The sequence below is a fragment of the Agelaius tricolor genome, unplaced genomic scaffold, assembly GCF_023055355.1.
Source record: "Agelaius tricolor isolate 1412-34295 unplaced genomic scaffold, bAgeTri1.0.p SCAF_12, whole genome shotgun sequence".
NCBI lineage: Eukaryota > Metazoa > Chordata > Aves > Passeriformes > Icteridae > Agelaius > Agelaius tricolor.
In genome coordinates, this window is record NW_027269272.1 from 9,368,670 (window position 1) to 9,512,491 (window position 143,822).

A 143,822-nucleotide genomic window follows, 5' to 3' on the forward strand; every position below is an offset into this window, starting at 1 on the left:
AATGACTTTGAAGTTCAACTAATTGTTTTATAACTGGAATACTGAACCCCATTTCTTGTTTCTACAAGAATCTCTTCACCTGATTTTGTTTGGTGATAGCCTGGCACTCTGAACCTTTGGGAAAAAAAACCTAACTGGTTTGGATACCTGCATGGAAATTACCAGTTCTAAAACTGTTTACTACACTATCTGTCTTAAGTCCTTCATGGTGGTAGCTGAATAATAACAATGACCTGCTTGATATTTGTATGGTGTTATTAAAGATTTTGTTTACATATGGGATGTATCCTTTTCAGTATTGGAAGGATATTTTAATATTGCTCAGCTGTATTGCTGTTTGCTGTCTAGGATTTCACAGTGCAGGATTGTAAGAGCTAGAAAATGTAGAGAAGAGCATGAAATTGATCCTTTCCCTGTGAAATTGCTAATCACATGCCATTACAGTTTTTACACAGTTCATCAAAAACATCTGATATTGCTTCCAATGAAGATTCCTATTGCAGGACCCCTGTGACCCTTTCTGATATAAATTCAACTTCTTTGCTTAAGGCAGAGTGGTATTTGTGGAAGGGTGTCCTTTTAGCTGTGTGCTGAGATTTAAGGTGCTCCTCAAAGGCCATCTTGGGTATGATGTTTTCTGCTTCATTCACATTTCCTGTTCAGCCTGCTGCCACTCCTGACGGGAGGGCTGCTCTGCCCTGTGGTGGTTCAGTCAGGCACAGCCTCCCCAGCCTGGCCTGTCTCACAAAGGGCTCTGGATTGCCCTTGCCATGTGCTGTCCTACTGGAGTCACCTGTGCTCCCAGTCAGAGAGTGGAGTGGGACTGACATCAATGGGAAGTGGTCTCAGTGAGCTCTGGAGACTGACTGGCTTTACTTAATCTGGGAGAAGGCAGAACCAGCTGTCATTGGGCAGTGCAGAGGGACAGCTGTGCTTTAATCACTTGCATTAAAAAAATATATAAAAATTAATTGGAGTATTAGTGCACAAGTGGCCCCAGCTGTGGCTCCTGGGCTCCACTGTGGCCACCTGCTGGCTTGTCCCCTCTCCAGCCCTGGCTGCAAAGGAGGATTTGATTCCTTCCCTGTTTTAAGCTATACCCTTGATTGCACATGAAAACTGCACCCTTGGCCACTGTCCAGAGTTGTAACCTTGTTGCCAGAATTTATTAAAAAGCCCCAGCCGGTCCTTTGTATCACTTAATCTTTTCTCTGATCATGAACAGTACAGAGGTGCCTTTGTAATGCACCAGCACTGTTTGATGTAATGCCAGTGCTGCTATGGGCTTTCATTATTACTTGGGATAACTTTCAATTAAATTTTCAACAGAAAAAAATAGCTTTCTGTTATGTGTTCACTGGCAATATATTTGAATTTATCAGGTATTGAAATAAACAGTATTGTTTAAAAAACAGGCTGAGCTTAGGTAAAACATGATTTCTCTACAGCAGTCAGCTACATCTCCTATTTCAATAATTTATGAACATTTGAAATACAAAGACTTAGAACATAATTCCCAGGTCCAGTTAATGTTTGAAAAGAGATGTGTAGCCACCCTAATTTTAGATTAGAGGATTGCAGCAAAGGAGCTACAATGGATGGGAGATACAAAAACTTAATCAATGAGTAAATAAGTAGCTCTACATGCATGTGTGTACATATATGTAATAAAATGGCAGAACCTTCTGTAGCTGATTACCACTCCTAATAGCTCTTAAAAATTTTGAATGATGCTTTTCATATCTTGAGTTCTCTTAATTCTCTCATGAAGCACTTAAGTCTAATTTACTGGAGTATAAAGCAATCTGAGGGCTGTGATTGCTCTACAATAGCTCAGATCAAATTAATAGTGAAGGCAAGGTTTTTCTTTTAAAATGTGCATTAGTTCCATCAGCACTCTCATCATCAGTCCCAGGCTTGTTCCATTTTTTTACATGAAGTGCATATCTGGATTCTCAAAACTATTGCACTTAGCACAACAAAATTGATAGCATTAAATGGAGCATTTAAAAATGTATATATACACAAAATTCACCTGGATTTCTGTTCTGCTCAGATACCTCAAACATTTCCTGATTTATCAGTAATTTCAAATAAATTTTTGCAACAGAAGAAATAGGCATGAAGAACTGGAAAAGGGGTCTGACAGAGGTTTTCTGATTTTAAGTTTGAAGAATGCATACCTGAAATCTGACTTGACACCTAAAACTCATGTGTAGTTAGGTGACCTGATGCCATGATTTCAGCTGCTTTCAAATGATTCCCCTCCACTAAAAGCAAGTGAATGAGGACTGAACAAATGAATTCAGTGTGACTGATTCTGGCTTTAATGACCTGTGGTGTAAGGTAATGACACTCTTGGGCTGTGACAGCAGGGTGCTGGTATTCTCACTGCTCACCTGCTGCTCATGCCTCTCCCCCAGGGAGGAAACTCCATTTTGTTTATTCCCTGAGCTGAATCATTCCAGAAGTCTGGCTGGGGAGGCAGCCATAGCCAGAGGAGCCGAGGGGGCTGAGCAGAGCTGAGGGCACAGCAGCTGAGTGGGGTCTCTCAGGAGCCCCCCACGCTGGAGGAGAAGCTTGGTGGAGCTGAGCCTCAGATGTGGGCCAGGAATGCTGCAAGGAAGCTGAGGAGCAGCATCATGGATTTCAGCAGGACAGGAGAGCCACCCTTGGATCTGCAGCCACCTCAACTCCAGAGGTATTTACTTATAGAGTGAAGTCTTTATCCAAGAGATGTTAGCAGAGGTGCTCTGACTTGTGGGGCCAGGGGGTTTGCTCATGCTGGGTTTAATGCACCAGTGGGAAAAGGAGTGCCTGGCTTCACTCTGGAGCTGGCCATCACTGCCCAGGTGTGTCTCTAATGTCTGTCAGCACCTGGCTGCTGCTTAGCCCTGCAGCCCAGAAAGAGGTTTATTGAGCTGAGTCTGGAAACCTAGGAAGGTGTTGGGATTTGGTTGTTAGTAAGTACAGTGTGTCTTTCTCTTTTGGTATGTAATCTTTTTGTTTAATAGGCAATAATATTGCATAGAGACCTAGCAATCAATTAAATAAACCCAACCTCATAAAACAGTTTCACAGGAAAAAACCCCATAGATATGTTAAGAGCATTTTTGGCTTGTTTTCCTTATGGCAAGCCCCTTCATGTTTCTAAGACCTTGTCTGCAATGGGCTTTTAGTCTCTGCTTGCATTATGGCAGTGATGCAGACTGCTGGTGCAGATGTGCTGCACCAAGCACACAATGGCTGGAGCAGCAAATACCCACTGCAAATGCAGAGCATGGAGGGAAGAAGGGAGAGGAGCATGCATGGGGCAGGCTGTGCAGTATAGTCTGGTGGTAGCTTCTGGTGGTGTGTTGGTTTAATTTTGCTCAGGAGATGGGTAAGAGAGAAGGCAAACAACCACCACTGTGGCATGGTGGTGCCAGGGAGGTGGGACAAGAAATGGTGCAGAGTCACCTGCCCTCCCACAGGCAGGGATGTCAGGCACTGGCATGCAGGGAAGTGTTTGAAATGATGCTGCTGTGCCTCTGCTGAAGCAAACAGGCACACAGGGCATGTCAGCCTCCCAGGTATTTACCCACATACCTCTGGCCAGGCTGTGAATTCTTTAGTTCAGCAGCAGCCAACACCCACTGAAGGCAAGAGCAGTCTGGCTCAAGTGAGAGGGATGTGATTTTTGCCTTTCAGTTACCAAGTATTGCATCTAATTGAACCTGCAGGGGAGAAAGGCTGATCTTAAGCTGATAATTCCTTGTTTAGATGTGACTTAAAATAACTGGCTTTGGGGAGCAGCAGTGCCTCCACTGATCCCAGTGAGAACTGTCATCCTGCCAACACTGGCTGCAGGTCCCAGAATTACCACTGCCAACTACTTCAAAGGCCCAGTGTCCTGTGTTCCTCATCACCCACCAAAGGACTGACTGAAAATCAAGAGCAAGAGCTGCTCAGGGCCACCAAACCCTGGAGAAGCTGGCTCAGTTTTAACTCCTCTCCTTGTCTCATTTGAGCAGAAGCTGCCAGCCACCTCCTGGCCAGGCTAAGGGGCCTGGAATGCAGCTGATGAGAGGTGATCACCATCCTGTCATGTAGAGAGGCTGTTACCACAAGTAGTGCTGACAAAACAGGATACACGTGCATGAACTTCCCATTTTTTATATATTTATCTGGCTTTCTGTGAATAACTTGTCAGTTCAGGACATCCATAACTAGCTTGTACTGCCACATTTTGAAATTTTAGCTCATGATAGCTAAATAAAAGCACATAGGGGGAGGTGTCACTAAAAGCAAGTGATGAATCCTGGCACTGTCAGCATTTTGGATGATGTGGACACATTTCCATGCACTCAAGAGCCAGTGATCTGTATCCTTGTTACTCATCATCACGTATCTAACCATAACTATGTTTTCTGTTACATGGCAGCAGAAGTATGCACATTGTTTTTCAAGTATGAAAAGGCCTTTTCCTCGTGACTGGAGTCCCACATGGTAATTTGCCAGCTGCTAGACTTTGATCCTAGTCTAGCACAACTGCTGTGAGATCAAGGGCTGTGTTCCATTTGGCACAACAAGCACTGGGGACATGGAGAGATGGGTTATGACAGCTGAGTTGTGTGATGTAGTGAGTTACAGCCTACTCCAGAAAAAGTTGTACTTGATGCCTACAGCTCTTGCAGAAAGGGAAGAATCAGAACTTTCAGGGGACCCAAACATTTAATTCAACAGGAGGATTACCTGTGTTTTGGCCTGCCCTTCCCCGTGCCAGTTTTGTTGAGCTCTTGCTGAAATACAATATCTTCTTGAAATACCAGTGGCAGTTCTCCTGCCTGCATTTCCAGCTGCCCACAGCTGGCACCCTGCAGATGGCACCTCAAATATGACTTTTTTGGGACTTAGGTTAGCCAATCCCCTATATATAGCCATAGCATATATTTATGTCCAAAACCAAGAACTGGGTTCTGTAGGCAATGTGTGTCTCTTGAAAGCCCCAGTGCAAGCCTCAATCTAAAAAAGAAATAAATCTTTACTTGCACTACAGAAAAAAATTGAAAAATGTTAATAGCAAATCTAAGAATCATCCTTCTAGATTCAAAGACTGTCATAATTTCAGACTTTGTTTATAAGAACATCAATGTCTTATTTGCTGGGATTTTTTAGGTGAAGATTAGTTTTTCTTTTGCACTTGTCTCTGGCAGATGAAACATAGGAAAACTGTGTTCTTCCCCAAGACAGACTGTGAGGGCTGTGGTGTTTGGGAGTGGTGTCTTCAGGAGGTTGGGAGATAATTTGATTCCTTAAAATTGAAAGTAGCTGCTTAGTATTCCTCTAGGCAAAAGCCATTACTAAATATCATATCAAACTATTAAATAAGGGTGATGGGGTGTAGATCTTTTCCACACTGCATGTTTGTGTCTGCTGCATTTTACCAATTAATTTCTAAGATCAAACTGTAAACCGGATTTTTTTGTCACTTAAAAACAACTGCTCCTTTCATGACTGTGATGACTGTGATGTTGATTGTTACCTTCAGTGCTTGGTACTGAGGAGTGATAAAAAAGTATAAAAGGCTTCACAAATTAGCATTGCAAGCTGTTAAGTATAGACATAAAGATGGAACAGTTCATCATGTTTTTTCCAGGAGTTTTGTCCTGTCAGTCAGAGGAAAGTTAACGTTGCTATAAAATCTGATATCCCTTGCACAAGTCAAATAAGGAAGTAGTAAGGAGAGTTGAAAGCATTTTAAAGTAAGTTTCTTAATAAGTACTAGTTCTTAATGGTTTGTACCATGGTTGGTTTTTTTTTTGCCTCAGATAGAACAAAGCAAATAACATCTACTGGCAGTTCTTCTGGCTGATCCTATCCTGAAGGTATCCAGATTTCACACACTGATTTGTAATTCCACAATATACTTTCAGCAGCAACACTCATTATTCACCACTATCTTTATATCACAGTAATTGCAGTGTCAGCTGAGTAGTCTACTTGTCTATTGCAGACTTAATATCTTGAAAAAAATCTGCTCTAATATATTCTAAGAATACTGGACAATAAACTAGGCCTATAGTTTGCAGGCATTTCTAACACATCCACATAATAAACCCCTATTGCTTTATTCTTTCAACATAAGAGACGAAACAGAACTTTAAGTGTATAATGACTCAATATTTATCAGACCTGAGATTTTACATCCATACATCTTTGCAAACACTTAACAAGACTTTTATTTAGGTCTCCAGAAAATATCATTCATTTCTGCTTGTTTACATAAGAAGCAATTATTGCCAAACCCTCCCCTGGTGAACAGCAATACCTTACTTCAAGCAAAAACAATGCTGCTGCTGTGTTAACATCCTATTCTGGAAGGAAAGGGAGCCAACTCAGTGCATGCAGTTGAGCCCTCAGAGTTGTCTTCCAGGAGCAAAACAGGTTATGTGAGATTATGACCTTGGTGAGCTGTGCTAATGACTGTGATTTAGAATTCCAGGCCTTTGTCTCAAGTAGAGAATTAGATGAGACAAAATGCTTTTAAAGCAACTCAAATTGCACTAAACAAAGTGCAGATACAATTTAAAAAATTTACAGTAAGTAACTGGGTGATCTCCAGCTAAAGGATGCTCAGTTTTCCCCGAGCTGGTGTGTGTGGGAACTTAGTGTACTGAAGCACAGAATGTGTGTTTGCAGGAGGCCCCTTGAGTACCTGTGCTGTGGGGGTGCTGGCTGACAGCACAGGAGCACAATGCTCACAGCCCAGTAACTACACTGGCTGGCAAACACCAGCCCCAAGTGTATTTTGTGAGGGATTTGTAGTTGTGAGGAGAAATTCATGTTCATTGTCTTCCTGCCAAAGGTAACAGCTATTTAGATTGGTGTTAGAACTTCTTGGCGTGGGTGTCTCCAGAAAGGTTCAGCATCAGCATTCAGGAGCAAATGCTGCTTGTGCTCAAGCTGGACCACATTCAGAATAAAAGACTTCTTTGAATTGTGGTGTTCTCCTGTGAATGTAGCAGGGCTTTGATCTCATATGTGAAACATTTAGGAGATAGCCCTTAAAAAACGTTCACAGCACATACAAAGCATTTGTTGTTTCCAATTTTTACACATTTGTATATAGTTTAGGTTCATTTTTTGGGAAAGTTTATGTCTTTGAAATGTCAGAGGAGTGAAGAGGTACATTATGCAGTGTCTTGAGGGACCCACATATGTTCCATTACCTGAGAAGTGAGCATTTTGCAACAATGCAGATCATGGTCTGTATGTTGTTTAGCAAGCATGGTTGTAGTCTTCCTCACACATAAACTGTCTGCCTTAATCTTAATCCTTCAATCCTTAGACCTTTCCTGTGTCAGGTGAGGATGAATGCTCCATGTGCTCCCAGCTACCACTGGCCTAGTTTCCCTAAACCCAGACCACCCTACATCTGAACTCAGGGTTGGATCACTTTAATCAGCAAAGAGATCACACTGCCTTCACTTACTTATGCCTTCATAGATTTACTTCAGAATAATGCCAAGGTGTAGGAGGATTATAATATCATACTTTCATTATTGCACCTTCAGCTCTGAAATCTTGAATGAGACCTCGCTCTTAAATGCTCCTGCCTTTATCCTATCCATATTCTTTTTTTATTTTCTGTGTATTTTCTGATTGTACTTGTTACTGTGAGTTCTCAGTTCTATATGTTTCTAATAGGTTTTAATATGTTTTCATGGTATGGAATGGAATTTTAGTGTATGAAAGTATATTAGTATTCAATTTTAGTTTTTTTTTTAAATCAGTGATCCCTTTCTCTAGTATTTCAGTGGGATAGCCTTAAAATGTATTGAATTTTGCAAGTACTATTACTGAATTACTGAATTAGGCTATTTATTTAACATACAATTATTTTCTTATGCATATAAAACTTATCTGCTAGGGAAGCTCTGTTTCATAGTCTGTTGTTTCTGATACCAGATTTTGAATCACTAAGGAATTGTAATGAAGCAAAGGAGTATGTCCATCAGTCAAAACTTAAATAAGCCTCATTTTATCATTACTGAGGAGTGATTTGGAGAGTGAAGGTTCCCTTAAGCACTAGGTTGTGTGCACTGTCTGGTACAATCAGTAAGGAACACTGAAAATATAAAATTGAGCAGATCTGACATTCAGCTCAGCATTTCCCAGAAGAACCCATGGGCTTGTAAGCCCCTAAATAATCCCTGATTTAACACATGTACAAATGTCCTAAGTGAGGCTTTAAGGAAATAGTTCACTTTTTTCTCCACTCTGCTTGGCACATGTCTGGTACTCCACTCCTGCATAGCTGCAGTATCTCCAAAGTGCTCTACAGAAGGGTGATGGACAAATGGCACTAAACAGAACAAGTTAAAGCAATGCCTTGCAGGGGCCAAGCAGGAGACAGCCTGGCCCTGATCAGCTCAGCCTGCCAAATCAGACACCCCTGCTACAGTCCTGATTGTTTGAATTCCCTAGTTAAGCTTACTGAAACTGGGATTGGCTTTGGCTTCCTTTCCATATCTCTGCCAGAAGAAAGATGTCTCCTCCTTTATAAAACACACTGAAAGCCATTCTTTTGACAATTTTATGGAAGCATTGCTGTACTACAAAGGAAATCCAAGTGTGTTCAGTGAACTTAAGTTTTGTTGACTAAATTTCAGGTGACGGATTTGTTATCCCAAAGTGAGATCAGATGCAACTATTAGGATGTAAGCAACCCCAAATTCAAAATCAGCTTTATGTATGAATCATAATGCAGTTTGAATAGTCATTCCTGCTAACAGCACCTTAGAGCTGTGAGTCACAAAACATTAACAGCTGGTTTTTGCACAACAGATCTGGAACTTACTGCAATATCTTTATAGTTTTGGCTTTTACACGCCCAGCTGTGAGGGGCAGTTTCAGCATGAATGTGGTTTGCACAGAAGACAGGATAATTGGAGGATGTTCTCCCAGAACGTGGCCTGGGTACATTTGGGCACCCACCTAAGCCATGGCATTTCTCAAGCTGCCAAAGATGTGGTAGTTTACCTCAATTTTCTCAAATAACCCCAAACATCTTTTCTTTATAAGAACCCAAATTTCAGCTTCTGTTTTGGAAACCCTTGGCCACATTTGTTTTCTGGTTGAAGCCTTAGACAGCAAAGTGGTTTTATTTTATGAAAACATTGTACAGTAGTTGACTAAACAAAGCCCATTGAATAAAAGCAAACTATTGGAAGCCTTCTCAGCCTTCACCTGGTAGACCAGGAAAGCACTCTTGGATTGTTTTGGCCACTTACTGTCACGTTACAGAGTTTATAATGTGCCATCTGTATCTGTAACAGTGCTTGTTTACCATGTTTATTGATTCAACATTTCAGAGGAAAGCAGATCTGTCCTGAGAAGGGGCTTTTCTCCACCCTTCTCAAAGACCAGATACACACAGGGTAATCCAGACAAGCCTACTGAGTCTTACTAGGGTGGTCTAAAAAGCAAAAGGGCTCTGTGCCAGTGCTGCTTGAATGAAGAAACACTCAAACCTGTGCTGCACCAAGGTGGGAGGGTGGTGGGCTGGGCTGCAGCATGTCCAGTGCATCCATGGGGAAGCCCAGTCTGGGCAGCTGCTGGAGTACAGTGTGGAAGGCTCAGACATGGACTTAGGCCTGGGCTTGGATATTTTTATGGTCTAATTGATGATTAAATTGTGAGATTCTCAGGATACCACTGTCTTTGGAGTCCATAGGGATGTATGTTTTTCTGCAGGTTTGTGACACCATTTGATGATTTGATCCCTCTTGGCTGCCTTTGACACTCAGCTCCTCTGTAAGGTTTCACTGGCCTAGAAAATGACAGGCAGCTTTTGAGCAAGAAAGTTCAGGAGCAGAAACAAATTCTATTTTTAATCCTTCCCCCGATTTTCCGTGGGTGACACAGTTTCTCATGGCATGGCAGTTCCAGGGTGTGGCAGTGTTGCCGAGTGTGCCTTGCAGCTTGTTTTACAGATTTAACCCGTTTACATGCTTTCCCTTAATTAGAAATTTCAGGTTTGTGAGGTTATCCTACTATTAATATCTGAATGACACTCTGATTTATCACAGTGGGTTGGTAACAGAGCTGGAGGATGAGAACATACAAGCTAGGAATTTAAAGAAGTACTTTAAGCATTAACAAAGCTGAGCCTGTGTCAAGTGGTGATAAATTTTCCACTATACCCTCAATCACCTTATTATTAATGTCATCAATCTCTCTGTGAAAAGTGGCTCTGGGCATGCCCATATGACCAAGTGTTCTGCTAAATAATTAATCATTGGGGCACACTGCCAGAGTTTGCTGCTTTCCAATTTAATCTTAGCAATTTACTCATTTGTTTCTTTATTTGGAAACAAAAAGCTTCACAGATAAAAATGAGTCAAATGCACTGATATGTACATGAGGACTATTTAGCATTGAAACCTCATGTTGCTTGGTCTAGAAATGTTTTTCCATCTTTTAAAGCAACACCCCAAAATTAACAGCTGTGAGAATGCTCACCTCAGGAACAGAAGCTATTTTTTCTGCCAGAACCTGCATCCCAGCTGGCTCTACCTGCCCCTTCAGTTGTAGCTCAGCCCTCTCTATGAATGCCCTTAAAATGGCATTCAAAATGCCACACTAAAAGGATATCTTTGAATATAAATTATTACAACAGCAGTTTGAGTCTTTAATTAAACATGGTCATGGATATGAATCCCGTTGTTGAACAGGTAACTGTTTGTAACTAAACCAAAATAAGTTCTAAGCAAACTGTTTAAAAATGTTATCTTTAGTTACAATTAATTTTAGACTAACACTGATACAAAGTTGTAGCATTCATTTAATGAGTCATGAAGACAATTTTGTAATTTTAGAGTAATTAATTTTCACAGTTTTGAAGGCATACACTGAAATACATTCTGTTGAGAGCATGAGCTTTGTCCCACTCAAGCCCTTCTTTAATGGTTCCTGTAATTTCACATAAGCAGTTTGATTTTACTTTAAACATATGTACTGTCCTGTACTCCTAAATTTTGTGTCCCTCCAAGGATTTTTAGTTAAAGGCTCCCACATCTGTTAGATCTGTTGGGTTTTCCCCCTCTAGCTTCTTCCCAAGAATAGGTGGGCAGCAGCCTGTTCATGAAAGATCAACACCAACCTTCCACACATTTACCCATTCATAGACTCTCCTCTTTCAGTGTGCCTCGTGGTTTTGTTTTTATTAATTCCCCCTGGATATTAGCTCGAATTGGCCAAATATAACATTGGCTTGCTGTTCTCTTTCCTGATGAGTCAGTTGACTGTACTTCCCAATCAGTATTTTCATAAGACCACTTGCAATCTTCCCTGCTATTTACCACTTGCTATTCATTCTCTGTTGTTGAACAAAACATATGGCAATGTTTTTTTCTCCTTGACTGCATGCCTGAAACTCTTTAAAAGGGAATGTGAGAATAATTAATGAGCTTCTCCTTCTGGAAATCAAAAAGAACCAAGCCAAACAAGAATTTGTGAATACATGAATGTGGTTAGGAACAGCCATGCATGTTTTCCCAGATACTCCTTCCCTGCCTGAATGCTCTTGGGTGATACAACTACTTCTTTCCTGCCTTTAATTGTGCTGTTGTGCCTTTTAATGAAAATATAAATAAGCTACTATTCAATTTCCTATCATTATGCACAACTTGTGTAGGAAAGGCCAGGGTTCCCCCCAGTCACTAGTGTAGTGTCTTCTGCAGGTTAAATTTCCAATTATAAACATGTTATTCCCTCATTTTATTGGTGACTCTTATGTGTACTATCTATCCCCACATTCTTTGGTTTCCCCATGGAATACTCAGCATGGGCTTATGCAAGAAAAGTGCTAAAGTAACACATGACACCAGTATCTTTCAAAGCCCTGCCCTGTAAAATCCACATTTAAGCAAAAGGTGTGGTATCATAAAAAATGATCTGCTATCATAAAAAAATGATCTGCTATCATAAAAAGCTTCACTTCTGCTGTATGTAAACATCAGAAATCTATAAAGAACCTTGTGAAAATACTGCATGCATGTAGGAATCTTTAAATCAGCATGCTGTTGTTTGTGTATATATGTATAATTTCTTAAGCCTTAGGTGTTGTTAAAGTTGAAGTTGCTTTATCACTGTAGGTTGCAGTTATTGTTTCTCTTCTGATGCTGAGCTGAATCAGGAGCCATCAACTCCTCATTTACCCTGAGAACTGTTAGGGATACAGCCAATAGCGGTATCTATTTGGAATAAATATAGCCAGTTACAAAGTTAGTGTTTGGATTGCAAATGACTGAAAAGTTCAGGCAAACTTAAATTGATGCACCCTGTAATAAAGGTGAGGCTGAAGTACAAAGTTTACAACAAATCTGTATTTGAAGTTAAAGTTTATTTGAAAACTCCTTCTGATAAAACTTGATAGTATTCAGATCCTGTAGTTTAATAAGGATAATATTTAATTTCAAGTCACAGATTCCAAGCATTTCTCAAAGTGAGGCTTTTGACAAGGTGTTTTATGGCTGAGTTGCTGGTGCTAACCCAGAAATAAATAAGAGCAGAGGGTTCAGCATGAGATTTGATGCTGAGCAGATGAGCTCTGTGCCGTCCAGTGCTTTATCTCCCATCTTCCTTTACATCAAATAACTTTTGTAGTTTTATCCTGAGCCTTCCTTGCCTTGAAAGAAATGTGAAAGATGGTGTAACACAAATCTAGGACTTTTCCCCGTGCTAACGTTCACAACGAATTTATTAACTTTACTCTGTCTGCACCAACATTAGTAAATCTTTTGGCAGAGAACGCCTGAATTCCCTTCTGTTGCACAAATGTCTGCGTTTTTATCTTTCAAAACTGAGTTTCTTCTCCTTCCATGTCTGCTTATCCTTTTTCACTTTTTTCCAGTGAGTGTGCAACTGTTTTCAGTATGTCTCCACACTCCTACCCATAATTCAGGTAGCATCCCTTTTGCTCAAGCTCATGACCTTTATAGCTCATTATCCTCTGGATAATGTTCTCCTGCCTTTCAGAACAGTCAGCAGCCATCTCCTGTGTTCCAGTGCTAAACACTTGGAAGTGTTTTTTCCAGTAACTGAGGTGACTGACTTAGTTGGTTTTTGGATTACAAGTATATATCCTGTTAATCTGCTTTTAGCAAGAGCACATTCTCTGCCACTCGAGTAACTCTGCAGATGACTGAAGATGCAAACAGTGTTTCTGCTCTGAAAGGTGGTGTCTGTGAGGGGCAGGAGGAACAGGATCCAGCCACGGGCGGTGGCACCTGCACAGCTCATAACTGGCTCAATGTAACTCACAGCTGCTGGGCTGTGGCTACGGCAGCGTCCCGGCTCATGCCCTCAGCTCTGCAGTCCTGCTCTCCCCTTGCCACGTGCTGTGCCCTCACATCCCCGGGCTGCCGTGCCAGGGGCTTGACCTGCCCCAGCTGAGCCAAACAAACCTAGCCTTGTGACAATGGTGGCTGTCACCGCCGCGGAGCCACCCCGGCACCCGCAGGAACTAAAGCTTTCCCCTGGGCTTTGAAACCTTCTTCACATTGGTTGTTTTTGTTTCGCTGCTCTTTGGCAGGTGCTCGTTTGTTTTGTTTCAGTATTGTATTACACCGGTTAAATGAAAGCCTCTAATTCTGCAGGAACATTTGCAGGGCCTGGATGAGGCAATATTGACAAAAGATCCTCAGGAACTGTTAAGGAGGAGCCCAGCCTTGGGCAGCACCGACCAAAACCGTTCCAGGTGAGGCCACCTCTGGTCGGGGGATGCGCCATGAGCGATCTCTGCCAGCAGAGATGCAGCCCAGGAGCCCCTGCAGCAGCTGCCGCGGGTGACTCGCTCCGGTAAACCCTCAGAGCCGGCAAAGCCCGAACAGCGAACTCAGGCCTTGCCGCGGCCCCGGCTCTTACAGCGACCCGCGCCGGGGGCTCCGGGGCACGCTCATGCCGCCGCCGCGGTCACTCGCTCTGACCGGGACACTTGGCAGAAAGCATTCTTTACCGCGCCCCGGCCAGCGCGGTCAGCGACGGGCCCAGGGCCACGAGGAGGTTCCGTGAGGGGGACACCGGTACCGGTACCGGCACCGGCACGGGCCACTCACCGCCGAGCGCGGAACGACGCGCTGCTGACGCGGCCCCGCCCCTCGCCAGCCATTGGCCCCGGCCGCCGGCCCCGCCCCCGGGCGCGGTGACCTGTAGTAACCCCGTTCCGCGGGAGCCCGGCCCCGCGCGCCACCCGGCGCGGGCCAACCAGGAGGCGCCGTGGCGCATACGGAATGAGCGCGCGCGGCGGCGGCGGGCGGCCCGGCCGCGGGTGAGCGCGGGCGCGCACTCGGGCGGTGCGTGGAGCGGGCGGTGCCGCCGCGGCGTCCCCGGGCCGGGGCCGGTGAGTGCGGGGCCGCGGGCCGGGGCGGGCTGCGGGGCCCTGCGCCGCCACGAGCGCGCCCGCCCGGCCGTGCGGTGCCGCGGGGCTCCGCCGGGCGTCCCGCCGCCTCCGCGGGGGCGAGTGCGGCGGCCATCCGGGCCGCGGGGGTGCTGAAGCCGCCCGGCGGGGCCACCATGGGCCCGGCTGCCGGCGCGGCCGGCGGCTGCGCACCGGCGCCGCCCCCGCGGGAGCGGCGCTCCGGATAATTAGCGAGATAATAGCCGGTAACAGGCGCGGGTTTGCTCTCTGCTCTGCTTTGTGTTCGGGCTCCGGCGTCCGAGGCGGTGGCGGGAGCGCGGCGTGAGGCAGGTGCCCGGTTCCCGGCGGTAGTGACACGCCGTGTGCCCGCAGCGGGCTCCGGGAGCCACGGCGGCCCCGCGGTCCCGGCGTGCGGCTGCCGGTCGGTGGGCGCGGGTGATGCGAACGCGGCAGGGCCGCGGCAGGAGCGGGCCGGGATTTGCGGTCTCGGTTCAGCTTTGCCTCTCTGTTTGCCGGGGTTGATGCGGGATTTAAGGCTGAGGTGCGTTCCCTTCCAGGACTCGCCCGGGAAGGATAGCACAGGAACACCTTTCACTCGTAGGGACAGCAGTACGCCTTAAAATACTTCTGCAGATAGTGCCATAAATAGCACGAAGTTCAGTGTTTGGGACTCCTACAGAATCTCTGGGAAATGAGAAAACAGTAACCTCCGGAAAAATGAGGGCAGTAACAGAGTAAAAATATTTGTAAGATAGTTTATGACCACTACATTTTTTTACCTTACTGAAGAAACAAGCCCCCCCCTCCTAATATTTAATTATGTACAGCAGCTGGTATGTAATCTTTTATTTATTGTAAAAGATTACTGCATTTTGTTTTGGAGTATCAGATTCCGTAGTTTAGCACTTTTTTTGGCCTATGAAATGGGTTGGATAACACCAGACATGAAATTCCTGTTTTTGAGTAGCCTTAGTTTTCAAGTGTTGTTATCAGTACAGCATTAATGAAAAAGAGTAATACCAATGATAAAAGATTTTGGTTACTTTAAAAAGTCTGTTAAGGGTAAGGACAGTCATTTTTACTCAAAATACAAAAATTTGAGTTCACATGAAATTTTTTGGGGTTTTTTTTTGTCTTGTTATTGTTTTAAGCATCATGTAAAGAACAACATAGAATGAAACCTACAGCCTTAATGTGATTTTTGACTGGTTACATTCTGCTCTTGATACAGTCATTCTCCAGAGTGGATTGCTATCTCATTGTGCAAAAATTCACCGTGGCTTATGATTTTTACTTCCTGGGGCTAAAAAACCAGAAGCATGAAATAATAGATGTGTTATCAGGTCTGTATCCTAAGAGGAAGGTAATCATCTGAGTGCATTCATAAGACTTTGTATTCATTACTATCTGCAGCACTTCTCATACCATTTGTTCTGCGTGCTTTAAAAAGTTAAGGAAAGACGTTTTTAAGCTTGGTAATTCTTCCCTGACCTGTAGATTTTATGCCTCAGGAATGGCTGAAACGAAGCATTGTGACTTACAGATCTGTTTTTGTTTGTAGTTGTTCAGTGTGTTTATTATTGTTGGTCCCTAGGAACGGGAGGTAGGTTCAGGTTTAACATTTGTTTGTTCAGTGTTGATGGCTGGCTGACAAACTTCAGTCAGTCTGAGGGAGCTGCTGCTCTGTGTGGTGAAAAATTTTGAAACTCATAATGAAGTCAGTCTGTGGTATGGATCTGGTCCCTTTTGGCTCACTGACTTAGTTCCACAGTAGTCTCTGACCTGCAATAAGCTGGCACTTGGTTCTGAATGTTTGTGCTATCTTCAAGTGTCCTATTCCACTCAAGTAAGGATGCAGGTAATAAATTCCAGCCTCGGTTTTATTCTTTATATTTCACAGAGGTGGGATGTGTTGAGAGAGCTCTGGCTTACAGCTGTGGACAAGGGGTAGACTCTGCATAGCTGTGCACCTGAGTGCTGTGAGGCTTTGATAACAGCACTATTAATGGCCTAAAAAGAGGTGTGAGGACTGTGGTGTGTAGAATCTGAAGGTTCCCCTCTTCAGAAGTGTTTATGAGTGGTTCCCATCTTCCCTGCTCCATCTCTTTTGCTTGGAGAATCCTGAGTATGTAAGAACACTGAGTAGGGCTTGTTGAGCTGACTGTGCTGGTGTGAGTAATTTCTCACTTTTGACACTTCTCAAAACCCAAGATGTGGTTTAGCCAGAAACCTCAGAAAATCAGAATGGTGTTAATTGTAAAACTGTGAATCTCTGAAGAACTAGCGGAGTTGTCTTCATGTTTGACTTAAAGCATGGTGTGCTTTTGCTGAACTGGTGAGCATTTAGGCTGCTGTTTTCCCCAGCCCCCATTCAGTGCTGATTGTAGGGCTTTTATTCTTCCTTTCTGTAGACCAGTGAATGGTTTGAGCCATTGAGTCATACTAAAGACCCAATTTTTTTGAATGGATTGTCAAGACTTCTGGAACAAACATAGCACATGGCTCAGGACAAAATTCAAAAGAACTATGGATAAAGTGTTCTTTAAAGGAGATCCAGCTATGGATTAGATTCCCAGAAAGTAGCAGGAAGAACTGAGTCCTGAATTGTTTAGCAGTCTAATTTTCTTTTAAAATACTTGTTCCAGTGGGAGAGTAACTAAACCCGTCCTGACAGCCAACTGCTACTTACTGCCATGGTGGCAAATCCAAAAAATCATGCAGTCTGATGCTGCAGTGTTACTTGGACCTTAAAAACTAGGCTCAGGTGGCCTGAATTCCACTGAAGGCCCTTTTCCCAGTCAATGGAGAATTCTAGGTGCTTCTGAAAAGCAATTCAGAGAATTTACATAAGACACTGAGTGGGGAGCTGCCTGAAAGCCAGCTAATAAGAAATAGGAGGCAGAAGGATTTATGTGGAATTTAGGCCATCTGAATATGGCCCTAAGAGGCGACTTAGTCCTACTAAGTAAGGTGCATTAACACTAAGAGGACTTGGCTTCAGTTTGGATCCGTTTCATCTGCTGCCGATTACTAAGCAAATTTACCATTTAAGCAGCTCCTTAGGGGTGGGTGGGGGCTTCCTGGCTCTGTCCCTGTCAGGAGTGACCCCTGCACCAGCACAGCCTGTTCTGGGGCCAGCCCAGCTGAGAAGGCTCTGGGGCCATGGTGGCCAGTGAGCTGAACACAGCCAGTAGGTCAGGTGGGACAATTATCCCATTCCATTTGGCACTTGTTAGACCCTGTCCAGAATACAGCATCCAGGTGTGCTCCCCTCCCTGGGACGGGGGAAATGTCAATAAACTGGAGTGAGTTCAGGGGACAGCTGCCAAGATTGGCTGGAGTTGTGAGGAGAAGTAGAGGAACTGTGCCTGTTGTTGAGCCTGGAGAAGAAAAGGCTTGGGGGACCTTTCTAGCACCTGTGTGAAGGTTTTCAAGAGAGTGAAGCTAAGTTCTTCACAGTGGTGCACAGTGGGAAGAGCAGAGACAGCAGGTGTGAATTGAAGTCACAGAGGTCTGTGTCCATAAGGCATTTTTCACCCTGAGGTGTGTCAGGTGGTGGGACTTGGTAGCCCAGAGAGCTTCTGCAGACTCCTTCTGTGGAAGCTTTCAAAATCCAGCTGGATAAAGCCCTGAGAAAGCAGGTGTGATTTCACAGCTGACTCTGCTTTGAGCTTGAACCAGAGTCCCCCCAATGTCCTTTTCCACCTGAATTATCCCATGGCTCTATCTAGTGTCTGCCAACAGAGCAGTTGCAGTAGAAGGTTGTGAGCCAGCTTATTTAGGGCTGCATGGTCTGGCAGTGCAGGTTTACATGTCAGGTTTGGAGCAGTATAGCAAGCACTCAAGCCAGTCCTAGGCAGCTCTCAAATGGCAGGACTTTATTTGTTTAATTATGCAGTTAGGGTTGGAAGAACCTGCTCTTCATCCTGAGGGACTGGTCCACATCAGGGCTTGCCATGTAGTAAAGCCTGAGGGGCTCTCAGGATTCAGTACTCAGATACAGTTTGGGATCTAATGGTTTGAGTCTGTTGAAGGAAATCATGTGGACAAGGCTATATCCTAAACACAACTCCTGAATGGCTATTCTAAAATGGGGGGAGAGTGTGACTCTGAAGGAAACTCAAATCTTATTCTGTATTACCTTCTGAATCAATTAGAGAAAAGTTGTTCACAATTTAAAATGGTTGGAATCAACTCAGTTCAAAACTTGCAAGAGTGTTTTACTGATTCCTGGGGAGGAATCCTCACCCACGTGTCCTCTGCTTCCTTAAGTGAGCCTGCAGCTCATGGGAAGTCAAGGTGCTGACTTCAGGTGTCTGTAATCCCCGAGGAGGAGGTAGCAATTTGTCACCCCCTGTGCATTGGGACAGTGTCTTTCCCTCAGTGTTCAAGAGCCTTGTTAATTACAAAAATGTGCTAGTTAATTACCATATCTGAAACGGGACAAGCTAGCTTCTCAGTCGGGTGAGTTTCCTGAAAAGCAGGGAAGATAAGATTATTGAAGTTACTGGCTTATGGATTTTCACTGTTGATAGTGAAAACAGCAAGAACAAACTGCAAATCTTCTCCCATTGCACTATAAAACTGGAAATCCAGTGCTTTGTTTTTTAGAGCTGTGTAAATATCCTTACCTTGAATGCTTGTATCTATTAGATGAAACCAGTATGAGCCCTGGAAGGGGAAAATGGATAGTTTATGACTAGATTAAGATTAGAAGTGACTTGCTGAAGCAGCAGAGTGGCACTAGTACAGTACTGCCGCATTCAGTCCCCATCTATTTGCTGTGTGACATTCCTGTGTGTGTAGAACATTCTCTCCTGAGATAACTTCATAAGGATACTGCAAACTGAATACTGTGTAAAAACAATTTTTCTGCATCTTTGGAGGCAAGACTTCTGCCTTTGCCTTACTGCTCTCCAGGACAGGGTGTGGAACATCCCTCATTTTGTTCAGGGTGGCTGCTCAGACATGTGGGAAGCCTTGGCCATCCTCAGGAATGTTTTCCATGGGTGCTGTGCTGCTTGAGCAATTGGTGCAGTGCCATACATCAATGTGCATGCTGATGTAAGGTCTGTTAATCAGACATGCAGTAAAATTTCTACCAACCAAAGTTAAGATGGTATGAGAAGACAGTCTGTGAAGCTGAGTGTGGTCTGCAGTTGTTTCACCAAGCCATTATTAAAATCAATGTTTATGAGCTCATTCTGTGAGAACCCATGAAGAACTGGAAAGTGGAGCATCTGTGGTTAACTTAGAATTTAGATGAGTTGGTAATTTGTGTTTGGTAAAGAAGTACCTGTAGTTGGTTTTGAGTGTACGGGTATGGAGAAAGGCAGAAGGGAATAGAAGAAGCAGGAGGTGATGGCTTGCAGGAGGATTTAAGTGGGTATGTAGAGAAACATCTGCTTTTTTGTGTCTGCAGATTCTGTCAGGATTTTTGTTTGTGAGTGCTGAAGAGAGGTGGAGACAGCTGTCCCAGGAGTGCTCAGGCAGGGAGCTTGGTGATCTTTGTGGCAAACTGGGTTTGGTCTGTCCCATTATAAGTCCACAAATGACTTGTAGAGCTCTGGTAACAGAACTTTCCAGGCATTTACAGCTGCAGTTTAATTGTCCTGATGAAGTATTGCTGCTCTGTATTGTTCTAGAGAAACTGTGAATAGAGAAATGCTTTTCCTAATGGTTAACTTTGAGATGCATAGAAAACATTTTCCAATTCTGCAATGCTGAAAACTGTGTAGATTTTATTTTTTCACCTTTCTTGAGGGTTCTTGTGGAGATTCTTACCTGCTTTTCTTACAATCTGCACAAAAGGCTTAACGTGGTAACATCCAGTACTTTCAAGAACAAGGTACAAATCCACTTCCCAGCAGGGCTGTGTGCTCATGTGTGAATGTCCAGGTCACCAAGGCTGTTAGTGGGTGTTGGAAGGGGGGGTGAGGGTTTTTGATCAGGAAAGCTATGTAAGACAGGCACTCAAAAAAAATTAAATCTTTAATTTACTAATAAAATCAGTTATAGTTAAGAAAAAAAATAGTCTTCTGCCCAAATCCTGTGTTACACAGTCACAAATGCAGTTGTGGACAGGTCAGCTTGTGAAAGGGCTGACACAGCTGCTACCCTGACTTGTTTTTTTGTGCATCTGTAACATCTTAGATGTATACATCTAAGATAACAGATTCTAAGAGTACAGTGGTTGAAACTGCATATATTTTAATTACATCATTAGCTTAATATTTCCTGATTCTTTGGGTTTTTTTTTTTTAAAAGCAAGATGTATTTCTCTTGTTTGAAATGCTAGTGGCTCATGAAACATTGAAATATTTATATTCTTCTTCTAGAAATATTTAATAGTCTATTCTGGACTTCCAGCTTGTCAGATTGTATTAATGTAATGCTGACATCTGTATAAGACAGACAAAATAATTTTTCCTGAGAATATTCACTAAATTCCTACAAATGGTGTTGCTACTGTGGCACCTTTCTTTTTAAAAAAGGTCAGTGCTTTTGAAAGTTAGCAGTGAAGGCTCTACCCAGCCATGTAGCTCCATTTTGGTCATGTTTACATAATGAGAGTCTAAGGGTGTGTTTGATTTCCCTGAAGAGAAAAACAGGATTCTCTTCTACCCAAACCTCCCTCTACCTACACAGTATTTGTGTACTGATTCTGAACCACTGACTTGAGTGGTCTCCTGGGAGGATGAGGAGTTCCTTCCTCACCTTCATCCCATTCTGAACAGATCTGTGGGCACTGGATATTGTCCTCTGATTGTCACCACCTGTGTTTGTAAGTTTTGTTTTTAAGGGTGACGCATAAGGGCTTGGAGCTGAGAACCACACTTGTGTAATGCTTCTTCTCAGAGAATAAAATGGCTTCTAATTTAATGAGACCTTGTTCCCTGTTTGCTTTGAGTTATGCAATTTTTGAGCATGTTCATGACTGATCCTGCCTTGCTTTGCTTGCAAAAGGAAGAGTGATAAAAAGAGAGAAAAGGATATTTGTTCCAGTGTGATGGAGAGAGGTTGTCCTGATACTCTGTTATTTCTAAAGCTAGAAAATAGAATGATGACTCAAATAAGCAGGGTAGACTTCTTTATGCCATGTTTAAATAAATTATAGTGCTGGCTTTTGAACAAGAGTAATTTTTCTCCAAGCAGTATAGATAAAAAAATCTAGATCAAGTAGCACTTTAGGAAAACACTGAATTTGAAGTATTTTCTTTTCCTTGGCTGTTTCTTTATTTTGTAGTACCATAGTCCCCACTGTCCCTGGAACTTTGGAGCAGCCAAGGGAAATAAAAACCATACAAAGCAGTTAGCAGAGAAACAGCCTACTTGTCTTTCTGTAGCTCAGCCTTTTGTGACTTCCCATCAGTCACCCCACAACTTGTTGAATGCAAAATGTGCTGTCTGTCCATGAATAGATGGAGGAGTGAGGCCAAAGCATTAGCAGCCAAAATCATCTTCTCTGGTAGTTTTCCCCAGATTTCATCAAGTACTTGGTTGGTCAATGGTTTGGCCATGGTTTCCAGGCTTTCCAGTTCTTTTTGGCAATTTGGTGTTTATGGTGCTATGCTTGTATCCATAGGAATTATTTGTTGAAGTCCCATTTCTACCGATTGTGTGTGCAGCATTTCTGGTGTCTTATAAATTGGTTTGGTTTAGTTGGAGTTTTTTGAAATCTGAAGTTAAATAAGTGAAGTAATTTTTTAGCATTAGGTCCTAAATAATACTAGGAGGGAGGCAGTTTGTGGCCATTGCAGGACAATAGTTGCATTTGGACATATACCCCAATCTTAAGCAAAGTATTTCTGTTAAACCAGTTTAAGAGTCAGGCTTAGTAATCTGTAAACCTGGGTGTTTAGGATGTGGGGTTTCACAGACACCACTGTAAGCAATCTAAGAAACAGATAACTCTGGTTTTGAGAATAGGTTTATAACCTGTGGCAGAGGTAAAGTTACCAGAAGTGAAAATTACATATTCCCAGAAGTTAGGGAAATTTCATTTCTCTCTTGTATTTGTGCTCAGGAAAAGCTCCATAGGTTGTTTTTTGCATTTATATTGCTGCTGGAGTGAAGCACTGCTTTTGAGATGTCTTGCTTAGTCCTTACAGAGAGATTCAGTCTACAAACTCTGAAACCCCCAGTGAATCTTGTGTTAGTATTGGTTTGAGATAAGATTTGCTAGGGCTGTGATTTTTATAAATTGCACTCCTGTTGTTTTTCTGCTGTGTGGCTTGAGGGGGATCTCTTCATTGTACCAAGATGAATATTGGATAACACAATCTGAACCATGCACATGGGTTAGGAGCAGCAGCCTTGCCTTAATAAGGTGGTGATCCTTTCTGAAGGACTTGTGACTTCCATTGCAGGCCAGAGGAGAGGGGTTGTTCCTGTTCTGGAGTTTGGGGCACTACAGTGGAAAGTGTGGGGTGTGAGAAAAGCAGATATTTTTGTGGGATCTACTTAATTCCATTTATTTTGGTAGTAAATCACTGTGGATGACTGGACACAATGATGATGTTTAAAAAAAATAACAAACCAAACCAAATCTAACAAAGCCCCAAGTAATTGGAACCTGAGGATATATTTATCCTTCAAAAGAGGAAGTGTATTAAAAATGTCACCAGCTAATGTCATTTAGCCTTTCAAATTAAATGGTGAAATGTCCCACTTTATCACTTTGATAACTTAGATCATGCTGTGGATATCCTTCTTGCTTTGAAATGTATTGTAAAATTCTCTTATTGTATTGTTCATTGATATTTTTCTTGTGAGAAGTTTGCCTAAAGACTTGGAATTTTCACACTTTTTCCTGTGAAGTTGATATCTTCTGTTTTGCTCTCTCAGATTTGTTTTGTGACCTGAGTATTCATCTACTACTTGTTTTTCAGGAGCTTCTGGTGTAAGGTTATCAAGCCCCTCAAGATTTGAACCAAACTGTGCAGTTGTTTTGATGTTAATTAGTAGCTATAGGTAAGGCAGTTCTGATGAAGCAATTGCATTGTGAAACCTGTAGGGACTTGTAGGCTTGGCTCATCTTCTGTTTGGAGGGAAGGGGAACACAGTCCAAGATGAGAGGGCTGTCTGGACAAGAGCCACCAGGAGTGAAGTCAGCAGGACTGAGCAGTAACTGGGCAAAGGGGATTCTGGAAGGGGGTTCATGGCCACCCACCCATGCCCACCTACTGAAATCAGACCCTGACTCCAGTGCAGAGAAGGGCTGGGCATGTGCACTAATGAGCAAGGAGTGGTGAGAGAGATAACTACTGAATAGGGGTTTGAGTACTAGGTAGTGAGAGGGCTGTGTGTTTGTAACACTGATTCCCTTGGTTTAACTAGTGTCAAGTTTTGCTGACTTTGTGGGGTTTACACCTAGATCCCTACTTTGTGCAAACGAGAATAAAGAAATTAAATATCTCATCTTGGTGTGTGAATTGACACTGCACACCAGGGAATGAGCCAGCATCAGGGTCAACAGTTATCCCTAACAAAATCCCATCAAATAGAGAAGAAATGTTAAAGAAAGAAGGCAAAGACAACATAAATATACAGGCTTACGAGATTTTGGACCTGGCCAAAGTTAATTGAAAATATAGGATAATGGGTTATAATTTTTACTGTGGCACTACATGAAATCAAATTCATCTAAAAGTAAATAAGAACAATTTTCTGCATGTATAGCTTCTGCTGGAGAAAAAAATCCCAAAGCACCTTTACAGTTAAAAATATGTGGGATTGTTTTGTTAAATTTTTTTTGGTTCTGATCTAATGAATACATGACTAGGATGCAGTACACACCACATTGAATGTATGGCAGTAGACCATCTATTTTTGTTCTGTTTTCTAAGACCCAAACAAGCCAGAACTGTTCATGCCTTAGCATTTCAGATTTCCCGGAAATTGGAGAGCTGATCTTAGGCTGTGTTTTGTAGTAGAAAACAGCACATGAAGCCCTTCTGGTGAGTCCCTTGGATCGGGATGGAGAGCAGAGTCTGCCTCCCAGTGGAAGCACTTAGGGCAATTGACCTAAACGAGCTGGGAAACGACTGTAGGAATTTGGAGTGATAAGCTGGCAGTGATAACTCGGCTGTTACACCACTTCTTCAGTAGGCAAAGGTTACTGCTGAAGCTTCTGGCTTATTTTTATGCAGACTTTTTTCATTCTGTATGTGCCGTGGTCTTGATGTTCTTGTTGATGTACTCTTCCACGTTTAATTTGTGTCTGTGGTTTGAAAATCCAGCAGTATGCTGGGGAAATTGGTGGTTTCATCTCTCTTTAACAGTGAATTGGCAGATACCAAAGTTCCTCTGAGGCCTTCTCCACTAGCAAGGTACTTTATCCATTAGTTTGTTTTTTTCTCTGTCACAAACATGAAAACATTTAATTTAGTTAGACATTAAATGCATTTCTTAAATGCTCTAATAATTGCTTGTGAAGAGGAATGGAAGCAGTGTATTGACAGTGTCTGGTAAAGTGCCTGAAATGAGTTAAGCCACTTGTTTGCCCTGAAGTGTCATGTATGTAGTGGGAGGGGAAGGAGATGAAAGATGGAGCAGCGCTGGATTGTGTTCTGGCATAGCTGTTACTTTGTAACATGATTTTAAGGATGTGTTTTCAGCAAAATTCTTTCTGGGAAGTGCTTTCAGGTTTGCTGATGAAGTTGTCACATTAGAGCTATATTTTATTGTTTTTATTAATAAAGATGTGTTTGTCAATCCACTAAATATCTAAACTGTCTTGGATAAGTTAAAAAAACCCCTTATTTAAGGAAAATAAGTTTTAAAATGTTTTAAATAGATAAAATCTAAGATGTTGTTTTACAATGAGGTTTTGCATTTTTAGTTGATTTTATTGGAAGGGTGTTCATGTTGTGGGTCAAGGTAGCTTTAGGAGTGTTTAATTATCGTTCCTGGAGCTTGTTAGTGTTGAACTCACTTTGATTTAGTTTTATTTTTCACCTGGAACAAAGGTTTAAACTTAAGTTTGTAGCCCATGCAGTCAGACTGTGCGTTGGAGTCCTGTGGTTTTTTTGTGGGGGAAATAAATCTGTTTGTCTGTTTTGTTTGTCTGCTTTGTGATGTCACTTTAGCTTTCAGTCTCTTGTAAATGTCACCCTGTTTTGTTAGGAAGCAGAGGAGAAATGTACAGAGGTGGGCCCTTGCTGTCCTGCAGTGTGCAGTGATATTGCAGACAGTGAGGCTTGGGTGTACCTAAAAGAGGCTGATGTCAAATAGAAGTTTTTCATACCCACTTACCATTAACTTTTTAGAATAACTGGATATGCTAGGGCTTTGTTTTAGAGAAAGCACAGTTCTGTGCCCTCAAGAAGCATCAGTTCCTTCTATCTAGTTTAGTTCTGTGTTTCTGCATTTGTCTCCCTGGTGTCTGCCAACACTAGGTGTGATTTTTTTTTCCCACTTGATGTCAATTAATCTACTAAGAGGAAAAGGAATCTTTTCTAGATAATAAAACTTCTTCCTTTGTATCAAAATTTACTTAATACATAGAGAGTGTCTCTCTAGGGTAGAAGGACTTCTTTGGTTTAAGTGATTCCTACCTTTGTAGTATCTTGGTGTTTAACAAGGACATAATAATTTATTAATCCTAATAATGTACCTTCTGGCTCTTCCTAAGGAAACAGGTGTATAATTTTACAAACGTAGCATTGACATGTGAAGGACATAAATTAAACCCCTTTGTATTTATAGGATGTATATTAGCCCATACCCAAAGTTTAAAGGTATTTAAGCTTGTAGCACTTGAAGCCCCCAGGGCTGAGCTCCTGTAGAAGTAAGCAGTGAGATCATGAGTAGGAGAGCAGCAGGTTAATCCCTGTGCTGTGACTCCCGTGTCACAGGGTGTCCTGCTGGCCCTGTGCTGAGCCTGCTTCATCCACAGCCCAGTGGGATTTCATGTGCAGCTCCCCTGCCAGGCTCCTTCCCTCTCTCTCCTCTCAGGTTTTGCCTTGTCAGTAACTCCTGTCAGTTCATGGTTACTCAGTTTGCCATAGCAGAAGAATAACATCTTTTGTAGTGCTAATTTTCTGTTGATTTAGGTGATTGCAGTGACTCATGGTAGGTTCAAACCGAAGTTGATACAAAGGAAAATCCACCATCCACCCTGAGAAGGAGAGGGTTTAAACTGGATCAACAAGCTAATCTGACTCACTCCTAGCCACACAGGCAGCTGTGTGTTGGTACAATGGAGGGCAAGAGTGGAATTACCTTTTGGAGATGAACAGTCTGTTTTTATTAGCAGCCCAGCGTTAAATCTGCCTGAGCCACGCTGAAATCACAGCCTCGGGCTGTGCAGTTCATGCACACCCTTTGCTGCCCCAGCAGTCTGTTAAATCCTACCTGGGAGCTGGTTTGTTCCAGGTCATGGTGCCTGTTCCCTGCTGCTCTGTGTGCCCCCTGGGCTGTTCAGAGCTGCTCTCCTGCAGAGCAGTGCCTGAGGTTCCCTCGGGACTGGAGCTGAGTTGTGGATGTGCTTATGCTGAAGCCTTGAGTGGGTTGAGTTGTGGAAGCAGGAGTGGGAGTGCTGTGCTGGCTCTGGCCATCTGCCAGCCTTGTGCTCCCTGGCAGAGTGAGGGGAGGCATTTCAAGAGCCTTAGGGTTCACCCAGGCTTGTGCTAGAGGTGGCTCACAGCTGGAGCCTACAGATGATCTGAATAAGGTAGCTCAGAGTTGCCTGACGTGTCCTTTCAGAGAGTGTTCTTCAGTCAATGTCCTGAAGATCTGCTTCCTTTTGAGAGCAGAGACATAATCAATAGCAATTCTGGTCTCCCACCATCCCTCTTTCTGTGTGAGACCACAGCAGTTCACAGAATGTGGAGCAGCAGGGAGGGCAGAGTCCATGAGAGACAGGTTGTCTCCTGTCCAGGACTGGGAGTGAGACATCAGGGACTGCAGCTGATGTGGGAATCAGTTTCATTCTTGTGTGCTTGAAAGAGTTTCAGGAGAACCTCTGGCTGAGTGCTCACCTGTGTTACAGCCATGCAATCCTCTTCTAGATCTTTCTGTAGCAGAGGCTGTTCCATGCCTGTGACAAGCCCTGTGTGGTGATGTGGAGCTGTTGAGGAAGGTCCTGCTGGCTGTGTTCCCAGGGGATGGGGGCTCCTGGGGGTCAGTGCTGAGCAGTGCTGTTCCTCCCTGTTGAAAGCAGATGTCCTTTGGGACAGAGCCATGGACCTGTTCCCAGCCTGACTGCAGAGAGGCACTCCTGTTTGTAGCAGGGTCCAGATCTGCCTGGAGAAGGGTTTTGGGGATGTTTGGGAGGCTCATGGAAGGTCTCCCTTGTGCTAGAAGTGATGCTGGGACCCAGGTAGCAGCCAGGAAAAGGTAACTGGGAGGGGTCAGAGGCTGGAAAATCGGCAAGCAGGGGACAAGGGCAGTGTGTGCACTTGTGTGGAAAGCACAGGGCCTGGGAGAGAGGGGTGTGCCAGGATGGCCTGGAGAGCAGCACAGCTCCCACAGGCAGTGCCAGGGCAGCAGAGCTCAGGGAATGCAGAAGGTGGTGGGAGGAGAGGCTTGTGGGAAGCAGTGAAGGGTCAGCTGGGGAGGTGAGGTGTGTCCTTGTGCCCACATTGCTGTTGCTTCCAGTTTGGGAGGATGTGCTGAGGACCAGCTCCTCTTCAGGGACCCAAAGCATCCATTTCCAGCATTCAGTAGGGCTTGCTGGGATTTCTATCCTCTCTGTTCCAAGAAATATCTGAAAACACCTGTGCTGTACCTGTGAAGAGCATCTGTTTTCAAACAGAACTGTCCCTTAAACCCATATTGCAAAAGAGACCTTCCCCTTAGATAGGTGCATGTTTGGGATTCTCCTGTGCCCTGTTCTTTGCCTCAGGCCCTCCTTGCTTCACAGTCCAGGGAGTTGCCTTGTGAAGCATTGGCTGTTGTGCACATTTGGTTTGCCTTCTTATTTTTATATAGATGACTGCATGAGCATTTTTAAATCAGTGATGGGGATTTCTTTCTTTTTGGTCTCTTTTTTGTAAAAGAAAGGCTTACTTGCTGAGTGCTAGCAAATACTGACATTCAAATTCTTGAGTGAATTCCAGATGTAGTAAAAGCTTGCCTCTTCAGGGTTAGTGTTACTTTTGAAGTCCAGATGTAAACTAATATAGGCTATTTTTTGGTGCAGTTAGAAGTATTAAGGGCTTTGTTACATTGTCTTGAGAACTCCTATTGTTATATTCTGTAATGAAGATATTGGGCAGTACATGAAGCTACTCTGTTATTTTGTCTGTTAAAGCCTAACCCAGTGAATAACCTTTTTATCCTTTCAGTGAATGTTAATAAATCAGGTTTGTTTTTTTTTTTTTTTGCAAGATTCACTGATAAGAGAAATTTAATATGTATTTCTAATACTAGAAATTGTTGACAAAAATGGGGTTTTTTTGAAAGAGTATATTGGAGCCTCTGGGTTGGAGTGTGTGAAGCCATGGAAGTCAAAAACCAGGGCAGTGAGCACCCTGGGTGCTCACCTCAGGCAGCAAATAGTTAATCCACTGAAACTGGAAAAGATTATCTTTAAGAACTGTGTAAATAGTAATGTTTGCAGAAAAGTAATAGGTACAAAATGTTTACATTTGCCTATTTTAAATGTGATTTGCTGGCACAGGTTTTCAAGACTTCTTTCTGCAAAGGACAATAAATAATACTTTAATGTATAGTAGAGCAAAATCAATAAATACAATGATTACTATTTTATTAAGTCTTTTTATAAAGTGTTCAAGAATATTTTATTACTCAGGCTGAAGTGCATTCTCTGTGTGGGTGGATACACAAAGATAGGTCAGTTTTTTTCCTGCCCCAGATGGCAGATTGTACAGAATGGTTCAGTGTACACTGAAAGGCACTGGGGAGTTAGAATTTCTCAGGGAGACAAGTCCCATGAGCTCCTGAGTTCACCCAAAGCTGCTGCAGCCACCTTGACTGTACAGGACTCAGGTCTGAGCAGTGGCTGTGCTGGGTGTCACATCTGGCTTTGTGTTAACTTGCAGTGGGCCTGGGCTCTCTGAGGTGATACAGTGCAGTATCAGATGAGAAAAAGGTTTTTATTTATTATAAAATACGAGTGGAAAAAAATGGAGGATGCGTTTTATAATTGCCATATTTAATGGGAATTTTCCATTTTTAGATTTCATGCAGTTGCCTGTGACAGCTCCTGTTGAGTAAACTGAGACTGGAACATCTTGTATCAGCTCTTGTACCTGTACCTGCCACGATGAGAAGTTGCATAAGGTTCCTTTTTTTCTTGTTAATTCATGCTTTTATTGTCGTGTAATTGTTATAAGCAGGTCAATTAGTAAACACATTCCTTGAAGGATTTTTTCTTTGTCATCTAACAAAAGTTTTCTTCTGAAACTAAAGGGTATAACAGTATTAGTATAAGTAGTATATCAGGCCAAATCACTGATTATGTATTAAGAAGGATCAGTCCTGAAAAGTACTGGTTTATTTCTCCAGACTCATGAATGAGTGTGCTGGTTGCTGCTTCTTTCTGCTATTGAAAAAGTGTGTCAAACTTAATTTATGGTCTTGCTCTTTCCCATTTGCTGACTACCAGACTAAACATGAATTACATGTAAGTGAACATCTCTTATGCATGTCCAGAGCCCTTTGCTTGAGTGGATTTTCTCTAAGTTATATTCTTGTATAAATTAGCAGTCCTTTCATCCAGGATTTCACCTCCCAGCCTTTCCTGCATCACTAGTCAGAGTCTGAGCACTGAATCCTCAAAAACCCCAGCAGGATTATGTGAAACCAGGATGGACTCATGTTCTGTAAGAACCTGAGTGTTTACAGCTAATCTGCAGACCAAACCACTGAGTTAGAATATTACCCATGTCATGTGTTTTTATTTGTCAGTGATTAGGCAGGAGCTCCCTAAGAACAAAATTCCAGTGCTGAAAATGCAGTGAACTTTCTCACTGTGCCATAGTTTCATACTTGCAAAAACTGCTTAGGATCATGTCCTCTGCTTTCTGTTCCCTGCCCCAAAATGATGGGTTTGCTTACACTCTTTTTATGGTCAGAGGCAGTCATCTGCTTCCAAAATTAAAAAGTAGAACATATTGTACTTCAATTACATGTTAAAACCATGTATAGTATTTCACTAAATCTTTCAAAGTTTTGTTTTTGTTGGGTACTATTTTTTTTTAAGGCAGAATATTAAACAGCAAATATTGCTTCCCTTTTACATCTTCCAGATTTGATATAACCTTGAAAATTTCACTAAAACTTCTAATTTTTAGAGTAGTTCTGCAGGTTGATTTTTAATGCTGTATTTTCATTTTGAGTTTTAAAAATAGCATACATTTTGAAATAATAATTGTTACAGAGAAGAATGCATGAGCAACCATTGTATCTTAATATAAACAGTGTTGTTCTTTTACATTGTCATTAAAGTAGTTTTCTTAATGGAGGTTAAATGACCTTTTGTATAAGGAAGAAAAGCCAAGACAAAATGTACTGTCATGTTCAGCTGCATTGGTTTTGCTTGCTGTAAAACATAATTGCCTTACATCTAGCACTCCAGCCTCAAGTCAGGGTAGAGTTTTGCTTCTACACTGTCATCAAAATGGTTTTTTAATTGAATGTTTAGTGATCCACCTAGCTGACTTTGATGTTCTTCTGGGAATGGCAGTTATAAATCTGTGGGGCACAAAGGCATTTTAAACTGCATCTCCTTTTCTTACCTGGTGTTTTCCTCTTCAACAACATAGCAAACAAATAAAATGATGAGTTAAAATGCAGCTTCTGTTCTTCAGTTACACAAGGAAAGAGGGGGAGCCTTTATAGTGCCACCCAGGAACTTGGTGTCATGGCTCAGCTCTCCTTAGAACCATCACCCTACAAAGATCCTGGAGCTCATTCTTCTAATGAAAGGACTGGAATATATTTTTCTTTCTTGTTCCAAAAGGCATTGCACTTTTCCAGTGTCCAATTACAATGGTAATTACAATTAGTTACAAGCACAGATTCTCTGTAAATATCACAGTCTTCAATCCATTGCCAAATTCTTAAGACATTGGCACCTGAGCTCTCTCTCTTGCTAAAGTTTGCTATCTCATAATTATAAGATTTTTTGAAGGAAAAAAATTGACTCTTACTCGGTCTGTAAGACAAAAAACTTCACTTGAAAAAGATAATTTTGAATTGTAAAAACATTACATTTTGAGTGAAAAAAAATTCTTAATTTTTAAAATAAACTGTTTTCAATAGATGACTGGTAATAGCCTCACTTTTGTGAAGGACCAACTGAAATAGTTAGCAATTTAAGAGATGTACATCAGAGCAGAGTTCTAGAACAGGATGCTTGCTTTTCTGAGCCAAGGGGCAGTCCAAGACTTTAGTCTGTGCTGTTGGAGTGTTCCTTAGACCCTTCCTTGCAATGCAGCTTTTTATAAAATGATGAGCAAAGCACAATTTATGTTTGCAATTCAAAGCAAAGATTTCCAGGTTTGGGGGTTATTATGCAAGGATGAGCCAGAAGAGGAACTTGACATGGCACTTTGGCATGGTTAGCATAGAAATAGTGAAAAAGGTTCCTCTCTCCTTCTGAGGAGAGAATAAAGCTGTTGGGATAACTGACTGCAAAATGAAATGGGAGGCTGCTGTTCTGGAAGGGTTCAGTGCCTCTCTAACCAAGGAAAGTTATGAAACCTAGAGAAAATATTATTTGAACAGCTTTGACTGTGTGTCAGATAGGGAGTTTCTTTGAAGAACAGTTTGCCTAAAGGTATTAAATGAGTTGCTTTAATTTTCATATGTAGCAGTGTTTGGTTAAATTCTGTTTCTACTTTTTAGGCAGAGAGAAGTTCTCCAGCTTTATAAGGAGAAAAAAGATGTTCATCTCCTGAACTGTGCCAGGCGAAATAATAGTACAACATAAAAATTTTTTAAAAATGGGCAAATTCTTGCTGTGTGTACTCTGGATTCAGCTTTTAAACATCTTGTTCTGTGCTGCTATCAACAACAGTATAATTTTTCTGGCCTGCAGTAGCTGCTTGGCTGGCTCATGGTTATTTTCATTAAGTATCCTTCAGTGGCACCCTAAGAACATAAATCTCTTCAAGAGATTACTGAATTTGCCCTTTAGCCTATTTAAGTTTGTTTTCTATTTGTCATTGCTTTTTGCCTTTGATCTGAAAATTAAAATATATGCACTTCCATTTAATTTTTTAAATATTTTAAGTCTTTCCTCCACTGCTGCTTGTTGCAGTGATTTCCTACTGTGAAGAGCTCCTGTGGTTTATTTGAGTTTGTGTCTCAGGGTGCTCTGCAGAACAGACTTTGATGTTGTTTGGTTCCTTCACTGCATCATTACAGGCAGTTTGTTAACAGTGAGATTACAGCAGCTTGTTAGGGAAAAATATGATCATGAAATATTTTTGCTTGGAGTTTTAAGAAGTTTTGTGTTTCAGGGAAAGATGGAATGAATCTCATCCTAGAAGTGAAGGATGCTGGGTTGATCCAGTCCCAAAAGGACTGCAGATTTAGGATTAATGAAGCAAGGCTTCTTTCCATTGCTACTGAAAGATCTTATATGATTTAAAAATTACTTTTTTCAACTCAAATTTCTGTTTATTAGGGATTTCAGAGAGTTAATGGAGGAAAAGTCTAAGAGTGTAAGACATCAGCACAGAGTAATGCATCTCATGAATAAAAATTAATTTAGAATTGTGAAAAGCTGTGCAGCTTATGTATACATTATTATTAGTTGCTTGATTTATGACACTGCTTTTAATAAGTTGTATCAATATGTTTGAAAGGTTAACTGAATGAAGTGCATTTGTAGTTTATTATGTACAAAACACTGTTTTTCAGCTAGTGGCTCGTGGACTGTTGCAGAAATTCATCTTTAGCCATTATGGCAACCATCCCTGATTTCCATAAGGATTTCAGTTATTTTGTTGATTTACCTTTTTAATCTTTTAGACAAATTGCATAATTTCATGACTCAACAGTAGAATACATTAGAAAGTTGCATCATCATTGTAGTCATTAGATATAGTAAATTATGCTTTTAAAAAAGACAAAGTGAATATCCTGGCATCATTAAGGACTCTGGAAAAAGTTACACATCTCTGCATTCTGCTGTTGCCAGGAATTTGGGGATATTTATAAGCTCTTTTCTGGTATTTACCCAATATTACTTAGCTCATGTTTATTGGTACAAGTGGGCTCATTGGATACTGGTTCTGAGACTGAAATCATAGGACTGATGGGAAGTCCCTAGGAATGAAGCAGCAAAGTTCTGTCACATACACAGCTTTCCTTCTCTCAGGTGGCTGTCCCAGTGTGTCCAGCACTTGGGAAACATTTCAACATCTTTAATAGCTGGGGTTCCCATGTGCAGAGTGACATTGCCTGTGCTCCTAGGGCTTGATTGTTCACAGTCAGAGGTCATAGGGGTTCCTTCCTAGTGAAGGTGCACATGGAGGTGCTCTGATGTTGAAGAGGATCTTTTAAATTGTATAATCACAAAATACTTTCAGATAAATACCTGAGATGCATATGTCATTGTACTGCAGTCTGCTAAAGGGGAGTGGAACAGTTCCACCTCCTGTGTCTGCTTTCATTTTTGTGTGGGGTTTAGACTTCTAACTCCTGCATAAAGACACCTACTGGGATATGGATTGTAATATCATGTGTAAAAATACCTTCTGCCAACAGTGATAGTTTACTACTAACCCTTTCTTTTTTCTTTTCTCTTTTCAGATCTTTTTGGACCCCTGTCTAGCTGATCCATGTTTCCAAACTGTCTCTTGTAACATTCTCAAGCGGCCAAAATGAAGTTGAAGCATAACATCAACCCTATTCTTTTACAGTTTATAAACTTCATAGTCCTGGTGTACTCCCTTGTAACATACATTCCATGGTACATCCTTTCAGGATCAAAGCAGGCTATAGCAAAAGCCAAGCAGGTTAAAGCCAGGCCTGTGAATAACAAGCCTGGGGGTGCATACAGATCTGTGAACAGTCTGCATTGCTTAGCTTCAGTTTTATATCCTGGGTGTGATACACTCGACAAAGTTTTTAAATATGCTAAAACGAAATATAAGGACAAAAAACTCTTGGGAACACGTGAAATTCTGAAAGAGGAAGATGAAATCCAGCCATCAGGAAAAGTTTTTAAAAAGGTAAGTCTTCTTGCAGTCTGCCTTCAAGAGTTTTTTTCCAAAGTATGTTTACTTTTTTACACAGCACTTCTAGTCCAGTAAAGCAAAGCTGGGGAAAATAAATTTCTCCGCTTAGATTCAGTAGCTGTGAAAAGAAATTAAATTATCTAAATCCCAGTCTTTCAGTACTTGGCATTTAAGCCAAATCTAAACCTTTTTGCACTCTTGAATAGATAGCCTATTTATGGTTTCAGTCAAAGAAAAAACACAAGTATGTTTTAGGTATTTGTTTTTAATATTCAGCTGGTGATGTAAGTAGTTTTAAAGGTTTCTTTTTTAAGTGAATTTTAAAAAGTCTCCCTTTGTGTTATTCTGAACTGTCATCAGATAAATATACAGAAATACTGGATGCCAGTACTCAGATGTGCCTTTGCAACACAGCCTTAGTTGTGATTTAAGGATTTGCTGTTCTGTCCAGGGAATTCAGGACTTAAATGAATTTTTTGTTTGTAAAAAGATTGCTCGGATTTGATTGAAGAGTCTTTTTTTCTTTGAGTCTCCTTTAAGGTGAACCACTCTGCTAATCTGTAATCCTGATGTGTGTGGGAGATGTGATTTCAGTGTTTGACAGCAGCTCTGTTGTTTCAAGGGACTGACTTTTTATAGTGTATTATGTTCAAGACTATTGTCATTTGCTGCTTTGTGTTTGTTCAGACACATTGAAAAATGCACTTCTGCCTGAGGAAGGGCAGAATATTTCAACAGAATGTTCATATTTGTGCATCTCTGTTTGTTAAAGTTCTGCATTTCTGTATTAGAAGTTATTAAATCCACAATAGATAATTTTTAGTTAAGATTAGTTTCTGTGCAGATGGACAAAATTTCTCTTCATGCTGCTAGTTTTAAGTCTGATAGATATTTAAAATCAAATTTGGTTAATACCACAATATATGGCAAAGTTCAGTTCTGTTAAAATCTTTATACAAACTTCATTGTTAGTGAAACTTGCCCTTAGCTGTGGAGGTAGTTTTGCAGTATGAAGGATGTGTGCTTGATGCACATTTTGCTGCCTCATTATTCTATAAAGAAACAGAAAGTTCATGTTGAACAAAGAATGGTTTCTGAGCACAGATCAGAATTTTGGCTGCCCTGTTTTTTACATAAAAAACATGTGCCCTGTTTTTTAATCATAATTTTGAATGTAAGACTTAAGGACTTAGGAGTTTTAGCCTTTTCCATTATGCAAGCAAAGCGTTGTGAATATTGGAAATCTGAAGGATGTTTGTGTTGATCCACTTAAATTACTTGTTTGTGAGTATTTAGGCTTAGAAATTACCCAAGTTAGGTAATTTTGTCTAAGCTTGACACAAGGGTTCATTGTGGTCAATTGCCATACTTAATCTCCTGTTACTTTGTTCCAAGTTGTGGCATTATCACACAAGACCATTTAGTTTTCTTTTTTTTTTTTTTTTTTTCCTGATAGGGAATACATTGTTTCTTAAGGTCTCATGGCATGTGTTAGCAAGTGAGGAAAATCAGAACGTTTCACAAGATACCTTGTTGATTCTAAATGTCAGGGTTCTCTTCTTTTGATTTCTTTCATTCCAGGCACCTTTTATTGCCTGGTTCCCTTTAGCACAAAGCCAGCTTGCTGAGGTTTGGTGCAGTCCTTCAAAAAGGTGCACAAGTTTAATTCTTATGTATAATGCATGTTATTTCTATACCTTACAGGAGTTGCCATATATTTTTATATTTTATATATATATACAAAAAAAAGGTAAAATATTCAGCTTTTGATTATTGGGAAAAGTAAGTCTCCTTGCACTTGCAGCTAAAATTATTTAGAGCTTCTTAACATCTTTAAGATCAGATACTCCATTAATTTCTTGCAAAACAATGCTATCTCAGATAATCTATAATTTTTAAAATTTTTATGATAGTGTATTGTTGCAAAAATGTTTGTTTCTGTGCAGATTCTAAAGTAGCAAAAATTCATGGATGTGACTAAAATACAAATGCTTATGCACTTGTTACATTTCATAGTAATTCATAAATGGTTATTCTATTTCCTTCTATATTGTACTCTGCCATTTCCTTCTCCAATAACATGCATACCTAATATTAATTTCATAAACCATGCATTTAAGTCAGGATAAATAATGTTGAAAATACCTCTGAGATTAAGATGTAATTAATTGGCAAAGGGACTTAATTTAACCACAGCAGAAATTTTATAATGCCCAAAAGATGAGCCTCATTATTTTGTGTCATCTTAGTTGTAGGCTATGTCATCAGGTGCTTGCTTTGATCTATGTTGGTATGTGGATTTGGCTTTGTGCATGTGTTTTTTCATTGGTTTATTTTATGAGGAAATGTCTGTTTGTTTGTCTTGCTCAGCTTTATAAAGGGTTGGTAACCAAGAACAGAATTACTGGGAGCATAATAAATAAGACATAGTGGAGAGAAGAAAACACAGCTTTGTTGGGGAAAGTGATGCATCTAAAGCCTGAGAGACTTGGGTGCAACAGCAAGCACATGGGCAGTTCTGGGAATTCAGAATTTTACTTATTATTGCTGATACTGAAGCTTAAAGTGAAGGTTCTTGCCATGCCAAATTATTGAGCACTAAGAGAGTCACTTAAGATGTTGAAAACCATAGATTGCTATGTAAGTGGTATGTTAGGGGGGGGTTTTCAGATAAATATATCTGCAATCCATGTGTTCATGTGTAAAAGGCCAAAAGTGGGCATTTCAAATAACCTCCTTTGTATTATTTTTAATAAACTTGTACAGAAAGATGTATTTAATTCATGATCACTGGTTTCCAAATCATGGTCAATATTCTTTAAGTCTTATAAAGTACTTTTAGGAAGACCTTCAAAAGTAACCGAGATCAGGTAGTTTAATGACTCTACATGAGCCAGCAGCTTTATCAAGAAGGTTTTATTTCACCTTTGCACTAAAAATTTTAATATGTTTCTAAAATCCAGGCAAAAGAAATGCTAGCTATGTGTTTAGTCTCTGTTTCTCTGGATTTCCAAATACTAACAGAGTCTGGATAGTTCTGGTGTTTGTGTGCCAGTGTGACTCAGGCTGCAGTGGAATGCTGGAGCACGAGAGGGCAGCGTTCTCCCATGGAATGCTGTGGTTCCAGGGAAACCCCAGCACTGCAGGTCCTGCTGCCTGCTCTCGCTCTGTGGGGCTCTTCCATCTCTGCTCAAACTCACTTCTTGGGCCCTTCTGCCCAAGCTCTTGGACAGTTATTTTCTTTCCATTATTTACCAAGCAGAAATAAGCTCTGAAAGTTAAGTTAAACATGTGTGAATGTTTAAAGGATTTTGGTGCCTCATGCTAGTCTTATCTGTTGGCAGCAGAAGCAGAATCACAGAATTGTTAGGGTTGGAAGGGACCTCTGGAGATCATCCAGTCCTGCCCAGGCAGGGTGACTCAGAGCAGGTGGCACAGGAACGTGTCCTGGTGGGTTTGGGATGTCTCCAGAGGGAGACTCCACACCTTCCCTGGGCAGCTGCTCCAGGGCTCTCCACCCTCAATGTCAAGAAATTGTTCTTCGTGTTAAAGTGGAATTTCTTATGTTTTAGTTCATGGCCATTGCTCCTTGTCCCATCACTAGGAACTCTTGAGAAGAGCCTGGCACCATGCTCTTGGCACCCCTTTGAGATTTTTGTATGCATTGATGAGATCTCCTCAGTCTTCTCTTCTCCAGACTAACCAGGCCCAGCTCCTGCAGTCTCTCCTTGCAAGGGAGATGCTCCAGACCCCTCATCATCTTTGTGGCATCCACTGCACTTTCTCCAGTAGCTCCTTGTCTTTCTTGCCTGTACATTGGAAAATGTCAGCAAAAGCTACTGAGGGCAAAGCCAAGAAGGGAAATGGGTTTGGAGACACCCTCCAACATGAGGGGTGTGAGATAAACTGTAACCTGCTCTGTGTCCTGCAAACTGTAACCTGCTCTGTGTCCTGCAAACTGTAACCTGCTCTGTGTCCTGCAAACTGTAACCTGCTCTGTGTCCTGCAGAGGAAGCTGGTAGAGAAATGCAGGAGAAAGGGACTTGAAGCCAATTTAGTAATATGTATATATGAGTAGCTGTTATTCACTCATGTGTGGATAATGTAAATGTCATAGGGAGGGAATAGAGAAAAAACACTGGGCATGGGAAGGAACACTGGAATTTGAATATATGGATGGCAGTAGGAAAGTAAAACTCAAAATTGCTGCATTGAAAAAGGTCTTACCTGTTCTCACATCAGTGTTCTTCAGAAATGTATTTTTATATAAATAGCTACAGCCAATGGTGCTACACATCCTTTAACAGGATTTTTCCTTTTTAAGAAAAGAAAGCACCAATGAGTGATCTTTCACTACATATCAACAAGTTTAAGATGAATTATTTAAGAGAATAAAAAAAGGGGAAAAAAGCAGAATCACAAGTATTATTTGGAGAGATTAATTTTTGGCCAATTACTGATTTATGTTCCCCAGTTCAGTGAGAGTGATGGAAATTACTAAAACCTCTTATGGATTGGCAAGCTTACCAGAAACAGTAACAAGAATCTGCTTGTATTTCTTGGCCTAATTATTTGTGAGCAGTTTTCCTGAGGCTGCACTGTAGGCAGAGTATAATGAGGGAAAGGGTATTGCCCAAGTCACTGCTATAAATTGTTTTCTGCTGATGAGCTTGTCAAGAAATTCCCCGTCTGCCAAAAATACTGCCTTTGGGAAAAAAAAAAATGCCAAATTGGAATTTAAATTCCAAATTACCAAAATTTGGATGGACAGGAAGAGGTGCAATATTTTTTTTGGAAGCAGTGAGAGTTTTCCACACCAGAAATATCCTGGTGTGTTGAAACAAAAAGGGACTCCCAGGTTTTGGGTTTTGAAACAGCCTATTTGCCACTGAAACAGAGCTTCTGGAAACAAACCAGGAAAATCTGAGCAGATATTTGTGTGAGAAATCTGTATTTTCTGGTAGAATTGCTATATATTGCTGTTGTTGACAAATGTTGTTTGTTGGGCATGTTAAATGATATTTTCCCATAAAGACATTTGTGAAATTCCAAGCAGCTGCACATGTACCTGTTTGCCCTACTAAACAAGTAGGTTAATGAGCAGTATGCAGTGAAGCTGTAGTAGGTAAAATGCATTGTTACAACTAATTTTAACTATAAAACAGTTTGAAAAAGTGTCTTGACAAAGGAAATCTACTAAATTTTATTCTTCTATTAGAGTTTGAGAGAGATTTTTAAATATGTTTAATTAAAGAAGCAGATGTGGAAATACAAACTCATTAGAAATGTAGTTACATGTCAAAAATTGTTAGATTTGACAGCCCAAAGTTTGAAATTTAGTTCCCATTGATGAATGAAATATAGAAAAAAGAATGAAGGAGCTTTTCTAGTTTTTTGTAGTGTTTGCTTGCATTTATTACTAATGCTTTGTAAAGAACCTGTCTGAAATACTTGATTAGTAAATTGTTTTCAGAATTGTCAGTGTGCTTATATAAATAGATGGGGAGGATATAATAATTCAAAGCATAGATTTTCAGTATAAAACATCTTCATCTTCACTAATCTACATATGAAAATTTCTAGGTTGGTCTCAAAGAAATACCCTATCAATCAGTAAGGGAATAGTACTGCAAGGTGCAAGTGCACACAGAAACCTGTAAATTCAAATCCAGTTTTACTGTGCACCAGCTTTCCCATATGGAAAAGTGAGATTGCATAATATATTCTACATGACTTCTCAGAACTGAGGTTTGTCAGTCATTTCCTATCCTGTCTTCTGTCCCGCTTTTGTTTAACAGTAAAAAAAAGGCAAAAATATTACTGCTCATCCCCTTGACATTTGTTTCAGAACAAAGGGAAAGGGATTTCACAATTTCTGACTGAGGGCCCATGGATATACTGCTTTTTGGATTCCAGTTTCCCTTTTCAAGTTTTTTTTTTTCCTTAAATGAATATCTGAGTGTTGTATTTGTGTAGAATTGCTTTCCCTTCTGTGAAAAGAGAAACTGAGGTAGTAACATGCATGGAGATATTGCACTGTGATATGGTATTTATGTTGGAACTTCCACAGGCCCTGTAGCTTTTGGCAAGAAAAAGTGTCATCTTTATCTTGAATAAACTGCAGTTACAATTCAAGCATGTGTCACTCAAACATCTGTGGATTCTTCACATGGGTGAAGATGTTGTAGGACATGTCTTAAGGATTTTCATTTTCTAAATTGATTTTATTGTTCTTGTTAGGTCATCCTTGGCAAGTATACCTGGCTTTCTTATGAAGATGTGTACATTAAAGCTGTTAATTTTGGAAATGGCTTAGCAGTCTTGGGTCAGCAGCCAAAGACTAACATTGCTATCTTCTGTGAGACCAGAGCTGAGTGGATGATTGCAGCCCAGGCCTGCTTTATGTGCAACTACCAGCGTGAGTACCTGTCTTCCCTGAAGGTTTTATGGCTTTCAGCCTCACAATCTGAAAATGAAACTCTTTCTTGCTTTGCTTTATGTACTAAGAAAACTTTATTTAGGTTTTATATAGAGCAATAAAGTTTTCAAATTAAAAAATGCTGCATAATGTGGGAACTGTGCACTTTGTAGCCTTTTGCTTTGGTGACTAGGGAAACCTGTATCTGTTGGCAGATGGGAAGAATGGTTTTGGTAAGTATAGTTTGCTCAATGAATTTGTGAGAGGTTTATTTTCTTTTCATCTCAAATCAGTACAGATTCCCAAGTTTCTGAAAACAAACAAACAAAAATCACCCATGAATTCATTGACTCAGTTTCAGGAGTTGACGTCAAACCTTCATCTGTGCCTGCAAGTCTTGTTTTATCTGGATATTTTGTCAGTTCTTCAATTTTGATTTTGGTTGGGCCTTTTTTTCTTGGTCAGGAATGTACTGAATGCTGGTTTCAGTGTGCTATAGCTGTTCAAATGTCTGTTTCATCATCACTCCTTAATGTCCTTTACCTAACTAAGCCCAGCCTGGCTGTGTTCTGTGATGCTCTCAGGGGGACACATCTTGTCCCTCAGAGCATGCCAGAAACTGCTGTTCCTCACAGGCTTTGGCCTTTCCCTCCTGTGCTACATTTACCCTTTCAATAAGATGTGGTTGTGAAATCTTCATCCTTGGAGAGCCATAAAGCCCAGACTGGCCATGGCTCTGAGCACTCTGCTGCAGTGGATGGTGTGTGATCTTTGCAGGTGCCTTCCCACCCACCTAAATTGGTGATGGTTTTGGTTGCTTCCTCAGTAAGTAAATGCTACTGGCCTTCCAACCAGAGCAGAGAACAGACTCTTCTCACATAAGATGCCTGTGCTGCTTTTAAACTACATGTCTCTGTGCCAGTTCCCTTTTAACACTTTTGGGATCTGTCAGATTCCTAGTGGCTATCCTGGGAATAAAATGCAAGGGCTTGAATAATTTTTTTCCCTTGGAGCTGAAGCACATTTACAAATCCTAGGGAGATTTGTAATTTGAGGGGGGAAATCTGAGCTAGGAGCTGGATGTTGTGAGCAGAATGGTGTGTGTTTTTGGGTTTGCTGGATTAGAGGTTAAATCCCCTTGCTGCGACGTGCCTCGGCGCACACTCTGACGTGGTGTGCAGCAGCTAAGCTGTGTCATCTTCTGTGAACTTGGCTGACTTGTGCTGGCAGATGAGGAGAGAGCTGTGCAGTGTTCACAGGCAGCTTGCAGGACAAATTGGGAGATTCAGATGATGTTGAAACAGTAATAGTGGCAAGACATTGCTAAATGGCTTATGTTAGCGTTTTTCAGTGTGTAGGGTTGGTACCAGCCAGCTGCTGTGGGGGTGTTGGGACATGGTTTCCAAATGTGAGATGTGTTCAGTCTGATGGAGTGGGCCCAGAGCTGGTGTCAACAGAACAGGTTCATCTGCTTTGTACGTAGTGTTGGAGAGAATGCATTTTGCACTACAGAATTAAAATGAGGAAAATGATGTTTGTTATGGATTACTTGCACAAACAAGTTATTTTATAGTTAGAAATACGTGCTTGATTTTAAATGTGTCTTTTTCTGAAGTTCTCTAAGTCTTATATTTGCAGGAGGTGGAGTGGGATTGCTATATCAGAGACAGAAGAAGTAGTACTAGCATGAAAACAGATTTTCTTCCTGAGTACCTCTTCATGTGTGTGAACAGCTCTTCACTAGAGTAGGCAGATAAAACACAAAAGTGCATAGCCAAATGGTGGAATAAGAGAGGTTTCATTTTTCAATCATGCTTGAGCAGAAGTGGTTTTGTCAGAAGTAAATTTGGCTGAAGTTTTTAAAGGTGCATTTTGCTTTTTATTCTTGATGTATGATGGGTGCTGAAGTACTTGGTTTAACATTCCAGTTACCTTGAAATAAATTGTAAAAAGTCTGTTTCTTTAGGGTAAAATTTTGTCTTTTTCCACAAGCTGGCAAATTGAGTGTTGTTAGGGATTTTCTTTTTTCAAGTCTTTGGTCAGATAACAAAGATACACTTGCACTGTTGCATGTATAAAGGTGAATACAAAATAATCCCTTCTCAGTACATTTTCAAGAGAATGAGGAGAGAGAAAACTATCAAAACTTTCAGATTTGCCTGAAAAAGCTTTAGGTGCCAGTGTGCAGAAGGGAGAATTTCAGATTTGAGTCATTGCTCAGTTTGCTCTGTCCATGACATCAGTGCACCATCATATAAGTGGTCTCTCTTTCCCGTTGGCTCTGTCCTATGGCTCTGAGTGTCTTAATGTACTTATTTGCAGATGAGTAATTAAATACCCCGTGGTTGTTCCCCAGATGCTGCTCTGCCTTCTGGGCGCTGTTGTCAGCTCACTTCTGCTCCTTGGCTCGGGGCAGCTGAATTTCTGCTACATGTTTACATAGCAGGGGTCACTGCAGTAAGGAGAGAGAGCTCGTGGGAACGAGGAGAGGCACTCTTCTGGACTTTGCTCCCACCAAATTAAAGAAAACACAGTGCATGTGCATTTGCCCTGCAACAGTTCTGAACTATGATGGGCTGTTTTAACAAGAAAAAAATAAGTAGAGGTCAACTATTTACTTTTCTGTGGAAGACTGCTTTTGAGTTGTTTTGGGTTAGTAACTCCTTGGATTTGAAATATTAAAACAAAAACCTTAGAATACAACAGAACTTTATTTCATTTTTAATCTTTGCTGCAGTGATTACAGTCCTAATGTACAGTGGGCTCTTATTTTCATAGTTATGTTATTTAAATATTTAGCTATATACAGACCAAAAAGCAGAAGATATTCAGATACCTGATGTGACAAAACTCCCATCAAGAATACTATAATTATGGATTGTGTTGATTGACCTCAGAGCTTTTATGAGATGTCCTTGTTTAGAGTTGTGCTTGGAAAATAGATTTTTTTTTTCTGCAATACTTCTCTCCAATTTTTAGCTGCCTTTTTCTTCCTTGGTCTCTTTTGGTCTCTTGTCATTCAATTCCATTGAAAATTCCAGGAAATTTCATATTATCACCTTTAAAATAACATTTAATCATTTTGTAACCTGCTCACTAATGAGCTGACCTTACAAACAGGAAACAATTTTTCTTATAGTCAATTTTGTAAATATTTTCTTTCTTGCTATTCGGTATGATTATCATGATGTCAATTCAAGGTCTAATGACTGTGATGAGTAAACCTTTATTACATTATTTTAAATAGATGGCAGAACAAGCTAGTCACAGATTTGTTTCTGTGTGAGAATTCTCTGCTGATGACACATATTGCCATGCTGTAATAATTTGTTATTAGCAGTCAATTGTAAAAGGTTAGTAACAGAGGATGTGAATTCTGGAAGGAGGAGTCACATGGATGAAAGCTGTTTCTTTCCTGTGTGCAAGAGGAATATAACACAGTGATTATTAAACTGAGAAGGTTTGCCTATTTTTCAAATGGTAAAAGCAGTGACAGTATGAGAGTAGATTCAGAGAATTTCATAAGGTGATGTGGTTTTGGGACCTCTAATTAGACCTTGGAAAAGAGTAAACAGTCGCATAGAGAATGGTTGTTCATTATTCCTTCTGGGAGTAACTGAAGATCACACTGTATTTAAATTCAGATGTTAAGAGGCTTTTTAAATGTAAAACTGTCCCATCTTTGAGTTGACAAATATTTTTACTGTGTTGCCTAAGTTGGAGTAGATTAATCTCAGTTCTTTTTTGTAAACTACACTTGAAAATGTAACCCAGGGACTGACCATTTGCCCTGTTTTGTGTTTCAGTTGTTACTCTGTACGCCACGCTGGGAGGCCCAGCCATAGTTCACGGGCTCAATGAAACAGAGGTGACCACCATCATTACTAGTAAAGAGCTGATGCAAACAAAATTGAAGGTCAGAAAGCTGTTCCTTGACTATCTCTTTGCAGTGTGTCTGTTCACTATTGTTAAATGGTCTGGTTCCATTGTACAGAGCAATGATTTATTGCCTTTCCATAAGGCAGACACTTTTGGAAGAAGATTTATGTATCTCTGTTCATGTACAGAAAGTGGTAGTTTGCTTTTAGTGGGTTTTAGGCAGCTCAGTGACTGGAGAATGAGCAATTTGCAGTATTGCAGAGCTGGAGTGGTGCCTGGAAAAACACCTTTACAAGAAACTGCCGTGGTTTCTGGGTGGATTTAGTGCCTATAAATGTAACAATGGGAAGAGCAGAAAAATGTATCAAGAGCTAACTGTGATCATGCTCCTGGCTTATTATCAGATGTTTTCCCAGCAGAGAATGGTTTTTACATCTAAAGATGGGTGTTTAAAGAGTTAGAGCTGTTTTTCCATGCAGGGGGAGAAAAAGCTCACTAAACATTAGCACAGTGAAAGAACTTTTTTGACTTACTGACCCTGATGGAATACCCAATTGGAACAACTAATCTGCATGAGTTTCATCACTGTGTGTTTTGGGGAAACTGGACCTTTCAGTTAAGGAAATTTTTTTAATGAGAAACTGTGCTGCTGTGGAAATTTGAATGAGAATTTCCCAAACTTTAAAAAGAAGTTACTACAATGACAGTATCTATGCCATGCACATTTATTTCAGCTTGCAGTGAGAGAATGTATTTGCTCTGCTATAGGTGATGATCTCTTCTTCCATGAGAACACTGATTAATGTCTTTGAACTCCTGTTTTTCTTGAAATGCTTAGCTAGTAATTTTCAATATTTTTGCTAGCTGTTGCTTATTTTAAATATCATAGTAACCAAGGAGCAGCCTAAGAATTATTGTGAGCTCAGTATCAACAATTTTTCTGTGTTCTATGGGAAGGGAAAGTCAATAATGTCTACAAATCACTGCAGTCTTATTTGTGGGGTTCTCATGAAATAAAATACAAATCAGCAAATGTTTGGAGAAGTTTTTGGACTTAAAATTGGAAAGCTTTGAGCTTTGCAGCTATTTGAGCTTGGCAAGTTTATCCTTTAAAATTCTGAGATGTTTTACATTAATGCTTTTTAAAAAGTATACAGCAGATAGCAGGAGGTTTTTGGTTTTTTTGGTTTTTTTTTTTTTTACTTTTTGACATAAAATAATTTTTAATTTCTGAACCTATTTTTCATTTTCACAGGAAATTGTTTCTCAAGTTCCACTCCTGCGACACATAATTACAGTGGATGGCAAACCCACAACGTGGTCAGAGTTCCCCAAGGGGGTCATTGTTCACACCATGGCATCTGTGCAAGCCATGGGGGCCAAGGCAGACACTGGTAGGTTCTTCCTCTGCAGACCATCTCTTTTGGTGCCCTAGTTTGACCCTGTTGAGTAAACTTGAAGAAACTGCAGATTCCAAAATTCTGCAGATTTAATCTTTCCTTATGTCCTTTTCTTTTAAATAAAATCCGTGTGGGTTTTTGTTTTGGTTTTTTTCTTTTTGTTTTTTTTTATTTTCATTGTGGGTGGTTGGATTTTGGAGTGTAAGTTTGTTTTTTGTTTTTCAACAGAGTAAAAACTTGACTCCACAATCAAGTGTCACAGGTTGAAGGGTGGTTTTTAGAATAAGCAATTAATTCAGGATAGAAACTTAAAAAGCATTCTTATGATCAGACACATTAAAACCAGGTTATTCAGGGCACAGAAGGAAAATCATTGTGTATTTTATAACAAAAGAAATCAGTAATTTGTTACCATTAAGTTTTGTAAAATTCACAGATAGCAAAATGTAAAATAGTCATTTGAATCTGATAGAACTTGGTCACTTATTACATTTATGAAAGCATAATTCTGTGTAAATTCATTGAAATCCATTTCTGGTCTATGTAATATTTTTAGAACTCTAATTCAGAATTTTAGTACTTATTTTAATTGTAATATTAAGAAATTTTTATTCTTGGCTCTGAAGGGCTGCCTATCCTGATATTTTAAGGAATTTCAATATATTCAGTAATTGCTTTCTTTTGAGTTTTCAGAATCTCTTAACTACTGCAGGCTCAGGAATGTTGGATTGTATTTTAGGAGTGGGGGGTGGTCAGTCCATCTGATTTTGACGTTCAGGGGAATGGCAGATTTGCTCCAAACATCATGACCTCTCAATTTCTTTGGAAGATGCATTTCCCTATTTGATATACCAGTTTCATGTACTACCAAAGCAGTTTAATACAACGCCAGCAGAAAAATCTTGGCTGTAATCCATTAGCTCCCTGAAATTTTTTAATCTATGTGCTATGTAAAAAGGTATTTAAAATTTAAAATATCACATACTCTGCACTACAATAAAGAAACATTATCTTTGTCAAGTTAACCATTCATAAACTGTGAAATACTGTAATGAATTGTTAATGGTCAAGCATGTCCAATTAATATTAAGTAGATGAGCTATTGCTTATATTTCTTTTCCTCTGTGTTGTTCATTGTGCAGGATAGGCAGGATTCAGTGAGTGGAAAATTATTAAATTTTGCTTTCTTGCTTCTCATTCAGTGTGTGCACTGTGTCTCATGCACTGTGTGGGATGCAGTTTCCTCTGAGTAAGCACAGTAGTTTTTGTATTTTTTTGCTCTCAGCACAAGTATTTAAAAAGCACTTTAATCCAATTAAAGCTGTTGAACTTCCTTTAAATATTTATGGAGATGGGACCTCAGCAGTGCTTTGCTGCAGGTGTTGCAAATGAGGCAGTGTGTTGTTCCCTGCCAGGGAGCATGTGAGGCACAGGGGGTGGAAGCAGGGCAGTGAACCTTCCTAGGCAGGGATGCTCAGTGGTGCTTTGGACAAGACAAAGCTCTGCCCGTTTTTCTCTCCACTGCAGGAGCCGGGGAAAAATAATAGGAAAACTGTTGTGGTGGAAAAGGTCAACCAGTCAAAGTATTGCTCAGCTAGTGCAGAGTTCCAGCTCTTTGTGGAGGCACTTAAGCTTGACCACAATCTTTTTTAAGCAAAAGCAAAATGTAATAGCATGAGACCTGTGGTGCTGTATTGCAGCACTGCTGAAATGTGTCAGTGTGTCAGATCTCCCAGCCTGAGAGGCTCTCCACACATCCTATTTTTTAACAACTTGCAGGAAACAAGCAGCCGTCCAGGCCTGTGCCCTCGGATATCGCAGTGATCATGTACACAAGTGGATCCACAGGAATTCCCAAAGGAGTTATGATCTCCCATTGCAACATAATTGCTGGGATAACTGGAATGGCTGAGAGGATCCCAAATCTGGGGTGGGTACCAACTGTTACTGACCAGCAAGTAAAGAAGTCATGTAGTTGCATTTAATTTTAGATTAATTACTGTGTAAAATATGAACTGTTTTATATTGCTGTGGCTGTACTGTGCACTGACATCTGAGCATCTTCCAGCACTGCACTAAGTGACGTGATACTACTTCATGTGCTCTTTGTTCTCTCCTCTTTGGTAAGTGGGCAAGGCCAGGACACAAAAACCTGTGAGGCCACTTGCACTAGAGTGGTTGAAAGCCTCCCTAAGCAGTGCTTGCCTTGGTTAATGTTTAAATCCAGTGGCTTCTTTCTGTGTGGAGCCATTTTTAATCTCATCCACTCATCCATGAGTTGCCTTTGCAACCATAACACATGGTTAATTGTCTTGGGATGAGTAACCAGAGTAACCATCACCCTTTTTTCATGCCTAAACCTACAGTGTGTAGTATGCAACTTTTGAAACAAAACCCATGTGATTTGGAATATGCTCTCAAGATCAAAGGCATTTTCTACTTTCTGATTTCTGCAGTAAACTTTGCATGAATTTGGCTTAATGATGCATCTGAGGACTCTGGAGCTGCAGCATAAAGCTATATTTTAAAATAAATTCTTTGCAGGGAAAAGGATATTTATATTGGGTACCTGCCCCTTGCCCATGTTCTGGAGCTGAGTGCTGAGCTTGTGTGTCTGTCTCACGGGTGCCGCATCGGTTACTCTTCCCCTCAGACACTGGCTGACCAGGTATGTTCTAAGTCCTTACAGTAAAGTAAAAAAGAAATTAAAAAAAAATTACTTGTATCTTTGTAATATTTCTTTAAAAACAGTAAAAAATTTGTTTCTGCTGTTAAAGATCTTGAATGTGTCTGCTAGTAAACTTGTTCTTCACTTTAGTCTTCTAAAATAAAGAAAGGAAGCAAAGGGGATGTTACTACACTTAAGCCAACTCTAATGGCAGCAGTTCCGGTAAGTAACTGAAGGATCAATGATTTTTTCAAACCTTTTTTAAAATATAATTTATAATTCAATTTTTAGCAACAAAATCAATACCATTACCATTTAAATAGAAAAGGTAGCATCTTTGATGTTAAGCTGCCTTAAAATAATTTTGGTACTTATTTGTATGTTGAAGATAAACAATCATGATATCAAACTCTTTCCAAGTTAAGATAGCTAGAGAGATCCAATTCCCATTTTAATTAGTAATTTCTAGTTTGTTACAGTGAAAGAGTGGAATAGAGTTGGCAGCTGGGGGTTAACTGCTGCTCCTGCCCAGATTTTGCTTTCCTCCTTTCCATGAACATCTTGCTGTCTCTTAGCAAGGGAAGAGGAGGGAACCTGGGAGTGGAGTTGTCACCTGAAGCTCAATGAATTTCTAGTTTGTGTTTTCTTTTTGCTGGATTTGTTTCTTTGAGATAAAGTTCATCTTTTTATGTAACTAGGAAATTATGGATCGAATTTACAAAAATGTCATGAATAAAGTGAATGAAATGACCAGTTTCCAGAGGAATCTATTTATATTGGCCTACAACTACAAAATGGAACAGATTTCCAAAGGTTACACTACCCCACTCTGTGACAGGTAATGTTAACTTCCTTTGTAATGGCACTAAAAAAGTCAAAGTCTTACCACGGGAGCAATATTTGGTTTTCTTGTGTTTTTCTTCATTTTATGAACAAATCTGTACTTGAGTGTAAATTGAAACAACAAATCAGGAGTTTGTGTGATGGATTTAAATACTTACTGATACAATTTGAGTGTTCCTTAACTTGAAACTGATAGAAAATTTACATTTATCTATTGATTTATACCATTTTTGGGTAAGATGAGAAGTTTATTCCTACAGAAAATCAGACTACACATTTTTGCAGAAGGGAGCAATGGTATGCCTATACCTGAAATTGGAAAGAACCCACAGGACCATTGAGTCCAACTCTGGGTTTCCATGAGAGTAAAAGATAATGTATTTGCAAAATTTATACAACTTAAAGTATTTTTAGGAGAAAATCGTGCAGCTATACTGCCTCATTAAATCTGTGTTCACAAACATTTAACCCATCTTCAAACTAGAACCTGGAAACCATCTTAGAAATCTGTGCCTGTATTTCTGAAAACTTCAGTGTGCTCCTTCAAGGCTTTCCTTGGAAGTCATAAAAGTGTATATTTGAAGACAGTGGAAACTCAGTTCACATCCAAGACTAGGTTCTCTATTGCTTTGTTTTGAAGCTCCAAGATGCCCTTTTCCCTTTCAGCCTTATCTTCCGCAAGGTGCGGATGCTGCTGGGCGGGAAGATCCGCGTGCTGCTGTGCGGCGGCGCCCCGCTCTCGGCGGCCACGCAGCGCTTCATGAACATCTGCTTCTGCTGCCCTGTGGGGCAGGGCTACGGCCTCACTGAGTCTGCTGGGGCTGGCACCATCACTGAAGGTGGGTGGCAGTGTGTCCATCAGGGCTGGCACCATCACCTAAGGTGGGTGGCAGTGTTGTCCTCAGGGCTGGCACCATCACTGAAGGTGGGTGGCACCGCAGGCCCTTGGGCACAGGCACCCGCGCTCAGCCCTGCCTGCCTGCTCCTTTGCTGGTACCACCAACGTCATCAGGGTATCCTACAATCAGGTGTTCCCAAAAATGCATCAGGGTATCCTGCAGTCAGGTGTTCCCAAAAATGCATCAAACAGTGGCAGTGCTGATTTGGATGCATTGTGCTCAAGCAGGTGACCCACGTGTAAAATGAGTGGTAGAGCCGCCCATTCTAGCGTGAACGGGATCTCGGCATTGTTGTACTTACCACATCAATTTAATAATAATTGTCAGATTTTGTTGAGTATATTGAGATGTCAGGAATTAAAATCTTCCTGCACCAGATTTTAATTTCATATGACAGAACCTAATGGTTTCAGTTGCCTTTTAGATACTGAGGGTATCTGTCAATACGGCCATCTCCTACTGGGATAAGAATTTTATCTGTGTTCTCTTGATAAATCCGTTGGGTTTTCTTGGAGGTTTGGTTCTGTGAATTCAAGTTTAGAAATAAATAGCAGTTAATTTTCACTGAGGATGCATGGCAATAAAAGTTTGTTTTTTTTCTAGCCATCTTTGGTTTTTTGTTTTTCTGAACATGCACTCATTTAAATTCTAGTTTGGGACTACACTACTGGAAGAGTGGGAGCACCTTTGGTCTGTTGTGAAATCAAGTTAATGAACTGGGAAGAAGGTGAGAATTCCTGCTTATGATTTAATTGTAACGTATTTGTAAGAACTGTGTTTTTCTATTGGGCTTTGCTCTGTAGCAGTAATTATAGACTATTTCTTAGCTATTTGCATTTTAAATGCTACTTTTGCCTATAAAAGTTTGCTCTTGGGGAGAAGAAATGTAAAATAAATTCCTCAGTATTTTCAAAACAGGGAAATATCCAGACAGAAGCTATCAATGCAAGTGGCATTTTGACTAGGTAGTATGCATGATACCTTCAATGTCCATTAAGAAATTATTTTAAAATAATCTTCATCATATTCTTAAAGTCATTAAAATTGGCATGTAGAATAGAGACTTAATGGATACATTATAAAATACATGTAATAAATTTTGAAATGCGTTTGGGTGTTTCCTTTCACTGCAGGCTTTTATGTACTGTAGAGTAGAAATACATAATACTCAAGTGTGTTGTGGACTAATGTAAAACCTTATGGATTTTTTATTCTCTAAACTATGAGGCAAAATTATTTGGTTTTATTTGAGCCTGTATGAGACTGATAAAGCTTACTTACTACTGCCAGAAGGATGGCACAAATTTTTGCTTTGGAATATGTTTTCATTCTCATAAACTTAATAAAACTCCCCATCCTTCTAGGTGGATATTACAACACTGATAAACCATATCCTAGAGGTGAGATCCTTATTGGAGGGCAGAATGTGACTGTGGGCTACTACAAAAATGAAGCACGAACCAAACAAGATTTCACCGTTGATGAAAATGGGCAGAGGTGGCTCCATACTGGAGACATTGGGGAGTTTCATCATGATGGTTGTCTAAAAATTATTGGTGAGTTAATAAATTCAAGTGACATGTGTATGTATAGATATTCATATACACACATATCTTTCAGGACTGTGAAATACAGTAATGAAAAAACCTCCATATCTTGTCATGCAATCTAAAGCCTTCCTGTATATCCCAGGGAAGTTCTGATATGTTAATGTAAACTTGTTTGTGTGCTTTAAAAGCTGAATCTTGGTTCACTTTGAAACAGCCTTAACATTGAGTCCCTAAGTTAGTGAGACTGGGTAGCAATTAGGGAGTTAAATGCAAGCTAACTGAGTAAGTAAGCTGCCTTATATTGTATAATTTTGTACTGTTGTGTTCAATAACCTCAAGTAATTTGGGTGTAATTTTTGTTCCTAGTGTTGTTTTTAAAGTAAAAGGTGAACAATTCTCTTTAAATTTGGATTTAGCCTGAAATAAATAACATAATGCCACCAAGTGGTGCTTATCCTGCCTTATGGTTCTGGGCCAGACAGCACAAAATGTGTGCTCCTGGCTAACAGTGGCTTTTGCATAGTCCTATTTGTCTTCCATGCACATGATGGTGCTGTCATATAGGAAATGCTGTTCTGAAGGCAGAAAATGCATGGAATTGTAACATCCCTAATTTTGTTGGGACAGACAGACTGATAAAATACATTCTAGAAACCTAACATTAAAGGTTTCTGGTACATTCACTAAACATGAATCAGTTTGGATATTTAAATAAGCATTTCAGAAACTGTAAAATCAATGTTTCAGAGTTTTCTATTCTGTAATTAACACTTAATTCCTTTTTTCCTCGATAGATCGCAAAAAGGATCTTGTAAAACTGCAGGCAGGAGAGTATGTTTCTCTTGGCAAAGTGGAAGCAGCTCTGAAGAATCTCCCACTGGTGGATAATATTTGTGCATATGCAAGCAGGTAAGAGCAGCTTATACTTTGTTACCTCTCTGTTCTTTGTTCTCTTGAAACAAATTTTATTGCTGCTCAATGTGTAGAATTTTTATAATCAGCTAAAAAAAAGGCTTTTACTTACAATACAATGGAATAACTCTCCATCAAAACTAAAAGATCTGAAATCCATTTTTATTTTTCCTTTCTCATTTGTTGTCATCATTTATTGGGAAATACCAATGCTGAGTTTTACATTCCCCCTTCCCCAATCTGAAAAGCTGAGCTCTATTGCATTAATTACAGGCATCACTCAAGCACTTTGAGATTGTTACCTTTAGAAGCCCTAGGACACCTTGTTCCTTGCTGTGTTTAGTTGTCATCTGTCCTTCAGAGGAAGTACTGTGGTACTTCAGAGGAAGGTGGGAGAAAAAAACACCAATGGCCCAGTAGTTGCCTTGTGAATTAAAGTTACTTTTCTTTATCCCTGCAGTACATCACCTTGAAGCTTGAGAAAAACCACAATCTAAACACTGTGCAAACACACAATAAATGACAATTAAATGTCATTTCTATTTGCTTTATATGTGTACTAATAAATGAGGTGATAAGGGCTCAAACATGTCTTAAGTTTCTATTTCTAGAGTTTCTTAGCTCTTACACATATAAATATACTTCAGGTGGTCTTTGTTTCCTGTTGACATTTGACACTGATGTTTGGAAAGTTATTTTGGAGCTTCTGAATGATCAGAAATATTCTGACTCCCATTGTGTCCCAAAAAGCCCCACTTTACTTTGAAAGAAGCCAGGATAAGCATACCAGAGAATTGCTCAGTGGTAATAAATAAAACAATTAACTTCTGGTTTGTTCACCTGGTTCTCTGTAATTTTGGGGGGTTTGTATAGTCATCTGTATCTGCAGTTTTGACAGTTTTGGATCAGTAGGCTGGCATGCATTGGGCCAGCCAATGCTGAGGAAATTTCCATTCTTTTAAGCTTTATTTGTGGTTTGGACTCACTGTGTGAGTCTCACATCTGCTGGCTTTGACAGCCTGAAGCTGCAGCTGTTCCAAGCACCCTCTGTAATCTGTGGAGAAAGAGCTTCCTAAGTGTGATTTCTTCTCTTCCAGAATTGCAGTTCACTATTGGACTTGTGCTACCAAATTTTTGTGTTAATTTTGCCAGGCCAACATAACATTGGAAGCTAAAATACACTTGCCAACCAGACACTTGACTTTGATAGACAATGTCTTGTCTATTACTTAAAAACAGGAAAACCTTTGAGCAAATTTAAAGGTAATTTACAAGCAAGAGTCCAGACCAAGGACAAACAAGACAAGACATTCCAGACAGATTTTTCTGTTGCTGCTGTACTTTGTTAATACTGTTACGTGTGTGATGTGGCCTGAGTAGCCATGTGATAGAGTCCCTGAATGATTGTCCATATGCACATTTCATTGTGGCCATGGGCTCACCTCAGCAGTGTGAGCTCAGAGAGGTTTTGTAACAGTGCCTGTGACCTTTCTTGGATCCTGTCTCTCCTTATACTTTGTCTGGGTGATCTTGTATGCAGGAGGAGTCCTTTATTTGTAGCTGTTCTGTCTCCCACATGCAAAAGGACAAGGAGGGCAGACTTGTACAAATGGGTTTAATATCTGATTTGACCTTTGATTTTAGGGTGCAAAGCTCCTCTGACCATGATAGTAGGGAATCAAAATTGTTTGTGTGATATTGCTACTTCAAAAGCTGTATTGACTTCAGACAAAATAAGTGAGATAAGGAATAAAAACATTTGCTGAAAGGAATGGTGATTAGAGCTCTGTCAGGGGAGACTCCTACTGCTTTATCAACACTTCACCCATCCAAGACACACAAAGTGGGTTTCAAGCATCACGTCAGGAAAAGAAGTAGCTCAGTTACCTGAGGAATGAGCAAACATGGCAAAGAATCTGAGGAGGTCCTCAGTAATCTGAAGGAGATAAGGACCAGGCTTTACAGAATAGAAACAGTGGTATCTATGTGTAGTGCCATGAAATATGTTTCTGACCACAGGTCTGAGAGCCATACGTGCATAGAACCATAAGCACAGCAAGGGAATGAGGCTGCCCTAGTGTAAGACTGACATTTTGGCAAAATCTTTCATCGTGAAAGAGATGACTAAGGAGGTCTTGAGGACCAAAGTCTGAAAATTTCCCCTGAAAATCACTTCCAAGACAAAGGTACCAAATACAAAGGATCAGCATAAGGACATAAGGAGCAGCAACAGGGCAGTGACTGCTCAAGAGGGAAGATGTGCCTTCAGGATGCCTCTCAAGACAAAACAGTGCTTTAGCATTTGAACTGCACCAAGTGAAGATTGAACTTCGTGGCACAGAATGAAAACTACATGTACCAGGACCTGAGAGCTGCAAGGTGTTCTTTCCAAGAAAAAAACAATTGGATGAACCTGGTTGTCCAAAACAAGTACACTTCTACTGAAGGGGCTGAATTTTAGATGAACTGGAAGTTTGATGCTTACCCAGCCAACTGATTAATTCTGTGTGCTGTTTATCCCTGGAGACACTGGTGATACTGCAGGACATGATCTTGAGCATGTCAAAAGACTAGAGGAGCCAGGAATGGAAGTTACAGGGTCCTTTGTGTCCCAGGTGCCTTCACACACAGTGCATACACAGCATGAGGCAAAGTTACACGGGTTCATTGCAGAGTACAGCATGAGTGTGCAGAGGGAAAATGGGGCAGGGGCAAAGGCAGAAGGTGAGATGCAAGCAGTAGTGATTGTGAGGCTAATCTGAAATCATCCTTTAATACATTTTCTGGAAGAGAAAAATGAGAATGGTTTTGAGCTGGCAGGCAAAGCTTGTGATGATGCTGCCAGGGAAGTCTGTGTTTATAATGGACTCTGGTGCAGTCTTCTCAACTCCTGTCAGATGCCCATTATGATTTATGCTAGTAAGAAGGGAGAAAATTGCAATGTTCAGTAACCAAAAGCATATTTAGAGGTGGTATTTTAAAATTATCTTGAAAACCTTAAAGGATATAGCACAGTAATCTGCATGCTAGGGCTGAGTTTCCATATTTTGTGTTAATGATCTGTCCGATGAGACCTGAAAAGATTTAATAATTCTGTAGATAGTTAAGATGAGAGGGAACCAAAGCCACAGTGGAGGATAGGATGAGAATTCAGAGCAAGCTTGGCTAGATGGAGATTTGCTTGAAAATAGCAGTAAGTTGAAAGAGAGGAGTTGCAGATTATACTTACAGCTAAACAAACGGCAGAAGTTAAGGGTGAGAACTACCAGCTGGTAGCAATTCTGTAGGAGCTGACATGAGTCCACAAGTGCCATGCTGTTATAAGAAGGTAAAAGGCATAATCAGATGTATTGCCTACAAAATGCACGATGATCTCTTTGCTCTAACCAGTATTAAGGGGTCTGAGTTCCACACGTAGCCCATCTGAAGAGATGGACTTCATGAAAAGAGTCCAGGAAAAAAATTACAATGTCTGGGCAGAGACCTGTGATGGTGTGAATTGGGAAGAAAGGGCACTGCTGATATGTCTAAATAAACCTAAGAAAGGAAGCAAGACTAAAAAGGTGACAAGGAAAATCTGTGAATGAATAAATAGCTTCCGTGGAAAAGAGAGGGACAAGTGACAATTGTGAGGTCAATTTCAAAGAGGAAGAGACAGGAGTTGCCATCAGCAGCAGCCTATCTATGCTATGAGTGAAGAAGTGTTGGCATTAGGGCTTGCTGATGTTTAAGCAAGATGTTGACAAACATCTGTTGGATGTATCTGACCCTGCTTCAGGGCAGGTGAATTGATTAGGAGCTCTTCTGCGATCACTTTCAACTCTGGCTCTGTGATCTGCTTTGTTACAGTGTGTCAAGTTGCTGTCTGAGGTTCTGTGCACGTTTTACCTAAACTTTACACCATCAGAAAAGCTCTGAATACCTATTTCAGAGTGAATTGTGCTTCAGGGCCCAAAGACTTTGAGATCACATCTTTCTATGTTCTGGCTTGTCAGGAGCAGACAAAGAGTGCCAACAGTAGAGTGAGTGTATGGACAATCACTGGAAAGAGAAAGAGAAGTCACTTCCCTTACAGAAGCAGGCATCCTTTGAGATGTGTTGTGCATATGCTCATTCCACAACCTGCTGTCCAACCCCTCTTCACTGCAGTCCTCTACTCCTCTACAGTAACTGGACTCTGCAGTTGAGAGGAATCTGAGGTAGGGAGGCCTCACACCAGGCTCCGTTCCGGGCTGCCAAACATGAGCAGAGGCATCGTGTGGGTGCTGCTTCCCAAAGCTTTGGGCATGAGACACAGTGGAATATGCATATGGACAGCACACCTTGAAGCAATCCAGTTGCTGTAAGGTAAGTAGCTTCTCTTTCTACTTACTTTTAAGGAGGCAGAGGTAATTTGTGTGCTATTTCAGGAGGATTATCAGGTGAACAAAAGCCAGCTGTTAAGAGCAATATCTCTGTATGAAGTGTAAAGCCCCGAACTTGAAATGTTATTTTTTGAAGAGTTGTTTACTTTGCCAAATTCATACTAAAGTACATTGTGCTTCTCAGTTTCCATTCTTATGTCATTGGATTTGTTGTGCCAAATCAAAAGGAGCTCGCAGAACTAGCCCGAAAGAAAGGATTTAAAGGAACCTGGGAAGAGATCTGCAACAGTCCTGAGATGGAAAAAGAGGTTCTGAAGGTGCTAGCTGAGGCTGCTGTGGCAGGTGAGTGCCTGGGTAGATGGTATCAATCCTGTGGACTGCAATGTCTGTGAAATAGGTATGCATAGGCCCTAAAATATTCCCTTGGTTGTGTATATTCATTTCTTATGAAGTAAGATTTTCATACAAAAACCCCCAACAGCAAAACATTAATTGGGGCAGTCCTTTTGTTACATGCAGCTTCTTTTACTGTCACCCATAGCTGAGGAAAGAATATAAAACCAGTGAAGTTTTACAAGTACAGTTCTCTGTATATATGTGTGTATGTGTGTTCTTTAAGATGTTCTGTAGTATCTTGTTGGCCTTGCTGCTGGTCCAAAACCAGTGTGGGCCAGCTATAGATCCATAATCATTAAATATGCATTAGGTATGAGACAGTCTTGCATGCTACATACCAGTGCAGAATTGCAATAAAGCCATGGTGACAGGGGCTCTCCTGGCCTGACCTTGCATCTGAAGGATTTCCAAAACCAAAGCAGCATCTTTGTAGTTAGTAATATTCAGAAGACTTTCCTTGCATTAACTTCTCTAGCCACATTTGAAAACTACTCAGATACTCTGTACCAGTGTCCACAGTATCACATGGGAGTTTGTAGCTTCTTGGCCTGTTTGTGTGAAGAAATGCCTTGTTTGTCCCAGCCTTCCATCTGCCAGCTCAGGCTGACTCTGCTGAGCTCTGCTCTGGGAGGGGCAGTGAACAGTGCCAGTGCTGGTTGTGATTCTGGCAGTGTGGATTATTCTTCCCCCTCAGCATCCTTTTCATGCTAATTGGCCATACTCTGTCAGGCTGTTCTGGTGCAGAATGAAGCAGTGGCACAGGGATATTTTGTTTGTTCCTTATAATAATTTCTGCCTTGCTTTTGGCCGTTTCTGAGCATTTCTGGGCTTTTTTCATAACACTGTCAGTTATGGCCACAGAATGATTTTTTTGAATGATCATCAGGGGTATAGAATCTTCCATACTCATCTCTGGGCACTTTCCTGCAATGGATGTTGCCTGCTGTTTTGCAGCATCATGATGTCCTTCTGTCCCTCTTTGCCCTTTGTCCTCATCCTTTTTACCCTGGATAACTACATGCTTCCAACTATATCTGCTTGTTAATATTAATATTTTCTCCATATTGCTTGTGAATATGTTAAACTCTGATGAGATGTTTGCCAGCTCCCATCCCAGGAGCACCCTCCTGCCATGAGTGCAGTCTCAACACTGCAGCTGCTCTTTCCTTGCCCCACCTCTCTAGTCTGCTTTTCTTCACTGTATGGAGCACATGGCCAAAGTCATTCTCAGAAGCTGCTGTGATGGGGAGCATGTAAAAGTTGCTTTCATTTTTTGTGTAACATTATTCTAAACAGAATTAAGTACTTTGAAAATTTGAGGAAAGGTAGTATTTGATTCAATGATTTTGATGTTATTTTATATTTGGTTTTGGTTTTCATGTTGGTATCACAGGCTTTACTTCTAAATACTATGGATTTTAGTGATAAATTGCAAAAAAACCCTGAAAACCCAGAACTAGTAATCTAATGTCAAAGGGAGAAAAGGGGGCAGGAAAATCTAAAAATGGCAGGTTGCATGTGAGAAATATACATTTGTGTATATTTTTGAAATTCAACTTGAAAGCAGAGTATTTTTTTATCATTGCTATCTGTTGGCTACTTTTCTTAGTTATTTTATTTTCTTATATCTGAAACCACAGCAGGAATTGTTGCAAATGATAGTGTTTTGTGCTGAAGGTGTAGCATGGAGAGCACTGCTCTCTTTCAGTACAGGGAAGAGCTCCCATATGAACTGAATTCCCTTGGTCAATTTAGAGCTATGAGGAAAAAACAAACTCCCCCATTTTTTCTAACCTAAGTAGTATGGGTTTTAAGGTTTTCTCTCCAGATGATGAGTACCATGATACTGATAGAGTTTTCTCAGACCTTCTGCTGGTCAGAGTGACCCTGAGATGTGTTAGAAAATCTCTTTTCCCAGCCCAGCAGTCCAAGAAGGAGTCAGAACTCTTCTGTTCTCGTTCTCAAGGTTGTTTATTGTTTCTTATCTGTAAAATTCTTTCTCTGGCCTGCTGAGGTCCGTTCAGCAGGTCAGACAGAGGAACACTGGCCACCCTCAGGGCAGTGTTATCTTTTTATACTAAAAACTATGTGTGCATTGTTTACAGTAACTTCCCAATACCTATCATCTATGTTAGACAGTGAGTTTCTACTTAAACCAATCCAAAAGTGCCCCCATCATGGCAGAAGGTGGAGGCCAGGAAGAAGAAAGACTGGACACACCCAGATTCCTTTATCTTGCCTCCTGAACCTCCATTCTAAAAACCCCAAAAATCTATTTTTCTCCCCGTGACAAACTATTATTCTATTTAGACTTTTGTGGCTTGCAGATCCTCATATAAAGTTGGTAATTTTTTCCATGGGTCATAATCAAAGTCACAGGTGCCTTGGGTTCTGTGCCAAGGTCTCTGAGCCCCCTGGCAGGGGTTTGAGCCATCCAGGGCAGCCAGAGGGATGTCCTGAATTCTGACAGAGTTTTATCTTGAGGATATCATTTCCATGCACTGAGGAAGTGCATGGAAGTTAGGGAGCTGCAGAGACACCTGAACAGCTGGGCTTTATTCCAGTATTTCTGTGGAAATGGGACAAACAAGTACTAGCAAATTCTGTCCCTCTGCTTGTGACCCCAGAGGTGGTCAAACCAGCCATGGGGGGGTTGGAGGAGCACTTCTTCATTTGGGTCACGTTTTGTGCTTAACTTCAGGAAAACGGCTCCATTTATTTTAGGTTCTGCATTAAAAATATTTCTTTTGACAGCAAACCTGGAGAAGTTTGAAATCCCAGTGAAGATCCGATTGAGCCCAGATCCCTGGACGCCAGAGACTGGTCTGGTGACGGACGCGTTCAAGCTGAAGCGCAAGGAGCTGACGGCGTTCTACCAGCCGGACATTGAGCGCATGTACGGCACCAACGTCAAATAAGCCCTGCCCACTGCTGCTCTGCTGAGCCGGGATCAAACAGCAAATACTTGAATTGCCTGTCTCAACCCAACACTTGAGATCAACACACAAAACCACCACTCCTCATTTCCAGCTTAAACTGCTCTTTCTAATGACATCACCACGATGACTGGCGAGTTTAGTAAAATGTTACGGCAGCAAATTTGTGTGTCTCCTTTTCTCCAGTTTTCTCTGCTACCTTGTCAGTCCGTGGATTTTCCCAGGTCTTTTTGGGAAACCATGATTCTGAAGCCTCAAGTTTTTAAACATTTATAAATCCTGTATAATGTTTTATTTGTATCTTTCAAATTTGGATGTATATAGAGAGAACTTGGCTATATAAGAAATGGTTATACTGGGGGCCTTTTTTTACCTAATTATTTAAAGATAAGAAGGTATTGATGTTGTGACATTATGTACATTGAAAATGCCTGTAACAAGGTAATTGTTGAACAGAGGACCAGGTTATTTGCTGCTGTGCTATTTTTCTGTGTAAATCTGAGGGAGAAAATGTTTGACATTCCAGCTTGTGTAATGCACCTTCAATATGTGCCTAATGGTTACTTTTATTTTTATCTGAAAATAATGGAAGGATGGTCGTGGCACAGCTCTGCCTCAAGGCAGGTACTCTTGCAGGTGTTAGTTAAAGCTCCTTTAATACAGAAGATGCTATTAACACAGCAGAAGTTAAACCTAGGAATAATCTCTCAGATACAGAAACTCCTTTTTAAAATAGCTTGTGACCATTTCATCCAGAGCTGAATTGTGTAGTGCTAATATGAACTCTCATCATTAATTTCACCTTATACTTTACAAGCTTGACTGTGTCCTTTTAACAGAGGGACTGTAGCAACCTTTGTCTTTTCTCATTAGGTCTGGACATTACAGTGGATTTCCTCTTTTGTTGTTTATTAAGGTTTGGCAAGACCCCTGCCCTAGCTGCAACCCAAATCTTCCTGGGGGGATTTTTAAAGTCATAATGACAGTTATGTTCTCAGCTCACACAGTGCCTAGCTGCCCTTTGTGCCATTAAAAATCTCCCTTTGATTCTCTGTTCTTTTGTGTTGTACTTTTTGCTTTAAAAACAGTTATTTGAAGCATTTGTCAGCCAGAGTTATTTATGTTGCTTGGTATGTTACATCTAATTCTTACTTTGGGAAAGAGTCTCAATTTCTGTTTCAATAGCGATTCATGGGTATTGTTTGAAAAAATATGGGGGCTCTTTTCACGTTGAGTAAGAGCGTTCAGATTTGTTTCAGATGTGAATTTTATTTTCAAAATATTTCTGGAAAGAATATTCAGGGTTACATGAGAATGTGAAAAGGCATACATCAGTCAACTTTTGGTGATGAAGCAAATACTAAAATGGTTTTAATTTGGAGATCACTCTCTTGTGTATCATTTACTTGTAGTACTAAAACTCAAGGTCCTGATGCTTACTTAGTGCCCTGCTATGGTAGCACATAGCAATGCTGAAGCTTGGTTTGGGAGAGGGAGTTCCTGCTGATTGTCTTTGTGACATGAGGTTTTGGGAGGTATTTGATGTGCAAATTCTCATTTTATAAACCTCTGAAATATTTTTTTTAACCAATGCTCTCCATTGATTATAGAAAGCATATTCATAAGAGTTGAAGGTTATCAGGCAGGTTCCCTGATGAAATGATGAGGTGGTTTGTGCTAATTATGGATTTCCCCTGCTTCTGCATGACAAAATGTTAACATTTGGTAAATTTTGGTGTAAGTAATCAAATGGAAATAGAAGCAACAAAAAGAAATCAGAACCATATTTTTGAGATTATTGCCTTTAGATATCCAGATCATGAATGAAAACCTTGTAACAAATAGAGATAAGACAAATGTTGAAAAATGACTGAAGAATCCAAATGTGGAAAAATTGCCAAGGCTGTAGGGAAGTGTCACACCATGTATTAGACATTACTAACACTTCAATTTCTATCTGTGCTCCATCAACATGTTCTTAAATAGAACTCAGCACAGACTGTACATTGTTCAAATATTTTTGTGATTTTTAGTGAAAAATAATAAATTGCTCAAGTACTATGTATTATATCACTTGGTGCATTGTGCAGCAGATTTAAGAAAACAAATCTGCTTTTGGTTAAACAAATCTGCAGTTAGTATTTTGTTCTGCTAAGGGTTTAAATCCCCTTTTGAGAAATCGCATAAAGGAAACTTTTAAAATAGTTTGGAAATAGTTTTATTTTCTTTTTTCCAATCCAGTCACAAGATGGGGTTGCAGTCTAACTGTACATTTGATTTTACAGTTCAGGTTTTTTTATGTTTAAAATGGATATGATATATATAGTTTCTCTTTCATTAGGCATTAAGATCCATTGTGGACATTTATTTCTTCTACAGAATGTGAAAAAACAAAGCAGTTCATTAAGTTTAGTCTCAGTGCTGGAGATGGAGAGACTTTTTAAAAATCTTTGTGATGAGTGTGGGGTTTTTTCTTTTGATTTATAGCAGAAGAGAGATTCCACTCCTGCTGGATTGAGAGTACCTCCATGTCCCACTGAGGCCACCTGTGCTGGGGGCTGTGATGGGACGTTCAGTCAAGCTCCAGCTCAGGTGTGGGGCTCCCTCCCCTGCTCCTCTGGGCTGCCAGGTCCTTCTGGCTGCCACTCCTGCATTGCTGAGCACAAGAACAGCTTTGGAGGGATTTGTTCCAGCCCTGCAGAGATGCACTTGCTCGAATCTCCTCCATAATTTTTTTTTTGTTTGTTTTGTTTGTTTTTTGTTGGTCTGTGTCTTCCCATGCCCTGAGTTACAAGAACAAAAGTACAAAAGTACCTGCTGTGGATGCACTGCAGTGTCCCAGGGGCTGTGGGCAGTTGCAGGAGCTGAGAGGTGTTTGGGAGGGGTGCTCTCTGTCACATGGGGGATCTGTAATGGAAAGAGCTGCAAACTTTAAACAATCTGAGTTCAAACTAAGAGAAAGGGGCATATACCTCACCTGAAGGGCCCCCAGAAGAGGGGGATTTTTAACAAAAGTTTTGTAAATAAAAACTTATCAGGTCTCTGAATTGTTGAAAATTGTAACTACTTACTCTCTTGTGAAAAATCCTATGTATTTCATTATTAAAATGGTTGACCAAGACATTCCAGGGATGCTGTGAATATCCTTTAAATTTCACAATTCTTTAAAATATTTCCAGGACTTTAGGCTATCATTCAATCTAGATGTAAGTGCTCTTTACAGAGCATAGGGTTTCTTGGGTAGGTGAGACATTCAAAAGTTGCATGTCAGCAAAGACAGTGTGAGTTTGCTGCTGCTGCAGGTCTGCCAGAGGCAGGAGCACACCTCAGAGGGGAGCTGTAGCTGGGCAGGGACAGATCCTGCTGGACTGGCAGTGAACAGCAATGTGTGACTGGAGCTGAGAACACAGCAGGTCCCTACATCCCACTGCTTTACAGACAGCATGCAGAGAAGGGTGTGGAATCCAAACCCTGCATTAGGAACACCCTGAAAAGCTGGTAAGTTTATGCAGAAATTGCTATAGGACATAAAACTCCTTTGCAATAACCTTTGTCCTGCTAAAATTCACAACCTTTTTATTCTGTACTAAAACTACATTTAGGTGATGCAATGCAGCATTTTTAATTTTTATTACTGTGGTGTATTAACTACTTTGGACTCGGTATAAAATAGTGTACATCTGTTTCTTTACTGGTAAGAGGAACAATTTTCAACTTGCCTACACCTTGGACCAGGCTGAAACATGAATTGAATGACCAATTGTATATTGTTGTAATGGGTTATTTAATGTAAACTCATTTTCAATGTGATCTTGGTTGTTACTATGAACTGCCTGAACATTGTATACCCTGAGTTATATTGTATGAATTATTTATTTGTAATTGGATATCATGTTTCAAAAATAAAATTAATTTCACAAATTGGGTCCTGTACATCCAGTTTTTCAGTGGTACAGAGTTGATAATATAGAAATGTGTTCATTATTGTCGAGTGTTTCAAATACATGTGACCATTTTGGACTGAATGCAGGAGCAGGAATTACCCAGGTTAGCCTGGATTTTCACTGCAGGAAAAATAATAGTGTTTGGCCAATTTTTATTTGCATATGATCTGCCATTTACCCGCTTTTAAAAGCACTGGCTGTGGGTAATACCTGATGTAAAGCTATAGGCTTATGACTTTTTTTTTCCTATCCAAGTGTGCTAGGACTTGTATTTAGTGTGTAATTTCCCTCAAGTTTGTGTGTTGAAGGGTCAGATACTAGATGCTTGCAATTGGACTTCTTAAGAGATCTTGAGCACTTAAATTTCAGATTTTGGTTGCAAGCTCACAAACCATTGCTGGTGACAGTCCAGCCTGGAGGCATCTCAGCAGAAGCCTCTTTTTCCCTTTTTTGTGTCTCTGTTTACAGGTTCCCCAAATGCCCAGGGTCATTCATAGTGCTGACAAAATGTCAAACCTTCCTTGCTGTGTAGCTGATATTTTTCTTTATCCCTTTAACCAGCCATGAGGAGGCTTCAGCTTCCTCTAGATTCAGTTATATCCTTAGTTGTTTATTTTTTTTCTTTCAAAAATACCTGGGGGGTTTTAGACTGAAAACTTATTTCACATTATTTTGGATAATGTGATCTACCTTAACTGATTTTTTGGTTTTCTTTTGTTAGACATTTTTAGCTAATAAAATGCTGTTAGGGCTCTTTTTAGTAAAGAGAAATAAACAAGTTCAGAACTATTATAATAGGTATTTATAATAGCAACTACTTTCAGGAAGGATAAGTGTAACCATATCAGAATATATGTTAATGTAGCTATTAGAGGGGTTACAAAATAGATACAATAAAATCGAGAGAGTGAGAGATCCAAAATAGATACATTAGAAATACAAATAAAAACATTGTAAACCTGAGTTGCTCTTCCTGTCTACCAAGAAATCCAGGGGTGACAGCAGGAAAAGGGAGTACTCAGTTAAAAAGGTGAGTAATTTTTCAAAAAATAATTGTAATACTTTAAAATATTTTTTAAGCCCTGTTGTTATTTCTGTGTGTGTAGGATTTCTCTCCTGGCGCTGGAGGTTAAAGGAGAGCCAGGCCTGAGCTCTGCTCAGCAGTGCCTGTCCTGCCTGCTGTGCCAGGGAGCTGCTGGGCAGTGCTGCCATGGCCCTGCTGCTCTCTGGGTGCCCTGCCCTCCTGTTCAGGGCTGTGCAAGGGAGCTCTGCCTTTCCCTGCAGTTGGTGCAAAGGGGATTTGTGTGCCCTCAGCAACCCAGGGAGCAGAGGACACATGTGCCTTTTCTTTGTGCTGGGCAGCCAGTGGGAGAAGAGTTTCTGTTAGGGATGAAAGGTGCCAGTGATAAATGGGAAATGAGGGAGTGTTCCCAGGGCAGCCTCTGCAGCAGTGGGAGAGCTGGAGCTGAGGGCAGAGCTGGTGGCACTGGGACTGTGTCTGCCCAGGCTGGCCAGCATGGATCCAGCTGTGGGTGGCTGGACATGTCAGAGAGTGTTGGCAAGTGTTTTCTCTACTCTAGCTACAATTAAAGTAGTACCTGTGGCTTTTAGCAAGTAGTGTCTCTATGGTTTGAATTCCAGATTTCATTATATGGACTGGCTTCAGCATTTAATTCCTGCTTTATGTGCAAACAAGGCTGGGCTTTAGCCAAGAGACTTGCACAGGGCTGGCCATCAGGGCACTTCCATCTACAGGTACTCCTGGTGGACATCCCCAAATGCTGCCTGGTCCCCAGGACAAAGTGGTTGGTAGAAATGCAAACAAACACAAATGTTTCCCTCTTGGAGCTGGGTGGGTTCAGTTTCCTGGGAGCACATGTACCCAAAAGGATAGAGGAGCCTGTTGTGCATGAAATGTCAAAAAGATGTTTTATATCAGACTTCAGGGGTGCTCAGCCTTGCCAAGTGCAACAGCAGGAAAAGCCAAGTACCTTATTTGAATCCCAGCTCCTGAATTTCCATGTATTCCACTGTACCCTTTCCCACTGCATTACACACTGCATGTGTTTATTTTTTTCTCTGGAACTGCAATGCCTCTATTGGTAGCAAGGTTGGGTAGGTTGGTTGGTTTTTGTTTTGGTAGTTATTTGCAGATAACTGAGAGGCAACTTTATGAATGTAAGAGTTAAACTTCAGTAGAAAATTTATATGGCTTCCCATTGATGTGCAATCACAGCAGTGTTTGGCAATGAGCCAAACTTTACCTTTATTCTTCTGAAATGGTGAGATTTTGATGTAGACCCTTACACTGAGTGAGTTTCCTTACATAAAGTAAATTTACATCGAGTTTCTGCTGCTTTAGGCTCCTAGAGAAGTTAAGAGAGAAAGAAGCATCATTTTGAAATATGAAATAATTAATAGAAATAAAACTATCAAATTCCCATAAAATTATTGTATTTATCTTAATAATGCTGGTCAGATACAGTTCAGTTTTTTGAAATAAGATTTGTATCAGGAATTTTTTAGCAAACTCTATATTTGGTACATTTTCTAGTACCATATTTGCATAGCTGTTTTTAAATCTTAAGCATCTAGCTTAAAAGACTTAAGAATGATTTGGAAAGCATAGTTCCTGTTCTGCAGTGTAGTTGGAAGATAGGCTGTGGATGTTTCACAAGCTGTAAGGAAGCTATTTACTGAAACTCATTAAGCATTTTATGTTTCATCAGTTCTCTGGATCTCACACACATTCACTAGGTATTTCTGCCAGGTTTCTTGGAAATGAGGTGATTTTGCTCAATTTTGTTGCAATTCAGGACTTGGTGTTTCCAGCTAAAGCAGTGGAACACAATTAGCAGAAGGGCTGGAATGCCAGTGAGCAATGTGGCCTGTTCAGCATCACATCCTCTTCCTCCCCTGCTTGCCAAAGCTGCAGAAGAGCTGTAAAACAATAGGAGAATAAATAAAGGGAGACTTTTCAAGAGTAATTTCTGAATCAAAATGGGTTGATTGGTACCCATTGATATATTTCTGTATCAAAATGGGTTGAGAAGTTGCTGATTAAGTGCAGCTCCAGTGGGACATGTGCCTGTGCCTCTGCACTCCCAGGCTGACAGGCACAGGCAAACATGGTGTGGGTGACCTGCAACAGGGCAGATTTAGGGCCAGAAGGTTTTGGCTTGTCCCTTCCTGGTGCAGAATGGAGCTTTGGGGGGAGGTGGTTCCTGCTGAACTGTTTGATGTCTCTCCAAGGATGTTATAAGGAAAACGTGCTAAAACTTCTGTAAAAAATTCTTTCATTTGTATTTGAAGTCTTGATAAACTTCTGAAATATCTCTTTGAAAGTATCTCCCATATGGTTATTCCTCCATGTGTTTAGCAATGGAGGTTTTCTGAGCTTACCTGAGGTTTTCCAGGACTAGCAGGTGGCAGGTCTGGTTGAAGGCAGTATGTTGCTGATGGGAAGTGTGTGTTTTGCAGTAATTTTCCTCATGTTTTCATAAATAGATGAGATTTGGGACTTTCCCCAGAATTTTTCCCAGTGCTACTAAGGGATACTTGTTTTTATCCATTTTTCCATTTCCTTCTATCACTTTTATTTTCTGCCAGTAACTTTTCATTATACCATAGGCTGATCAGATCTTTCTGGTGTGCTTTTTTTCCATAACTGATGGTTTGTCTTTTAAAATTATTTTACAGAATTTACAAAAAGGTGTAGATAAAATGGATTGCTTCCACAGGAGGCATGATGCTCTCTGTAAGTCTTGACTGGCAGAGATTTCTAGATAGGATTTTTTCTGAAATGCTGGCACAGTGAAGCTGTGCCTGCCAGGTGTCACCTGCAGCAGCCTGTGCTCAGGGACTGTGCAGGTGAGTACCCACCCTGTCTTTGTGCTCCTGCTGGAAGGGGGAGCTAATTGAGTGGAGAGAAAGAACTCCATTTGAGAAATGCCTGCCATGAAAGCAAAGATTTGCTGTCCTCAGCCTCTGGCTTGAGGAGCTGTGAGCAGTCAGGGTTGCTGGTCTGTAGCAGCCCCAGTTCAGTGGGAAATGAAAAACCTGATTTAAAAAAAGGAGAGAAAAAAAAAATTACATTATCCTGACACCTTTCTTTTTCCATTAGTCTAAATATTCCACAGTTAAAATTAAACAAGGTCCTGAATTGCCATGTGATGTCTGGCTGTTTAACTGGCCACAGGATGCACTCCTGGTGCCAGGATGCTGCCCCTTCACCCCTTTCCATCCCCCTCTGTGCTGGGGGGCACTGGCTGCCCCTCTCCTTTGCTAGACCATGGTCCTGGCCCCTGTGTGCCCCAGGAAACACCTGGTGAGTCACCTGAACTGCTGGGCCCTTCCCTGGCTGTGCCACTCCCTGGCTTTGTCCCTCCTGAAGGTGGGGGGTGCCCAGGGTGCCAGGCTGTTCCTCAGGGCTCCCTGGAGTGTGTGGGGATGGGCCAGAGCCCAGGAACCTCCCACCTCTTTATGCCAGGAGGGATTTATTTATTTTATTTTATTTTCTCTTTTCTAGCTTTAGCTAGAAAAATTTTGGATGGGTTTTTAGGGCCCAAACTAATTTGGGACAGTTGAAAGCAGCACTTCAACAATTCCAAGTATTCGAATTATAATTATTTCCATCTGTTTGTCTTTGTTTATTTACTTTTTCAAGAAAGCTCCAGTAGTACTCAGAACAGCTTTATTGTGATAGAAATTTCTAGCCCATTGTGGTTTGAAGAATCCTGTGCTGATTCAGTGCAGCAAAGCCTTGGAAAGTCTCTTTAGGAACACATGCTGACAGCATTTCACATCTTCTTCCCCTCTCAGGGCTGAGATTGCAGCCAACCTCTGGCTTCTTTCAGATTTTTGTTACAGTGAGACATCTTTAAAGAACTGTGTGGTTCCTTCTCTTCCATGCTCTCTTCTGCCTGTACCTGTGGGAGTCTCTGGCTATTCCCTTGTCTGCCAGAGCTGGAGTGCTGGCAGTGCCATGGGAGTGCAGGCAGTGCCATGGGAGTGCCAGGGGAGTGCCATGGGAGTGCCATGGAGTGCTGGCAGTGCCATGGAGTGCCAGGGGAGAGTGCCATGGAGTGCAGGCAGTGCCATGGGAGTGCCATGGAGTGCTGGCAGTGCCATGGGAGTGCGGGCAGTGCCATGGGAGTGCCATGGAGTGCAGGCAGTGCCATGGGAGTGCTTGGAGTACCATAGGGAGCATTGGCAGTGCCATTGGAGCACTGGGCGTATCATAGGGAGCACTGGGTGTGCCATGGAGAGCACTGACAATGATGTGGGGAGCACTGGCAGTGCCATGGGAGCACTGGGGTGCCATGGGTAGCGCTGGCAGTGCCATGGGAGCACTGGTGGTTCCATGGGAGCACTGGGTGCCATGGATAGCGCTGGCAGTGCCATGGGTAGTGCTGGCAGTGCCATGGGAGCACTGGTGGTTCCATGGGAGCACTGGGGTGCCATGGGTAGCACTGGCAGTGCCATGGGTAACACTGGCAGTGCCATGGGTAGCGCTGGCAGTGCCATGGGTAGCACTGGCAGTGCCATGGGAGCACTGGGGTGCCATGGGTAGCACTGGCAGTGCCATGGGAGCACTGGTGGTTCCATGGGAGCACTGGGGTGCCATGGGAGCGCTGGCAGTGCCATGGGTAACACTGGCTTGCACAAACCCCGCCAGGCAAACGGAGCCTTTCCTCCCCACAGCAGCCCCTGAACTGAGCTCATTCCTCCTAAACACCGACTTTATACAGTGAAGAACACTGTGGTAACCTTCAGCAGAGGCTGCAGAAAATGATACCCAGGTTCCACTGTCCCCAGTCCTGCTTTGGTTTTCTTCCCAGCTCCCCTTAATAAACAATTAGTATCCTTTCACCCTTTTAAAAAACTTTTTGATTTTGCTGCCAAGACCTTTCTCATAGTTTTCAGAGAGAAATAGCTTTAAAGATTGATGCATCTCAAATACTTGCATCATCTCCACATCTGGTATCTTACTCCTAATTTATAAATCATTTTTAAATTGGAAGCACGTGTTTGCTGCAGTGAAAGACTTTCTGTATTAACTGAGTTGACAGAAATCTTGTCAAAATTTTTTCTAAAGTATATTGAAACTTTAACCCTCTTCATTATCCCTCCTCTTCACCTGTTTTATTCTAGAGTTTTTTCAGGAGTTTTTTGGTGTGAGCAGGCATCACTTCAGGAGGTGTTTACAGAGGTGGGGCTGGAGCAGCCTGGCTCCCCTGCAGTGCACCCACCTTAGCCAGGGGTCCCCAGCTGCTGGGGACATCAGCACACAAGTGTCACAGAGCCCCTTGTCACTGCAGCCACCCTGGGGGCAATGCTCCTGCAGCACTGAGGGAAACAGTAACTCAGACCATGTGAGGCTGGATCATTTACTTGGATTTATTTTATTTCCTTGGCTAATGAACTGAAATGTTGGTTTTGGTAGTTTCAAAGAAAAAAAATCTCTTCTGTTGCTTCTCTGCTGGTCCATGTGATAGCCTTAAAAAGCAGCTGTGTGAATATCTTGGGGCACAGTCTGAGTGTGTTCATCCCCTGAAACTGCAGTGTGAGAAAACTCAGCTGACAGAAGGTGTGAAGGATGGCAATAGACATACTATTTAAATATAATTTAAGTAATATTTAAAATGTAATTTTAAATTTTTGTGCTGGTGCTGACTTGTTTTTTGTTTTTTGTTTTTTTTTTTAGTCACTAGACCAAAAAACCCCCACAACCTTACAGGAAAATGGTGGGAAATGTTTGCAGCTCCTCAATGACTCAGTTACGACAGCAGTTGCGTGCATGCCTTGGTGATGCAGGATGACTTGGTGAGCAGCAGCGACATTTGTTTTCCTGTGAATTTGGGAATCTCCCACAAGAGCAAAGACCCATGGCTCTGACCTGATTCCCTCACATTTTGGATCAAGAAAAAAGCAATACCTTTCATTATTGTAAAGAATTATCTTCCCAGTCCTATTTTATTTATTTTTGAAAGGATTTTGACTGTCTATTTCACAATAGCAGAGCAGAATAAAAAAATCTTTATCTCTTCTGAATCTATCCTTTGTAGTTTTCCTGCTGTAGGGAGAGGCCTTGACCTCCCTGGAGGTCGTGTTCCTGCTGGGCAATGACCCAGTCGTGTTTTCCTCTCAGTCCTGGAGCCAGTGACGTGTCCAGCGACAGAATGAAGGGTGCAAGTCAGAAATCTCCACTTCTCACACCCAGGTATCATCACAACAACCTCAACAAAATGTGTTGGTTTGGGGTTCTTATCCCTCTTTTATTTGCCTGTATTTTTTTTTTTCATAGATGTAAGGATTTCTCTGTTTTACCTGTTCTGAAGGCTAATATCAAATTCAGCTGAAATAAGATCTGACACAAACCTACCTGAGGGTAAGAACAGTCTGGTTGCTACAGTAGAGTTTGGACATTTATTGCTCTGTTGGCTTCCTGCAGCAGCCTTGGCATCCATCTCCCTGTGCCCCTGCTCCCTTCCTGCGAGGGTAAAGGCATGGATTGAGTGTTAGCAGTGCAGAGCCTGGCACACACAGCCCTGCAAACGTGGCACCTACTCAGGGTCTGCAGCTCTTGCTCAGACTCACATCCATGGAACTGATTTCCCCACTGAGGATTTAGTGTTACAGAAGCAGCAGCATTTCACAAGTGCTGTGATTGCATCCTAGGAGGAGAGTAGGGTCAAAGATAACAGTTTGTTTCAGTCAGAGCAAAATAATGGGGTGAGATGAGGCTGGCTGGAATTCTTCTGTCTCCCTGCCCTTGTCCATGCTGAGGAGCAGCAGTGCTGGCCAGCCTGTGCAGCAGGGCTTGCCCCAGCCCCAGCCCTGGGATGCTGATCCCAGAAGCTTTGTTCAGGATGAACAGTTCTGAACCTCTGCTCAAATCCTCTGTGCTCTGAACAAAATGGGAAAGCAGCTGAGCAGGGCTGGGGCTGTGCTGTGGGCTTCCAGGGAAGGAGGAGGGACCCAGCTGTGGATGTAAGCAGGGAGAGAGAGCTTGTTAGCACTCGAGGGAGAAACGGGTGGAGGCAGGGCAACCTGTGCTCATGTCTGCTTTTTAAAGTTTAATTGCCCCTGCCAACTCCTAGCAAGTTGTAATTCAAAATTCACAACTCAGATCCCCAGATGATTAAAGTAATGGATTTAGGATTTTATTTTTCTGGTTTCCTGGTTATCTGAGGCATGTAAAAGCCATGGGCTAAACTTAACTTGACTGCTTGCAAGAGCAAGAAGCTTTTCTGTTTTCTTACAGCAGCCTTGGATCCTTCTGGAGTGCTTTGAAAGCCCAGGGCAGAAGATTATTAGCTGATGTTAATGGGAGCCAGAAGTGTGAATGGTGTCTTGGCAACAGCTCAGCTGTGTGAGGTGAGTGTCTCAGTGCTGCAAGGTATCTGATTAAATGGGGGCAGTGGATAACATGGTCCTGCTCAGGAGTGCCTGTGAGTCACACAGAGTGAGTTTTGAGCACCCCCAGTTGTGCACAAATTTCCAGGATTAAAAATCCTGGTACAGAGGAGATTGCTGCTTGCTCTGTTTTCCTTGCCCTGTATCTGCCTCCTGGGGTGGAAGCCTCCACCTTTCATCCTTAGAAAGTAATATGGAGTTCATGTAGATGTGAGGGATCCTCATTTGGTTTTTTTGTTATGTTTAGTCCATATTAATTGACCCCACTTTATTGTTGCAACAATAGAAATCCAATATGTTTTGTCTGTGATTTATTTTGTGAAAAAACTCGTGCAGTTTTGCCCCTTGTTTTTAAAGCTGGATGAGAACCTCTGCTAAGTTTAGTCCAACAGAAATGGCCCCAGAAATCTGCACTACCTGTGTGCAGTTGGCTCCATTACAATCCCTTATTAATTAAAACGATGGCATCTGGAATCAGGAGTGTGTCCCCTGCCCCCGGTGGCCTCTCGTGCCGGTGCCATGGCAATCTCATCTCCCTGAGCATCGCTGGTAGCCATGGCAACCCGGGCTGGGGCCGTGCAGCTCCCTCCTGCTGGAGCCACTGCCCTCAAGGTGCTGCTGCTGCAGTCCGTGGCACTGGCCTGGCACGTGGATTTTTCCATGTGATAATGAACCTCTGTGGCTGTAACTTGACCAGCTCTGAAATGAAAGGTTGAGTAAAATAAGAGAAATTAAATGAAAATGCTAATAAATTAGGGGGCAAAGCCTAGGATCACTTTACTCATAAGGCTTCTAATATCTGTAATTTAGCAAAAGGGCTGCTTTCCTGAGCTCAATTACAGCAAGGCACAGGGCAATTTATTGGAAGTGTCTGAGCACTGGGTACCCAAATTAATGTCTGTGTTTCATTTTCTTTTCTTTCCTTTTTGAGTTTCATCAGACCCTGAAATGGGTAATGGGGGGCAGGATAGAAAGACATGAACCAAACACCAAAAAACCTAAAAAGCCAACTTTGTGTTTTAGTGGTGATCTAAACTTCCCTACCCTGAGATTTCTGATGAGACAGGATCTATCACAGCTCCCACCTGCTGGAAACCTGTTGTGGTTTGTTGGACACCAAAGAGAGTCCACGTGAGCTGTGTTTGAGGGGGTTCTCATGGCAGAGATGTACCAGGACCAGCAAACACTGACCTGTGGGACCTGGAGGTGGCTGCAGAGGGGCAGATTTGTGGTGTTCTGGGGCACAGAGAAGAGGTGACCAGCCCTTGCTGCTGTTGACATCAGTGGGATGTTATGAAGCAATTTGCAGAGTTGAGGTGGTAGGGATCTTTTCTAGAAAAGGATGTAGGTATTAAAGCCAAAGGGCAGAGTATGATTCACCTTACAGAAAAACAAACCAACCCAGCAACTTCAGTGAGGAATGATCTCTGTGTGGGTTTGCTGTGTCCTCTGGAACTGAGCAGCTCCCAGGCTGTGCCTGTGCTGGTTGAGTGCCTGTAATAAAAGAGATATTTTCTTTCCTTAAAATGAATTGTGCTGGGGGTTGTGAGCTTCCTTCTGGGAACATTTGGGATCCTGTGATGCCTCTCAGCTCAGCTCTGCCTCCTGAGAGAGCTGCAGCAGAGGCAGGTCCTGCCTGCTGCTCCTGCAGATAAGGGTTGGGGTACCCTCAGGGATTTCTGACTTGTGCCTCTCTGAGTGACTCTGCAGCTGCTTTTAGTCCTTCTTGCAACTGGAAGAGATTAATTCTGTTTTATTCACCCCCACATCATGCAGGAGTCCAGAACAAGTTGGTTCTGCCCTTGTCATCTCAAACTTGCACCCTGGCACAGCTCATCACTGGCAATCTTGTGCTGTTTGCATTTTAGTTATGGTCTGTAGTAATCTTCAGATCCTGATATTGAAAAAAAAAAAAGCCTTTATAATAGACCAAAACATTGATTGGAGTTTATTTTTTTTTCCTTGTTAGTTCTTGGGTTTAGAAAAAAATAATGACATATTTTGATTTGTTGGTTGGTTCAGCAGCAAATCATAAAGCTTAATTGTCAAAACTCCTTAAGCCCAAAGAACTGGCTTTTAATTTTTTGTGAGGTTTTTTCCCATGGTTCTTTTTTTACTTATTCTGCTAGCTAATCCTAATGCTGTTAAATCTGCATTCACTCTTTCATTTAAATCTGTTATTTACAAATGGAAATGAATTCAGATTAGTATTTTCTTGGTCTGTGTTCCAATCCTAATAGGATATACTAAGCAACGAGGACCTGAGCAGGGAACCTTCCAGAATAGATGCACTCTGCTTTCAAATGAACAACTATTTAAAATGAGAAATTCTGACTAAATCATGGGTGAACTCTCAGGAAAAGGGCCAGAGTTAGGAGCTGGAAGCACAGACCATGGTTGGAAGCATTCCTGGAATGTCCCCAGTGCTGGTGGTGTGGGGAGCAAGGGGCTGAGCTGCACCCCAGGGAAATCTGGCAGAGAGAGTTCATTTTTGGGGAGAAGGAAGGAACTGCTTTGGGCAGCTCTTTCTTGAAGGGAGGTGTTGGGAAAGCACTTGGAAGCCTGCAGAGCTGTCCCAGCCCAGAGTGCTTCCCAAATGTATGGGGTGTGATTGATATCTCAGGGTCAGAAAAATCTGAGGTATTTAGCTCCAGAAAAACACAGTCCTGCCCCAGCACAAACACAGCCATTTGGTTTGATGTGACACATTGTGTTCACAGCCAGTAATGTCAGAGAAAAGGCACAGAAGGCATGGACAAGTGCAAGGATATGTACTGAGTGCACATGAGTATTTTTTCAGAGTATTTTAGAGTTATTTAAAATCTTTTTTCTATCTCACTTCCCACCCTCGAAGATAATAGGTTGATTTAAGAGAGCTTTTAAGGAGATGCTCTGGCAACCTGGTTTTTGAAGGACTGATTGTGAAAATGAGATAACTGGGGAGAAATCAAAGGCGACAAGAGCCACAGAGGGAGAAGGTGGTGGGATGTTTAACTCAGAAGGTGGCAAACCCAGAAATGAAGGCAAGGACCACATGAGTGCCAGTGTTCAAAGCAATGGCTTCCAGTTTGCATTTCAATTCACAGTGGAGGATTTTGTGTAGGAGAGCAGGCTGTGTCCTCTTGTCCTTGTACTCCACAGAGCACAGAGCTGAGCCCGGGGGACACAGGGACCCAGCCAAATCCTGTGGGGTGCCTGGAGGGAACAAACCCCTCCTGGGCTGTGGTTGAGCTGGATTGGAGGTCAAAACCACACAGAGAGAGTGCTGGGGGTATGGATAGGTCCTGTGTGAGAGAGGTTTTGGGGCAGGGAAAGGGAGCAGGCAGCTGGAAAACTCGGGGAGTTGATGCTTTGAGTGCATCCTGTGCCAGGGCAGGAGGAGTTGGGGCATGCTGGGGCTGGGTGAGCAAGCAGTGCTTCAGAAAACCAACACAAACCTTCCACAGCCCATGTGGCTGTGAAAATGGGCAGCAGGATGTTAAACACTCATCATTCTTCCAGGAGCCCTGCTGAAGAAAGCAGCTAATGGACTCCTTGCAAGGGGAGCACAGCCCCTGCTGGGCTGAGCCTTTCTGGCTGCCAGGGCACTGCTCCTCTTCCCCAGGTGAGTGATTTATGTCAGCAACCACCACACATCAAGAGCTATATTGCAAATAATGCAGCAGTTATGTTGCTTTCAGGAACTCCTTTAACAGTGCAGTTTAAGAACTGACTGGTACTCTGTGATTCTGGAGCATTGAAATGCTCATGAAGGAGTCAGGAAATGTTGTAAGTTAGGCTACACAAAATTCTTTAGTTATGTGACTCAAAGAAACATTTATTCATTCTATGTGTTTAGATGTAATTTTTTTGTATTTCCCATCTGCAACAGGAATGATTTTTTTTCTTCAAAAATGCATTTCCAGAGCTTGTTGGGAAAGCACAAGGTCTCCTGTATCTGTGCAGAACTCCCCACTTCCTGTCACTTCCTAGTTTCAAGTGAAATACCAACCTCATATGAAAAGACCACACAAGACCACATGTTGTTTACTTTGGGCTGATTATTCACATGTTACAAGCAGCCAAGAGAGGAAGAGAGAGTTTTCCTCTAAGTTCTAAAAGCACAGTTCCATCAAAACAATGGTTATCTTTGCTTTAACAAATTTTTTTCATGTCTGCCCACTGAGATATAAAAGATTGCATTTGAACAATACATTCCCTCTGGGTGTTTTTTTTATCATTTGTGAGTAAACCACCCTGTCTAGAGTAGGTATTTTTTTATTGCTAAATTTCTTTTCTTTGGTATAATTTTTTAATAATCCATTTGGGAATTTAGTTTGGATTCCTTCGATCAGCCTTGTTGCACTGTGGGTGTTTGCTCTGTCCTGTTTCTGTCCCCCACATGGCACAGGGGCAGCTTGCCATGGCTGCTGTGGGCACAGACCCAGCAGGATAAGGAATGTGGCAGGGACTCCCAGGGGCTGCACACTTGGTTCATTTGATGCCAGTGCAACCCCCTGGGTGTGCCTGACTGCAGGGGGGCACTCACAGCAATGCTGAGGAGATGGCAGGAGGGCTTCTCCTTGGGCTTTCCCAGCTCCCGTGCAGCTCCTTCCAAGTGTTTTTGATGCAGGAGGTATGGGAGGGTTTGGGGGCTGTTACATTAGCCAAGGTCCTGGTAGTGGAGGATTAGATTATTCAGACTCCATCACTTGTCCACACAAGGCTGAATCCAGCTTGTGTTAACAGGACTGCTTGTGTTAACTGAAGGAAATGAAGTTTTCCTAACAGTTAAGAAGAAAGAAATGCTGTCCTGTTAGAGCTGGCATGATCCTGCATTGCTCACAGCCCATTCTCTACATTATGCATTCAGGGACCCTTTCCCTGCACTTTCACAGCTGTGGCTATGAGGACTAATACCAAAACACTGAAACACAGGAACAAATCTTAGCCTCAGGTTCAGAAAACACAGTTTAGTGCTTTCCCTCCTTGCCTGGCAGAACCCCTCCCTTTGGAGAGGATGCATGTGCTGTTGCTGCCTCTTTTGTATACCTTCTGTCCTCTCTGCTCTACACCTGGGGCTCATCCTATTGTTGCTCTTTACACCCCAGATTGCTATTTTGCTCCTTTTGTTGTGTTTCCAAAGCAGACTTTTGGAACAAGAATACAAATAGCTGTTCTGAGTATTTTAAAAAGTGAATGCTTTAAAAAGTGAATACAGTCAACAGATGCCAAGATGTAATAGATCAAACTGAAGTGCTATCTTGGTTGCTTCAGCTGGAAAGGGACTGCTGTTGAGAACAGCAGTGATGTAATCTAAGCTGTATTTGAAATCCCATGAAGATTCAGGTCAACAGGGTTGAGAGCTGAAATTAATGGATGCTTGCTGTAACAGCTACAGTTAAACGGGGAGATTTCCCAACCAAAACTCAGAGGGAGTGCTACAAACACACATGGTGAGGAGTGCCTGGTGTTGTAGAAAAGTGAATATCAGAGGGAGAGGGCTCAACATCTGGAGCTCATGTGAAAATGAAAAGCTCACAAGCGCCGAAGGTCGCAGTGACCTGGGATGTTATCCTGACATGGCTGTGAAACAAGGAAGGGCTGCTTCTTTCTTTGTGAACTCATTTAGTGGGATTGGAAGAAATAACAATGAAAAAAAATGTGGGTAGTTCCTCTAAGGTCTTGCAAGTGCTTTGGCTGTGGCTGGGCTGGATTTGTGCTACTGTGATAGCATTCACTGTTCCTTTCATCTCTGCCCTGCACTGTTTCTGGGAGAGGAGAGTGAATCTCCCCCTGCATGTGTTTTCTGTCCTTGGGAGGGTGGAAGATCACTGTGACACTCAGGCTGTAGTCTTTACTTTATGGTGTGAGTTCCTAAAAGGGTAGAAGTGTTTTTGTAGTAAATGCCATGATGATCTCCTCTGTTTCCAATCTCTTTTGAATGCTGTGTTTTCAAGAGCAGTGTTAGAACTTGATATGAAGTACCCCTTAGAACTGGCAGGCATTTTAACCTTAGGGCAGGAAAATAGACACAGACCATGCTGGAAGCCAAATCCTGCTGGATTCAGGGAGGGCTGTGGGCATGTCTGAGGAAGAGCTTGCATTGTTAAATGTTGATGTCTTTACCGTTCCTTGATGTATGAAAATTAAACCCACAATGCTGTGGCTTAGTGGGACTAAGCAAGAGCTGTCTCCTTGATTTCAGAGTCTGTGGTTTCCCTCATGATTAAATTTTTATCTCTTTTTCTTCTCAAATTCTCTGAAGTGTGATCAGCTTTGAGAATGGTCACACCTCTGAACGTGGGCAAGTGAACTCACTGCATGTGTGAACCTTGCCCTGTTCATTTCATGGGAGAGGATCCTGCTCCCCTGCTCTCCTTGGCTTCCAAATATCATTATTTCTAAACAGCTCAATGCAGAATTACCATGCCATGCTGGGCTTCTCCACAGCCCACAGAACTGAGGAGGAGGAAGAGATTACCTAGGGTGAGACAGGAGCTTCTCTGAGTGGTGGCAGGTGATGTGTGGCTGCTCCTACTCACGAGGGCAGCAGGGTCCCAGCTGCTGGGAACCCATTCTAACAAAATTTTTCCTGGCATGCTTTCCTATGTGATCTCTGCTTGTGTTTAACTGGACAGCTGGATGTTTATCAGTGCCTCCATAAGCTTTCTACTTATGCTGGGCAAGCAGCTCTTAACTTTTCCAATGGCCTTTAGTTTATGACCTGTAGTCAGGTGAGGGTTCAAGCTGAGCACTTGAATATTTTCAGTGGTTTCGTCCCCTTTATTTCTTATGCTTAGCAATTATTGGCATTGCTGAATTTCTCTTGTAGTAGAAAGTCTTAAAATTAACAAACAAAAAAAAAAGAAAAAAAGAAAAATCTTAGATCTTCATGCTGCATGCAGAGGAGTTTTTCGAAAGCTCTATAAATATTGATACATACCTCCCTATCTAAATTTTTTTGTTGAAAAGCCTTCACTAATGTCAATCAAAGTGCTGATTCTGAGCAGATTAGGGCTAGAAGCTGTTCAGGGAGAATGAATGGACCTAAATAAGGACCATAGCTGGGAGAGCAAGAACTCTCTTTGCTGAACAGAAAGAATTGTGTGTTTGGGTTTGCCAGTGAATTTCTCCTAAGAATTGCTAATCACATTGAAAGGCTCTTGGATTTTTTTTTTTTTTTTGGTGGCATCCAGAATTTAGTATTTTGCTTGCTGTTTTGGATCCAAATAGAGCAAATAATGTTGAACACAGTTGAGCTGTACAGAGCAGCTGAATCTACTATTTGACTCCAAAAGCTAAGTAATCTTTGAGTTCATTTTGTTTTTAAAGGTAGTGCATCCAACAGATAATTATATTTGGCAGAAGAAAAAGTAAAGGAAAAAGAAAAAAAAAGTATTTTCAAATCAAGCATCACTACATTCACTGTGCCACAGCAAAAGAAAAGGGTAGGATAATGTGAAGTATAGGTTTCATTTTATTGCATGGAAAGCTATGTTGATAAAATAACTTTGTAATCTGTCTTAGATACAGGAAACAGAATTGAGGCTGTGATGACTTTGAAATCAGATTCTCATATTAACCACTGAAAAGTTTGTAATTTTTTAATGTAATTTCTGGTTATTGCTATCATGAGAGTTACCTGTTTGAACTCTTTTCCCAGTCACTCCTAGCTTTCTGAAATTCAGTTTAGAGGTTGAAAAGGAATGCTTCTCCAAAATTCCAAGACTCTCACAAAACATGTTTTACAGTAAATGCTAAATTTAGTCTGAACTGTTATTACAGATATCATTGAAGTTTTCTGTTGCTTGTCATCTCTCAGAATCTGAAACCATTTGCCTTTACAGATCTTTGTGTGCTTGGAGAGCAATTGCACACTCCAGGCTTGGCTTCTGGGAAATCTCTTGCCACTGCTAGAGCTGAGACTGTGAGTGCAGATGGTCACCTGTGAGATGCTGCTAAATCCTGTATTTGCTTCTATTAATTAAATTTTTTTTGCTACCCTGTGTGCAGAGAAAGCATGAGAAATTTCAGATTTCATGAATATGGATCTGCTATGAAGGTTAAACAAAATTCAAATTAAAGCAAACTAAAGTCTGAAGTTGGAAAGGAGGCTGATGCATGATTCTTCTGGAGTTATATTTGCATGTTTTCCCTAGTGAAGGGTGTAAGGTAACAAGGCAGAGCTGTAGCATTTTACTAAGTTTTTTATAGTTAATAACAGATCAGACCATTACTCCCATTTGCCATCCAGATGGCAACACAGTATATTATGGATGACAGTGAGGAAATTGCCATCTTCCTCTAGAAATTGCTCATGTCAAGTTTATGAAGAATGTCATCTATTTCTGCAGTATGAAAAATAAGGGAGAGTGATGGAAAATGACACTGAACCTGGAGCCATGTGCCAGTGGCTCAGATGCCAGCCCAGCCCTGGTGCCTGTGGCCACAGTGGTTGTTGCCTTTTTGGGTGGTGCTACCATGCTGTGCCTCCCAGCACAAGAAATTTGTAGGTATTATCAGATTAATTGTGCTTAAGTGGCTGAACTGATGAGGCATAGAGGCGTTAAGAGCACATAGTAAAGGTCATAAATTTCATCCTGTTATTGCACTTAACAGTGAGGAGGCATGGGGCTTGTGCTGCTTCTGCCCTTCACTGCCTGCTCTGGGGGTGTGTGTACTGCTGCTTTTGAATGAGCTTTTATTCCAGCACGCTCACAGGCTTCACTGAGCTGCACAGGACTCGAAAGGAGCAGCTGCTGATGTTTGTTTTAGGAGAGGCAGGGCCAGTAACTTTAGGGGGCTTAGGCTCAGGTGCTCAGTGAGGTGTGTGTTTTGCAGCAGGACTCAAAGTCAGTGTGAACATCTCAGAGTGGCACATCCTTAAATGCAAGATCAGATCAGGACCACAAACATCTATCTTATCATGTCTTCCTTTATGGTGTCAAAAGCAGCTCCAACTTTAATTGAAGTGATATGTGTGAGTAAAATATATTGATCATCTGTTTGATCACCATTGGTTGGTTGTCCTTTGCCAAATGTAGTGTCTGGAAGGTGTAAATCAAAAATAATACTTGCATGGCAAAACTCTCCTTTCCTTTTTCCTCTAGCAGTAAATTATCAACCATTTACTTCCATTAAATGTTCAGGAAGAAAAAAACCCAACTCCTCTGTGCTTCCTGTTTCTCTTTTCTTTTTTTTTCAGATGATAACTCTAAAAAAGCACATACTTGGGTATTCTTTAGAGTGGTCCTGTCAGCAAACATTCATCAAACAGGCTCAGCTTCCCACAGGAGCTGGCCCTTTAACAGTTGTTTGGTGTCTTTATTCTTATTAGCTCACTAACTGGGGCAAGAAAGAGAAATGCAGCATCAGAGCACGGACTATGCCCGTAATGAAGGGTTAGGCATATATTTTCCATGGCAGCCTGCAGAGTCATCTGGGTCTCTAAGGAGGTTTCATGTTGTCTTCATAATAGATTCTGTCTTTGTTCAGTTTTCTGACTGTCCTCAAATTTTTATTTGGAGAAAGGGCTCACATTATATGATCCCTTAAGCCATGTTGTGAATTCCTGCCCCGTGGGATGCCTCGAGCCTCAACGTTTGCGTCCTTTGGTGACGGAGGTTGCTGCCACAAAAGGCTCTCTAGGAGACAGGGACCTTGAGAAAAAAAATCTGGCATCAACAACTATGTTGTGACCTTTTCATTGTTGGAGTGCCTGGCTGTTGCTCTGCTTTATTGGCCTGAATGTTTTCCAAAGGGGGAATATGGAAGGCGGTATCAGCAGCACAAGGATTATTCTTAAATGTTATAGCCTTGTTTGGGACGGGTGCAAAGAAGGTGGAGAGGAACAGGTGAGTGGCAATTGCTGAAAGCATAAGAGATGTGTAGGTGAAATTTAAGGGAAAATTCTCTGGAGTTTGGGGAAAATAATTCGTCTGAAAGGAAGAAAGAAAGAGACATCAAAAAAGAAGTAGCTAGCAAGCTTAACTTTAAAATAAGTTATTTCAAATTAGGCAAAATTTTTGCTGTGATCAATGGCTTTACAATATAATTTTCAGCAAATATAGTTTTGAAACACAAACTAAAGCTCCAGTTTTTAATTTTGTAGGTCTTGTGTTTAGACAAAAAATATAGTTTCTACAGAGTACAGCTTGAGAAAGCTGACTGATGGCATCAGTAAGTAAGTGGCATATGTTTTTCAGGTGATAATTCCCCAATGTCTTTCTATCCCTCCTCTTCAAGTCTATAGAAGGCTCAGGAATTCCTTGCAGGCCTTTTTAAAATTAAACTGTTTTTAAGAACCAGGGGCTAACAGATGGAGAAGAGCTGTCATCAACTAGCCAAAGTAAACATAGTTGCAAAGAGGTTTCGTCAATAACTCTGCAGAATTATGCAACCCAGTCATCTTTCAGTTAAACTTTTGGGGAATTGCATAAATCTATGCAATACAGCAGTATTCCTGTATTCCAGTTAGGTGCTCCAGTTCTTCTTGGTAATTTTGTACAGTTTCCCCTACATGAAGAACACAAGGGTTTGGAGCAAATAAAGGACTCTGTTTGCACATGCAGGTGCCTGCAGAAGAGCTGGTCTGCCCCTGCTCTGCTGGGAGCCCAGGGCTGTCTGTGCCCCTGGCTGTGCCTTTGTGTCCAGGTGAGGGGTGACACTGATGACAGGCTTTAGTTGGTTTTGTTCCTGGGATCAAGCAACTTCCAAGAGGGTTTCATGGGCAGAGAGAAAGGATTTTTCCTTGTACTGAACCAGTTTTCATTGACCCAACAATGCAAGGCACTTCCTCACAAGTCTGTGAAAGTCCTGCATGAGAAGGTGTTGCTAAAATCTGACATGTTGTCTTTAATTTTTCAACCCCCAAATTTCCAGAGCTGAATGGGGAGAGCAGATATCACATGGAGCTGAGAAAGTTGTGAAGTAAATATTCCCTAAAGTTAGCTAGAAAATCCAGAGAGTTGCTCTGGGTTCTGCTTTAGCCTACAGTTGATGTGCTCTTGTTGCCTGCTCGGTAATTTGTCGGGAACAGGGAAGAAGAATTCAGACTTGGCAAGCTGGTGCTGCAGACAGATTTTGTCAGATGAAATCCCAGTAGACGTTAGCCCAACATCAACAGCTCCTGAGCTATCACATGGGAATGCACAGGGAGATAAAACCAACATCCTAAGGGGAGGATCCTCTATTTTAAGGTGCAGAGAGGGCAATCTGGCTAATGTAATTTTTTCCTTTCTTTCTGTAGTCGTTCAGAGAAATGATGGAAAATGCTGGTTCCAAACACAGATGCAATCCTGTCTTTTCTCGAATGCTCAGCTACATCTAAAGTTGCTTAACTTCTCTCTCTTGCCTTTTCTTACATGTGAAGAGAAGTTAATCCTCTCTGCCTTTACCTCAGAGGGATTGTAAGGGCAGAGTTTGGAAAAGAATTTGCTGTCTATGCAAAGAATCCAAAAGTGACTGCAGGGAAAAAAACCCCAGACCTACCGTTGGGAAACTCCAGCACCAGTCCACTGCTTTCTGGAAGTGGAGTGTTCTGTTACATAAACATCCTTGAAGCTTTGCAGAAGGGGTGACATTCACATGTGGGCCCTGACTAATTGGGCTTTGTGTGTGAGGAACGGGGATGGAGAGGATAAGGAAATGAAATCCCCAAGGTGCAAGCTGGGCCTCCTTCTTCCCATGGCCTGGGCTGTTGCTTACGTGTTGAAGGGGGTCTCAGAGCCTCCTGTGCCATGGAGCTGATGACTGGGAACTCTGTGGGCCCTGCAACCCAGGCTGCACCCAAACTCCCCAGTGGGCTGCGGGGTGTCCTGCTCTGCCCAGCAGCCTGCAGCAGTGGCTCAGAGAGCTTCCCTCTGCCCAGGAACTGCTAAGGTCCCTTTGTGCTTAAATCATCATTAACTCAGTGGCCCAGGCCTTTATTTAGGCATAATATCCTGCACACAGCATTAACTCTTAGCAGCTTCTAGGGAGGCAAAATGTAGCTGCACACTTCAGGAGCTCCAAGTTGCTCCCTGGAGGACTCTTCACCCTTCCAGTGATGATGTGGAGAATCAAGACCCCACAGCTGCTGCTTTGATGCCCAAAGTTAGGCAGCACCAGCACCCATCCACCCAAAACTCACTCCAGACTCAGGGCCCAGCTCTCCCCAGCCCCTCACCTTGTGGCAAAGTGGAGCTGCAGCGTGAGTTGAAAGTCACCACTTTGTTCTGCACACACTCTCCAAAGCTTTGCCACTAGTACTGACCAAACAAAATAACTTGTTTCCTCCTCTGTCTCTTTGGAGAAATCTCTGTATAGCAGACATGTAAATAACTTGGTAGTGTCTGCTATAAAATTCACATGTATATTTTTCTATATGTTATGACAAACACAGAATAACAATCTGCAGGTTTTCCATTCTGTGTATCAGCTCTCAGGGCAAGAGGTCAGATTTAGCAACTGGGATGTTAAAGGAGCAGATTCACAGGCTGAAAGAGCCAGTGTGGAACTGGTTAGTAAAGAGTAAATTCTGAATTCCCAAGTCTTTTTCTTTTCACAGCTGTTAAGAGTTCAGTGGGTTGAACTGCAATCCTTCAAGTTCATCTGTTGACTCCAACACAAAACTATTATAAACTGTGCCTCTAAAACACGTGATGAAACATTTCTTGAGAGCTATTTATTCCAACTGCAGCAGAGGAAAGTTTTCAGAACACCCAGCATTTGGTAGAGGAAAGGTCTCTTGAGCTTTGCAAAAGGAGGAATTATTTGCATACTGGCGTAAGTTGCTTTTTGATTATTTTTTTTTTCCTGCATCACTGAACAAAATAATACTTCTAACTTTCCCCCACCGTGGAAACATGATCAAGTAGTACAAAACTATATTTAAGTGCCTAGCAGAGAATTTCTATATAATTTTCTTTTTTTAATCATATGGATTGGGGTTTTATAATTCAGCATTGAATTCAAGATAATTTAATATTATGTGTTTTCTTTCTTTTAATGTTTTCTGTATCTGAATAAGAGTTCATTCACTGACAGTACTAATGCAGAGGTATAATAGACTGAGAGCTTGAATCAGGTGTGGGGTTTGCAAGCTTATAATTATGAGGAATAAGGAAGAGTTTGGGGTAAACTTTTCCAGGTGTTTCTTTTACACCTTTGCTCTGAAGTTTGATCTTACATATCCATTTACATTCTCCTCTAGGCTTAGCTCTGGTAAAACTCTTTCCATGCTGAAGATGGACCATGCAAATGTGACCCAAGCTATGCTTGATGCTGAATCCCCCAGCACAGAGAAGAGCAACAGCAATGAGTATTTTTACATTCTGATTGTCATGTCCTTCTACGGGGTCTTCCTGATAGGAATAATGCTTGGCTACATGAAATCCAAAAGAAAAGAGAAGTCATCCCATTTGCTTCTGCTCTACAAAGATGAGGAGAGGGAGTGGGGGGAGGCTGTGAAGCCTCTACCAGCCGTGGCAGGGCTGAGATCCGTGCAGATCCCCACGATGCTGAACATGCTGCAGGAGAGCATGGTGCCCTCCCTGTCCTGTGCCATCTGCTCCATGGAAGGCAGCAGCGTGAGCTCCGAGTCCTCCTCCCCAGACGTGCACTTCACCATCCAGGAGGAAGTGCTGGATTCTGAGCTGGGGGAAGTGTCAGAAACGCCCCTCAACGAGAGCAGCGAGGGCTCTGTGGAAAACCTCCAGAAGAACTCCTAGCACTTGCAGGGCTCCCCTGATCAGCTGCCAAAGTGTGAGTGGAGCTCCCACCAAGAACTTGTGGCTCTGCTTTTCTGCTCTCCAATGAACTATGAACAGGTATCTGTGCTCCTGGGCCCAAGGTGTTCCTGAGAGCTGGCAGGACAAGGAAGCAGTGGTACCCAACTTTAAAGTGTGACTTGCACATTATTGGGTTGCTTAATTTTATTTTTTCCATTATTATTTCTTACTATGAAAGCTAAGAACATGGTGAATATATATGTATTTTCTAACGAGGTAATTATTACTGGCATGTCTCTGCATATTTCAGAATTCTGTAAATATCTGGGAAATGTTTGGGGAAGTTACCCTCATGCAATTGCCTGGTTCTTAAAGATGATGGGTAATGCTCATTCACACAAAGCTGTGATGGACTAGAAATACTCTTACTGTGTTTTTCTTATGACAAACCACAGCCAGCAGCACATTTGCTCAATGAGGCCTCAAAAGCTGAAAATTTGTTGATGCTGTACTTGAAGGGAGATTACAGCATGGCTGGAGACTGGCTTTAGGTACAGAAAGATTGAAAGACAAGGCAGAAATAAAGAGGCACTGAGTTCCTGTGCAGTTTGTAGAGCCTGGCTCCAGACCCATGACACTTCTCTGTGTCTTTGCTGAAGTTATTCATGCACTGGCTGGGCCAGGTTCACCACCTTCTGCTGCAATCCAGCCTGTGACTCAGTTACTAACAGGAAAGGTGGTTTCATTTTTTGCTTTTGTGTTTTTTAAAGATGTGTACCTTTGGTCGCTAAAGGCAAAGATCTGTACGTTAAAGGAGAGGTTCAAAGATCTTTGTTACAGGCTGTAAGACGCAGAAAGGCTCCAACAGATGCTGCTCTGTTACGCCCCCTTCAAAAAGAGGTGGAATTCTGAATGGAATTTAACCTAGCAAGGGTGAATTCCTGGCCCCACTGAAATCAGCAGCTGAGACAGGGACCAGCACAAGATTTTGTGTTTCTCTGTTGGAGTTAAATTCTCTGCTTGAGGTCAGTAAAATTGTACCCATTTACATCATTAAAGAATTTAGACTTTCTGCTCTATTTAAGCTGGTGTAGGTAAGCATTGTGTTACATCTTTTTTTTTAATCAGCTCTCATGTGACACATGCATTTCTATAAAGCTGTTAGTAACTAGTTTTTCAAACCACCACAGACTTCCCCCTCCCCCAGTTTAATGGTACTGTGACATTTTTCAAATGCTCATGAAATTTGTTGCTAAATTATTGCACTTTTACAAGAAGTAAAAATTAATACAAAGAAGAAAATTAATATTTCAATCATACCTTATATTTTATAATAACTTATTACAGTGTTTTGATTAGTTTCGAAGCATGAGGGCTGAAGAGCCTGAGTCTAAAGCATTGCACAGCAAAATATTTGCAAAATGTCTCCACATATTTCCTGCACTAAAATAGCTCTGTGATTTATCCACTGGCATTAGAGCTTGAGAGACGGCTCGAAAAACATGAATGCAGAAGGGCAGAGATGAGCTGCAGCCAGAGTGTGCAGTGCTGCTGGCTCCGGGGAGGGCTCAGAGGGTTAATGGATGCAGGATCAGGGATCTCTGTCTGTCTGAGCACAGCAGAACAAAGGCTCCATTGTGCTCCTAAGGGCTGATTGGGGCAGACCGAAGGCAGCGGGAGTTTTTCCATCGGCTTCACTGAACTTTGGATCAGACCATATAAAGCTTTTTGGTAGATTTACTCTAAAAGGGGCTGTTTTAAGTTTGAAAGGAGCCAAATTAAGTTTGGCACTTTGCCTGGAATCACTTGAATCCTGAAACTTTCCAAATGAGACTGACATGTACAAGTTGTCACATTTTCCATTGCTTTCTCCTTCGTCCTTTACTTTTGGTATAAATGTATTTGTATCTGTAAAAAACTGATGTATATAATTCCTAACATCGAGTTGTATATAATTGTCTCATGTATTTAAAGTTTATTGTTTCTACTGGCACTAATTTTATTTAAATAAAGAAACACATTTCCTGGAAAAGTCTCCATGTTTGTTCACTACGTCAAATAGATTTCCAGTAACGAGACTGGGCACAATTCCTGCAGGATCCTTTTCTGAGCCTCTTTTTGAAATGATTCCTTGAGCTTTGCAGTCCTGCAGCATCATGGGCTGGCTGCAGGGCTGGGCCTGGTTCTCCCCATCCACCTTTGGTCCCTGTTGGCAGCCAGCACGCTCAGGGTGTGAGTGAGTGCCAGCAGGGCCACAGGGATCCCCTTCTGCAAAGACCTGGGGTGCTGGGGAGGCTGCAAAACTGCTATGGAAACTTGTGTTGCTTATTCAGCCTCTGGATGTGTCTTCATTTTGAGTTTCAGAGTTAGATTTGCAGTGTAGCAAATTGAGTGGGCTAGGGTTGAAGTCATGGACGAGTATCTGACACAGATCTCTGATCCCACTGGATTTCCACTGGCTTTGTCACAAGCTTTGACCCTGGGTCTCACTGCTGCTCTGTCATTCCCAGTATTACAGAGAGAGGAGGTTTTCAGAATCTGCCTCCCTAAAAAAGGTGTAAATGTTTAGAGGCAACTTTGAGCTTCCCTAAATCTGTTGAGCTGCAAGTACAGATTCACCAGCACTGGTTAAGACCTGCATGCATGGGGTAATTTGAGGTTGTTTCAAAAATCAGATTGCTAAAAAGTTACATCTGCTTGCTTTCCCACAAATCAGGCTCCCTATTAAATAATTCTGAGGCCTGGTTACAAGCTCCTGTGGACCTGAAGCTGCCCATAAGCAAGGCTGTGTTTGGCTGCAGCCCTGCCCTGTCCTGGGCCACAGTGGTGTCCTGGGGTCAGTCCCAAACATCTCCCATTTACCCACTGCTGCCTCGGGCTTCAGGGCTTCCATTGCCACCACAATGAATCAAGGAACTTCTGACAGCACTGGAGATAAGGAGGAAAAACAGAACCAAATGTAAATTACAGCTCTGCTGCATGGATCAAAAAGGTAACTTGTTCCAGCAGTTTCTTGTATTTCAGTATTTTCTTTGTCCTAAGGGGTTTGTCTTTGTCCAAATCAGTATTTTGATGACATCAGGGGGAAAAAAAATCTATTTTGGCTATAAAAGTTGCCTGTGCAAGTGAATGCAATGATGCCTTGAAGACAGCCCAGTGACCCTAGACTGCCAGGTAACTATTATTCTGAAATAAAGAAGTGTTGTTAATCTTCAAAAGCTACAGACAGAAGGAAAAAAATTGCTCCCATTAATCTTGTTTCAAAATCCTTTTGACTACTAAGGAGTAAAAGGTAATAATATTGTTTTTTTCCAAAATGAATGGCATTTCCAGTGTGCTTCAGTAACTGATTAAAGTTAGATTCAGAGCTAATAGGTCTTGGCTTGAAGGCCATGATAATTGACTGTAATTTGACTGAATGGAGGTGATTTTTTTAACTAATGCCTTCTTCTTTAAAAGAACACAGCAATTAGGCTCCCATTTCTTGGCAGTGCTATACCTCATGAATTTGCTGCAGTAGTTAACACATATCCCCTTGGAGAGAAAAGGAGAAGATGGCCACATGTGGCCCGTGTCCATGGGCTGGCTCCAGGACCTACTGTGAATAAAAATGCTCAGAGGTGCTCAAAGTGGGTGCAGCCCAGAATAGTTGGACGTGCCAGGTGCAGTTGTGGCAAATCTGGACCATGCTCTCCTGTTTGTGTTGACTTACCATGGTCACGTTATAATCTTTTTAGAACTTGTCCTAGTGGGAAGATGATTTCTTCCTGAGTTAACAGGTGGATCTAAGAGGTAAGAAAGTTGGTAACATTGTTTAGGCTATTGGTTTTCACACACTGATTGTATTTGCCTCTGTGTATTTGGTTGATTTACTTCTATATTTTTTCAATTTTCACACATCTGTGCAGGTCCTACTGTGTACAGCCAAAAATAGCTGCACCTTCTTGGTGCATTGACACTTCTGTAACCAGCTCAACCAGGCAAGAAAATGGAAAATAATCAAAAAATCAATGAGCAGCACTTTTTCAAAGTTTAATTTGGTTTGGTTTGGGTAGGGTTTTAGTTTGTGTTAGGTCAGGTTAGACTGAGACTTTTGCCACACAAATAAGTGATTAAAAAAGGATAAAAAAGGCAATTGGATGATGCATTACAGACTGTTCCCAGCTCTATCCCTCAGTAATCTGTTCAACTGCCTGTGCTTCTCTTGATTATCATATGAACCTTCTTATATTGTTGTCTGTGAAAATATGAGATGTTTCTGATAGATATGAAAAGCTTGTGAATTTTAGATGAAAGATATGGTATAAAAAGAAAACCCATGCCCACTTAGAAACAACAAATTTTTTTGCCCTCCTTAATAATGCTAGATGCAACAGTAGCCACTGGCAACAAATGTTAATTTCTAGTAGTTGGAATTTTCAGCTCATCCCTCCTCAGGAGCTGTGTGACAGGGTTTTGTGCTTTGTTGAGAGCTGGAGAGCAGGGCAGTAGTTCTGGGATATGGGAGACTAAATTCAGTTCCCCCTTCAGCTCGAGGTTCATTGTGGTACTCTGGAAAATTACCTGCTTTGGATAAGACTCCCTTTTATAAACTTTAAAGGAGAGCACACCTTCCCTGCCTAAGGCTGATGTGAAGATAACTACACTGAGAATTTCAGAGTGCTGAGCTCTGATGGAAAGTGAGAAAAGGCAGAAGAGTTGTTTGTCCTTAGAAAAGGAATCAATTAAAGAATTGAAGAATTTCCTCTGGTGTGAACTCCAGCTGTTTAGATGGAGCTATTGTGTGATGCCTCCAAGCCCTGCAGCTTTCCTACAAATGCTGGCCCTGGAGCAGCCTGCTGTGGGGCTGGTCCCCAGCCTAGCCCTCCCTGGGACAGCTGTGTCTCATCCCAGAAATGAAAACATCAGCTAAACACTGCAGGTGAGAGGATGTGACACAGACAAGTGGTTTTGAATTCCACCCTAGCCAATGCACAAAAGCTCACTCTTTCCTTCTCCTCAGGAGGAAATATAAACTGTGTACCTCTAAAGATGTACATCCCCCTTCTCCTTCCTCAGGTCAGGACAAACTGATTGAACAAGGTTTCCTGTAAGGAGAAGAGAGGGGAAGAGAAAAACCAATGCTGCTCCTATTTTTCAACAATAGGTATGGAGTGACACAGCAGCACAGAGGCTGCCTTGAACACAGCACAGGAGAGCCCCTGTGGTGCCTCTTTCCAGGCCTTAAGTCAAGACCCATCCCATTGTTTTCCCTACAAACACCTGATGCCACAAAAGGACCCATTGCAGCTGCCACTGTGTCAGCGATTGCTCCCCAGCCTGCAAGCCCTGCACTGGCAAGCAGGGACACACTCCTGGCAGGAGCACAGAGCAGGGCTGGCTCTGCTCAGAGCCCAGGCACCACTCAGACATTTCTCCAGGCCTGACTTTCCTCACTCATCACTGCATGAGAGCACTGTGGAAATTCGAGGGGGGTGCATGGAGTGCATACGGGTTAATTTTCATCAGCTGCACAGGATTTACACCAAAAGGATGCTGTTTACACCAAAAGGATGCTGTTTGCTTTGGTTACAGGGGTAAGCATAATCTAAGAAATCATACTGAGGCCAGTGGGTGATGTGATGGCAGCACCTACCCATGTTTACTGAGAAACAGCTCCTTGTGCCTCCACTGGAGGAAACAGCAGCAAAAGCCCTGTCACATTCTCTTTCTCGGGGTCTATCTGCTCAGTGTTAGGCATAATTAACTTCAGTCATATCTAATTAGCTGCTCTTTGGCCAGGACGTGTATCTCAGATGGATGCTCACTGTAAAGATTTTTTTCTCCTGTATTCATCAAGAATTCAAGAGCAGATTAAAATAATCATGCAGCTCACTTCTGCAGAGAGGTGCAAATGCCTGCTGAAAGAGCTGACCTTCACCATGCTGCAGTGGCAAGTAAAATACTGCCTTAGAGGAGGCTCCTCAAGGCTTTTGTTGCTTCAAGTGATCTATAGGTACTTTACTTACTGTTTATGTAGGCATTTACACAGTGCATTATGCATTAGTTTCATTATAAAATTCATGAAGAGCATTCAATAGATCCCAGCATTTCTTCTGTCAGTGAAAAGAATTTTTGCCACAACTTTTCTTCCATGACCTTTAGTTTGTCATGTGAAGTGCTATCATCAGGAACAACAAGAACATTATATTCATGTGAAAAGAAGAGTACTAAACATTCATATAGAATAGACAGTACTTTGGGACTAAAAGTGTCCTGTATAGGAATATTTGTGAGATACATGTGTGCCAGGGAAATATCAGAAACCCAGGAGTTGAGGGTAATAGTAGCAGACTTTTTGAGTCCTTTATTTATTTATGATGTCTAGACAGACAGTGATTTTCCCTCTTTTTCTGTTGAGAGCTGTGTCAGTTTGAACTGAGAGAGTCCAATAATTGCACTTATATCTGTATGTGTGTTCTTGATGTGCCTATTTTTTCTCCCTTTTCTACCATTTTTCTAAAGGACCATAGCCCAGGGACATTATTTTTTCAGGCCTATCCTTGCCTTCTTTTTCTTTCCTGCATGAAAGACATAGCTTAAGGCACTTAAGTCAGGTTGAACCTGATTTTTTTCTACTCCTTGGCACTCTTTAATGTTGACTGCTACCATCTCTTTTGAGTAGTGTAGTACGTGCTTTCCTACCAGCTCCACGCACTGACATATGGTTACCATCAATTTTATAGGGGCCTGGAAGCACAAGGGATTGTGCTCATTGCTCCTGTTATAAAGTGGGGCACAGAATTTGTAACTTCTGCTGTGGGTCACCAGTTCAAATGCAAATCCAGGACAGGGCTGACCAGCCTTGGTGTGGGGACTTGGTGGCTTTTGTGCCACTGGCTCTGTGAGGCTGGCTCCCTCAGCACACTGAAGGAAGCAGTTTGAAGACAAAGAGGAGATATTTATGCTTCATTCTGCACAAGCAGCAGTAGGTCTGTAAACTGGGTGATGGGAGGAGGCTGCTGAAGTCCCTGGCTGGTGGGCAATGGTGGAGGCTTCTCCCCACGACTCCAAGGCATTCCCAGCAGGGGCAGTGATGGTCACTGACACTCCCCAGCTGGTGTCTGCTCACTAAAGCACAGTCCCAGCTGGCACTGCTCACAAAAGGCTCCTGGGCCACGAGGATGGGAGGCAGAGAGGTCAGCAGCCCCTTCCTTACACTGATAGGGATGTTGGAGGGTGGACCTTCTCACAGATGTTACACTCAAAGCGGCATCAGGGTGTGGTGAGGGGAGGGACAGGTTCCAGGCAGGGTTTGGGGACATAACCCTACGTGCCCCCCAACCCCTGCAAGCCAGGAATTTGTCTTTCAGAAACAATGTCTCTCCCTTTCACGTTGTTTTTTTTTCCCTTTTTGTTCCCTCTGGGCTCTGGAAACATGCATTTTATTGCTACACAGCAACTTCCCTGAACTCTATCTGGAAGATTAATGGTTTATTGAAGAACAGGCAGGATTTAGATTGTCATCAAGAGACCCATAAAAGTAAGCATGTAAAAAGTGTTATGGAAACAGAGAGTGGCCCCTTGGAGTTTTCAAGGCTGGAAGCTGGGCTGTACACATGCCCTGCATCCAGCTCCCTCACCCCTTGCTGGGAGCACACGTGGAAGGGCAGTGGGAGTTCATTATTTGTGCTGGAAATGGATGAGTCCCTTGCCATGAAGTTTACTGTAAGTGCACCTTTTCTCATGAGCCGGGCTTTTTCCAGGCTAACCTCTGCTTTGTTGGTGTGCATGTGCATCTTGTACGTCACTGGGAACACATTAATGGCCATCAGGAACATTGCTTTTGGAATCCTCACAGATATCCCCAGTGATCCAATTTGAAGCACTGCCTGGAAAATGATTAACTCCTCTCTTTGGTCTGGAAGGGATTGCAGGATTCTGCTGGGCCACTTCGGGCCACAGCCAGCTCATTCCTGTAGACTCCTCGTGCTCCTCCCCGGGGACCTGTGCTTTTAGGGAGTCCTGCACGTAAGCTATTGTTGCATCTGAAGGCCAAACTGTTCCATTCAGTATGGCTTTAGAAAAGGGACTGTGCTACCAAGCCCTAGGGAAAGACTGTTACCAGCTGAGCCCAGTGAAAGCAGCACCCTGTTCTAATGGCAGCTGCAGCCCCCAGCCCTTCTACCCCTCATCTCTTTCACAGGATTCATCACTGGGGATATCTTCTGTGTGTGGAAATAGTGGCTTCATAAGTATGCCAAGCATTGGGAGGTTAGCAGTACATGGACAATTCCTGCAACCCTGGTTACTCAAAGTTGGCTGAAGTTGCCTCTCTGCCTGTGCTGCCATGGGATCTGCATGTTAAAGCCCAGAGAGAGCCAAACAGGGAATGCTGGAGCTGTAAAAACACAGCTGGCTCAGACAATGGGTTCCTTTGGTGGAGCTTTAAAAAAGAAGCTCTGAAGATTTGTTAGGACAGCTCATCCTCACACATATCATCATTTGCTCCATTAGCTTTGATCCAGAACCTTCTCCCAGTACTTCAGTTTCCATGGGCTCCCCTGCCCTTCTCAGCACCATGGGTCACTTTCTGCATACCATAGTAGAAGTAGAATTAAAGTATTAAAATAAATCCTGTTTCTTTAGCTTTCCATATTTCTTCTCAACCCAGTAAAGGTGCAGGTTTGCTCTTGGCTCCTTGCAGCAGTGGGGTTCCCCTATAAATGGCCTCAAAAGAGGCCCCAGATCCTCCAGGTTTCCAGGCATGTCAGTGGGGTCTCCTCACCCTGAATCTGTTGGGTTTTTGGTCCAATTCACACCAGATTTCTCACCTTCAGTCACAGGTGTCCCTGGGGACAGGTTAACACACAGCCTGTTTTTATCCTACCGTTCATGGATGCTTGTTTTGCATTTTTATGCCCACTGTGCCCTGGGTCAGCTGCACAGGAAACAGGTGCCCTGACACAGAGCTCTGACCCTCATGGGGCAAGCTGGGACCTGGGGTGCCCCAACGCCCCCTTCCACCTTCCCTTCAGTCTGTTGGGGATGGATGAAGAAAAATCTTGCAGAGATGGGGCAGACATGAGCTATGGCCACACAATTGCCTTAACTCAGTGTTTCTGTGCAGCCCTCTGGCTGTTTAGTTCATGTGCATGGAGCAACTGGAAGTTATTGGAAAAATCTCTTGATTGTACTTATTGAATCTCAGAAGAGGCTGTCAGGTGATAAAAGCCTTAAAATGAGGAGGATTCCTGCCTCCAGCAAGGGCAGCAAGTGGCATGCAGCCCAGTGAGGGGCTGCAGAGGGCTTGCAGCCCCATGGATGGGGCATCTCTGGGAGGTCTCTGTGGGGCACAGCCCAAGGCAGGGCCTTTGCAGTTCCATAGCAGCCCCACAGGGATCTCTGAAAGAATTCTGTGAGAATTCCCTGCCCTGGTCCATCAGCACCAGGCTGACCAGAGGAATAACAAACCCTGTGAGCTCCACCTTAATCACACCTCTGAGGTGCTGCTGCTCACAGCTTTATGCTCTTTCACCCCCCAAGGCCTGTGATTAGTCCCCAGCAGCCCTGTCAGGATGCACTTTATGGTTTAATTACACATCCCAGTCTGACTAATGTCCCTGGCTGCTCAGCCTGTCAGGCCCCATTAGCTGAGAGCATCCACGTCCAGCACTGAGCAGGCTGGGGAGAATGTGCCAAGCTTACCCCATGGCTGCCTTGTCTTTGCTGCAGCTTTAACACAAAGGCTCTGACATCTCCTCAGCCTTTGCAGAGCTGCCTTGTGAAGGTACAAAATGATTGGGAAGAGATTCAGGGAACACCTGTTCCTGGTGGCTGTGCCCAGTGGGACATGAGCAGTCCTTGGTGGTGGTGGTGACCACAGCTGTGGTCTTCATCACAGGAAAATCAGAAAGCATTTCCTCCCCCCAGGCTAAGCTCTGCTCTAGCTGTGCCTTGTTGATATTTGTGAAACCTCTAATTAGCTGCCCTTTCATTTTGCTTTGTATCTGAGGTTGATACTGTGTCATCCTCTTTTCTCAGGAGTTTTAATATTTCCAGTGACTTATGAAAAGGGCAACTCTGTCAGGCATTTTGTGACCTTTAACTTGGGAGAATGTCATTCTTCAGGATGACTGTGGCCATTTTGTCTGCTGTGTTCCTCACAGTGATAACTTTGTGGTGATGGTCACTCTAGAAAACCAGACTGCAGATTTTCAAGTGTGGACTAAAGAATCCCATAGGGAATTCCTTTCTATCCAAGCTGTATATAAAGAAAATCTTGTTTGTTGTCTAATGCCTATAGTGAGGGACCTCAAATGAGCCAACTGGCCTGCAAAGTCAGAAGGAAAAAAATCTGGTGAATAGTAAGTTTGTTGGGAAAATGGTATTTAGGTCATCCCAAAACTATTTATGAATTCAGGTCAAATTTTCTGGGTAGTTCCTCCTGGGATTTAATTTTTTTTTCCTGGGAGTGGATTAATTTTTCCTTTTCACTAAACTCAGGGGTTAATGCATTTGCCAGAAACTGGGAATCCCTCATACAGTTTCAGTCCATGCTTGGGTGGAGCTGGGTAATCCATTCCCACTGAATTGCCAGCACTTTTGAGTATGTTAGGAAGAAAGGGCAGTACACCCACAGTATGTCCCACTGAACCTGTGTCCCCACAGTATAAAATATGTATTCCCTGAGCCAGAGAGAAGGAAATGACAAATACTCCCTAGTATGGTGGTTAGTGAATATGGAGAGGCAAGAATATATTGAATTTCTGCTATATAATCTGCTCTGACTGTAACTGGTATAAAATTGTACAAGAACACAAAGATGAGATTTGTTTATCCTGTAGCTTGGCAGCCATAGTGCTCCCATAAGAGATGTGGATTCTCTCAGGGCATAGGTAGAAGGCAGTCTGGATCCATTGCTCCTTGGATTTAATCAGGGAATTAAATATCCTATCATTTCCTTTGCTGTTTAAGAAGTAAATACTTTGTTGAAACAACTGTGTTTCAAATAAAAGCCATGTTGATTTAGTTTTTGGTGTGGAAACATCAACTTAAATTTGTAAATAATCTTTTTGACTAAAAGCAGTTATTCACATGAATCTGTCAAATGGGGGCTCATTTGCAGCTGCTAAATGAGGGGATACAAACCAAGCAACTCAACTGAGAGCTTGCAGGCTGGGAGAAGAGATGTGGTAAACAGAGAGCTGAGACAAAGTAATCTGGGCTGTGGTTTGGGGGTCATGAGTCAGGCAGGCAATGGATGATAGGAAGCTCTTTGCTAACTGTGTTCATACCTAAAAACAACCTGAAAGCAATAACTGGGTCCCACTATCTAATTCAGGGTGCTTGTTAAAGGGCTGCCAGCTACAACTGACTCTCATAGTGCAAGCATAAGGGAAATATGCAGCTCATGAGACAGAAAGGACCATCTGACCTCTTTCCTCCTCAGTCTGTCCTAAGCATAGAAGAAAAAGTGGAGCTAGGCTGACATTTATTTCTCTGAGAAGAAACCAGCCTGTCTTTAAATTGCTCTTTGGGTTTTTCCATCTGATTTTATAAATGACATGCTGTTTTACTGCACCCTTAACTGGAAACAGACGTTAGATTTTGATGAGAATATATATGTCCTGTCTTTTTCTTAGCAGCTGATAGTACCGGGGAAGGTGCAGTGGGCAGAATGTCAGGGGTAAAATCCTACAGAAAACAAACCCACAAGCACAGGCCTTTGGATCAGTTCAGGATGAATCACAATATTCTCTGCTCATTTCCTTATACACCTGTTTTCAGTGGAAAAAATAAAATTCCATTCAGAGTCAGGAAGGATGAAAATACTTGGCATAACCTATAAGAAAGCTTGAATTTCAGCTGCATCTCTACAGTTGTTTCCAGTTAGCTGGTGGGGCAGCTAACAGTGGTGCAGTAACATCTCTGTGTTGGTGCCTTTCTCCCCCAGCCACCCTGATCCATGCAGCCAACAGCTGAACACATGGCAGGGGTTGCAGAGACTGAAGAGAACCTTCACAAGCAGATTTGAGGAGGATTTGCATTCCTCCAGGGTGTGGCTGCACAATATCATAGTGGGGAAGGAGAGCAGCCCCGAGTGGGGTGTGAAGCAAACAGGACCATGGAGCAGCTCACTGACACACTCAGGTGGGCCAGAGCTCATCAGTTGGGTATTTGGCACATGACTGTCCTTGAGGAAAGCACCAAGCAGTTTTAGCCTTGGTGGAAGTAGCAGGTGCCTAATCATTCCCTGTGTGCCTGAATTCTCTGCAGGAATTGGTATTTGGTGCTTGCTGCCTCAGATTTGCTGCAGGTTAATGCTCAGCCATTGAGCTCTAATTCCTGTGTATATTAAGGATGTGCTGATATTTGAAGGGAAATGTGTAATATTCTGGGTTTGCATCTGTAATTGAATGCACAGCTTTCCTTGGTTGCTGGTTGACAGAGAATGCAGAAGCCAGCACAATCAGCAGTTCCAGGATTTATCTCTAAACAAATATCTACAAGAGAAAAGCAGCAGTGCAGCAGCTTGCACTGGATATAATTCTCATCAATTCAGTGAGTAAGCACACAGGATTTGTCTTATGAGCTGCCAGACCAAGCACAGTCTCCAATCCCACAGCATGCAGAGGTACCAAAGCTCACTAAATGCATTCACCTGCTAGCACTCTGAGGCAAATGTTCCTGTCTCAATAAAAGTACAGACCCTGTTGGACAAGCCATGCACAGCTGCATCACAAAGACTGCACAAAATTTCTTTATTCTTTTTTAATTCAAGAGAAGCCTAGAATAACAAGATAGACAAAGGAGAAATTTAATGAGCTTGATCTCAGCAGAAGAGTTTGGCTGAAGCACATGGCTCAGAGACAATATCAAAAGGTGACATCCTTTACTTTTTTCCTCTAGGGGCCACAGCTGCTTTTCTCCTTCCAGGATCCTGGGGCTGCCCAGTGCAGCCCTGGCTGGGCCCACCAGTCCTTGCACAGCTCTGGGCAGGCTGTGGGTGCTGGGCTCAGGTCCTGGGGCAGCCCAGGCCAGCTGGGGCTTGTCCTTGCAGTGTGCTCTGGGACTGCTGTGCCAAACCCAGGCTGCAAAGGAGACCTGGGCCATGGAGGCAGGGGTGGGTGAGGCCAGTCAGGGTAATTAAGTTTATTAGTGCCCTCAGGTGTGGTGATTGGGATGGGGCTGGGCCAGCCTGATCCCCAATGAGCACAGCTGTGAGCAGCAGGTGAGCAGCACTGACAGCACTGAGCCATGGAGTGCCCAGGGGCACTGACCAACCACCAAAGGGAGCAGAGGGCACACAGGTGCAGTGCATCAACAGGAGGGGATAAAAGGCTGGGCTACAGAGCAAGGAGGGCAGTTGCTTGCAGCCTTCTGAAGTGCCATGGTGTTACTGTGTATGGGCAGATTCCTGAAGCCTTCTGATGAGGTATGGTGCTGCTCTAGGTGGGTTGAGCTTTCTGAAATTGTCTGGTGGCTATCTCAACTGTGACATGTGCTGTGACACCCAGAACTTTGAGCTCCTTTCCTACAGCTCTCCTCTTTGCTCTCTGAAGTTGGAAAGCAGGAAGATGTTACTTTAAGTACTGCCTCTGTGCCTGGCAAGTGTGTTTTTGATTCTTTCCTCTAGCTCACATTTGTGATTTTTCAAAAATAATTTTATTTTATGTGACCTGGAATATCTTTTGCAGTAAGAAAGCTGTCAGGCTTTTCTGGTGGAGGGATTTGTAAGTAGGGTGAGATCTGTTGTGGTACCTTAGCATGTAATGACTGATCTTTGTGGGACAAGAGCTTTTCCAATTCATAGTCCTATTCAGTCTTAGGGAAGTTTGTCTGTAGATGCCTTTGACACAGCAGGAAAATGTGCCCTCCATCTTGTGAGCTGCTCAGAGGGAGTTAAAGGGCTCACCCTGGTAGCTTGTTAAAGGTGAGTCAAGTCTAGGAGACCATGGAGCTTCACTTCTGCTGGCTTGCCTGGGGTGGCTGGGAAGTTTCTGGTGCTTTGCATGGCAGTGAGCTCTTTGTGCACAGCCAGGCTTGGAAAGCTGAGCTGAGAGAGCACTTTGGAGTGCCGTGCTCCTCCTTAGTCCCACAGTCTTGCTGGGTGACCCAGGAGCAGTGTGTGGGTGGGCTCTGTGCTGTGACTCCCCAGCTGTGCCCAGCTCACAGAGGATGTGTGCACATGGATCAGAGCCTGCTGTTTCTGCAGCAGGAGCTCACAGTTCTGAGCTCTGGAGCTCACTTCTTCAGTCCTTGCTTTGGCTAAATCCTCCCATGGTGGCGTGCTCACATCTCTGAGCTTTGCTCCAGCTGTAGTGCCACTGAACTGTGGAAGAGCAAGGAGGTGGAGCTCCAGGAGAAGCAGTTTTCTTAATCAAGTTATTAACAGCCTTCTGCAAACCCCAAAAAGCTTGCTGATGCCACAGCTCCTGTCAAAACTCATGGGTTGACTCTGCTGTTCATAGTTCTCAAGCTTATCCCAAGGTCCCAAATGAATCCTTTTCATTTCCTGTTAAACCAACCCTACTGACCATTTCTGTTCTATTGGCCTTGTCTCATTGCCACCCCAAACCAGTTTTATCATAGCACAGGCACCATCACCCTGCTCCACAGCTGCACTAGGCTAGGTCCAGCTTTCAGAAACTGAAGATGAACCTAAATGTGGAGGATTTTTTTGTGATTTGGTTCCCTTTTATGTTGTGGGTTTTTTTTCCTGCAAAGCCAGAAAGGTGTGCAAACTCAATGATATGAGTTCCCTTTCACTGACAGGCCCTGCTATCATCACTAAACCTGGGCAGAAGATTTGTGGGTATACATTTCAAAACTCTCTTTAAAAGGCAATTAAATGCTCTAAGAAGAGGAGTCAGTGACAGATGCCCCAGGATTTCAGTTATATCATTTATATACCCATTTCTACACACATGTGCTCACCCCTCTGTGTGTGTGGGGCCCTGTGGTGCAGGAACAGAACCTCTGACAGCAGGGAAGGTTACACCAAAGAGCAGACAGGGTGAGCTGAGCACCAGGGTGGCAATTCCAGAGTGCTGCTTTGTTCTTTCATGTGGAACATCATCATCTGGGAGAGCATTGGCTCTGTCCCAGAACATGAGTTTCTTGAGTCCTATTCCCTGGCTTTGGGAGGGATTAGAGGCAAAAGTCTTCTGGAGCCCAATGAGCAGAGAACCCTGAGGCTGACAAACTGAAGGTGGAAAGAAATGCATGTTTTTATTTCTATCTGTTCCTTGGAAGCTATAGAGTATAATAATGGGTCCTTCCTGTTGCATTTCTTCCCAGTCATGACTTTGTCTCATGGCAGCAGCTGCCACCTGGAATTTGAGGGAAAAGTTGTAAAGAACAGTTATCAGCAGTGGATTGGGCTTTGGGCAATGCTTTTATAAGAGGTATGGGACAAGTTGCCTGGGAAAAAACCTGCCAAAGGTTTTTTTATATAAAGAATAAAATAATAATAAAATAATTATTACCTGGGGAACTGTCTGTGAAAAGTGATGTGAAGGCAAGCACTAATCTCAGAATCTAATAAATTACTGACAGAAGAGGCTCCAAAAAATGCAAAAAAATTCTCAAAGCCATTTTTTAAATAATAGATTATGAAAATGGCAAATGCTGCTCAAAGTTCAGATTATCTTGCTTTCCATTTGTTGCTCATGTTGCCATGGCACTGGAGCAGTCTGTGGAGGTGAAAGGAGTTCTCTGTGCTGCCCTCAGCTCTGAGAGAGAGCATGGTGCCACCCCACGAGTCCCTGCAGGCAGGGCTGCTGCTGTTCCATGCAGGTGTAGGCTGCCATCAAGGTGTGCTAGACGTGATTCTGTCAATTATCTGCTGCTGTTGTCACCTCCCTGTTCCCTGAACCTTTCTGTGTAATGGCAGCACAGCCCTGCTTGGCATTTTTTCCTCTCTGAAGTGGGAGCTGCCATCAGGACTTTGCAGTCTGGGAACTACTCATCCTATGCAGGGCTTGGTGCTCCACCTGAATTCAGAGTTTTCTCTCATTTTTGGGCACAATCCCACTTTCCTAGAGGCACATTGCCTGTATTTATTCTTGTAATCACAGCTTTGTTAGGATTTGAAATAATCAAACTGACCACTGTGGCTCTTGCTGCCAAAGGTGCTGAGCAACGTGTCAGGATGCTGAGAGAATGTTGTGGGCAAGCCTTATCCTGTGCTCCCCTGATTTTATTCCTCTCTGTAAGCATCCATTCCAGGGTATTCTTGGAGATACTGTGCTAGATGGCTTTTCTGGTCTATCAGGTAACAGCCTGATATTATCATCTTCCTAAGCTTTACACACATACCTTACCTAGGGGGAAAATAACTACTTACACAGAAAAAGCTTATTAAAATATTTACAAAATTTTAACAAGATATTGCATTACTGATGTTTTAAGCTGCTCAAATGTCTTGGATGATCATAGTGTGATAATCACACTTAGACTTTAAAGGGATTATTATCTGCTAATGCAGTTTATATCCTTTTATTCTGCAAATAATATTTTTTATCCTTTTCTTCTGCAAAAGTTGAAAGAGATATTTATTCTTCCTGTTGTACAGCTAAAGTGAGCAGAACTTGGTAGTTGAAAGCCTTGAGCTGATATGCATGGAAACACAGAATGATAACATTTGGTGTCGCTCTCAGAGAGGCTGCAGGTTCAGCAGATGGGAGGCAGTAAAATTGTATCTCCATGAGAAAAAGTAGTTTGTGCACACACTGCTCAGATCAGCCAGAGGCTTGCAAGCTGTTACTGGCTTTGTAAATGAATAATTCTGTCAGGAAACCATGACTTCCAAACAGTCTGGCCTTTCACAGGTTTACAGAAAGGCAGGTGCAACCAAACACAGGTGATGGGGAGAAAAGAATCTGGACCCACCTGTAGTATTAATGCAAATGAAAAGAGCTGTGATGTGATTTTTTTTTCTTTTTTTTTTTTTGGAAATGGAAAGATATTTGAAGTTTTCCCTCACTTGCTCAGTTCCTGTCCCGACCCCCAGTTTCCCAAGGAAGGGACAGGGATGTGCATTGCACATGTTATGGGAATGCACATCACTGAAGCAATGACCTGACCACCCCTTCAGAGCCAGCTGGTCCCTGCAGAGCTGTAAGGTGGCAGCTCTTCTTGTTGTGATGCTCAGAGTCAAATTTGAGCCTCCAGGCCAGGGATGTGAGAAGGACCAAGCCTGGCTGGGTTGTTGCACTCTGTACTCCCATTGTTGTGTTTCTCTCCCTGCTGATGGAGGAGAGGGATTTGGCTTGCAGGTGGGGTGTTGGCCAGTGCTGAGTTGCTTTAACTCTGGGTTTTTTGAAAATTCTGACAAAGCAATTTATTTGGGGCTCTAGGTTTTAGAAACCCACTGGGAAAAGACAGTGGGAGTGTATGAATTAAGGTAGCAATGGTGCTCCTTCAGCAGAAGCAATGTAGATAGAAACTGCATCAGGCTGAGGATGGTAAACACTTCTAGCACATGCACATGCCTGATAGCATGGGATATTCAGTGATATTTGTGTTCAAAGGATCTTATTTCTTCTCATGAACTGTCTGGTTTCCTTTCCCTTGGAGCTCTTGGTGTTCTCTGTCTGAAAAGATGATGTGGGTAAGATCAAATTCAACCTGACAAAATAAGTCAGAGGATGTGAAATCCTCCTTTTTTCCAGTCTCTCTGTTGAGCAAACAAATGTCATTTCACTCAAGAGAAAAGTTGTTCTCAACAAGGGTTCAGACTTTTAGATTTAGTGAAATTATGTGATTTCCTACACATGGAGATAGTTTGGGGGTTTGTTTGTGTGGGGATTTACATTTTGCTTTTCTGCTTGTGATCCTTAAGGTGATATGTTAAGAGGGAATTATTCAGTGTTGGCAATTCATTCTTTTCTGCCCTTCTTGTCACCTTCCTCTAAAGCACTGGGCATCACAGTCAGGGGGCAGGCAGAGGGGCAGGCCTTGAAAGGGTTTTGCTTTGTGATGCAGGGATCCCATGATGTCAGGAGAACAAGGATGTCAATTAAGGGATGAGTCCCATTTGTCTTTTTGGCTTCTAGATAATGAAGTATGGTTTGTTAGCTAGGCTGTCCTTATTGGTTTTGTCATAGTCTCATACAAATACAGAGCTGAGGGCCATGCCTGTCCAGCAGAGGTGTGAGAGCTGCCAGAGTAACTCAGGCATCAGTTTTAGTGAAGGTCCAAAACATCAGCTAAATGGCAGCAACAGCTCCAAGCTGGAGTGTGAAACTGGAGCATCTTTTGGGAAAATAGGAGCTGTGACAGGAACACTTAATTGAGACTCTGCAATAAGCACTGTTGTTCTGTTTGGGCTGGTTCTTTCTAACCAAAACTTACAACTAAGCTAAAGAAACAATCTTGGGATGTGATTATAAGCAGGAGGAACTCGAATGTGAAGTAGTGGAAAGAATGAGGCCAAAGAAAAGAAGGGTGCATGTGCAAATAGCTCAATTTATTATTTCTTTCCTTTTCTCAAATAACCTTCATTATATAACCTTAAGAAACTTTGCTTTCATATTGGAAGACTTACATACATAAGCTTAAACCTGAAAGCATGTGGTTTTTGGCTTTGCTAGCAATCTTTTACAAAACAACAAGGGCCCTGAGGACAAAGCACTTTGTTGTTTGCTTATCTTTGGAAGGTATTCATTCAGTCTTGGCATTCTGTACTTTCCCTAGCCTCAACTAATGCGATTCTAGGAGGTATTGCTTACAGCTTAATGTAATGTTTAGTCTTCAGGCTTTTATAGCACACTTTTATAGAACTAGCAAAAAGTTCTGCCAGTCAGCTTGGAAGTTTCCTGTGGTGAGTTATAAATGACGTCAGCATTAATGTTGGTGTGGGTGAAGGTGAGGGTCTCTGACTCTTTCCAAATTTGGCATTTACACTTCTGAGGTAAATACTGTGTTCTAATTGCAGAATACATCATTGTGGCATGGAGCCTTTTCTGTAGGGCAGTATCCACCCTTACATGTGTGTGTGCTGGTGGGATTGGTCTAGCTGACTTGAACTATTTCTCAGAGAGGGATTGTGGTGTCAGAAGAAGTCCTTGTAACAAATCCATAAAAATGGGTCGTAACAAATATTCAAAGCTGAGCAGAGTAGCCTGGGTGTTCTGAAGGTAGTCAAACAGAACTTACTGAGCTGCTAACTGTGGTGCATAATATATGAGTTAAATTAGCTTTGGTGCCAAAGGAATAGCAGATGGAAAATTGATGCTGATTCTTAAGGGAATCTGGCAAAATTAATTTGGGTAAGGATGACTTTCTACAGGAGAAAACTATGAAGCAATTATAATAAACAATAGAATTAGTAGTCACACAGACATGCTGAAGAGGAGAGATTTGCACAAAAAAGCTATGCCTCACATCTATGATGTTTTTGTGAGGTCTCAATGATTAAGGAGCTAATTCTCCATCTGGCTTATGTTAGAGTACTAGGACTTCTTAAAAACCCTAACCAAACAAAAACATAAACCCAAAACAAGCAAAAAACCCAAACCACACACCCAAAGTTCTTCACAGAGATTGAGTTAAGAGTAAAGCACTAGTTCTAGTTTCCCATGGTGGTTGGCAATAATTTAAAAGGCAGAAAAATAAAATTAGGAAAAATAAGAGAGAGAGCATCTTCATAGTGTTGTGGGTTGTTTTTTGATTTTTTTTTTTGGTTTCACTTTGTGCAGTCTAGAACTTCTCAGAGTGTTCAGAAGTTTCTGTGAAGATGTAGGAAATGGTGGCATTCCTTTAACTTGGAAGATATGCTGTGAGATAGAGGGTGGGAAAGGCAGCCCATGGCAGTTTATAAACTCAGAGATAGGAAAAGGTGGCCAGTGAAGGCATATTCAACATTTCTCATGACACAGGGTCTATGAGGACATAATGAAATAACCAGCTGACAAGTTTAAGACAAACAAAACCCCCCCTTACTTTTTTTTCCATAGAAACATAATTAAATGGTGGCATGCCTGGCCACAGGATGTTTTGAAAGCCAAATGTTTCAAACCATTATGACACAAATCAATGGAAGAAAAAAAATTCCACCCAAGGCTCCTGAACAGCAGATACAGTCTCTGGCTGAGGAAGTTCAGAGCTGGGAGGATACACTTGGGAAATATTATTGTGTACTTGTGCTGCTTTCTCTAGGCATCCCAGCTGCTCTGGGGGAAAGCAGCAGATTAGAGGGATCTTTGACCTGACCCTGAGTGTGCAGTGCTGCTGGGGATTCTCCCTGGTATATTCCAAGGAAGCCAGTGTCCTCCTGCAGCTCTGTGCCCTGTGAAAGTCTGGCTGCTCTAGGTGTACAGAAAGCCAAGCCAATGAAAGCCAAGCCAATAAAAGCCATTTCCAGTGTCCTCTGCCAGCCCTCCTCACAAAGAAGGCAGCTCATCTCACCTCCTGGTTTGCTAATACAGTGAATAAACTGAGCTTGGTGGGGTTTCTGCTAATCCTGCAGCGTGCTTTATGCTGCCAGATGAATTTTCCATTCTTGTATCCCCAACCAGCAGATTCTCTGAGACATATATCCAATGTGTGAGGCCCAGCACAGCAAACTTGCTAAAATTTTACCATAAAATTAAATAATAATTAGTAATAACTGAATGGTAATAAATAAAGTAAAAAGTTATAAATAAAAAGTAATAACTGAATGGTATGCGAGATATTTCAGTTGTTGATGCTGCTGCTGTTTTATCCACTGTCATTTAAAAGGAGGATTTTTGAGGGTGGGTTGTTTCTTTGGTGGGTTATTGGTTTTTTTAAACAGGGTTTTAACTCCCATGTTTCTGAAACAGCTGAAAGAAGTTTTCTCAGAATTTTCAGAAAAAAATCCACTTTGATATCTAAAAATGGGAAATTCAGAAAAAAAAAGTTTGAACAGGCTTAAGCATGAGTGAACACAGGAATTTTGCAATCTCCACATGGTAGTGGTGTTTTTATGTATTTGACAGCAGCAGGCAACACAGAGGGGACTCCTGAGAGTCCAATTTTTTCCTGTTTTCATACACATTAGTGATGATCAACTGTGCAGATTCATTGAAGCAGGTGACTATTTAGACTGCTTTTTATCCTCACTTTTGAGGAAATTAGGTTTTATTTCCTGTGTGCTATTCCTAAAAAGACCTAAAAATATTCAAATATTCAGCTTCAAACTAAAAGAATCCAAGCCACATAATTGGGTCCCATATGGAAAATGTTTAAGTTGGTAGCTTAACATTCATCTGTGCTCTGGTTAGACACTTGGTGAGCAGCTGTGGAAGTAAAAAACAGATGAGTAATTGGATCTGCCATCTTTGACAAGAGAATTCAATACATGGCTTTAATTTTCTGTACATTTTGAATGCTCAGCATGGTGTTGCTGGGAGCACAGCAAGGGAGTGAGCAGGTTCAATGCTGGCTGTGCCACCCTCCCAGGCTGGGGCAGCCCTCCCAGGAGCCCTTGGATCCATCCCTTGGAACTGGGTTGAGGAAATCTGCAGTACTGCTGGCCTTTATGAAGTTCCCCTGGCCAAATACCCCTTGTTCCTGCTGAGGGATATTCTCTGGAAAAGGAATATCCCTTTGTCTGTGTGGACTGGCTCAGATTGTGACTGTGCCTTGGGACTGCAGCTTTCAGCTGATCTTCCTGCAAAGGGAACCTGGCTGCACCACCAGCACAGAAATTATCTGAGTTAGCACTGAAAGGCTCTGCTTGCTGAGCTCCAACTGAAATTACCAATCTCAGTTTTCTTTTGGAAGCAAAACAAACCCTAGAAGTTTCTACTTTGTATAGCTTTTGCTTATACAGCATCTCTGAGAGAGATTTCCTCTCCAATTATTTGACAAAGAATTATGCTTATTTAAAAGAATATCTAAATTGCAGGTTGTTTTCCTTAGCAAGGTGAAACTTAGCAAACTTCTCCTGTACCTTGAGACATGGTTTGCATACAAAGTGTGCTTTGAGGGGAAAATGGACATCTTCTTTCTTCTGTCCATCTTCCCACTGCATGTTGAAGGTGAAGGGAAAAGATAGGTGTGTTGTTTGTTTGTCAGGCAGTTCCATTTTGTATTTGTCTCAAATTCAAGAGCTGCAGCTCCTGGTGTGTTGAATTAAGTGTTTAACCTCCAATTCATCATATTCAAATTTTCCAGCTGATGTGGCTTGATCTTTGACCATAGGTACACATAATTTTCTCCACTAAGGTGTTTTTGGTTGTTGGAATTTTTTTGGATCAAAAAATAATTTTTACCATATAATATAGGAATTGGAAAGGAATCTTTGTAAAGGAAATGTTTTGTGGGATTTTCCCCCCTGCTTTTGGCTGAGTCAAAGGCACAGCAAGTACCTTCTGCAAAGGGTGTGAGTGGTGACTGATGTGTAATCCCACTTTGCCAGTAGTGAGCATGGTGGTGAAGGAGAGCTGGCTGTAACCAGCTTTGGACAGAAGATAAACCTGTGCCAAAGAGCTGGCAAAAGGCCTCTGTTACTTTGGTGTTTGCAGATTAGGTTAAATGGAATCTAACAAAAGGATTCACTTGAGAAGCTCTGGTGCATTTTGACTTCTCTATTTGTGGTGTGGAAAAGTGATGCTTTACAGAAACTCATGAGAAGAGGAGCTGCCTGTGACCCAGGATTTGCTGTACCTGCATGGATGAGGTGGGGTTTGCTGAGAGACTTGGGAGAAGAAAGGATTTGGCTGCAAGCACCTGAGGTTTTTCTCAAATTTCTGAGCACTGAGCTCCTGTATGAGAGAGGGTGGGAATGAAGCTGTGATAGTCTCTGAGGACCATAATAAACCTGATTTTTCTCTGCTGAGTTTGGTGGTGATCCAATGGCTGTCTTGGGGCCTGGAGGAGTTGCATGGACTGGGGCTCCTCCAAGTGGGATTTGGTGAGGCTGGGCTGTGATGTGGCTGTGGACAGCTGGAAATCCTGCTGCCAAGTTATTTGAGGAAAGCTCTCTACTGTGTTTTTCCAAAATTAAGACTGTGTTCCCTTTCCCCTACTTAGTATTTTCTTGTTTGTTTCTTGTCCAAAGATGCTTATAAATTAGAAATACTGAGCTTTCAGGAAACCAGAGCTTTTGTGGGCTGTTCTTCTGTGAGTTCTAAGATTTTCTGGGGGAGTTCTGTTTTTGTTTCTTTGTTTTGTTTTTGTTTTGTTTTGGGTTTTTTTTTAGTTTTGTTTTGCTTGGTATCATGCACTGCTTTGTTTATTTACACCAAAATGTTCCAGGAGTTGGTTTGTTTGGTGCAAACTGGTGCACAGTGCCTGCTTTTGGCACTGTGCTGTGTGAGGTGCAATTTGTGCGTGAAAGATGGAGATCTCTGATGAAATGCACTGCTTTCTATACTGCAGAGAACCTCTCAGAAAATCTTTTTCTACATGCATAAAGACATCTATTCCTTTACCTCCCTCATGAAAATAAATAAAATCTGAGTCCTGGTGAAGTCAACAGTGCACCCACCAAAACAACACCAACAAAAAAAACTTTAAAAACCAAAACAACACCCCCCTGTCATTTTTAGGTGATCCTTTCCTCAGCATGCTCTCCAATTCCTTTTCTAATTCTTCTGTTGTCTTTTTCAGATAGATAGCGACCAGTAAAAGAAAATATTGAATTAAACATATTGTGTAACATCTGAACAGTGGGTTTTGACTAGAACACATTTTCTTACCTCTTCATGTCAAAATAATTTGTATCACTAGATTGGGTATTTTTAGCAACTTTCTGACAATTTATCTGCTATTTTAGGTGTTACCTGCAGCAATATTTGGGTAATAGATGTGAATATGAATGGCAAAATCAGATCATCACCACACAGGAATAGTTAAGGCTGCTTTTCCCCATGTGCATTACTCTCTTTTTATTGACAATAAATTCTATTTTCATTTAATGAGCTAATTATCAAATACTGGGAAGCTTCATAATTCAGTTTAAGTTTTAACTGTCCAGAATGGGGATTTAATTTTGGGGATTTTTCCTGCCTGTTTTTATGATTGGCAAACTCTCTTGCTCTGTTTCTATCCCTGTTTGGCCTTTTCAGATTAAGAGAATGTTGAGTAGCACATGTCTCAGTATAGGTTTTTGGAGTACCCCTCTTAAGATGTATTTCAATCTGAAAATTAAACCCTTGTTTCTGTCATTTGAACTCAGTAATTCTTTAAAGACAGTGCTTTATCCTAGAGCAAAATCAGAGAGTCCACAGAAGAGTAGTGGCTTCAAGAACATTCAGATACTGTGTCAGTATCTTTGGGGGGAAATCATAGCACACTGAGTCACTTTATTGATCACACTGATCAATTCTCAAAGCATTCTGATAGCTTTCCTAGGCATCACTGTGCTTGGAAGGCTCATTGGCTCTTCCTCATTAAATCACGTTTCTCCCAGTATCTACTGATCCTGACATGCAGTAAATATTTTACTGCCTTACATAAGCAGTTAAATCCTTTGGTCTCTTGTTTGCAAGAGCAGCCTTGATCCATTTTGCAGAGCTGGGAGGTGTTTGCCCACTCCACCCCCTCTGCAAGTGAGGAAGACTTACATGGCAGGCTGTGCACTGTAATATCCTGGCAAAATCTTACACTTGGGTCCCTTGGAACTCCTGGGCGAGCCCTCCCTGCTCCTGGCAATTGCTGCAGCTCCTGTTACAGAGCAGGGAAAAAGCTGCTCTTGGACCCTTGGGCTGGAGGCAGCTCCTCAGCCTGACTCCTTGGCAGCCTGGCCCAGCAGGTGAACCTGCCTGACCTCCCTGTGCTGCACACACATGGAAAGAATTCAGTGGTGTTTCTGAAACGGGCTTATCTGCTCAAGTGTTTATGTCTGTGTGATCTGTTGGTTTCAGGAACTTTCTGGCAGGCTCCTGGCTTCCAGTACTTTTGTAAAAGCTTTTTTATTAGTAGTCTTTATACCTACAGCAAGTTGTACTTTATGCCAACAGTGAAAATATTTTTTTAATGTGCTTTTACCTTTAACTTGACAGAATTAATTCCTTTTCCTGCGTTCTCCATCTAGCCAGATCTTCCACATTTTCTAATTTTTAAAATATATCTTCAGATATCTGTCCTTCCTCAGAAGTTTAACCACTCTGTTGTTCTTATTGCTGCTTTTGGAGTTTTCTTCCCTCAGATGGCTGTGAATTGAGAGTCTTTATGTAATGCTTTGAGTTATTTCCCTGCTGCATGCAATTGCCCTGCTCTTGTAGCTGCTGTTTTAAATTTTCTTTTAACTAAGATTAACCATTTTTCTGAAATTTCTTTCAGAAAATTTAATATTCTTGTGGTGGAATTCTGACCTGTTTTCTCTCTTGTAATGTTATTGGAATTGACAGTAATGTGGTCATCAAAGAGCAACTTTTCAGCAATCCAGCTTGAGCTCTGTCCTGTGCTTAAGAATCACATTTCATGTGTTTTCTGAGGTTATTTCTAAGCTTATTTAAAATTCTGTATTATGCCACCATGGATTTCATCCAGTAATCACAGAGGTAGCCAAAGTTTCTTTATCTTGTCAGTCTTTGTGGCCTCTCTAATCCTTGGCACCATTCTGTGGTCACTTATCATTGTGGCTGGGCTTAACCTCTGCTCTGGGTGGGTGCTGTAGGCAGAGTCTATAAAGGAATAGTGCTTCAAACAAGAGAGACCATGTGGCATGGATGGGAGCATCTCTTCTCTGTGATTTCTGTAACAGTTTAAAATACACTGACCTTCAGCAGCAGAAAGATTTGTGTTCATCCCTAGAAAACATGTCACTTAACATTCTGGTGTCTCAAAATGCTTCAGAAACATCATGCTCAGCCTGAAATGTGATAAATACTGCATATCAAGTTTGAAATTTTGAAGCTGACTTCAATGTCTGCAAAGGAAACAAACAAAATCTAAGATTGCAAAACACCTGAGCTTGTGAGAAAGCTCAGATCACTGTCTTGAAGCTCAGCCCACCTCCACTCCAGGGAAAGTTCTGGTGGTGTTTGTCAGCTAAATAAAACAGAAAGACTACTTCCATAGTGGAGGATGTGAAAAGCATTCCAGAGGCACAATTAGCTGCTCATCTTATGATCTCTGGCAAATGGCTCCTGCTTGAGAAGCTATTGTGAGCAAGGCCAATTTGTTCACTCACTTTCTAGTGTAGAATAACTAATTTACATTGCTCAACAGAGCTGAAAGCAGCTGATGTTATTAAGAAGAAGAAATAAACAATTGTTGTTGGGAAATGAATGGAACAGTGTGTTTTGCCAGGGATAGCTAGACAGAGCTTCCATGCTTATACAGAATTACAGTGATAGTAATGAAAATTGCATGATGGACTGAAGTACTGTGCAGAACAACAAGTCTAGCTGTTATGGTAGGCATTGTGCAGCTCAATTGTTCATTATCAGGTAGCTGAATTCTCTGCAGGCTTGGAAAGGCACATGAATAATTTTGTGTTTTACAGAGTGTTGGAAGTAGAGATCAGGAATAGGCTCTGCTGGTACTGCTTTTTGTTATTTCATGGTTGGAGCTTGTGTGAAGGTCTGTAAAGCAGTTTGATCATGTGCTGTTGTCATTATACTCCCAATGGTGATCTCAGATCCAGCAGTTCAGTGCAGAAGCCTCTGTGAGGAAAGCAGCTCCTGAGGCAGTGCACAAGAGCAGTGAGCGACAGCTGAAGAAAACAGCAAGTGAAGGAATCCCAATCTACAGGAAACAATACCATAAGAACCTTCATTTCATTCCAAAGACCTACCCAGGCCAGCATCTTCTCTGATGGTGACTGAAAATGGTGCCTGTCTAGGGGAGAATGTGGGAGCAGAACTAATGAGCACAATTTCCCTGTGAATGCTCTCACAGGCTCCCATTTCCAGCTTGGAGATTTCCTGAGCCAACAGAGCTCCTTTGTATTTGGTAACACTCAATAGATCTCCCTCTCATGAACACATGCAGTTTTCCCTTAAACACTTGTAAACTTTTAGCATTTATGATATCCCACAGTGGAGTTCCTCAGCTTAACTCTTCTTCATGTGAGGAACTGCTTAATCTATTGAGGAAAACCCTGAGATGCATTTTCCAAAGCCAGAACCAGCAGTATGGCCAAATCCATGTTTAGGGTGACTGAAGTCACTCCCATAATCAAGGTGAAGCTGGAATTGGAAACAAACTGAGGGTTTTCTGGGCACTTCAGAAAGTGTCACAGGACCCTGGTTACTCAATGACTCCCACTGTCACTCAGGAGAATTGTGAGTCCTGCTCTTAATCAATACTTATATTTTCACTATTTTTAAATTGTTTAAGACAGAAGTGAGCAAAGATTTTCACACAAGGCCTCCCGGTATCTGGTTGTCAGCAAATTTCTTCAAATCTCTCTTTGCAATTACTCAAGAAATAAGTGTTTCTTCTTAGGAAGAAATTTAAAAAGAAGTAAGTGAAGAAACAAACAGATCTAAGTAGCTGTCAGGAAAAAAAAAGAATCAATAAAAATAATAAATGATGGAAGACTATCCTAGTAACTATTTATATCTTATTTATCTTAGGCTGCGCTGCTTATTTAGCATGCTAACATATTTTAAAGTACAATTTAATAAGTAGCTAGTGCCTTTGTTTCCAGTGAAAATATGTAAAATTGACAAGACTGTCAGCATGATTTAACACTTGTTTTCCTGGCTGCAGGTTTTTTATTTTGGTTAGCTCTTGCATAAAATGTTTTCACTGAGTGAGAGAGTGACAAATGGTATTTACTATGCTGAAACTTTGAAACCTTTCACTCTGTTTAGGAGAACCTTTGGATTGTAATTTGTTGCACACAAATCTTTAATAAAAGGTAAAGAGTAGGTTGCTTTGTCATAAACTTGTCTATCTCAGCCAGGAAAAGGTTTCTGCTGCCATACAGGCTTTATTGCACCTGTGTGGGAGCCAAGGGAACCAGGCTGCTGCACTGCACTGCTGAAGGGTGTCATGCCAAAACTGCAGAGGTTTATGACATTTTAGAGGAAACAAGAATCTTGACCCTGCTCATCATTCAACACTGAATTTGAATGCATCTCCCTTTTTTTTTTTTTCAGTAATGTACTGAGTTTCACATTGTATCAGGCTTTATGTCTGGATTTAAAAATCCTCAACCTGACTTGCAAGATCCCAGACTGCTCCAATGCTGGTCTTGGAAGACAGCAGTATTCACCATGCAGGCCAGGCAAAGAGAGCAACAACAAACTTAGGTTTCTATTAAAGCTCCTTTCCTCGTGGTGAATAACTGCTGAGGGTTAAGAAAAGTTTGTCCTGCTACTGGTGCACATTAAACAATCTCAGACAAGTAAAGGGCATTCTGATTTGTGCTAACAGTCTTTGAAGTTCAACAGCTAGAAAGATTTCTTAGATTAGATTTAAAATGTATTGCTTTTTATTTGCCAAAATTAAAATGAAAATGTTTCTTTTCGAACCAGAGGTCTCAACTGAAAACACTTCTGAAATAAGGAATAAATTAAGACAATTGTTCTGCCTTGGTGGTTGTGGAGATGTTAAATGGAGCTGCTATTCCCTTTCATCCAACCCATTCAGCTCACAATTCTTCTGAATTGAGTTCAAACCATACATTGCACCTCCTTAACCCCTCAGCTCTTTGCTTTTCTGAGTAAGTTATATAAACTAACACAGCCCTTAGGGGAAGGGCTGAGGGAACTGTGGAATACTTTAAAATGTTTGGGAAAGCTTCTTTGGATTTCAGATCCCCTCTGTCTGCTGAAGAAGTTAAACATGGTCCCTTATAAGGTGGTGGAATGGTCTGGTTAATCCTTGGAGCTTCCAGCCACAACCAATATGGAAAAGGCAAGTTTAGCATCCCATCCTCTCCAAACATTTTTCTAGTCAAAACTGCTCTGCAAGTAAGTGACCTGCATATAAAAGCATTTTCTATCTGACAAAAGTGATTCTATAGCACAGTTGTACCTTGTTACTCCAATTGTACCTGGGAAAAGGGCACTTTTGAGGATTTAGTTTATCAGGAATTGAGATACTCTTTGACTGTTTCCAGATGCCTATATCTATGCAATAAAGGTAGAAAGTTTATTTCCCAGATCAGTAGCCTGCACCTAAAAAAAAAGGTTTAGCAGCAAAGAAAGAACTATGCATGTCCAGAACTTTGAGTTTCACTCATAAAATGAGAGAAATTTTTATTCCCTGGGAATAGAAAAAAAAAAAGCATATTAAAACTTTTAATGAGTCATTTAATCTCCTTCCTTACAGTCTGTTCTTCTCTAAGATCAAGTAGTATTGACTGTACAGTAAACATATCTCTTCCTTTGGTAAACAATTTGATTGAATTACTTCTAAATTCATGTTTAGTATTAGAAATGCTCCTCCCATCCACAAGTCCCTCATCCCTGACCAGAGAAGGTCAAATTGTCTGAAGCAACCATCTATGTGGAATTTAAAGCCACAGGTTAATTTTAAACTTGAGATGTTTTACAGTTGGGACAATAGTGGGTAGAAATGACTATTGCCAATGATTTAGTGAGTGAGCTGTAGCTTTGTGTGCTGCAGGTGGTCAGTGATTAGAGCTGCTGCCATGGGGCACTCTGCACTGTCTGGAGCTCTGTAGGCTCACACTGTGCTTGAATAGCTGGAAAAGATGCACACCAGGCCAACTACAGCCACGGGGAATTTGCCAATCCAGTGGGCAAGAGGTCTGAGCTGTCAGTCCCTTCAAGTCAGTTCTCCAGGACTGATGTGCTCTGGTTTGTTAGCTGGAAAGAGCACACAGGACTACACCAGATGCAGGGAAGGGAAAATGAGTGGTCTTGCAGGAAGTAATGGTGTCTGCCTCCTTCATTTCACAGGGTAGGAACGCTTCCCTTCAAAGCTTCTCCTGCCATATGTGGGAATATCTCAGGGTCTTCCAGTGGAATGTTAAATAATGTAACCACCATCTGGCACATGACAGGGTGCCTGTCATCCTCTCCCTGAAGGGAAACATCAATGATGTGAAGTGTCATGGCTGTGTTTGTGCTTGTTAAACACACATTGCTACGCAACCGTGTTAAAAAAGGAATAATGACAAAAGTGGTCAAAATAGGAGAGAAGGAGCCTTGTGATGATCCTGCATTCCTGGGGGAGTTTTCTAGATGGTCTCTGGCTGTTTCTGACAGATGTCTGACTCCAGAGAAAACAAACTCTGGCCTTTACTGTAGATAGCTCCACCATGCCCAAGGAATGAATATGTTGAGCACAGTCCCCATTGCACAAGTAAAATAGCCTTTTACATTTTGGGTACACACTGTGGGCAGTCTGAAGGCAAGCTTGGAGCTTCTAAGAGCTTCAGTGCCCATTTCTGGGTTAAACACCCTGTGTTTACATAATGTGTATGTGCATGCACGTGCAGAAATGGCACCATATTGTTGAGATACCTTGGGCTTTTGAACAGTCATTGCTCACTAATTGCCAATGTATCTCAGTGGTTCACAATTTGTGCACGACCAACTACATTTTTCTGTTATTAAAAAAATGATTTAGGTGTTTAAAAATTGATGGAATTCATGTTGAAGTTGGGAGGACCAAATTCATTAAAAAAACCCCCAGCAGCCATTGAGGGAGGGGGAAAAAAGTAGTAAAGTTTTTTATCATGTGCAAGTATTTGTATGGTCAGGTAGTATGGTATAGGTTCTTTTATTCAGCACCAAAAGCACTCATGTGATATAACATGGTAATTGAAACTAGGTTCCTAAAATTCTTCAGTCAAGCTGGAGTGGCCATGGTGTGAAGTAGTAACTTTAGAGCTGAGAGCTGCTTGTGGAAAAAATTTCTTAAATACAATATACCCTATTGGGATAATTTTCCCCAAACATATAAAAGTAGGTTTCTATGCCCAATTTTGTTCCTTATATAAACTGGGGAGTTTTTTGTAGTGAAAAAAGGTATTGATGTGAGGCAGCAGTTACAAGAGATAGCTGTAACCAGGTAGTCAAAATAAGAAATACCACTGAGCAAGTTCCTTTGTGCTGCAGAACATTTACAGAGTGCACATGGTGCAGGAGCCATGCTTTTGTGTCCCCAGGTTGAACTCTGAGACACTTTCCTATATGATGCAATAAGACAATTTTTCCTTATGCTATACAAGCAATGCAGCATTCTCCCTCTTTCAACATACTGTACTTCTCACCATTCATGTTTTTATCAAGTTGCTCAATCTCTTTTCTCTGTAAATAAAAATGAGGATTTTTTAAAATGAGAGTACCATGTGAGAATTTGTATGTGGTCCTTTGATGTGAACAAAAGCTGCTTTCCCATGCCTAGTCATCTGTCTCCTATGTAAATAGTTCTGATTGCCAAAATGTTACTGTTGAATTTTATAAGCCATTTGTGAGCAGAGGGAGAATGCAAGCTTATTGCAGAATGTTTTCCCATCGTATTCATTCGACATAACTTTTAAAGGCAATATTAAAGAATATGCTTTAAAGTAATTAACATGGAAATAGTAACAATGCAATTAAAATATATAATACAGTTTTTGGTATTAGTTGACAGTATGTTGCATATTAAGAGAGGGGAAATCTTGCTGTAACTAAGACTTTTTTTTTTTTTTTGCTCAATGCATGGCCATTAATTTGGTTGGATCCTAGTGCAGCTTTCAGAGAATATTGGGTTAGATGAACTGGTTTGGTATATTTCATGGCATGATTTGGTATATTTCAAGCTCTGTCCAGGTATATATAAATCATGGCATGATTTGGTATATTTCAAGCTCTGTCCAGGATTCTTAATTTGAGTAAAATTTCCTTGGATGATGGCTGGGCTCCTGCAGGTTTTCCAAATGGAATATATCTCTGTCACCACAGCTTTACTGTTATGCCCTCTATTCACAGGCAGGCCCGTGTTACTCTAATGTGGAGCCTGTATTCCTGAGAAATAAGATGCATATATATAAAGAATAATTTCATATATGAAAATCCAGGGGTTAAAATCTCCATCTGATAATTAACTATTGCTATACTTTGATGGGTTAAGAATCCTTCCTGTATCAAACAGGGATCTGCACAAAATTCCTCTGCTTGTCTTTGCTTCTTGAATTTGTATTTGGAATAGTGGCTCCACACCTCTCTTTCAGTAGTTTTCCATGCAAAACTCTTTAAACTTTCAGAACATTCTGAAATACGGATCCAGGCTTCAGTATGTACTTTGTGGGTAGCCAAGGTTGGTTACTTTGTTTGTTTGCCTTAAAATCATATAGTTATCTAACTCTCCATCCTGAGGGGAGTTCACTTCTCTTTCATGATCATTTATGTTCAGAGCTGAAACAGATTAACAGATTTTAGACAGCCCTGAGTGTGATAAAGCCAGAACTCTAATACCCTGGTTCCAGCTACAGAAAGAAAATAATGGATGTTCAAACTGGCAGCAGAGTTTACAGAGATCCACTTGCTTGGCTGTGAATGCCTTTGGACACTGTGTGACCCTGTGGGACTATTCTGTCCTCTTCCACAGACCACCAGGACAGCAAGGCATCTACTTACAGCTTTGATGTTCTCTGCTTCTCTCTCACAAGTGGACACTGCAAACCCTTGATCAAATTACTCCAAAAGAGCACCCTCTTCTCAGCACCAACAAAGCCACTCTGATTGCTCATGAATGGATGACAAAATGCCACTGAGGCTCCTCAGACTTTTTTCCTATCCAAAAGTCCCTCTCTGCAGGCACTGTGAGCAGTATAGTGTTTGTTGTACTGTTTTTGTACACTTCTTCAAAATTTGAAAATGCTCCTTCTCTTTGTGCCTGGTTTTGCTTCTTGTTAACAAACCAGACTGTTTCTAGGTCACCTTTCTTCTGATATTCCTTTCCATGATGAATTATGTCAAAAGAACTCATTTACTCTGCATAGATAAAGTCTAACTGAAGCAACAGGAAATTTTAGCTTTGTTCTGCTTTCTATCCAGTTTTATATCTAAATTGACTAAGGCATACAGAAATCAGATTAAGTGACTTCCTTCGAGTCACGCAGTGAGCAGCTCGTTTTGGATGGAGTCCCAAGAGGATACTTGTGGTTCCCAGCCCTCCTCTGTAACCTCCAGACCACATTGTCTCCCCAATGCACAGTGCAATGAATTCAGTCTGAACATTAAATTACAGCTTTGGCCATGAAGTAAGAGTTCCTGGGGCTCCCATATTTGCTGTAACTTGAAATTTCCAGAAGAGCTCCTCATTGTGGTTTCTCCAGCCTTTCTCTGTTGACCATGCCCATGGCAGTGGGGCTCAGTGTATCTGCAGAGGGCTTTCACTGCAACTCTGCTGCCAGTTCTCATGTCAGCTACACAGCAAAGTAAAATTTATGGTTCTTTGCCACTAAAAGAGGATGGCAAGCCATCACAGTGATTTATTCCAATTTTCCTGGCTTTTTCAGTCAGCAAAGTCACCCAGCATGGGCAAGTTGATGGTGGATTCCCATCCTCAGAACAAATGTTTACTACTGGGGAACTCTGTGATCTTGCTGTGGAGAAAGAGATAATGAGAGGGGAACTTAAGATCAGATAAATATCTGTCTTTAGGGAGGGTTTACAAATAAATGCAAAATGCTTTTGATTGTTTCAGGAGCCATGCAATCCTTCCCATTTGTTATAACAAACATTACATGGGAAGATGCCTCTCTAGATTACCTGAAGTCAGTATCCCTTTATATCCCTACAGGCCTCTGAGAAAGGCTTTCTTTGATGCTTCACACTCTTGTGATCTGCTAAGGCTGAGAAAACCAGCCACTTGAATGGTCTCTTTACTGCCAAGTTTGAAAAACTCACATTCAAAATCAGAAAAGACAGACTGCAATTCAGATTTTCAACTGTTCTTTGAGTTTTTGTAACTCAAAGACCACTGAAAGTGGTCTCCCAGCTTGTATGTGATAGGAATTCCATTTAAAATATATGTGAGAAATTGAGCTGTCCCCTTACAAAGCAGAATGATGTACCAATGATGCTTTGCCTATGTGAAAGTCTTAAAGGCTGTTAGTAACTTCTGAAACAGAATAGTATAAAGTTAATGAACCAGACAGCAACACCCATCAGGATGAGTTCAGCTCTCCACTGTACTGGAGAAAAACTCTTGCAGTTTCTGATTCCTTACAGAAATCTGTGGAGTAGAATAGAAATGGTGCACTCTTTGCAAAAACCTCCCCTTTCCTCAGTAAAAATGTCAAGTTGGTTCAATTTTATCCCAGAAGAATAATAGACTTTGTGTTATTTTACTTGGTGATTTATTCATCTTATACAGCAAATTGTAAATTTTTAGTGAGTTTCATTTTCTAACCTTTTTGTGCCTGAATAAAACATAATAGTCTTTCCCTCTTTTGTTGTGCCTAAAAAATGATGATGATCTTTCCTGGAATAGTCACCTAAGCTGTAGTTCAGATCTTTTATGCAGAACTGAGAGAAAATTAGCTTAATGTTATTCCACTAGATAAAGAAAAATAATTTCCCTGATATAGCACCATTTTGTACACATGGTCTAATAGATATCTAGTTCCCTCTTCTTGTTCTGCTTCCCCTTCATATCATCAAATAGTAATTGTAAAGATACATCAGGTTTTTAAAAACAAAGAGACCAAGTCCCTTAAAGCTGCAGATAATAGTATACCCAAAGCACTCCTAGTGAGTAACCTGGGAGTCAGAGCTAATTCCTCATGTGAACTCAAATTCCCACCCTGAGTGCTAAGTGTCCTTTCAGCAGCTCTGATGTCACAGCACAAACATCTCTTCTTGTTGTGCCCTCTATATAGTTAACACATTCCTCTGTTCCCAGTCATCTTCCTCCTTCCCCCTGCTGCCTCATCCCTTGGCTGGGCTGGCAATGGGGCAGAACTGGGGAAGAAAGGGCTCTGCCAGCTCAGCTGGCTCCCTATGTCAGCCTCTCACCTGTGCCCTTGTGCTCAGGGCACTTGGGATTTTAGGAGTCTCAAATATTATTAAACTCCTAAAATCAGGCAAGGTTTAGAGAGTCCTGTCCAGTGTGAATGAGCTCATTCCTAGCTTAACAAACACAAACTTATCTTTCCTAAACCATGATTTACAGTGCTATCACTGTACAGAATGCCATAAATCATAATTTAAGGAAATCAGAAAGCTTCTATGTAATGCTGAAGTTTATTGAAATAACTGGTTATTAAAACAAACATGCTTTACCCAAGAGCAAGGCATTTTGATACAAACATCATAGTTTCTTGAAACTCTTCTTTTTGCTCCATTCAAGATTATTAGTGTAGATAGGAAGGAGACAGAAACCATGCCATTTAGTCACAACAAGGACAGTGTGAGCTTGTTTGTTCACTAGCTGCCAGAATGGGAGGGAGTTGCTTCTACTTTTCTCCCTGTTTGTTTACTTTAAATAGTTTAACTTCTTTGAATGTTAGCAAGCAGGAGAAGAATCTCTATTTATTGGTTTATAAACTATTTGACAGTAAAATAGTGGATGAAAGACTCTCCTGCCTCCACATTTCCCACCCTTCCCTACAGCTAACCTGAAGGATAGATAAATATGCACTAATGAACAAGTTATTGTTTTCAAGGCTGAGCAGCCTAAAGCATGGCACAGAAATGGATTCTGTCAAGCTGGGAGCAGTTCTGGAGGTAGAAGGGAACCATTGTGGTTTTTAAGTTGTGTTATGTACATAAACAACCTGGCAGTGGTTTATGTACATACTAAGAGGCATGATCTTCAGAGAACATGTGCATCTGAGCACAGCTTTAGCTCAGGCCCATCTCTAGCTTGAATTGCCAAGTAGGGCATTGCTAGAGCTGGAGCCATGGTTTCCTGGAGGATGCAGGTTTCACACACCATGCTGCTATGGCCAGGAAGGCAGGAGGCTGGTGTCACCACAGAGATGGCACTGCTCTATAAGTGGCATCCTAAGGAATGGCCATGTCAACAGCACATCCCTCCCAGGGAAGGTGGCTGACTGCCACCTTGAAAAAATGGTGAGAGGAGGAGGAGTTGTTATAAACAAGTCTTCATTGAATTAGGAATCTGAATGCTGGTCAAGTTTTACAAGAGAAATAAGTCCAAAGGAATCCAGCAGAGGTGGATCCCTTGGCCAGCAGCAATGGTACAACAATTCTTAGATAAGCAAAACCACTCCAGCCCTTATGCCAAGGCAAAGGCTTGATCTGTGTGTTTGAGGGTTCACATGAAATCAAAAGAGACAGAGCTCTGCCTGGGAGATCAATATAAGTTATTGTTATTCAGCAACTGGATAAAATATTGTAGCAGAGCACAATTGTAACAAAGCTAGCCTGAGAGTGGAAAAATATGTGCACAGCTTATCAAATACTTCTACTTAATTGATAAGTTTCTCACTAAATTTTGAAACTTGTAAAAAGTGCTCCAGGCCCCTTTCACAGAAGAATTAATTGTTCCATAGGTTCAGAAACACTGGGGCATCAAGTTCACAGTAAACATGCAGTGACATGGTGCAGTACAGAAGGGTTTTTTTAAATGTGGGTTTTCACTGGGGATTGGGTAATGTCAGGGATTGAGGATTTCATGTACCTGTATTGCTTTCCCTGACCCTCACAGTACCCTGTTCATTAAGAGTTTTCCTTCCTTGTATGTTTTAACTGGAATGGAATTGGGAAAAATAGAATTAAGCTTATGTGAACAAGAACATTATCTACTTCTGTCCATTCAAAGGCCAACTGGAAGTTACCTTAGAGTGGCTCATAGGTACTCCAGCTATGCCATCCTTTCCTTTTGGCTGGGGACATCACTGGCTCCTTGTGCTATTTCTCTATGAAGTTGTAGACGTTAATTCTGTCATCCTTGAGTTTAGTAAACAATAATGGGTTGTTTGATTGCAACTCATTCTATGACTGTAATTAAAAGAGACTTTTTGTTTTATCCTGCTTTATATGTCCACTACTCCACCACTGCAGCTCATTTCATCATTCAACTTTTTCAAATCTCAGATGTATCTTGTCAGTGCCTTCTGATGATAATATGACATGAGGCCCACGAAACAAGAAATTGTTATTCAAAACTCTTCTGAGTAAATGTTTCTACAGGATTAGCAACTACTGAGCATCTTAGATGTCACTCCTGTCCTGCACAGATAAATGTGAGTGTCCCTATATGCATAGATTTGAGACACAAAATGCAGATATATTCTAATGCAAGAGAAAAAAGTAGCTTTCTTGCTTTTTCTTTCTGTTGTTTGAAATGCCTTTTTGGCACACTTTATACATACTTCTTCTGGCCACACAGCAATGCAGCTGAAAAAATTGTCACAAAGTTCAGCAAAGGGAAAGTGAGAGCCAGGGCTGAGTCATTGCATGTATGAGAGCTGGGAGGAGGAAGTGTTGGACTGTACTGACAGAGATTCAGAAAATGCTGAGGAATAATCTATCCCAGAGAATGCTGGCAAACTGTCAAGAAACAAAACAAGAAACAAAATAAACCATGGCTCCACAAAGGGATGGAAACCACCCCCCACAAAGTCAGCCAAAAAAACTTTCCATCACAACATGAACATCAGTCCAGCTCTCCCTAGTTTTCCCAAGATGAAGCAACTCTGCAGCATTGGGACTTTTAGCAGTGAATTTAAAATACTGATCTAACAGATGCTCAGTGCTGGGCTGTTCACATGAGCTGCACACAGGTACTGCTCAGGAGGTGCTTGGAATGCCACTTAAATTAAATGTGGTGCAATGTCATGGGTGCCAGGGAGCTGGGGGTGACAGCTGGGGTGGCAGGCAGACAGCAGCCCCTCTGACAAGGCTCATCCTGAGAGAGGGAGCAGCACGTCCAGGGAGAATACCCCGGTCCAGAGGAGAGTCCAGTGATCACCAGACAAGTCTGGGGACTAGACAGGTCCAAGGTCAGGTGAAGTCAAAGCAAAGTGAAAGCACAAGCCCTGCTTCTCACACCTTCCCTGCTTTTATGGAAATTGGATTCAAGGTTGTACAGCTGTGTGGTATTAGAGCAGCCTTTGGATGTGGGCAAATGAACCTTTAAAGAAGGGAAGATGCTGTAGAAAAAGGTTATGGAGGAAGGTGATTATGAAGGTAGCTCAAGACATCAATGTACCTTGTACTCAGCAGAGACACTTGGAGCCTTGAGAAGCCTGGAGCCATGTCCCATAACATCCTGCATGAATTTGCAAGACAGTGTGGCTTTTTGCCTTCTGCTGTGCTGGTAGGTGCAGCTGCTGGGTGCATGTCTCTGCACAGGTACTTGTAGTCACACCTAAGCTCCCTGTCTCAAAGGGTAGGACCATCTCAGTCTCCAAAGGAAGACACAAGGAACCCTCTAACAGATAGCAATAACACAGCTTTATTTACTGAGGAATTTCCTTTCTTGTCCTTTACTTTTTGCACAAAATTTCACTGTTTAGAAAACAAACTGTTTTCTTATACACAACACTACGTATTTTCAAACTGTACACTTATGGTTCATAAACTTATTGATAACCAATTCATTTAATGTTCTTTTTAAGTTCATTTATGCCTTAAAGTATCTGCTAGACCATTTTTTGTCTGTGCCACTCTCTGGCTGGTTAGACCAAGCTCCACTCTCCCACATCCTGGAAAATCTAGCAGAACAAGCAGAGGAGATACCAGCACTTGTGACTTTATGGGAATAGAGGGAAATTAATTTAATTCTTTAATTTTATCATAGTCACATCCTTCTGATCACTGACTGTGAATCATGTGGAATACTTTGGCCTTCATTTCAGTGCATTTGTTTCTTGCTCCTAGTTTACTTAAGGCTACTGAGGGGTGTGAGTTGGATTTCTCTTTTCTCAGGCTAGATTTTTTTTATTCAAACAAAGCAAGAGCAACATCTTTGCTATATACCTCTATTTGCAGATTTTCATTTTAGGGTGCCTTTAACAAGGTCAAGTTTGAAAAAAATTCTTCTTTCTAGAGTTTGGTGTCACTCTACTAGATTGACCATTCCTTTGATATGTTGCCCCTGTCCCCAGCAATTTGTTCCTCAGGGCTATTGCATGGATTCTGTGCTGGTAATTGTCACTAGCTGCCCCCCTAGAGCTGCTTCTTGAGCTGTGCCAGACCAGGCTCGAGTGTTTTCAGGACAAGGGTCAGAACATCCTCTCCCCTGTGTGCTCCAGGACGAGTTGTTCCAAGAAGCAATTCCCCAAAGGTCAAACTTTCTGATATAAGGCCAGTTTAGAAGAGAGCAGTGGAAATCCTACATAATGATTTTATTAGACTCTTGTCCCTTTCATCTCCCAGAATTTTGTGCTCAGCAGTGTTCTTAGTAGAGATCAGTAGCAAGTAACTCTCATGAAAGGTCCAATGGTTTTCTGAAAGCAGAGGTCTGTTTTCACTGCACAGTTCTGGCTGCACAAAATTATGTTAAGATTTTCTGAGTCTTTGAACTGTTCCTTTTCTCTATAATCCCCATCATCCTTTGGCTTCCACTGAGGAGTTTCACAGAGAATCACTACAGCTGAGCAAATATAAGGGTTCCCTCCTTTCTAGACAGTATGGTGAAGATTGTAGAGGAGGAGGTTTTCCTGGAGGAATCCCTTGTGGCCATAGAGGGAGTGTGATTTCATTTGAAAGGATTCATGCCATTGCACTGGTAGATTTTTTTTGTTACAGTCAGGCTGTGATTCTTCATATAATGGCCACCCTGTGGGTCTGAACTTTCAGTGTCTTAAAATCTCCAAAGTACTCTGCTCTAGCCCTTGTGAGGTAGCCTTAAGAGAATGTCTTTGAGGTCTGGGTGGAAAGACCAGGATCAGAACCCTGGAAAAGGGCAGGCACAAAAGCCTGCCATAAGACAGAGGTGCAAAGGAAAAGGAGGAACCATTGATTAAGGCCCTGTATTTTGAATGCCACATTAGAAGTTGTAGATCCTGGAGTAAGTTTGACACTGCATGTAGTTACTCTGATATATAATGAGCCTGCTGGTGTTTTCTAGCCAACATCTCAGCTGTATGCTCAGTTGTGCATTTGGGGGGTACTTTCCCAAGTAAAGGCTAGTGAATTATTAACCACATGCAACTCCAATACGGTAATTCCCATTGTTACATCTTTTAGTGTACACAAATGATAAAACACTATCCAATCACAAAACAAGGCAGAAACAGCAATTTTTGTAGTAAGTCTCTGTTATTCAATAATGTGCCTTCCTTCATTGGTATTTGAATTTAAGTTTCATTTTGAAAGTTTAAACTTATCCTGCGGCCCCCAGGGCTGGTGGGCAGCTGGTTTGAATTTTGAGGCACCAGAGTCACATGCTCCCTGCAAGATGATTTATGCAGCAAGCAGTCAACTCCACTTCCAAAAATGTGCACTGAGCACCTGTCTTACAGATACCTAAAGTTGTCACTGATTTAAGAACTCCCATAACAGCAATGCTGCTCCTGAAGGAGTTTGCATTCTCTGGCTTGTTTAAGTTGAGCTTCAGCCACTTGGCACTCCTGTAGTCAAGCCCTTGTTGCTGCTGGCTCTGACTCTGAATAGAATTGTCCAAATTAAATAAAGTGGGAAGATAGAACTGGATTTCTTGGTGTGCTGAGAAACATTCATTCCTTCCCTGTGGAGCAGGGAGCAATGCCCACAGCCCAGCCTGTGATGCCCTGAGAGGTGCTCATGCTTGGGAAGAGCTGATGAGATACAGGGGAGGCTGCTGGTGGCAATGTGCTGACCAGGTGTGTTCTCACCTGGCTCTGCCTGGCACATCTCAGCCCCAGCTTTGGGCATCATGCTTCTGTGCTCATCAGCAAGGTGAGATCATCCTTCAGTGCAACCCTTGGCCATGGGCTTGTGTCCACAGTAGCAGAGTCAGCTAGAATTTGGGAGCTGGCTTGTCATGAGCTTCCCTGGAGATTCATCCCACAAGTTACCCAGGCTGTGAGGCTGTGAGCTCCAAGCTGGAATGTGGAATGGAGTCTTGCTCTTTCTTTTGTGGTTGAGAGTGAGTGCACCAGCATTCCCAGGAGCAGTGAGGTGCAGAAGTGTTCCTCTGTGCACGTGGGGAATTGTGGGTGGCAAGTTCATGGCCCATTTCAGGGTCTTAGCACCTGCAATTCCCAGATATATTTTGGGAATGTTTGGGGTAAACTGGCCTATATTTGCAATTCAATGTATTTTAATGATTCTTTAATATTTAATAAAATTTCCTCACTTGACAAAAATACCAAATATTCTTCACTTTGGGGAGAAGATGCTTCTCTGGCCCTTTTAAGCATTAAATGGTGAAGGGAATGGCTCTGAATGCCTTAATAGGAGTATTGTAGAAGACATTATAATTCCATGTAAGGCTTTAGTGAGCTAGAAGTGGTTTTTGGGACAAAAGAAAGTTTAGATAATATATATTTTTTTTTGCCAGAAGAAGTAGTAATTATATGTTTTGTGCTTCATGTGACCTTTGTGGGTTTTAAAGTGTTCTCATAAAACAAAGCTCTGTCATGTTGGCTGACAAATGGGGGAAGAGCAGTGGGCATCCTGGCCCTGGGGATGAGAGGCATCTGCCTTTTCATGACCCTGGATCCTCCTCTGCCAGCCCAGCAATCCTCCAGGTGAACTGAATTAGAATGAGAAACCCTGGAAATGTAGGACACTGGCAACAGGAGCTAATGAGTCTTCCATGGTCTTATCTCCATGTCAGACCTCTTATTTTTAGTTTTGGGATGCTTTGGTTTCCCATCTGTGCAGCACAGTGCCTCAGGCAAGCTGGCAGGAGCCTGGGCAGATTTCCACTGGAAGATAGATTTCCACTGCAGTTGGCCTTTTCTACTGCTAAATGCTTGGGTTTTGATGAATCAGCATTTTCCTATGGAAAAACATTCCTTTGGAGAATTTCCAGTCAGAACAAAACCTGGATCCAGCACATTGCAAAATCCCTCCACAACAGGATTTATTCTCTGTAGATGTACTTACAAGCAATTTTACTCTTCCTTAGTTTCTCTCTATTATAATAAAATAATAATACAGATGCAAATATCACAGGTAAAGGTATTTATAGTGGGGATAACTATTTTTGCCACTGGAAAGATTATGAAGTGTATAAACATTGAAATATAGGAACCCAGAAAGGAGGTAAAAATCTTTCAGATTCCTGTGTGGTGAAATCATTAATTTTGAGAGCCTATTTTGCAGCGCAGCAATATTAGAGGTCATGGAAAATAAAAATAGTTTAAACAATTCAGTATTTGCTTTGCATTCTCCCAGTAAAACAGACTTGAATCTAGGCACATATTATTGAAAATCATAAATTTGATCAGACACTTGTGAGCACATGTTTATATTCAGCTCTGGTTGATTTTGACTTCATGTTTCTTCTGGCTATCTATCCTGGACCAAAACAGAGCTGATGCTGTTGGAAAAGAGCTGTGGCCATAAATTGGTGTGGGTGTGAGCAGCAATAAATATAGCCCTTCTCTCCTGTCCTTACAACTCAGTAGGTGAGAAACAACCATTAGTTCAGACTTATATTTGTGGGAGGGCAACTGTACATTTGACATACAAATTCATATCCTTCATTTCACAAATCAGCCATTCCTTTAAAATAAGCTTAATTATATTGTTTGATTGCATGTGTAATGAATATAGACCCTTCCTTTTCATTGGATTAACAGGTTAATGCTTCTGAACCCACCTGTCCCTACAGGATTTGCACAGGATCTTTTGCAATCCATTTCAGCTCCCTGCCTAGAGTTCAGCTAAGCCATAGATAATCCTTCTGCCTAAAGGGGACAGAGCAAGTTAAGGGTCATTCAGTGACCTCTGGCATCTCTTTTCAAGCAGCTGAAGTTGAAGGATGAGCTGAAGATCCTCTCTCTCTGAATAAAGCTATAAATTAAAAAAAAAATAAAGGAGGGAAAACCTCATCATTTAAGTTGCAATTCAGAGACCAATTTTTGCTTCTGCCATTCTTATTGTAGGCAAAGAAGGCAATGCAACTTGATAGTTGTGTCATCCTGTGAAAAGAGATCCTCCTGTGGAAAAAAACCCTCATCTTGCCCCTACATTGGAGATGTCCCTGCAGGGGCCATGGTTTGTGACTGAGGAGTGTGGAATTGCAGGTAGGCTGGAGCTGGGGTGAGCTGGTCTGTGTCCACACAGGCTCTGCCACTCACAAATCCTGTGTTCCAATGGCAGTGCAGTTAATGGCTGGCTGAGTCTGCTGAGAGGACTTCTGGAGGGGCAGGATTTCACCCCCCTTCTAACCAGCAGTGCCTTGAGAGGAGACTTCTGCAGCAGGTAAGACCTTATCTCTTTGTACATTTAAAAGAGCTTGTTGCTAATGCTGTTTGATTCCTGCTGGGTCTGCCCTGTTGTTTGTGCTGTGTGGAGGCAGAGGAACACTCTAGCTAATTGTGATGAGATCAGAGATGCAGCTGAAAAATGAGGAAAAGCAACAGGAAGATAAAATCCCTTTATTTGACATCTGCCAAAAAGAGAGGAAAACAAAGAGAAGTAGAAAGAGGAAAAAATTGTGTATTGTACCTTTTATGGTTCTGAGCTGCAGAAGGCAATCACAAATACAGCAGAGCTACTTGGAAATTTTGAAGTAGCTGTTTGCTGACTGTATGTAGATCTGGAAAGAATAAACATCATGAATTGTGGAATTTAGTTAGCCTAATTTAACTGGAAATAAATCTGAGGCACTAATTTCCAATCAGTGTGATCCAAAGCCCAAGCATATTTAGATTCAGAACAAATGATTTCTATCCTTCTCTAATTGGAGACTCATGTACTTAGAAGACTTTATGCTGACAGAGCTAAACCTGACTTTTTCCCTATGTAGCAGCCATGCAGAATATAATTTAAAGACCTTACTTTCAGTGCCAAAACCAGTACTCCATTTCCTCAGACACTTGGCATTTGTAGCATGGACTTCATCAAAGAAGCTGATTCAGCTTTAGCTGAGCTCAAAAGATCCCTGAGTTGAATATGTGACTGTTGGGTGACTTGAGATCCTGGTTGGGAAGACAGCTCCCTGTGAGTTTAGAAGTGAGCACCCTGCTAAAGGAGCTCAAGGAGCAGGGTTTAGCTGTCCCAAGCCACAGCAGTGACAGAAGAACACAGGGCCACAAGAGGATGGGGTTCCTCTTTGGCTGGATCACTACAGATTTATTGTGCAAGTGCACCTGCCTCAAGAGGCTGCTCAAAAATTCTGTACTCTGCGTTCTTTAAACACAGATTAAGTTCTTTTGCCTTTTAGGGAGCAGAAGGAACCCAGTATTAGTGGAAACATTTCCAGAGTTAAGACTGAGTTTACTTTTCTCCTATTTAGACTGAAAAGGAGCCTGTCTTCTGGCTGAAAGCACAATTTGAGCTGATCTATGGGGTGCAAAGTTCTTTCCAAATCTTTGATGTGGGTGAGATCAGCTCGTTAGGCTGACCTTGTGAAGATTTTGATGGTTTGGAAAGCACTGGTTCAGCATATGCACAGTGGGCTGGGTAATTTGCAGGACATGCTCTGTTAGCCTGTAGCACCTTGATGCCTAACTTGAAGCTTGAGCTGAAAGTTTACTGCTGGTTTTTCCAAAGAGCTAAAAACATTTCAGACTTCTTAAGCAATCAACATACTAAATAAGCAAACTAACATATATAATTACTTTTGTAACAAATTGATGTTGTAATAATTTTGTATGAATATAGGTGTTCTTGAAATTAATCCAAGGTGCCTAAATTGTAATCCACCAGGTTCTTTTTATTTATTCTAGGCTGCAAATACTGCAGGTATTCCTAGCTCAGGGTGTTACCTGGGGTCTGAAAGGACCCACATTCACTGCTCCTAAGCAATCATTCAAATTGCTTTTCTGCAGTAACTTTCATCAAACTCACATTTTGGGTTTTTTCCAGTGTAATGGAACCTTTGGCTCGGGGTTTTAGCGCAGATGGCTTTATATAAATCTTTAATGAATATGTTGAACCTGGGTCACTTGAACTGCTTTCAGATGATTTAATGCTGACTTCTGCTGTTATCAAGATCCCAACTTGTGATCAGACATCAGTATTCTCCTTTCTTGCAGAAAAATTACACTACTCAGGAAGGGAACTTGGGGAGGGAAATTTAGCTTATGATTGGATAATAAGTATCTAAGGGGAGACAAATATTTTTCTCTCATATATACATATAGTTGTTAAATACCTTGGAAAGTATGTTGTTTTCTGAAACTAATGAAAGTTTGTTAATAATAGAAATGGTTTAGAGCAATTCAGCTATTCTAGCAATGCATGCAGAAGTTTTGGAAAATTTTCTACAATTTATTCTTGAAAAAAAAATTGCTTTGTTAGCAAGCCAGCTCCTATTTCCAGCTCCATTTTAGGCCAAACTATCTTGAATTGGTCCCAGAACCAGCTGTCTTTTTTGATTCTGTTCAGAATGGACACAGACTGAGCTTTGAATAGTGGCTTGAGCTTTTCAGTGGTTTGCTACTGCTTCAATTTTGTATTTAAATCACTAATAATCAGTTGATGATTATTATTCCAAGTGTGTTTAAAGTCTCAGTGTCCCTTTGGTGAAATGAGCTGGTATAGAGACCAGAAGAAAAGTAATCATAGCCTTAATCCCCTGTTCTGTCCCTGGCACAATGAAAAAACTAAGGAGAAGGTGAATGTCCTCATTCCATATTTTGGCTGGGTGTATTAATAGATTTGCATTTATTAAATTAGTTTTTATTAGGCTTTCATTGTGTCATAGGTCAATATTCTATGTGGGTACTCAAAGGGTGGTTCTGGAAGTGGAAAGCAAATTCTTTTTACAGCCATGATTTATCCTCATCTTGAGTACTGTATCATATTAACAAAACATTTATAGTGTGAGAGATGGATGAGTCAAAGTATTACATTAGTAGTTTAAACTGAAGATGGGCCAGAATTTCTCTGTGGTGTCCTCTGATGTGTATATGTAATGGAGTGAACAACCAAAAGGAAATCTGAATGTAGTAAATCAAATTGTTGCTCAACCCACCAGCAGGAATCAGGAGAAAGTTTACACAGCTGCCTCTCAGCAACTGCTAATAATAAAGTATATTTCTACCATCCTGTAGACACAAGTAATATTTTTACCTGGGTGAACAGCAGCCCTTGGCTGGCAACAAGTGGAGGAAAATGTCACTTCTTTTTTCTTTTTAACTTTCTTCTCCTTTAATTGGGTATTATTTGCAATATTTGCTTACTTGGGGTGTGTTGTGTTGGAGGTGGCCACGTGGTTGCCCTGCAGCTCCTGAGGAGCTGCTTTCATCCTTCTCTGGTGGCAGTGGAGCCCTGTGGTGTGGCTGCCGTGGGCAGTGGGTCTGGCAGTGCACAGAGACCCAGAGCATTGCTGGGGTACCTGTCTACATTTGTCCAAAGGGACAGGTTCTGGGTCTTTTGGGTTATTATGGACAAATCTTTTTCTTGCTTTGTTTCTCCGTTTCCCCACAATAAAATGATGTTATTTACCTTCTCTGAAGAGTGGCAAGTTTGCAAGTAGGAAATAAGATGAAAGTTAGGCAAGAGTTCATGATAGAAATCAATGATTGCTGAATACTTTAATTTCTTATAACCATGTCTATACAACCTCAGTTCACCTCCTTCTGCTGACACCTTTAGATGTTCTGCTCCACAGCTGCCACAGAGATTGTCTAGGGCTCTGGTATCATTCTGGGCAGAAGACAGTCAGGCTTTGAGATAAGCAGGCTCTCTGTGGATGTCTCTGGTTTTTTGCATGCATTGGAAAAGAACATCAGAAGGAAGGGAGAAGGGGGGAAGGAAAGCACAGGCATTTCAGAGAAACAGGACCAAGTCTTTGCTGTAGAGCTTTGATGTTATGCTGGTCTGATCCCTACAACAAAATATTGGCATGTTCTAATCCATGTGGTTTTTTTCTCAGTGTGAAGCAGTGATTTACAATGACTTGATCACAAGCAGCAGCTTTCTCTTCCCCTCCTCTGTTCCATCTCCATCATCCTCATGTGCTCATGCAGAGAACACTGCTTGGTACATCAGCTGTCCTGCAGGAGGCCACCTGCCAGGTGACAATGCTCCTTTCCACACTGCTCCTTGGGACTCTGCATTTTGATTGCCTTTTAACTGCTGAGTCCCCCCAGACAGAAAAGTGCTGTGCTGAGACTCAGCTCTGCAAATGTATATGTGGCTCTACTCCCTGGAGTATATACAGCAGCTGGCTTAGAAATTCAAAGCTGCTTTCTCTAAGAACAGGAGATCATTTAATATATTTAGAGAGGGGTCTTATCAAGGTAATACAATTCTCTGTACTCTCTGCACCCCTGTCTGTGATTTCCTTTAGTCAGGAAGCAGATGAGGGTCTCAGTGCTGCTCCCCTGTGCTGTGGGTGCTTTGTTGTCAGAGCTCTGCACCCAGCTCGTGCTCAGGGCAGGGGATCTGTGCTCATGGCCAGCTGATAATGGTTCTGTTTGTCTGCACTGCTCCCTGCAGACTCGGGTGTTTCTGTGTACAGGGCTCTGGGGAAGAAAAGTTGAAAGGGTTAAAAATCTCATCTTTTGGTTTCTCAGCTATCTTTGAGATCTGCATAGTGCTGAGTGAGTCAGATGGGACAGAGCTCAGCACCAAGAGAGCTGCAGTGAAGCAGCTCTGGGCTGGCTCTGAGCAGGATCATTTCAGTGTCTGCCAGTGGGGAAGGAGAACTGCCTGGGCTGCCTTGAGGGAGGTGCTGAGCCTTGAGGCAGGAATTCCTGGTCCCACACACAGTCAGTGGAGGCAGCAAGAGGCCCCAGGGTGACCCAGCCTGTGCCCCCCTGCCCAGCTGATCTCTGCCCCTGACTCAGGAGAGCCTGTCAGGATCCTGGCAGGGGCACTCCTGGGCATCTGTCATCCTGCAGCAGAGCCAGAGGGCAGCGCTTTTCTGCACAGAATATTTACATTTCTTACAGCTGCTTACAGCATGGTGCTCTTTGTGCTTCTTTTGGCTAGGCCAGGTATGGGCTTTTCTTTAGCTTTTTTTTTGTTGTTGTTGTTGTTAAATTGTTTATTAGCACAAGGCAATTGAAGGTTATTGCATCTCCTCAGTGCCATGTGAGGTTCAAGCAACAGCAAGCAGTGTCTTTGAGCTCTGCACATCCTCATTGTGTGATATTGTGGTTAATGTTGCAATCAGAGACCAGTCCCTTGCTATGCAATATTAAGCAGAAAAGGATAGAATTCAGTACTACTACCCTGGTAGTTAATTCCATACTGTAGCACTGATGTGAAGGGAAAAATAACCCAGACTGTCAGGTCCTAAAGTGGTTTGGCTTCATGGAATTCACATGGATGAGCTGCAGGTCTGACACACAGTGATACAGCCTAAATCAGCTGAAGTGGAGCATGAAATCAAGGGCTTGTCATTGTTTGGACACCCCAAGCCCTGTCCCTGAATCATGGAGATGTTAGGGTGGATAAAGAACTTACTGTGTGCAAAGAAAAGACATTTTTATTCCTGTAGCAGACATAGGATACTCATATATAGTATAAGCAGCAATAATAGAGAAGGTTTAATAATTTTAGTTCATATGCACTGTTTGGTTTAAAGACTTTTGAATGTAATTCCAACCAGACAATGTGAAGAACAGGATTATGTTAAAAGACTGCCAGGGAAAAACCCATATACACACACAAGATGGAGTAAGTCTGTAAAGAAAATTGTTTTCTATTTAATATTTTGATTTTTTTTCCTCTCCTGCCTTCATCTGAACTCAAATCACACCCAATAGTATTATTAAAGAACCTCCAGCCATTCTGCATTGTGCTGGGGGTGGTTTTGGCAGGAACCTTATTTTTTTCCCTCAGCTCAGACACAAGTGGGTGATATTTCTCCTGTGCTTCTGCTGTTATTCATAATTATTCCAGGGTGCTTATCTGTATGTTGGGGAGCTTAGCAATCAGGAAATTTATAAAAAGTAATGACTCACCTGGACCTTCAAATTAAAGAACAGCTATGATTCACCTGGACTCTCCTAATTGCCTCATTTTAGGTTTAAGATTTTAATCTGTTTTAAATCTAAATACCATGGAAAAAACAATGAAGAAGTCTTGAATATACATGTATTTTGTTGAGTGATACCTGACTTTCTCCTCTAGGGGAACAGGTTTGCAATTCTGACACATTTTTATCAAACTAGGCAACCTAAAAATTTTTTGAAATATGTAGCCTTGCAGGAGATGTATTATATTTGCCTTATGTTGTATTGTCTTCTATTATATTTGACTTATTATTTTCAACTGTGAAGAAGTCTTTTTGTGAGCAGGGAAAAAAAATCCTGAGATGGAAAACTACTTATCCAGCCAAAGAGAGTGCAGTTATAGAACTGCCATCTTAATCTTCCACACCATTGTAAAAAAATTACCATTTAATGTTTTCTAGTTTAAAAAAGAAAAAAAAATCACAAAGAGAAGTTCTTAGGATAAAGCAAGTCTAAATAAGGACACTTTTACAAACTAATTAAGATTTTCACATGAGAATCACTGTTTCCAACTCAGCCCAAATCCTTTTTAAGCTTTTAAAGAAATCATTTTCATAACCATGCATTCTCTTCTGTTTATTGTTTAATCTTGTAGCTTGTTTAATCTTGGTCTTGTAGCTTGCAAGTCAATTACTTCACTGCAAGTTTGTGTTTATGCACCTAAATTTAGGCTGCTTTATTTGTTGAGGGTGATTATAATTCACTTATCTACTGGCAAGGAGGCAGATTCCTGTGTACTATTCACTGTGCACTGGTGCATTGGAAAATAGAAAGAAATAGGAAGAAAACTGAATGATCAGGGTGGAAACTGCTTGGGTGTTAACATTTCCACAGGGAAGAGTACTTAGGGTCTACTGCAGAGTTCTTTATTGTTGCAAGGATAGGATTCTTGTCCAAACAAAGTTTAATGCTGCATCATAAAGCCTATGTAAAACAAGTCTGAAGGCAGCCTTGAAATCAAAATTAGACTGGGGGTTGTTATTTCTTTTTACTGCTTTTTTTATTCTTTTGACAGAAGAGCAAAATCTCTAATGAAGTAAAAGCCAAACCCACATTCACCCCACATTAAGATGCAAAACTGGAAAAGCTGCTCTGAAAATAAGTAGCTGTAAAGTCAGAAATATCACTGTGGCAGCCCGTGGTGGGTGAATGTCCTCATGTCCCATTTTTGTTCCAAGGCCAGTTACAGTTAGAGTCTGTATGCACAGAAAGTGTAAAATGCTCAGCATCCAGGACTCCAACACAGGTTCTCCCTGAAGTTTTCCTTTAATAGGGGTGTTCTTGTTTTATTTTCTTTCCACACTTGAAGCTCAGGCTTCAGTAGGGATTTGAAATTGGGGGCAAGTTGTCTGTCAGTGAGGGAAAGGCAGTGAGCTTGTTTTGATGCCCATTCCTCAGGCAAAGGGGTAAGTTTCTCCTGTTCTCAAGAGTTACTATGTAGCTCTAGTTCCCATTAGTTGAAAGAGAATAATAAATTATATTGGAAGTGCTTTGGATGGAGCTTTAGCAGTGCCTGGACTACATGTTTTTCTGTGGGCAAAATATTCAGTAGAAGTTAATTCATATAAGCTGAAGTGTTCATGAAACTTGAACAAATTCTCTAGGGGTCAGTCCTTTTAAGTGCTGTCTTAACTTTGTCAAGTTTAAAAGTCAAGCCCCCAAGACTGTGAAGCCTTAAGTCCACGTTCCATTGGGTTCCTTGTGCTTCCTGGCATTCCTGTGTGTCCATGGAACTGGGGTTTGACCTGGTCTGTGGGACCAGCAAGAGCTTTGTTGTCTGACAGGGATCCCTCTGCTTTTGTGGACAAGGACAGTGCCACAGGAGTTGCAGGAAGAACAGAAGAGAGACCTTTCCTCAGATGTGAACAGACAAGCTACAGCGCTTTGGAAGACAAAGCAACAGAAATTGTTATCAGTGTTAAGTCCAGCTCCATCACCTTGCTAGCCCAGCTGTCTTCAGCTCCCTAGTGGCACAATGCCATTTTTTTCTAGCCAGTCTTTGCTGAGATATCTGGAAAGGGTTTGGTATAGTCTGCAGGGTGTACCATGAACAGAACTTCACTGCAGTCAAAGATGCCTCGTTGTCCACTACAGAAATACCCATTCAGAATTCAATTTTTCTGTGTGCCCAAACCCAGCCTTATTCATTTTCCCTTGGGGATTTCATAGCAAGGACTTCTTAAGAACCTAATGAGGAACACTAGGCAGGCTCCACAATTGATGTTGGATCTTCCCAACTTCATATGGGAGAGACCACAGGGAGAGAGAGAGCATCATTGCATGAGCAGAGGCATGCTTGTGCTCCTTTCTCTGAGAGGCCTTTCATTGAAAAAAGAAACATTTTAAATTTTGTTCAGGTCCTTCTTTCAATTTCTCCTTTCCTTTGAGTTGCATCAAGAACTTTGAAATCCCTATGCTATACTCTGTGCTCCCTTTTTGCCTAGGAACCCTTCTCAGAACCTGCTTGGGTTCACAGATTACCAGTTCTGTCAGGACTCACTTTTGGTTAAGCTGTTTCATTTTCACTCCATTTCAGGTGTGTGATGATTTTGAGTGAGTCCAAGCACACTTGGATCACACTAATCTTTGCTGGTTATGTTTAGCAAAGTAGGCTATGAGGAAACCATGGCAAACTGGCTTCCTTTGGACCCAGACTGTGCATGGCAAGGGGCACAGAGAACAGCCCCCCAGGAGGGGCTCAGGCCTGCCAAGAGATACCTTGGAGGCTCAGTTAGGGAGCAAGAGGGGCTTCTTGTCTCTGTAATGACCCCACTGTTTGATAAGCTTTTAAATCTCTCAAAAATTCCACTTCGGTTGAGGACATGAGGAGATGGTCAAATCTAACTGATTTGTCCCATTTATTCTGGTATAGCAAAACAGATATGTATAACAAAAAGGGCTAAAATGTCGACATAATTAGTCTTTTTATTAGCTTTTATTTATTAGTTTACGTATGACTTCATAATTGCAATTAAACCTGATGTGAGAAGATTCGATCAATCATTCTTCAAAAAGAAAAAATAGTTTTATTTCTGATTGAATCTGTTTGAATTTGAAGAGCAGCATCTCATTCAACAATCCTACAATATTTACACTACTTTTTTTGGTCTCTTTTGCCTTTGGTGCACAAGCATTCACTGCAGTGATAATGACATCCCACAGCCATGATAATGGCAAAGTTTCTGTCAGTGTTCTCTGCAGCTCTTTGCACTTTGGTGAGTATTTCTCCAGTGCAGAACTGCACAAGTTTCTTGTCTTTGCTTTTAACAGAGGTAGCTGGTTTTCCCTCAGCAGAAATTCTCCTTCAGCAGCCATGTGTTCTGCTGAGCTTGTCTCAGGAAACTCCTGGAAATTTCTTCCCTGTCAGAGCTTTCTGCTTTGCTCTTTGACACAATCACCTTTAAAACATATCACAGGAATATTTTATGAATTTAAGCCCCAAGCGGTTTGAGATTGGCATGTGGAGCTTCTAAAATTGTGTGAATGAGAAATGCCTTTTTGGCCTATTTGGAATCATGTCAACTGTCTTCATCTTCTATTCTTAACTTTATAGATGTGATAAGTGTGCCTCAAATTTTGTGCATGTAACTGCACAGATTGGAATCATGTTTTTTTAATCCAGTAGTATGTAAATGATTTCCCATGACATTCCACTTCTGGTTTGGTGGACTTGGAGAAGCTGTTTGCAGTGATGTAGTAGCTTCTCTAGACACTGGTAAACTTTGTTCACAAACATGTCTGACTCTGGTTTTGCTGCATCAGGTGAAAGCAGGCTCATGGTACTTAGCTTAGGGACTAAAACTGGGCTTTCAGGGGCAACCACAGGTGGGAGGAGCCTTTATTGAGACAAAAAATTATGCACATTTTGCAAACCCTCTCAGTAAAACCTGCTTGCTTGCTTTCATCTTATAGCTAAATTCAGTTATAATAATTTTAGGTTGCTTACTTAAATCCCTCTTGCTGTTCAATTAGTTGCTGTATTTACCTCACACTTATTCTTAAACCATAACTCTGCAGTTTCTTCAACAGCTGTCATACTTCAGTGCAGACTAACCTCTTTAACTTGGTGGGGAGTATGAGTGTGCCTGTTTCATACATGCTTTTTATGATTACAGTCACTTGCAAACTGCTTTAAGTTCTATAGGGATGAAAGACTACATAAATCTCTGATTATTGTTATTATGACTATGCTAACAAGAGCTGGCTGAGGAACAAGAAATTCTGTCTTGCAGCAGCCTCTAAGGTTTTGAAATTCCCCACTGGAACCAGATCAAACCTTTTCTGTCTGTGAAGTAGAGCTGTTGAAACATCCATTTTCAGATTCTCAAGTCAGACTTTTTTAAAATTTGGGATCTTTGTGACTTCAGTTGAGATCCTAGATACCTACCTGAACTGAACTCCAGATGTCATTAAATACCATTTTACTTAATGAAAAATGTCATGTCAAAAACATTTTGAAGGGCTGTAACATTCATTCCTAGTGTTTCCATTTCAAGGAGAAAACAACACAAGTTCTTATCCTCTGCTTGGGAAATGGGAACTTACTGCATTTCTTTATGTTTAGAGCTTTGTAAACAGATCCTAGTGGAGATGAGATTAGTAAATAACTGACAGAGGTGTGTATTTAGGATGAATACCTTAAAAGAGTGTACACAACCAGTCTGAATGTCACTCTTCCTTGGCTTTGTGCACTGCTTGCTTTCTTCAGTCACTCATGTGACACTTGCCCAATTTCAGTAACCACAGAAAACAGGTCTTTAAAACACACAGGGAGAACTTTTAGATAAGGCCAGCATGCAAACACATTGTGTTGAAATGGAATTATTGGGTGACCTCTGGGAGAATGGCCAGGGGGAAGGTGGATAGCTATGTGTCTTGAAAATAAATTGTCCTTCTGCTGCCTCAAAAAAGGAATGTGTGCAAGTTGTCAAAGGTCTGTTAGCAAGTGGAGCTTTCAGACATGTTGAGAAAGCAGAGCAGCTGCACAAGGCTGCCCACACAGAACTGCAGGTCAGAGCATGGGTGAGTAGCCCAGGCAATGCTCAGGTGAGGAATGGACATTTCCTAGTGAATGATTTTGCCACTGTATAACAGGCTTGCATCCAGATTTCATTCTGTGTGCCCTTAAACATTGCAGAGACAATGTCTTCAAATATTAGTGTGTTTCAAATGGACATTTTTTGTTCTTTTACACAAAAGAGAGAACTAGGCACAGCTCAGATATGGCAGGGGAAATGAAATAATGAAATCTGCCTGTGTGCTTGGAGCCTCCTCATACTTCAGAATGGGAAGTTCCAATCACTATCATGTGGGCCTTGCCCATTATGGTTTTTTCTTCATACTCCTAAGCACAATTTTGAAGAATAGGTGTGTTCCTTCTGTTAGAGACCAGGCAATAGTGCAGCAAATAATCTGTTCACAGAAGTACAGGAGAGACTTCTACCTGCATCCAGGTCATTATTCTCTTGGCTCTGCTTATATAGCATCTATTTCTCCCCATTCTTCAACCTTCTCATGTGAGGAATTCATTGTATTGATTAATTTCCAAATATCTCTTGGGTGTTTGCCATCTAAAATTTCAGCTACTTGCAAGCTCATAGCAAGCAAAAATATCAAGTGGGGCTTGTCTGAGTTCAAGCTCTCTTCTGCATTTTCTGGATGAGGAATATTTTTAGCACTGCTAATCTTTTCCACCAACCCTTTTTTGGAAAGATGGAGGGCAGAGATAATGGTCTAAGTGAGGAGGGGCAATAAACTTTTTTGACTTTTTGTGTAATATAGCAATGTGGTAATATCTGGGATGTGTCCATGTGGTCTGGCTGTTTGATGTTGAGCACTCCTGTGTGTTTCAAAGCTGCAGCTGATCATTCCCAGGAGCAAGAGCACAAAGAAAGTGACTGGAAGGGACAGCTTGAATAATCAGAAATACCCTTTTCAATGGTTTCTCCCAAGTCCTTCTTGTGTTTCCATCTTTCAAGTGTTTCTTTTCTGCTGTTGGGACACCAAGCCCCACAGAACAGGTGGAGTGGCAGCAACAGTCACATACTTAAAATTAACAAGGAAGGCACAGATGAATGTTAGGGTTTGGGTTGGTTTTTTTTTTGTTGTTGTTGTTGCTGTTTGTTTTTTTAATTTGGCTTAGGGTTTGAGGTTTTTTTGTTGTTTCTATTAGATTGTTTTTCTTTTTGTAACAACTAGTTAAAGCATTTCTTGTAACTAGGCTTATCTACTGCTTCTCCAGTAGACAGGAGTGTTTTGTTTATTTTAGCTAGATGGCTAAATCCTTTAAGCCTCCCAGAAACTTACTCCTGCATTTCAAAGAGCTCTGTGAATACAGAGAGAAGAGAAATATAAATATGCAGAGTGAACTGTCACCTTAGCATTACTTATTGCTTACTTACTGTGCATTTACCTCTGATGATTTGAGTGCTTTTGTCTCAGTTAACTTCTGTAGTTTTGGTCTTGCTCCCCTTGGACTGCTGCTCTTACTGGCATTCCCATGGTCCCCATAGTAGTTTTTTTAGGAGTTCTTCTCTTCCAAACCTTGTAAACCTTGCTACAAGCAGTAGTGTCACACAGTCCCCCCATGTCCCACTGCTCCTTTACTTCTCTCCCTTGGCTGCCTTCTCTCCAGCTCTGATCCAGGACCCTGCTCCAGTCAAATTCTCTTGAGTTTTTTCTATCGCTGACTGATAGAGGGAAACACTAGGAAGACATCAGCCACTTGGATTCTGTAGATGGCAAAATGTAATGGTTTTTTTTTTTTTGTAGAATGTAAACAATTGCATGGCTAAGCCATGAATCCAATAAATGGAGTCCTGTTAATTAAAGGACTTCAGAGATTGCCTCTGCTGCCACTAAAAGCTATGAACATGTCACTGCAGGAAGTGACAATTGCCCATGCAAAAGGGATGTTATTTAAAGTACTCCACTACATAGGAAGATAATTCCAGAGCTGCTGTTTTAATGACTTTAATATTCACAAATTAACCCCTTAGCACTTCCCTCATGTAAATGCAGCATGCACAATGGATGCATGTTGACAGTGTGGTACTTTCAGAGTCCCCTGGATGAAGGGAGGAAATGATTGAATCTGACTCCATGTTCTTAGAAGGCTAATACATTATATTATATTAAAGAATGCTATACTAAACTATACTAAAGAATAGAGAAAGGATAGAGACAGAATGCTAAAAGAATGATAATGAGAAACTCATGACTCCTCCTAGAGTCCAGACACAGCCTGACTGTGATTGGTCTTTAAGTTAAAACAATTCACAATTACAATGAAACAAGCACCTGTTGGATAAACAATCTCCAACCACATGCCAAAGCAGCAAAACACAGGAGAAGCAAATGGGATAATATTGTTTTCCTTTTTCTCTGAGGCTTCTCAGCTTCCCAGGAGAGAAATCCCGGGCAAAGAGGATTTTTCAGAAAATACGACAGTGAAAACACTGCTTTAAGACTTTTTCTTTAATTTTCCTAAAGGCTTTTTTTCCTTAGTTCCTTTGCATTTAGTCCCCTGGAATCAATGAAGATAGCTTGGTAAACCAGAAAAGCAGGTGGTTTCTTGCAGCATTTCCACCAAGCAGCTGCTGAGGTGGATTTTAGCCTGCATGCCGTGTCCCATGGACAGCCTCCTCACCCTTCCCACACTCCAGATCTTGGTATCTTCTGGAAAGCTGACTATTCTGTCCTTCCCTGGCTGCATGAAGCTGGCCCAGAGGCAGATTCAGGGAGGGTGTGGGGCCTGACCCATGTCCAGGGCAGCTGTGACCTGTGCTCAGTGTTCTGCCAGCACAGAGCCACGTGAACCTGAGCCCATCTTCCTCACCACCAGAGCTCTGGGGTGAGCAGCTGGAACCCAGCCTGGCAGCATGGTGCAAATACAGCCAGTGGAGCTGGAAGCATGAGGGAATGTAACCCAGATGGGCTCCCCCTGGGTTAATCACTCAGCAGCTAGAAATCAAGTGGAGCTGATCCCTGAAATGCACTGTGAAAACAGGAATAAAAAAAGGAAAATACATTAAGCCAATCGTTATAACAAGGAAAATAAACATGCAAATAAATCATAACAGA

The 143,822-nt window shown here is 41.7% G+C and overlaps 2 protein-coding genes across 10 annotated transcripts; both read left to right on the top strand.

Moving 5' to 3' along the window:
* Positions 1-14,192: 14,192 nt before the first annotated feature.
* ACSL3 (acyl-CoA synthetase long chain family member 3) lies at positions 14,193-64,749 on the top strand. Of its 8 annotated transcripts, none has more exons than XM_071437482.1 (17): positions 14,222-14,386; positions 23,296-23,377; positions 29,550-29,653; positions 34,136-34,557; positions 40,804-40,981; positions 44,788-44,897; positions 46,116-46,254; positions 48,040-48,190; positions 48,805-48,928; positions 49,079-49,150; positions 49,627-49,766; positions 50,438-50,610; positions 51,323-51,397; positions 52,035-52,226; positions 53,015-53,129; positions 57,681-57,838; positions 60,647-64,749. In XM_071437482.1, exons 4-17 carry the CDS (start codon positions 34,207-34,209, stop codon positions 60,808-60,810), a joined length of 2,142 nt encoding a protein of 713 aa, XP_071293583.1. In that variant the 5' UTR covers positions 14,222-14,386; positions 23,296-23,377; positions 29,550-29,653; positions 34,136-34,206; the 3' UTR covers positions 60,811-64,749. The 8 variants fall into 8 exon arrangements, 7 of the variants coding, with proteins under 7 accessions (XP_071293584.1, XP_071293583.1, XP_071293582.1 ...); XM_071437484.1 differs by having other exon boundaries at positions 14,296-14,314; XM_071437483.1 differs by lacking the exon at positions 23,296-23,377 and having other exon boundaries at positions 14,193-14,314.
* Positions 64,750-72,818: 8,069 nt separating this feature from the next.
* KCNE4 (potassium voltage-gated channel subfamily E regulatory subunit 4) lies at positions 72,819-88,913 on the top strand. Of its 2 annotated transcripts, XM_071437489.1 has the most exons (3): positions 72,819-73,151; positions 85,720-85,937; positions 86,365-88,913. In XM_071437489.1, exon 3 carries the CDS (start codon positions 86,390-86,392, stop codon positions 86,879-86,881), a length of 492 nt encoding a protein of 163 aa, XP_071293590.1. In that variant the 5' UTR covers positions 72,819-73,151; positions 85,720-85,937; positions 86,365-86,389; the 3' UTR covers positions 86,882-88,913. The 2 variants fall into 2 exon arrangements, with proteins under 2 accessions (XP_071293590.1, XP_071293591.1); XM_071437490.1 differs by lacking the exon at positions 72,819-73,151 and having other exon boundaries at positions 85,682-85,937.
* Positions 88,914-143,822: the final 54,909 nt, after the last annotated feature.

Bases quoted from the DNA above. Each gene is read 5' to 3' on its own strand.
- ACSL3 (XM_071437483.1), top strand. From the start codon at position 34,207: ATGAAGTTGAAGCATAACATCAACCCTATTCTTTTACAGTTTATAAAC. The intron at 44,898-46,115 runs GTCAGAAAGCTG...TCATTTTCACAG, and splicing joins TGATGCAAACAAAATTGAAG to GAAATTGTTTCTCAAGTTCC. The intron at 49,151-49,626 runs GTAAGTAACTGA...TTATGTAACTAG, and splicing joins CTCTAATGGCAGCAGTTCCG to GAAATTATGGATCGAATTTA.
- KCNE4 (XM_071437489.1), top strand. From the start codon at position 86,390: ATGCTGAAGATGGACCATGCAAATGTGACCCAAGCTATGCTTGATGCT.